This window comes from Lissotriton vulgaris, chromosome 2_1 (assembly GCF_964263255.1).
Source record: "Lissotriton vulgaris chromosome 2_1, aLisVul1.2, whole genome shotgun sequence".
Lineage (NCBI taxonomy): Eukaryota > Metazoa > Chordata > Amphibia > Caudata > Salamandridae > Lissotriton > Lissotriton vulgaris.
The window spans coordinates 1,558,311,774-1,558,455,952 of NC_141687.1; the positions used below are offsets into that span (position 1 = coordinate 1,558,311,774).

The 144,179-nt window shown below is 45.4% G+C and overlaps 1 protein-coding gene across 1 annotated transcript; it reads right to left on the reverse strand.

Moving 5' to 3' along the window:
- Positions 1–31,295: 31,295 nt before the first annotated feature.
- MCM6 (minichromosome maintenance complex component 6) lies at positions 31,296–77,573 on the reverse strand. The gene is made up of 17 exons (XM_086957446.1): positions 77,207–77,573; positions 69,321–69,467; positions 67,654–67,764; positions 62,989–63,238; positions 62,469–62,634; positions 62,250–62,395; positions 61,722–61,872; positions 59,821–59,962; positions 58,606–58,747; positions 57,104–57,211; positions 56,870–57,025; positions 55,469–55,597; positions 50,582–50,743; positions 47,032–47,170; positions 46,786–46,950; positions 44,802–44,941; positions 31,296–31,877 (listed from the first exon to the last, which is right to left on the reverse strand). The coding sequence occupies exons 1-17, from the start codon at positions 77,302–77,304 to the stop codon at positions 31,758–31,760; spliced, it is 2,472 nt and encodes an 823-aa protein (XP_086813572.1). The 5' UTR covers positions 77,305–77,573; the 3' UTR covers positions 31,296–31,757.
- Positions 77,574–144,179: the final 66,606 nt, after the last annotated feature.

A 144,179-nucleotide genomic window follows, 5' to 3' on the forward strand; every position in this document is an offset into this window, starting at 1 on the left:
ATCGCAATTTCAACATGGGAAACGGCTGATTCTGGGAATTTTATATGATTTTCGCAAATTCGAAATCGGCAATTGCGGCCGATTGAGATTCGCTTTTTTAATTCGCATTTGTTCATGAATCCCATTCTGCAATTTCTAAATTGCGATTCGGTATTTCAGCAATTTAGAAATCGCAGAATTTGGGTTTGATGAATCTGGGGGATAGTTCCTAGTTTGTTTCCTCATGAGAGGCCACCATTATCTCTGTTTTAATAAAGATACTGTGGCGGAAATGCCTGCGTGTGCAGATGCCAGTCCTTCATGTGCTGCTAAGATCAGTCCTAACCTATGTTCCATGTTTGGAATTGCCCTATCCCCCACTCCAGGGATTTGAGCAAAACGAACATTATTCGCATCAGTTATATATGAGTACTTTATGGGAAAACCCGTTGGTAGTGTCTTACCACTGTTTTTAACTGAAGCAGTGACACAGCTTGCATTATTTCGCTGTCTATTTTTGTTTTTGACCGAGTAATCGCAGCTACGGAAGCCGTTTGCACAGCTGCCTTCGCGGCTTCATCAGCCAAAGAATTCCCTGCAACATGAACGCCATCACGTTGATGACTAAGTGTATGAATCACGCAAGTCTTTGGTAGTCCTTTTCGCAAAACAGTTTTGAACCCAGTTCTGCAGATACTCGTAAGATTGTACGCAGTAATACGAATCGCACACTATTAGTGTGGGGAATTCGCGATCGGTATTTTCAAGCGCCATCTTGAAAGCCTGTAGTTCAGCTCGCTGAGCTGTACAGCCTCCGAGTGATTGAGTTTTAGTGACCATAGGTCTGAATTTACCTTTGCGCCAACGACCTTGAACGATCGCACACGCAGCACTATAGGCTTGTTTACCCCCAATTGCGGGTTGTGCTGATTCGTCTGTATAGATTATACATCCGTAATGTTCTAGAGGCAGAATTTCGGTCGGCATTGGACATTCGTACTCGTATTGCAGGAATTCTTGTGTTTTTAAATAAGGGTCAAACACGTATTCAATGTCTGTTGCAGCAAGAGAATTAACCCATTGTATCCATCTTGGATGTAAAGCATTGGGAATGCTTGCCTTTGAAATGTCTAATGTGGTTTTATATTTTTTGCGCACAATGTTATTCATCAGTGCTGCACTATGTGAATTTTGTACTGCAAAAGTTTTGCAACAAGAGTTCAGGTATCTGTAATCCAAAACTAGACGATATGTATTGTCTGGCTTGGAGACAGGAAACAAAGGATTGTTCATTGATGAGGTGAATGTTTCAATCACCCCTTGATATTCAAGTTCATCTAAGATCTCCCCGACTTGTTTTTTAGCTTCTTGCTTGACTGGATACTGCCTCTGAGGTGTAGGTTGATTTTTTAACTGGATTTTGTGGTGAGGAGAGTCCTCATCCCATCCTACATGATTTCTATATAATGCTGGAGCTTGAGATACTGCCCATTTCCTGGCATATGTATATTTTTTATGAATTGGAATGCGATTTGAGAAGGCTGGCATAATTATCTCTTCGCCGTGTGGGCACTCCCTAACACCTGCAGGTGGCCAGTCTTTTTCAGCTAGAAGTATGTCATAACCCTTGGAAAGCTTGTCCCAGAAGAGAGCTTTTATTTTTCTAGTTATGTCCCCCTCCATCCGGAGTGTCACTTCATATAACTTGTGGGGTACACTAACTCTGGTGTCAGCAGTTTCAACCTGAATGTTTTCATTCAAGTCCACTGTCTCCAGATGATCCTTCAGGATCTTGCGAACTATGGTTACTTCTGCTGCGCTGTCTAGCATTGTCTGAGCCCATTCCCCGTTCTTGAGTTGTGTCCTCAGAATCCTCGGCATGTCTGATCTTTATGCTTGCCACCTTCTTTTTGGAAAATTGAGTTCTTATTTTTTGGAACGTGCTGTTCGTCTTTGGACTTCACGCGTTCTTCTTTGTGTTCTGACCGTCCTCTTCTTTCCGATTTCTGCGAGGAAGTCTGAAAAGATCGAGAGGGATGTGTGTCATTATCTTGATATCTATCAGGTTTTCTTAAAGTATCCCTATTTCTAAGGTTAGACCTTTTTTAAAAGGGCTCTCGTTGGTGAGACCTTCCTCTGGACTGAGAATGTTTCTTTTTAGGTGTCTGTTTAGTATTTTCCCACTTCTTTTTAATAGTAGTGAGATTATTTTTTATAAAAGTTTTTTCAGGATTCTCTGTTAATTGTGGTTTTAGTGGTTTCCCACCCAAACTATATCTACCTAGTTTTCATAGGATTTTTCAATAATTCTGGCAAGCTCATAAGGTTGCTCAGTAATGTCTGTTTCTTTTAATTTCTGGTGGATTGCCACTGATGCTGCTTCACCTTTAATGTTGGCTAATAGTATAGCCGAGACCGGTTTTAAAATCTTTCAGTAATTTCATACCTAGATTTAAAGCCGGTTCTGGACCGTATTCATTTTGAATCTGTCTTAGAACGTCTGGTATTACCGCCATGGACGGAACACCATGTGTTTTAGTGTAGATTGAAGCAAAGACTGTACCCCAAGTGTCACAGTCCTCTATGTGTGGTGCAATCCCCATAAGTAAACAGATTGTCAGAATCCTGTGTTTCTCATGAGGCGTACTATCAGGAAATACCGCCTCTATTTGAATAATTTTTTGTGCTAACCAAAACAGGATTTGTTCTCGTTTTGCTGGTAGTTTACCAATGACTGACTATATAGTCTGTGGTGTGATTTTGTTTGTGTTCCCCTGGTGAGGGGTGTGCTGTGGAATTCTTACAGCTGGTTGGACTGTTAATGTCCACATGACATATTTAACCAATTGTCTATGCATTTTAATTAACTGTTTTAACTGAGCTTATAATTCTGTATCTGACATCCTTTCAATGTCTGGATGAGGTGTATAGCTGGCTAGTACCGGCCATGTTGCTCCTGGTCTACCTAGTGAACCGAGCCTGGTAATGTGATTTTGATGTTTTAGGTCGCCTTTAAACCAGAGCTGAAGCTCTTGGTAAGTTAATGGAATTTCAATGTCCTCGAAATAAACGTATTCCACTGGAGGTTCCTCTGCTTTGTAGTAGTGGAACTCTCGTGTTCCCTCATTTGCTGCTGGAAACTGAATCCATGAATAGAATACCTCTGTCTGCCGATATTCATGTGCCTCTATGACAGAGATTACTCTGACACCTCTTGCTGATACTCCATTATTTATCAGTTTGTAAGTTATACTTTTCCTTACATTTACCGGGAGCAGTATAGCAATCCGTGTCATTTTCTAGGATCTCAGCGTCATCTAAGATCGCTTGAGCTGCAGCTAATTCTTCGTCAGTAACCACTATTTTTACTTATTGAAGAGTTTGAAGAACAACTTTCAAGGAAACAAAGATTAGGAGCACAATATTTTTGAACACTGTATCCTTCAACGTTGTATAAACCGAAAACTAATGCATAGGATTTTTCGTCCTACTCAGTTTTGGCAGATATTATCCTTTCACACACTCCAGACGTTTTTTTAACTTTTGGAGTTTTTACGGGAAAAAGGGGTCTGTGTGAAAAGCACGACTGAGTTACTCTAGTATCTAGCGTTAAATTATCGCCTTACCAAATGTTGGGTGCCATGTAGTGTAGTTCCTATATTCCCAATAGGCTCTGTGCATTGGAATAAATAACCCTGCAGCTTAGACGTAGGACTTATGTCAAATATATTAGACTTAAATGTGAGTGCCAGCTAGCTCAGAGGTCACTAGAAACTTTCTTGAATAAACAAGAAGGGATTAGTCTCGGACAACCATATAACATGACAACTTTGTTTCCCCAGAATGAAATGTATCTCTAGAGCCGCGGAAACAGACGGCTATTTCACTCAGTCAGATGTGCATGCTTCGTTTCACCAGAGTTGCTTAGAAATAGAGAGACAGGCATTTTCAATAAAAGTATTTATTGAACAGTCTTATTTCTTTAAGCAATGCACTGCTACAATTGAAATGCTAGTTAAGAAGTACAATGCATATAATACGAACAGTATTATAAAATAGTACTGTGAAAGCATGATATGGTTTCTAAGCCATAAACATAGAATACATAAAATGCATAAAATACATACAAAAATAAAAGAGTGGCTTAAAGTACTCAACTGGTGCTTCTAACATACGCCTACACTGGTGTATCTAACCTAAGCCTAGTACAAGGGAAGAAGTAAGTGAGGAGTAGTTTAAGTTTTAGTATTTCTCTGCCAAGAATCTGTTCAAGAATTCTCTAGGGATCTAATCGGCTCCGTACCTTGGTTTTAGGATGATAGAGGTCTTGTATCTCTCTCTCAGGACTCGATCTCGCAGCAACCCGCAATGGTATCTTGGAAACACAGGAGATGGATTTCTCTGCAGGAGAAATGATAGTCTCTCAGTGCATCAGTTGGAAGGTCGGCTTCCTTCAGACCTTGCAGCAGCAGGGCATCGGGCAAGTAGTTAGTCAATCTGCTCCTGAACCACCGGGTGTTTGACTAATGTAGGCATATTTATACCCCTGAAGGGGCAGAGTCTGACATAAGATTGGATATAATATCATCACTAGTGCCTCAGTTCCTTGAAAACTCCCGGATTACCTGGATAAATCCATATTCAAGCAGGGGGAAGTGGCTGAAGGCTGGTTTTACCACAAAATCGATGTGGATTCTCAGAGTTTAGTGGAAGTAGCCATGCCATATTAGGGCTTCACAGGCTATAACTAAATAAGGTAATGATTCTTTATGCCTATATAAGATCTGGGTGAATTATACCTATATATATATGGGCATGAATCGGGAGAAATTACACTAGGGTCCTAGATTACCACATAATCCTGTGAGGTCCATGAGTCATGGTAAGGCAGGCTGGGAGAAGCCTCTCAAAGAACTCCTTTGTTCCAGGATGGCTGAGTACAAGGAAAAAGTCAACAAAAACCTTGAGGCAAGCCAAGAGCTCCAGAAACTCTGGTTTGATCAAAAGGGTGCACTGGTGAAGTTCCAACCAAGACAGAAGGTGTGGATTTTAGAGCCTGTGGCACCTAGGGCCCTCCAGGACAAATTGAGTGGACCCTACCTTATCCTTGAAAGAAAAGGGGGCACCTAAATGATGGACCTTGGCACTCCAAGGAACCCAAGTGAACCACCTTAAGCTCTTTGCTGCCAGCCCCACTTCCCCTGTGCCACACCCTTTGACTACTTAGGGTAGTTTGCACTTAGGCCTCCATACCTTGCTGTCCACATAAGGTGCCCATACCAAATGTGTGTCCTTTTCTTCCAATATCCTGAGGATTCTAAAGGTATCAGGGGTTTGTGGATGGATTCCCTTGGAGGGGACTGAGTAATTATGCAACATCCAGCAAAAATATATTTTTTAATTGGATAAAAGTGCTGCAGAAAAAAAGAAAGTCTGGTTTCTTGTCTGCAAATGGTATCAAAGGATGATTTGTGGTTCTAAGATCATCTTCCCAACTTTCAGGAACAGGCAGACTTGTCAGAAACCTAACATTTTCTACGCAGTTGGCATTTTACTGTGACATAGCCTATTTTCCTACTAATTGTGTTTTCAACCTCCTTCCAGTTAGAGGTAGGAATGGGTGTGAAACTAATAGATTCCGGAAAGCTATATATTTCTGAAGGGTACACCACATTCTGATTTCAGCAAGCAGTTATTTGTGTATTTCCTTCAAGGTTTTCCAATGGAAAGTAAGTTTAAATAACATTGAAATTTAGTTGTGCAGCCATTTGTGCCTACATTTTCACCTGTAACTTCTAACTATGGAAGATTTTTTTACAGCTTTATACCGTTACGTCCGCGGTCCCTTCTGGTTGCGGGGTTATACGAGGCTTGTAGGTTCACCAAGAACCAGAGGTACCCAGAGCCAATAACTGAGTTGCACCTTGCAATGTTTTTTCATTGTGTAAGGGGTATACAGTAATTCATTTGGTAAAATATATAGAGTGAAAATTCTGTATCAAGTAAACCTATGTATTTCTGAAATTGGAACAAGGCATGGCGTTTAGAGGCAGTGGCTATTTGTGCATCTCTGAATTTGTGGGTACCCATATTAGCCTGTGAATTAGAGGATTTTGTTCAAATTGTCTTTCTATGCATTTCTGCCTTCCAAATGCAAGACTGTAAAAAAAAGTCAAATAGCATTTGTTCTACTATTTTGTGTAGTAAGATAAAAATGGTACCTCACTTGTGTGGGTAGGCTTAGTTCCCGTGACAAAAACACCCAAAATGCAATGTGAAAACAGACCCTGCTTTTGCAATGTGCAAAGCTGTATATTTTGGGCCCTAGCTCACCTGGCACCCAGAGAAACCTGTCAATCAGTGGGGGGGTGGATCACTTGTCCTGCCAACCTGGATTCCTCAGGTGTTCGGTACGTCCCTTGGCAGGACAAGTGATCCACCCCCCCTCCCCCCCCCACCCCCCCACTGATTGACAGATTTGAACCAAAGGAAACTGGATGGATCAGAAATTTCCTTCTCCCCACCCCCATTGATTGAATAAGAACCCAGAGAAAACTACCACACCTGTACAGTTTTGGAAACTAGACATCCAGGGGAATCCAGGAGGGGGTGACTTGTGGCTCTCACCAGGTTCTGGTACCCAAAATCCCTTGCAAACCTCAAACTGTCAAAAAAACATTTTCATTACATTTCAGTGATGGAAAGTTCTGGAATATGTGAGGAGACAAACTTCCACCCACATCAAAATTGTTTATCATGAGAACCTGGTTTTGCAAGCGAGTCATCCACGTTTTCGGTCCTGGTCTCAATGGCCATCTAGGGAAACTTACCAAACCCAGAAATTTCTGAAAAATAGACACACAGGGGGGGGTAGGGCGGGGGGAGTGCCGTGAGGTGAAACTTGCATGGATCACCCAAAGTTTTCTTACCCAGAATCCCCTGCAAACCTCAAATTTAGCTTTTAAAAAAATCTAACTTTCCTCATATTTTTGTGTGGTAAAGTTGTGGATTCACCAGGCAGACACAAATTTCCTACCACCCAGCATTCCCCCCAGGTCTCTTGATACAAATGGTACCTCACTTGTGGGTGGGCCAAGTACCTGTGACCACGAAGATCCAAAAACATTGTGGCGACATCAAAATTATGCATCACAAAACGACCTGGTTTTGCAAGGGGGGCACCTGTGTTTTTGGTTCCGGACTAGGTGGCCTTTTAGGTAAACCTACCAAACTCAGAAATTTCTGAAAGCTAGACACCCGGGGGAGTGAAGGGAGGTGTAGCTTGTATGGATCCTCCAATGTTTTCTTACCCAGAATCCTCTGCAAACCTCAAGTTTAGCTAAAAAAGAAAACATTTTCCTTACATTTGTCTAGGATCACTGCACCTGCACACATTTCCTACCATCCAGCCATCCCCTTGGTCTCCAGAGTAAAATAATCTCACTTGTTTGGGTGTTCAATACAGAATTGCCTTCAAAATGCATATATAAAAACTATATTGCGCTTCGATATGGAGGGTGTAACACAGAGCTCTATTTCTGGTCTTTCCCAGTCGCAGGCGAACGCACACAAGTGAGGAATTTTACTCAGGAGACCGAGGGGGACCGCTGGCTGGGCAGACAGACTGCTAATTTTTGGGAGGGGGGGGTGGCATTAATGGCCATTTTGGGCAGACCCCCCCCCCCTACATTTTCACAAAAAAAAGAATCCCTGGTGCCTAGTGAGCTTCCTGCACCTCCAGAACTCTTGGGGGACAGTCCGGGGTTGATAACCCCAATCTGCCTCCTGGGGAGGGGCAGGAAGACTGTCCCATTTGTGTTGGGGTGGAGGCGTTGGCATGCCCATTGTGGGCAGCACCAACCCCTCTTAAAAAAATGTTTTAATCATCCCTGGTGCCATAACAGTTATGTCCATGGAACGGGTTAAACCCTATCATGACCGGGCTGAGGTGGCCATGCTGATGGTCCGTGATGAGGGTCAATACGTTAAGAGTGAACCTCTCCCTGACCAACTCTCACAACCTTTAAAGGCGAGTCGAAGTTGTCTTTATAGACCCTCCCCACCAAATAGCAAACTGACTGCAGCAAGTCCGGCACCAGAATACTGTGCTTTTCATTGACCCTTGACCAGGCAAGTCTGTGTACACTTGTGGACAGCCTACCTACCAGGCAGTCTAACCAAGTCAAGTCTAACCAAGTCATGGCTGAAGTCCGCAAGATGCTGGAATCAAGAGTCATTGAACCCTCCGAGAGCTCCTGGGACAGCACAGTTGTGTTAATCTCAAAACCTCATTCCAAGGGGGGGAACTATAGGGGCACTTTTGTGTGGAATATAGGGGACTAAATGCAGTAACCAAGACTGAGGCACATCCAATTCGTAGAGCTAATTAATTGATTGAACGGTTGGGGGCAACCAAGCTTCTCAGTAATTTTGATTTAACAGGGTACTGGCAGATTGGTCTGTCACCAAGAGCAAAAGAGAAGTAAGCATAAGCTACACCCAGAGGGCTCTATAGGTTCGTTGTGATGCCACTTGGCTTAAAGAATGCCCCAGCCACTTTCCAAAGGCTGGTGAACAAAGCCCTGACTGGGTTGGAGTCCTATTACAGTATATCCGGATATTGTAGTCTATATCGCCACCTGCAGGATCAACAGATCCACCTGGTAAGGGTAATAGATCTGCAGAAAGCAGGCCTTACTATCAAAACAAGCAAGTATCGGGTAGGGCTCAGTTGTATGCTTGGGTCACCTTAAATGTAGAACCTTTACAACCCAAGATCCAGACTATTCCGGAATGGGTGGCTACAGCAACCCAGGCTCAAGTCAGGGCCTTCCTTGGTTTGATTGGATGCTACAATAGGTTTGCAAAGGGGTATGGCACTATTGTGACACCATCACAGAGTTAACCTCAAAGAAACAATCCAAGAAAGTGAACCGACATTGAGCTCCCAAAAGGTTTTTGACACACTAAAGGAAGCAATGTGCTCAGTCCCCATTCTGAAAGCTCCAGACTATACCAAACAATTAATTGCTCCGACAAATGCTTCTGAGCATGGGATAGGGGTAGTTCTATCCCAGACCAATGATGATGGCCAGGACCAGGACAACATTGAAAGGGAAGCCTTTGCTGTGGTTTGGTCCCTGAAGAAGTGGAGACCATACCTCTTTGGTGCGCACTTCCTAGTGCAAACCGACTGCAGGACTCAGATGGCTGATGCAGATTTAAGGAGAAAACCACTGTTGAGGTGGTCCATCTCCCTACAGGGAATGGACTTTGGCAGAGCCTGGAAAGGCCATCTGCCCAGGCATGGCCGGTCCCAGGTCTGTGTTCCAATGAAGACGATAAAGACTACTGGGAAGGAGGCGCTAGGGGGGCGCACAGCGGAATAACTGGTTAGCTTTGCAGCTCTGCCGGGCAGACGTAAGCAATAAGGGATTCCGCCTACTAAATGCCCTCCAAATGAGCATAGGAGCATAGCAAATCTAATCGGAATGCATCACGGAACCGATGTGACGCCTTTCCACTGACAGGACTGCCGTTTTCGCAAAATTGCAGCAAAATGCCTCTACCGGAGCCCGCAGGCATTCAAGATGGCGCCGCCCGGCCAGGGCACTGACTCCTACTATACCGGGAAACAAACTGTGGGTGCGGTAGCATAATCGTTATGTGCTGGACGGCTCACCACGCGCCCATAGCTGAGATCCCGACACCGCGTCACTCGCCAGTACAGAGCCTCAACACAAGACGGAGCGCAGAGTGACACCTAGACTTAATCCGACATACTCTCGCAAAATGGCGGCGCCCGAATTGTCGGCAATGCAGGAATCGCCAACAATCGTCGACACCAGTTCCAACTCCGGAAATTAACAAGTGAACATCATTCGTTAGCGCTCATATCACTAAGCTTGCTGCGGGATTTCCATCACGTACACGTATCTGAACGAATCCTTATGGCACCAACAGTATAATCGTGTTGCACTGGCGCGAACACCACCTACAGCGATCACTGGCGTACCCTAGGTGGAAAGAGGACCACTGAACTGCTGCCCTTCCTCACTGCATGGTGGGTCGGATTGCTACCGGAGGGTGTCTTCAGGACTCTCAATCCACGCAAACCTATTCTGGTTAAACTCTGAACAGATCATCGCCTCAAATCAACTCAAAGTGCACCCGATGCACACACTGCCGCTACGCACAGACCTCACTTCAGGAATACCCATTGAGTGAGCTACGACAGCATACCGCCAGTGCGATTGAACAGGACTACACAAAGTGACAGGAGTGGTGCCTCCGACATATGCCCGATCGCTAATTGGTAATTTTCAGACATAATACCATTGTACAGATTGCGAGACACACCCACAAGACCAGGGTCACGATCATAATCACCGGTCCAGTGTCGGCACTTTTGGCAGCAATGGTGCGCCCGGACAGACAGCAACCGAAATTAAACTTCGAAAAACAAAAAGGCGCCAAAAAACACCGAAGAAATGGCGGCCACGGCCACAGGGGCAGAACAAACACCAACCAACAACATGGAAAAGATACTACTAGCAATACAATCAAATTTACAGGACATAAATGGCAAACTAGACCATCTGACATGCCGCATGGATAACATGGCGGCCAAGTTGGAGAAACATGGCAAACGATTGGAAACAGCCGAGGCGCGCATCTCTGCAGTCAATGATGAATCCCATACTACTAAGTCAAGGTGTGCTGGCATGGAGCTCGTACTAGATGTCATTAAAGCGAAAGCCGAGGAGTTGGAAGCGCGCTCCAGGCGCAACAACGTGCGCATCGCAGGTTTGCCAGAAACTACGAACACTGGCCGTATGGAACTGTACGTGGAACAATTGTGTAAAGAAATATTTGGAGCAGAGGCACTGTCGTCCATATTAGTCGTTGAAAGAGCCCATCGCTCGCTTGCGCCCCGACCGCCAACAGGAGCCCCACCGCGACCCATAGTCGCCAGAATATTGAATTATCGAGATCGGGATACTCTGCTACGACTAGCACGTGAAAAAGGCGCGATCACTCATCAAGGAAACAACCTTGAGTTCTACCCTGACCACACCGTAGCTGTCCAACAAGCACGGAAATAATTTTCGGCTGTGAAGGCGAAGCTTCGTGATCTACACATAACTTATTCCATGTTGTACCCAGCTAGACTGCAGGTGATGTGGGATGGAAAAGCGGTCCTGCTGTCAGATCCGAAGAGTGGGCAAGAGTTCGTCAAAAGAATAGCGAAGCAGAACAAAGAAACTGCACGCAGAGAGCAACAACAAGACTCTGAATGAACATATGATGCTGACCTGGCAAGGTTATTACCTACATAGCGGTAAGGTTTTCTTATTTTTATTGCTTGGACAAGGTGTTAAGGCATAGCAACCTCCTACTTTGGCGCCACTCTGAATGTTCGTGCTCTGTAATACTGGCAAAGGAACGTTCTTATATAAACACAACGTCCGTTATCTTTTGTCATGTACCAGAAAGCCAGTTAAGGACATGAGTGCGCTATGAAGCAGCTGAAGTCACTCCCGAACTTTGTGTCGATTTGCCATGCCCATGCTGTATTGCTGCAGGATATGCCTAGTGCGCTATAGACCGCAACCTGTCCCCAACATGAACTATACAGTGACGATTGAGACTATATTTGTTGGAATAGTACATGTTCGCCGTGTTCTAAAGACATGGCACATCAGGGCGCCCTCAACTGCGACGAATAAGCTCCTACCTAACAGTCTGTTTGCTTTCATGGCATGTTAGACCCTGTTTGATTGTAATGCTTATATTCTTATTGGCAACTGTTAATGCTAAGAGATATTTGGGAGGCATGACCCAGAGGTGGTTAAACAGGAAAATTACGAGATTATGTGCCATTTCTATTATCCCTACAATGTTTGTTCAATGATGCTGATATTTAGAGCTGCCCACATCCATTGAGTTGGATGGCGAGATGCGCCCCAAGCGGACCTCCACAAGGGTGATCCCCAACCTAGTTATGTTATTGGGAGTTGGTATGTTGGGTAATAGGCTTCAGCAAGATGGGTTGCTGGAGTGGGTGGGAACGGGTGGGGGTGCAGGGATGTTCGAGTTCATAGACCAAGTCAATTGCAACACGTGATCCAACCTCCTCCGACGCCAAAGAATGTACTGATATCACATGTAACATGCTACTGTAATTCCTGTGGTTTTATTCCTGAAATGCACCGCACTAGCCTTTTTGAATATTTTCCTTTTCCATGACGCACAAGACACGTAACACCGGTAGATCTCATGTTAACCTCCTCACGTGGAATGTTAGAGGGCTTCACACAGCCCAATAAAATCAGACAAGTGTTTGCCTATCTGAACAGGTGGGACATAGACATAGCATTCTTACAAGAAACTCATATTGTTCCTGGAACACATCAGGCTACAGACAAACGCTGGGCAGAATCAACATACACAGCCAACTACTCGTCTTACTTGAGAGGGGTGATGACGCTCATTCGAAAGGGCACAAATTTTACGTCACAACAAGTGATAGCAGATCCTAATGGAAGGTACGTCATAGTAACAGGCATACTGCGTGGCCAAAAAGTGACACTGGCTAATGTTTACGGGCCAAATGTGGATGCCCAGAATTTTTTCAGGAGATGTGGGAACACATGTACACACTACCAGACACGCAGATCATATGGGGTGGGGACTGGAAAGTAACATTGGTGGATAAAACTGATCGATCCTATAACTCCACCGAACCACACCGACGTGCTAGGACAAAACGTACACATATACTGAATGATTTATCACTGACAGATCTGTGGAGACACACTTATCCAGACATGCCGGGAGCGACATGTTAACCTCCTCCATAATAGCTGGTCACGCATTGATTACTGGCTGGGCACAAATAACATTGCACTATGGCTATCGGATAGAACTATTCTTCCAAGGACGCTCGCAGACCACAATCCGGTTCTGTTGAAACTCACAATTCTGAATTACACACCACCCCCTTCCCACTGGCGATTCAATTCGAATGCACTGACAGACACAGTCTATGCTGACACCCTTCTCAAAGCGATCAAAGAATACTTTCAGACCGGTGACGGATGACCCGTGCACTCTGTGGGAAGCGTTCAAAGCCACGATACGGGGAGTGTGCATGGGTGTCACAATAGGTGTCTTGAGGGACATAAGACAGCAGATAAAAAAAACGGGAAGTACGCATGAAGGAGCTAGAGTCAACCTTTGTCAACACTCACGACCTCTCCTTACTGGGCAAATTACGACAAATACATACAGAACATCAAACATTTGTCGAAGATAAGATAAAATACCTAAACAAAACACACATGGCCAGATCTTTGGGGAGGGAGGCAAACCTGGCAGAGTGCTTGCAGCTAAAATATGCGAGGGTAGAAGTCACACAGCAATCTTACGCGTCAAATCCGCTGATGGCACATTACACACGCAAGCGACTGGTATTCTAAACTGCTTTACAGACACATACAGCACCCTATACAGATCACATACGACGGCATCAGCGGAAGAAACTTTAGCCTATCTAGAAGACGTGGCGATTGCATGGTTGTCGGATGTACAGAGGGAATACCTAGCATCCCCTATAACCGTAGAGGAAATCACTGATGTAATAAAATCCTTGACAAATGGTAAAGCACCTGGCCCTGACGGGTTCACCAACGAATTTTATAAACAATACGTCGACATTCTAGCCCCTTATTTAGTTGCAATGTATGGTGCAGCCTTTGAGCAGGCAGAACTACCCCCAACGCTCAGGGAAGCAGTAATAATAACCCTCTTAAAACCCACCAAGGACCCAGAGGCATGAGACTCATACCGGCCGCTTTCGCTTATTAATGTAGATTCCAAAATTTTAGCAAAACTACAGGCGGTCAGGCTGAATCCACTGATGACAAACCTGGTACTTCCCGATCAGGCAGGCTTCATCCCGACACGATCCACATCGCATAACACTAGGACACGATTTGCCCTCTCCCACTATCTCACTCATCCTACAAAGGCCATAGTGGTGAAGCTAGACGCCGCCAAGGCATTCGATTCTATTGAATGGGGCTTCCTAATCACTATACTGCATAGAATGGGCTTTCCCAAACGATTTGTACAATGGGTATCCCCGATATACACAAAACCGCGTGCCAGGATCAGAGTCAATGGGTACGTTTCGGACGCTTTCGACATTGAACGTGGCACCAGGCAGGGATGCCCACTATCGCCCCTGTTATTCGCTCTTGCCCTGGAAGCGCTAGCTTGCCGGATCCGACAGAAGTACAAATCATCCGCACTGCAGTTCCCGTCTAGACCACTCCACATCTCCTCATATGCAGATGCTATGTTATTGTATGTTCGAGACCCTGCGGAGCATCTGAACCCATTGCTGAGAGAATATATTAAATTTGGAGGGCACTCCTGTTTAACCATAAACTGGTACAAATCATCCATCATGCCACTCACCGACAAGACTACCCCACATGACTGACTTCCCCTTAGAATGGCAAACAGACCCCATACGCTATCTAGGAGTCTGGTATCACAGGGATCCAGAGGTAGTAATCCGCTCTAATTATGGGTGCACCATCTCCAAATTAGAGGACAAAGTGAAAAGATGGACGCAACTACCATTATCGTTGGCGGATCGCATAGCGATAGTAAAAATGATCTTACCCAAATTCCTTTATCTCTTTAATAACATACCTATTTCTCCTCCTGGAGAGGTATTCCGGCGCATAAAGTAACTGGTCTTGCAGCTCATATGGGCGGGTAAACAGGCTTGCATAGATCTCAACAATGACTCTCCCATATGCCAGAGGAGGTTACGCGGTGCCAGACTTCCTACTGTACTACTTATGTGCTCAGGCGCACTATGCAGCCTACTGGTACCATAAGATTCCGTATCTCACCGCCGCTGCCGTAGAAGGGGATGCGACCTATCGCATTATCAGCCTTTTTGACGCATGTGAGACAACCCCTACATGCACGCGACATAAATACGATCGACACCACAGTGAAAGCATGGCATAAACTAGGGCAATTAGCAAATAAAGTCCCGCTATACGCACCAGAAATGCCACTAAACCACCACCAGGCGCTATCGGTCACAACCGAAAGTGTAGGAATGTCACTACTGCGCAGCGTAGGCATAGAAACGATGGGGGACCTATTCACCGAAGGAAGATTTAGGGACATTAATGATTTTGACTACGTACAAAACACAACTATTTTGCTTCACTCACTACAGACTGACGAGAGCCTTGAAGGAAGTCTTTCCTCCATTCCCTAATGAACCAGACTCTCTCAAAACGCTGCAACTCATAATCAAAACTCAAGATTTATCACATTTAGTGGCTCTGATGTATACCACGGCACAAGCAGAAATACCTTACACCACAGACAAGGCTAAGACACGATGGGATGCAGCACTATCAGACCCGCTGACAGAGCGCGAATGGCAACAGACTTGCGCCTTAGTACAGATTCTTACACCCAACAGAAATCTGCGGATCATCCACTACAAGTTCCTCCATCAGGCATATTATACACCTGCCAAAATGTATAAATATGGTTTGCAAGATGAACACAGATGCAAAAGATGTGGTGGGGAGGGCACAGACTTAGCACATCTAGCTTGGTTCTGCCCAAAACTACACGACTTTTGGAGGGAGGTTGCGGCTAAACTGTCATGATTGGAGTTAAGCTGGACTGCGAGATACGGTCCTGTGTACTAGGTATCACACCGCACGTAAAGGCCACTAAACGCACATTTAGTGCTGTATCACTACTTGCAAAAAGACAAATTGCACAGTGCTGGAACGGCAAAAAGATACCCACAACCCTTCAATGGATGCGAGATATGGCAAGCTGCAGAGAAACTTTTCACGTACGAGGAGGAACTTCCAACGAGGTCCAGGCCAAAAGACTACTGGTCTTATTTTACGGAATATATGAATTCACTGGAAGGTGGGGCTGGTATGTGAGCTACAGGAAGAATTGTACTGTATTAATCCGCTGCATTGTATAGGTTATCCCTATGGCGCTGTCAGCACAGGAATCCTGGAAGTTATGCATGTATCACTGACAGCAGTTTTGGATTGTACTGGTCTTAAGGTATGTTTCTTTTGTACTTTCTATTGCTTTTGCACACCACCGCAACACTCGGGGGCACACCACCGCACCACTCGGGGGCACACCACCGCACCACTCGGGGGCACACCACCGCACCACTCGGGGGCACACCACCGCACCACTCGGGGGCACACCACCGCACCACTCGGGGGCACACCACCGCCACACTCGGGGGGACACCACCGCAACACTCGGGGGGACATCACCGCAACACTCGGGGGCACCACCGCATCACTCGTGGGCACCACCACATCACTCGTGGACACCATGTATCACTGACAGCAGTTTTGGATTGTACTGGTCTTAAGGTATGTTTCTTTTGTACTTTCTATTGCTTTTGCACACCACCGCACCGCTCGGGGGCACACCACCGCACCGCTCGGGGGCACACCACCGCACCGCTCGGGGGCACACCACCGCACCGCTCGGGGGCACACCACCGCACCGCTCGGGGGCACACCACCGCACCGCTCGGGGGCACACCACCGCACCGCTCGGGGGCACACCACCGCACCGCTCGGGGGCACACCACCGCACCGCTCCGGGACACACCACCACACCACTCCGGGACACCACCACACCACTCCGGGACACCACCACACCACTCCGGGACACCACCACACCACTCCGGGACACCACCACACCACTCCGGGACACCACCACATCACTCCGGGACACCACCACATCACTCCGGGACACCACCACATCACTCCGGGACACCACCACATCACTCCGGGACACCACCACATCACTCAGGGACACCACCACATCACTCAGGGACACCACCACATCACTCAGGGACACCACCACATCACTCAGGGACACCACCACATCACTCAGGGACACCACCACATCACTCAGGGACACCACCACATCACTCAGGGACACCACCACATCACTCAGGGACACCACCACATCAGCACTGTCCTTGCTTGCTACCAATAAGCATTGCCATAGCCAATAGGACTTGCATTAGGAAAGTGTAAGCTATTGGCTTTGTGAATAAGCATGCTATTAATTTATATATTTTCAAAGCCAACACATTAAAAAAATGTGCCCTTTACAAAACCAATAGCTCAGTTTCCCAATGCGAGAATTATTGCCTTGCAAATGCTTCTTTTAATTAGGGGTTAGGCCTAAGGTCCGTGGAAGGGGTTGGGGTAGTTTTAGCGACAGCACAGGGTGGGGGGGGGGGGGGGGGGGGGGGGGTCAGGGTAGTGTATATTGAGGGGCAGGGTAGGGGAATGGGTAGTCAAGACTGTTTTAGGGCTTAGGGAATGGCAGGGAAGTTTTAGGGCTGGGGTCGGGGTATTTTAATTAGCGGTTAGGGTTACAGGCCCAAGGTCTGTGGTTGTGGTAGTTTTTGGGACAGTGCGGGAGGGGGTCAGGGTAGTGCAGGTTAAGAATTAAGGACGGGGTGGGGGATTTGGGTGCTGTTTATTATGGGGCAGGTTTTTAGGCCTCGGGCAGGGGATTGGTAGTTTTCAAGGAAGGTTTTGGGCCTCAGGACGTTGGGACAGGTAGGGGGTTTGCAGCATAGGGCCCAAGTAGTGGCCACCTTAGCAACGGATACCCCTTTACTATTCATTCCTTTACCACAAAAATGCGTTGTAAAGGAATGCGCAGTTAAGACATGGTTTAGCCATGCGTGCCCATTATACAACCCACACTGGCTAATCTCCCCCAAGGTGGGCTACCTCATGTACTTCACAAAAGAAGGGTTCAACCATATTTTGGTGGAACTAGAAACTCCGGGACAGGATTATGCCCACCCTTCACAGGAAGTGGTCAAATGGGTGGTGCAGTGCCCCCAATGGTAAGTCAATCCCCAGTGGCAAGTCACTCCTCTTAATGCACCTGTATCTAGGAGAGCCCCTGGCACCAGAGAATCAGAATCAACTGACTCGAGGAGGACAAAAAAAGAGCCAAGGCAGGAAGAACTGGGGACCTGCGACTGACTTTGTGCCACACCCACCAGCCTGTCTGCTGCTCCCGATAATTCGTCCTTCCGCTGTGCGACATCTAAAAGCTTGGGAGGACTACCAGACCTTCAATAAACAGCCAGCATCTCTTGTGGAGTAGCAGAGCTACTTCCCTGCATCCTGTAGGTACCAAAAGGCAAACTCTGGTTTACCGAACTGCTGACCACTGGACTCGCCAACACAGCAGCCACCTTGGAGGTGTCCTGTGCTCCCAGGGGTCAGCCCGGTTTCACCAGCGAGACGAGATGCTAGACCCTTCAGGAGTCCATCCAGCACCAATACCAGAGGTACCCGACTCATAGCAGCCAAGACTTGTTGGTTGCACAATCTGGACACAGACCATACAAATACCATTCGGCCGACTACGGACGACAGCCCTGCAGAGGGCAGCACCAAGTGGCCTGCTGTTCTGATTTGTCCAAATCTCCAGGTCTATCTCAGAGTCTCTCACCACTGTGACCAGACACCTAAAAGCAGCTCTACACCCGAGAACCACAGCCTGAGTCAAGTGAACTGACTGTGCCTATGGGGTTGTGAGACCCTCAAGTCCAAAGAGACTCCTCTGGTTTAGCTGGACTGGTCCCCCAGTCACTGTCTGTCACTGACTGTCTGAGGCTGCAGGCAACCAAGAGAGCCTCCAGCCGGACAAAGCAACACTACACAGAAACGCGCAGCCAGAGTAGAGGTGAACAGACTGTCAGAAGGACACAGACCCTAGAGATCAGAGCCAGTTTCTGGTTAAACCGGACTGGTTCCCACTTGCAGCATCTTTCTTACAGGTACTTCTCCAATTGACAAACTGGCACCAGAAACCGAAAAGCACCTCTGCACCCGGACGCCCCAGAGCCGAATTGGTGGCCCCTATCTACCTTAAGTCCAGAAGAAAAGTCTAAGTTGTTGACAAGTTACTGTATGCAGTATGTTTTCTCCCGTAGGTTAACTTTACTGTGAACACAGTATTGTCAGTTTAAATGCTAAAAACCCTTCTTAAAAAGTACTTCCCTGATCACGCAGATCTTGGTGCCTGAATATATAAAAATATATTATTAATTAATGGAGGATTTCTTCAAAGTGCCCTATTTATTGACTGTATAGCAAATGCTCCTCTCCCCTCTGTTAAAACTAAAGCTACTCGCCAACACTCCAAGGGCTGGCTTTCCTTTAACAATCCGAAAGTGCTCTATTAGTGGTAAACCAATAAGGATTGCCTTGACTCTACACAGTGCACTTTATTTGAATGCACTTTATAAAGATCCAGCATCCTACACTATTCCACTGCATGAATCATTCAGCATCATCTTAATCACATCCAGAGATGAATAACAAAACTAGACACATGAATGTGTTATATGGATGCATAGCCACAGTAACTCAATGGCAGGACCTGGGTAAATGTTTCAAGTTGTGACAAAGTTCAGAGAGAAGAACAATATTAACAGTGGAAAAACTATTTCCACTTACTGCTATGGCAGTCATAGTATGACAGGCATATCAATATTGATAAATCTGTTGCACTAAACTTAAAAGCTCATATAGGACAACCAGTTTGATCTTGAAAGCTCCATGTAAAACAGTAGCACTACTGTGTAAGACTAAAGAATCTGTCTAGTTCTACAGTTGAAGGAATCTGTGATTTCTATTACTTTGGAATTTTCCAACTCATCCCTTCCAAGGAAGGGATACCAGTGATTGAACTTGAGGGAGGAAAGGTTAGTGTATAGGTGTGCAATACCATAATCAGTTTTTTTTATAACTGCTTTTATTACACAAAGTTACTTAGTGGATTTTCATTATATGCTTAAAATGCGCTATTTAGCTGCAATTTTTCTAGGGTTTGTTTGGGCAGGTCAGCCCAGGTAGGAAAAGACATACAAGGAACTCCAAAAAGATCTTAATTTGTGAAATATGAACAGGCAACCAATGAAAATGATAAAAGCAAAGAATATAAGAAAAACGGAGCAAACAGCAAGAACAACAAGCATTTGCAATGCAATAGGTCTCGAATTAGGAAGGTTTGAGCTATTGGTCTTGTAAATGACAATTTTTTTATTTATGTGTTGGTTTTGAAAATAGCGAAATTAATAGCTTTGTCATTTACAATGCCAATACTTTTAACTTTTGCAAATGTGACAGGTATAGCATTTGTAATGCAACCTGTTTTGTATTTACGTGACTTAGATGTATTGATATTACAAATAACAATGGCTTAATTTTTTTCAATAATTAATACTTAAATAAAAGTTATTGTAATTTATAATGGCAATAGCTTAAACTTTTGTGAAGATTATGTTCAGTGTATTTTAATCCAAGAACAGAAGGGAAATATTAACATCTTTGTGACATTTGTAATAAAGCTTGAAACATTGAGAAAACATTTGGCACAGATTGTTGTGGAGGGCGATAGACGGACAGCGTGAGGGCGATAGACGGACAGCGTGAGGGCGATAGACGGACAGCGTGAGGGCGATAGACGGACAGCGTGAGGGCGATAGACGGACAGCGTGAGGGCGATAGACGGACAGCGTGAGGGCGATAGACGGACAGCGTGAGGGCGATAGACGGACAGCGTGAGGGCGATAAGACGGACAGCGTGAGGGCGATAAGACGGACAGCGTGAGGGCGATAAGACGGACAGCGTGAGGGCGATAAGACGGACAGCGTGAGGGCGATAAGACGGACAGCGTGAGGGCGATAGACGGACAGCGTGAGGGCGATAGACGGACAGCGTGAGGGCGATAGACGGACAGCGTGAGGGCGATAGACGGACAGCGTGAGGGCGATAGACGGACAGCGTGAGGGCGATAGACGGACAGCGTGAGGGCGATAGACGGACAGCGTGAGGGCGATAGACGGTGTGAGGCAGATAGATAAAGAGTGAAGGCGATAGATAAGAGTGAGGGCGATAGACCGATAGATAGATTGAGGGCGATAGATAGAATTCCAATAGAAGCCTATGTTCAAACCAGAACATGGGTTTCTATTGGAATTCTTAAAAGGCATATTATCAAGCCCATTATCGCCACTTTAGCGGCAGTTTCTGCCGCTAAAACAGCGATCATTTTGAACGAATAGTTTCTTACCTGTCGGTGTAGTTTTGCAGCTTGAAGATCTTTCTGGATTCACTATGCTGTGCATATTCCGCGGTCTTGTGGTTGGGTCCGGATTCGTAGTCTTTTCTTTGTTTTTTTTTTGTAGCCCTTGTGGGCGTCGGCGTCACACCTCCTCGGGTGCATTTCCGGTGACGTCGGCATGCTTCCTGCGGAAGCTCCCACTCTTGGGCGCCATCTTCGGATTCTTTTTTCTGTGTTTCCTTCTTTTCCGAAGCAATGGCAATGTTCTATTCAGGTGATAATTTCTTTACCACTTGTCCTTATATTCTGTTACTTCTTCTCCTCCTATCTCTTTTTTTTTTTTTGACCACCTCTTCTCTCTCCAGCCTCATCTTTCTGGCGGAGGTGGGTGGGTTCGCTAGTGAATCCAGAAAGATCTTCAAGCTGCAAAACTACACAGACAGGTAAGAAACTATTCGTTTTGCAGCGTGAATCTTTCTGGATTCACTATGCTGTGCATAGATTTCGTAGCGGTTTCTCATTTCCGTGGTGGCTGGGTGGAAGATGAGCTCTGGTTTCTGAATATATGCTGGAGCACCCTTTGCCCGACTTGTGCTTCCTTGTTCATCTGAACATCCACGCAATAGTGCTTCGTGAATGTGTGCACCGAAGCCCATGTTGCCGCCAGGCATATGTCTTGTATGGGTGTATTGGCCAGGAAGGCTATTGTAGCCCCCATTTTCCTAGTGGAGTGGGCGCGTGCCCCCTCTGGCAGATCTTCTCCTGCCCTTTTGTGGCAGAGTTGGATTGTTTGCGCGATCCATCGTGCAATAGTGTTCTTAGTGACTGCCTTGCCCATGTAACTGTTGGCGAAGGACACAAAGAACTGTTTCGTTTTCCTGTGTCCTTTTGTCCTTTCGATGTAATGCATGACCGCCCTTCTGGTGTCAAGGGTATGCAGAGCTCGCTCTGCGCTAGTGGTCGGTTTTTGGAAAAAACTCTGTATCTGTATGGACTGGTTCATGTGGAACCTGGACACCACCTTCGGCATGAAGTGTGGGTCGGTCCTCATCACCACCCTGTCATTGTGTATTTGTAAGTAGGGCGCCTGTAGCGTTAGCGCTTGCAGCTCGCTCACTCTGCGTAAGGACGTAATTGCAACCAGGAAAGCAGTTTTCATAGTTAGCATCTTCAAAGAGGCCTTGTGAAGCGGCTGAAAGGGCTCCTTCATGAGTTCTGTCAGGACCACGTTTAAGTTCCATGCCGGTGGTGGCACCCGCTTGGGTGGTGCAATCCTTTTTGCTCCTTCCAGGAACCTCTTTACAACTTGTGATGTGAAGAAGCTTCTGCCCATCTCACCCCTTATGTATGCCACTTAGCCGCCAGGTGAACTCTCAAGGAGGACGAGCTGAGCTTTTTGTCCAGTAAGTGTGTCAGGTACTTCAGCACCGTGGAGTCTTTCTTAATTTTATTGTGAAGTCTCTCCCTCCTGCACCAGATCGTGAACCTTTTCCACTTTGCGACATAGCACTTCCTTGTGCTGGGCCTTCGTGCCTCCCGAAGGACCCTGAGGGTGTTCTCTGGTAGTTTCAAATGTGCGAATTCGATGTCCTCAGGAGCCATGCTACTAGGCTCAGGCTCTCTGGTTCTGGGTGCAGCACCTCTCCGTTCTGCATGGAGAGCAGGTCCTTTCTCCTGCTGAATCTGGGGGGCGCACACTGCGCTATCTCCATGATCTGCGAGTACCATGTCTGCCTCGCCCACTGCGGCGCGACCAGTATCAGGGTCATGGTGCTCTCCCTGCACTTGCTCAGTACTCTGTGTATAAGTGGTATCGGGGGAAAAGCGTATGCAAATTTCCCGGACCAATCTATCCATAGGGCATTCCCAAGGTACCCTTCTTCGTGTTGTCTGGATGCGAAGTTTCGGCATTTCGCATTCTGGCGTGTTGCAAACAGGTCCACTGATGGTGTTCCCCACCTGTTGAACAGCCTCCTGGTCTCCTGAGCATTGAGCTCCCACTCTTGGGATGCCGAGGTCTGTCTGCTCAGCCAGTCTGCCTGAATGTTCTCCTTCCCTGGTAGGTGTATGGCTAGCAGGTCTATCTGGAGAGGGATGGCCCACCTCCATATCTCCTGCGCCAGCGTCGAAAGCGTTGTTGACTGTGTTCCACCCTGTTTGTTGATGTAGAACATCGCCGTGTTGTCTGTCTGTAGCAACACCCTCTGCCTGTACAGTCTTGTCTGGAAGGCTTTCAGTGCAAGGAAGATTGTCTTCAGTTCTAGGTAATTGATGTGCTTTGTCGCATCTGCTGGCGTCCAAAGACCCCTCACCTTGAGTTCCTCCATGTGAGCGTCCCATCCCTTCAGGGATGCGTCCGTGGTGATGGTCACTGTCGGGGTTGGGAGTGTAAGAGGTTGTCCCCTTGTTAAGTTCTCCAGGGTCCACCATGCCATCTCCTTCTGCACTGCGTGCGTCACCACCACAAGATCCTCCCAACTGCCCGAAGCCTGTGACCATTGTTCCTGCAGCCATTCTTGCATGGGTCTCATGTGGAGCCGCACATTCGGCACTAGGTGGATGCATGATGCCATCATCCCCATGATCTTGCTCGCCGTCCTCACTGTCCGAGCTTGCCCCTTCCGGTGTAGGCGAGTTTCTTTGACTAGTGCCCTTGCTCTCTTCTCGCTGGGGAACACCTTGCCCTGTAAGGTGTTGATCTCTGCCCCCAGGAAGATCTTCACTTGCTCCGGCTCCATTGATGATTTCTTCCAATGGACGGAGAACCCCAAGTTTATGAGTGTGTTCGTCACCGTATGTGCGTGCTGCTTGCAATTCTGGTACGAGTTTGCTTTCACCAGCCAATCGTCGAGGTAAGGGTATACGTGTATCCCCTGTCTTCATAAGTGCGCTGCGACTGCCGCGAGGCACTTCGTGAATACCCTCGGTGCTGATTTCAGTCCGAAGGCCAGCGTTGTGAACTGGTAGTGGCCTCCTCCGATTGCGAACCTGAGCATATGCTTGTGCTTCTCGTTCATCGGTATGTGTAAGTAGGCGTCTTGAGGTCTATCGTGACCATGAAGTCTCCGACCTGCAACTGCGGCAGGACCTCCTGCAATGAGGTCATTTTGAACTTTTGTGTTCTTATGAATTTGTTGAGGAACCTCAGGTCTAGGATGGGTCTCATTTTGTCGTCGACCTTTGGTACTAGGAAGTACGTTGAGTATATTCCCTTGTTCCTTTTCCTGAAGGGAACTCTTTCTATGGCTTTTTTTTTTTGTAGAAGTTCTTGCACTTCTTCCTGAAGCCTCGCCAGCTGTTCTTTTGCTGGTGGCTTCCCCCTTGGTTTTCTGTTTGTTGGTCTTCTCTCCAACTTCAAGCAGTATCCAAATTGAATGATGTTTAGGATCCATTTGTCTGACGTTATTTCTCTCCATTGATGGAGATAGAACTTTAATCTTCCTCCCACTGGTGTCATGTGGTCGTAGGTCATTAGATTGTCCTGACCCCTTCGTACGTGGTGCCCCCTGGGATCTTTTCTGTGGTCGGGCACCCGGGGGATTGTGAAGTCACTTCGAGGTGGGCTGCTGCCCCCCTCTTCTATTCTGGCCACGTCCATTTCTCCCTCGAAAGGACTGACCCCTTGGTTGGTATTGCCAGGACTGATTCTGGTGACCTTGCTGAGCCTGCGAGTCTGCCTGGTGAGTCTGCTGGAAGGCCTGGTGCAATGTACCTGGCTGGTTTCCACCTCTCCCGCCGGGCCTCCGTGCCAGGGTGCCTCTTCTGTTGCCTCTGAACTGCAGTGCTCCCATGGATCTTGCAGTCTCGTTATCTTTTTTGAGTTGGCATAGTTTGTCGTCAACCGTTGCTCCGAAAAGTGTTTCGCCGTTGAACGGTGTGTTCAGGATACTGTGTTGTACCTCGGGTTTGAACCCTGAGATCCTGAGCCAGGCGTGTCTCCTTTCCGTGACACCCATCATCATTAGTCTGCTGGCGGTGTCTGCTCCGTCCAGGGCCGTCTTAAGGCAAGAATTTGCCGCGTTCTTCCCTTCTTCGATCAATTTTTCGGCCTTCTGCTTGGCATCTTGGGGTAGGTCCTTCACCAAGTGCCCCAGCCCCTCCATGATCTGGTACATGTGTCTGTTTAACAGGGCGTAGGAATTAGCCATGCGCCAGTGGGTCGCGGCATTTCGCTCGACCCTTCTCCACACCAGATCCATTCTCTTGCTCTCCTTATCCGGCGGTGGGCCTGAGGTAGTAGATACGCTCGCCCTCTTCCTAGCTGTGGCCGTGATAATGGAGTCAGCGGAGACGTCGCCTCGAATGTAGGCCGGGTCCTTCGAGGAGTGTTTGTATTTTTTCTCTGTTCTGAGAGTCACCGCCTTGCATGTTGCGGGCTCTTTGAACGCTTACTTTCCCTGCGCCAAGACGCTCTCGAGCATTGGGAGGAACTGGCTTCTTGTTTGTGTTGGGAGCAATGTCTAGCAGGAAGTCTGCTTTCTGCTTTTCTTCGTCGAGCTTTAACTTGAATGCAGTCGTGGCAGATTGTATCGCCGAATTGTATGCCCCGATGTCGTCCGGCGGCGAGGGTCTCGAGGGGTATGAGTCGACCGCCTCCTCCGGGCTCTCGGTGTCGACGTCTAGGTAATCCTCCTCGCGTGGGTCAGAGGTGACCGACTCGGCGCCCACTCTACTGCCCTCTTCGTCCTCGTAGCTGTAATCCTCGTAGGGATTTTCTTCAGCTTCCCGGTCGACCATCTCGTCGCTAGGCACATGGTCGTCGACATGTTCCTCCTCCTCCTCGGCCAGATCTAGCACGGCGTGCTTGGTCTTGTGTGGAATCGTGAAGGCACTCATCTCGGCGGCGACCTCCTTTCTCCGCTGCAAGAGGCTTGCCATCTCGGCTTCCAGCCGACGTCTTTTCCTTTCCACCTCGGCTGCGTTTTCGGGTTCGGAACGTTCGGCTCCTCTCTTCGGCGCCTGGTTCGGCGTCGAGATTTTCGGCGTCGACGGCTTGGACGTCGAACTGGCTTTCGGATCCTTGGGCGTTGCCGAGGCTTTAGGGTCTTTCTCCCTAGACGTCGATCGGTCCCTTTCGGCGACGATCTTCGACGCTTTCTGCTGGTCAACAGCCTTCGGCGCCAGGGACTCCTTCTCCGAGGATCCGCTGGGCCTGCTCGTGGTCGCGGATGGCAGATGTCGCTGCGTCGGCGCCTTCGGGCTCTTGGCCTCGTGCTTTCGAGACTCAGTCTCTCGTGTCCTTATCAGGTGTCTTCTTGTAATCTGTCTCTATGACCGTGTAGCAGTCGTCTTCGGCGGCAGCGTTGTCCTCCTCCTCTGAGGACATCCCCAGCTCGTACAGCGATGGCGTCGGGGATTTTCCTCCGAGGGCGGCGTGTGCTACCCTCTGTCTCTTCCTCACACGGCGGGTCTTCTGGGCGAAGACGGCGCAGGCGTTGCAGTCCTCGCTTCTGTGTTCTACCGGTAGGCAGAGGTTGCAAACCGGGTGCTGGTCCTTCTGTGCGTACTTGTGTCTGCAGTTCGGGCAGAACTTGAACGGCGTGTTGTCCATCCTCGTGCGTTTAGGCCTCCCTGAGCGCGTGGACGTCGACGATCTTCGAAGTTCGAGGTTTTCACCTTCTTTCCTCTTCGTCAATGTCTTGTGAAGTCTTCTTTAGTCTTCTTCTTCCGATATCTCCTCCAACTTCCTCTCTTTTCAGTACTTTCTCCAAAAATGTCTGGAGCCCAACGGGAACAATCCAGACCCGACCGCGGAAAAAAGAATCTGAAGATGGCGCCCAAGAGTGGGAGCTTCCGCAGGAAGCATGCAGACGTCACCGGAAATGCACCCGAGGAGGTGTGACGCCGACGCCCACAAGGGCTACAAAAACAAAAAAAAAAAAAAAAAAAACAAAGAAAAGACTACGAATCCGGACCCAACCACAAGACCGCGGAATATGCACAGCATAGTGAATCCAGAAAGATTCACGCTGCAAAACTCCCCGCTTGATAATATGCCCCTAAGTCTGAAAAAAAGTCCAAGTAAAACGTGCAATTGCATAGTAACAGTACGTTGTACTGCACTAACGTGCGCCTCAATGGTAAGGCCTCTGGGCTCCATAGGTATCCTGTTCTATTAATGTAGACCTCATACGAGCCCTGTTAGTATTCCAATAAAACCAGAGGAAACCACAAACCCTTTAGTGGGTCACCCTTTATCGGATGTGCTTCTCATACATTCTGTGCATTAACCTCGATAGTATAGGTAAAGCGATCAAAACACCCAGAGGTAAAATATGTCTCCTGGTAAAAGCCACTTAACGCATTGAGAGTTTATGGACTTTAAGGGAAAGAAATGTAAAATGCCCGATTCAGAAATCACAGTGATGCACGACTGAATTCGACAAAGCAGCTAAACTAATGATGAACACAATATGGTGAGAACATCAAGGAATGCAGCACCGGGGAGCTTAAAGAGCAGGGATGTCATAACATTCATTCAGTGACAAAGATATTGATTCGACAGAATAGATTGGAATACGGTTTGCCAGAAGTGGTCTATTCTGTCACAATTAACATGTTTCTCAGGAGCTGCACGCAGATAACAGCAAACCAGCTCCTTTGCATCCGAGTGTCAATTAAGGCAGCTTTCTGCCAAGACAGGACGCTGGTTCAGAAGGTGATTGTGATAAGAATATCAAAGCGATGCTTTGATTAGCACGGAGCTGTTTGACAAGAACACATTTCAAAAGCGCAGGAAGTTGGGATGGGAGTGACTGCTGTCGGCAAGTTCTCTGCTCGACTCTTTCCTGTGATACTCAAGGCGCAGCACAAACTTCAAAGGTGGTGCATGGCTGCAAGGGTCACTGCGCCAGGCAGCCAGAAAGTGGGAAAGCCAAGAAAATAGATGGAATGGCAATGAAGCGAATGGCAAAAGCTACAGTGCAACAGGTCACGCTGCCCTCAGAACCCCTAAAAAATAGCGTGAAGTGAATGTATAGAACACCACAAAAAGAAAGCAGACAAAATCCTCAACATAGCGGCCACATGACTTACTAATTCACAGTGGACTGTTGCATTAAGCACACAGGGATCGCAGATCAAAGTAAATCCTTTAGACAATGAAGTCATAGTAAAATGCTAAAGCCAACAAGGGATAAACAAGCATGACTGCACTTAACCCCTGCTACGGTACTTGTGTGCTTTACGTGAGTTGGCCCTGGTGTGTACTTTATCTTTGCAGAACTTCATATGTAGGTCCACGTGATCGTATTTTCTTGTATGGCTTGTCCACTTGTACATTGGCTTTTTATGTGATTTTGATTTGTGTATATTTTGGGTTATGCTTGCTTGAGCTTTTTAACTATTACTCCCTTCATGTGCAAGTTGTGTTACTGATATGTGCATATACTTTTTAAGAATGCTTGTTCTATGTGTGCACATCTCTTATCCTCACGCATTATTTGAGCATTTGAGGTAAGTGTACAGTCTGCCATCGCTATCACATTGCATTACATGCAATTACACATCAGAACTTCCGTCTCCTCCCCAAACACGTATGATATTGTCACAAAATCCAACACTGACGCCTCCTCGCATCGCACCCACTCCTTTCTAAATCCTTCCTGGCCCTGTGTTCGTTAACTGCAGACAATTAACGTACACGAAAAAATATTTTAGATCTGCTGTCAGCGCAGTGCTCTGCACTGATAAAGGGCAACAGCTTGAAGAATGTCTCCCACCCACAAACACAAAACAAGATAAGCGGATAATTTAAAGGCCTGTTTACAGAAAGCGCTCGTGGAAGAATACAAAAACCATGGGAGGAACAAAGACACTGGACACTCCATAAATATATATTTTTTTAAAGCCAGCAAATAGATAGCAAGCAAATGTGTTCCAAACCACAAAGCCAATGGTAAATAACTGACTATTTCCGGGGAAGCTTTTAAAATACCCCCAAGATATCTTTGCAAGATATCTTTGCAAACCAGGCTGCTGTGCATCCTGTAGGCTTCAAACACAAAACATAAGTCGGGCGAGCTGGTACCATTTGTGAAGCGCAATCAACTGATTCCACAGGAATAGTGCTCCCCGCACCTACATTGGAGACACCCCCCTAAGAAACTAGATTCAGAAGCCAACAGTATTGCTGAGGTTAAAAAGTGAAAAAAAGAAAACTGTAGTGAGAGAATCTAGATATCACCTTTCACTTCCGGGGCTGGGTTTTGTAAAGGCATTGACAGATGGCATGAACGTGTGAAGCTAACGGCATGAACAACAAGTGTGTGCATGGTGTGCACACTACAGAACGTGTCCAGTGTGTGCATGGTGTGCACACTACAGAACGTGTCAACAGTGCGCCTATGAATACCGATGAACAGTGCGCCTATGAATACCGATGTGGACACGTTGTAGTACAGCTGCAGGCGTGCATTTAAAACAGAATTATTGTATTTTTTGGTGGTCAGTGCCCCTCACATGCCCGACACTCAGATTGCTACCGATCACAGCTATTAGGAAATTAGGCGCCCTCCCTTGTTCACCTCACAGCAATGCGCCTGGTAACGTAGCATAACATAGCACCAAGAGGAGCTAGTCGTCCAGGGAAGTTTCAGTACGCTGAGAAAGCGTGTGGCCGGGGATGGGCCCCTCTTTGAAGGAGCAGAGGTACACATAGGATTAGGTGTGCGCCTTTGGAGGTGTACAGTGTCCGAGGCTGCAATTGAGTATTACAAAGCTCTGAGGGTGCGTGTCGAAGCACTGCCCTGTGTGGGGGGTGCACGTGAAACAGCTGGGAGACATGCAGTGTTCATTTACTCAACAGTAAACTACTATACTTTTATCCTGTTCTCGTCTTTTAAGGGTAGTGAGGAAACAGGGATAACGGCAAGAGAACATGGAAGGTGAAGATAGGTCGGGTGGGAGAAGAGGGGGAATAGAGAGAAGCAAGTGACTGGGAAGTGCTAAAAACAGTAGGAAGACTGGGAAGGGAGGAGGTTAGTAAGAAAGATGGAGAAACCTGAAGAGATGGAAAAATAGTAATGAGAAAGTGGGAGGCGATAATGGGAGATAGGTGACAATGCGATAGGTGACAATGTGTCGAAAAATTATCCTATATGGAAGGGTGAAAGGGGCAGGGTTACAGAGGCAAAGAACAGGAAGCAAAGTGGAAACGAGGCAATGAGAACAAGAACAAACAAGCTCTTGGCATTGCTGTGGGGAGGGAGGAGAAATGCAAGACACGGCCTGGCGGCCGTGAAAAGTGAGAAGCAGGGGGGCGGGGAAGCAGATCCCTTTGAAGTGAAGCTCAGAGGCAGGCGGCTCGGGGAGCAAATGGTAAGCGCGTGCACGAGCACATGCACTTGACGTAATCCGCCTGGTGGTTTCAGAGCTTGGTTTGCCCTCAATACACTCTGTAAAGCTGATGACCATATTGAAAATAAATAATGGATTGATGTTGATGAGCACAGGGTCAAATGGTTGAAATGTGACCAATTACCTCAGAGGGCTTATGTACTATGTAGAGCGGTGTAACCTGCATGTTTTATTCAAACCCCAATGAGGGCTAAATGGCTTAATGAATCCACTGCAATGATCTGCAAATTTCAGATTCAGTTCCCAGAAAGTCAACTGTATCCGAGCAATGGAGACTGAACACAACACGAGTTCAATTTCTATTTCCTCGCTACCTCCATGCCCCATCCACACTTTGCATCCTGCAATCTAATCTAAAGCGTGTTTTGCTTAAATCGGTCTTGGCTACACTAGTAGAATCAGACAGTTTGTGGTCATCTCCCAAGTAATGGCAAGTCTAAGAACGCAAGCTTTATGGTGAAGGAGGCCAAAGCTATAGGTCAGAAAACTTCCTAGTATTTCCTTCCTCCAGAGAGCCACAAGCAGAGAAAGGATCAATAGAGATGCAAAGGCACATAGAAATACTAAGACATGCCAGAACAGACGTGATTGAGAGGATTGAGATACTGAAAGGAAATTTTAAAGTATAAGGACAGGCAGCCTAAGGGGTGATGGAATTATACCAGCCGGGTTAGAGTAAAAGGCACAAATTCAAACTGAAGATCTACTTAACCTCAAAGCAATATTTATAAACCAGTCTTTGACTACATCTGGATTGTGTGGCTAAGCTTTTATTTTTTTTAAACAGATACAGTATGATCCAATAGTTAACATTTTTCATGCTGAAAAGATTTAAGCTACAAAGAACTCAAAAATCGCAAGGGTATAAAACAGAATGTTAGAAAAACATTGCTTTTTTTAATAAAACCTTAACAGCAGAAAAGTAACAATGAAGCTTCAAGGAAGCCATCCCAAAGCTTATACTCAAACCACATGGGCAGCAATTGAGGAGCAAATTAAATTGTGGATATGTAAAACTCCATAATCCTTTCTGTAGATCATGAAAGACATTAAAATGTAAAGCTTTAACCCATGGCGAAGGACTTAAAAACGCACTTAAAATCCAAGTAAAACGAACGTTCGGCATATGTACAGACGGAACTTTCACCAGAGTCCAATTCGAGATGGTGACCTCCCACATGACTGTCAAATTGTGCAATATTTCAATATGAAACAATTAATCGTCCAGCACGTAGTTTGGATTAACTACCAAGTAGGGGTCGCTTTCTGTTATTTCCACCACCTCCTCCGTATCACCTTTCAATCCACTTTGAGTGAGCTCAATCAGAATGTGATCCTGGAACAAAGAAAATAACTCATTTAAAATATTTCAAGCGAAGATTAAACATTCCTCATCAAAAAAGGCCTGAAAGACACTGCCAGTTTCCTTCTAAATTAAGAAAATTCGTACCACCTTTCTAGAGAAAGATACATTGTGGGCTACTTCTTGTGGTCTTCAATTGAAACAATATTTAGTGCTCAGGTTTCCATGGGACAAAATTATAGGACCTTATTTTATAAAGTTGTATTTGCTCCTTGGCACTGGAGAAATTCTCATTTAGTTTATTACAACCAGTCTACCTCCTCAAATGGGACTTGGAAACAATGTTTGGCGAGAGAAAGGTTGATAAGAAAAATATCGACAGGCAAGTCGGGTGTGACATTTTGACTTGGACATAGCAAACATGGACACGTGGTTTATGAAAGCTTGGGTCACACAAAACCCTAACACTTCTCAAAGAAGTAGACGCGCACTAAATGCCAGCTTAAACATTTGAGAACTATCACCAACAGTCTACTTCCCATTCATAGATCTTTGTTCAAAGTAGACAGAAGGTGTGTGTTATGATGGCCTTTTGCAATGTGCCAATTTACGTATTACCTGAACTGTCAATTGTTACATCAAAAGGAGCCAAAGGCAAAAAATACATCTTTGTAAAACTATCGCCATTTAGTTGCGTCTATAAAGCCTTATAAATGCAAGGGCATCAAATAAACCTAAGTTAGATTGCACTACTATAAACAGGTTAATTAGTTTCTATTGTAATCTAATTTTTCGCACTACTCCGATGCGGCGTGGTAGCATATTTTAGAAGAGACCACACTACCACGTGAGACAAGTGGAGACTGACGGCCTAACTTATGTTGGCGGTATGTATACTCAATTGCAAAGGTGACAGTATACATACCGCCGACAATTGCCTGCCCGATTTAGAGGAGGACAGACCATAGGCTTTGACACGGTGGTGACTACTGTCACCACCCTAGTCAAACCTCCGACAGACCGACTGAGTAAGGTCCATCTGAGAAAAGGCTATATGTTGGCCCACCAAATTAGGGTGGGCTGACAGCCATTTATTTGATTGCCTGAAACAGAGGGACCAAAAAATGGTAATGAGCCCCATGTCATGGGAGAGTACTTCATTGGCGCAAGGAGCATTACACCATTTTTTATTTTCTAAAACAAAACCATGTTTTGGCAGTCTGGGCGAACCCTTCCCACTCAGGGCAACATATGCAAAAGTAACAATTGACGGACAGAATACTGGACAATGCCCTAAGTGGGAAGTGTATACCTAGACGCAGGTCCCGTGCTCACTACACCACTGGATTCAAGCTAGCCTGGCTGATGAAGGGTGATTCCCTATAACGGGTCCCAGGATGCTGGTTTCCGGTTCAGGGAGGACCTTGCTTGGCAGTTAGGCTCACTGTTCCCATAAGGAACAGGCTCAAGATTGATTTGCATATGCTGGGTCCAAACTGGGGTTGTGTGGTGAGCAAAAGAATGATGGTTTAAACCCATATCCTTGTGAATGGGTTAAAATGTTCGCATTGTCCAGCATTCCGTCCATCAACTGTTTTTGCACTTTTAGAAAGTTGGCATTTCTCTATGCTTATGACTTTGTTTTCCAGCCAGACTCCAATCCACATCTAGGCCTTGGTGACTGCTACACTTGGTGCATACTTTCTAGATAGCCAAAACACTGGAAGGGCTGGGTGTGCCAGGGTTACATCTGCATACTGAAAGTCTTCCTGGGCTGGGGGAGGGTATTTACACTTTACATTTGTATAGGTGGTGTCCTGCCTCACACAAAAGGCGTCACTACTGACGTCAGGAGCCAGGGCTGAGGGATTGTGCACTTTGAAAGCAGGGGCAGCTCCTCAGTTATGGCGGAGCATCACACCCACTAGGAGGCAGCAGAGCTAACCACTTGAAAAATACAGTAAACCAATTTGCTCTTCATAAACAATTGATTTTTGAATGTACAGATACCAGCAGGACACATTTGGTCTTAGTATTCATAACGTCACAGATTACCTTTGTAAGATTTATATGTCAGGGCTGTGGACGGGGAAGTTTACATGTTTCTAATTATTACAGTCATATAGATAGGCGGGATCAGTTACAATTAGGGATCCTGGTTTTATGGTATTTATTTTTTGGACATTTGTCTGTATTTATCCATATTTATTATGGGTTTTGTGAAAAAAAATAAAGCTGAAACTAGTATATTTCCACATTTATTTAACCAATAAATATGCAGTCATCCTTGAATGCATGCCAGGTTTCAGTGATATGAACCCCCGCATAAGAAAAATCATTACACTTATATGAAAATATGCACATTTCAGGATCAGCCTTTTGCATATCTACTGCTGTATACGCCTCTAATAAAAATACTTTTAACCCCCGCTTACCCATCAATCCACACAGTTATTGGCCAGGCAGTCATGCCAAAGTGTATTTAGAATCACTCAAAAAGCACCCAATTTCTGTTATCATCGTCATTTAAAAATACCGACAAGAAAATAAATGGTTTGTCTGTATTGATCTGTAAAAATCAGTACAAACGGAACACAGGGAGCCTTAGTTATAATCAGTATTGATTCATACATTTACCCCACACCCTGTGGTACTTAGTGGGGCATCCCCGAGCTTCAAATAGGAGTTTCTCCTCGGCACCATCTGGCTATACCTGGGGGTTTGGGTTGTGCCCATGTGGCAGCAATATCACGTTTAACTACTGTGATGGCTATCCCCAGAACACCCTGTCATGTCGAGACCCGTCCATAACCCCCCAGGAGTCATGTGTTATCATGGGAACCTGCAAGCCCAGGTTGTGAGAGCTCAGATTCCACTGCAGCCCAGTAGGAGGCTAGGCACAGACAGGTCCAGGTCATGTGGTAAAACTCTGCCGGTTCGTGACCACAAGGCGTGCAGCCCGGAGAGTGTCGTAATCCTGCTTTGTAAAGGCATTCTGAGGTAAGATAGGCGGTGTGTGAATAGTATAGTTGAATTAGGCAGAGTCTGGATGAGGTAATGGTTTTGGGGGCCATGAGGGTGTTGCCCCAGTCCTCTTCCTACAAGGGTTCCAAACATCCCTCCCAACAGGTCCTGAGTGGTGCGAGTGCTGTCGGGCTATAATCAGGGTACGGTATATCGAGACACCCCACCCATCCCCAGGTTTCCCATCATGACCAGAGCTTCGAGTGGGCTAAATTTGGGGAGTGTCGTACCCGTGAAGTTGTGCGTGCCAAGGGCATAACGTAGTTGCAGGTACTTTTAGAATTGTGAGGTATGAAGAGCTGGGCCTTCGTGCCTCCCGAAGTACCCTTAGAGTTTGCGCATCTGAAACTGCCAGAGAGCACCCTATGTCCTCAGGAGCCATGCTACTAAGCTCAGGCTCGCTGGTTCTGGGTACAGCGCCTCTCCGTTTTGCATGGAGTAGGTCTTTCCTTCTCCCGAATCTGTCGGGTGCACTCGGTCACCTCCATGATCTGCGAGTACCAGGTCTGCCTGGCCCACTGGGGTGCGACCAGTATCCGTGTCATGTTGTTCTTTCTGCACTGAGTACTCTGTGCATTAATGGTATCGGGGGGGAAAAGCGTAAGCAAATGTCCTTGACTAGTCTATCCATAGGGCATTCCCCAGGGACCCCTCCCCTGGCAGCCTGGATGCGAAGTTTAGGCCTTTTGCATTTTGGCGTGTTGCAAATAGGTCCACAGACGGCGTTCCCCACCTGTCGAACAGCCTCCTTGTTTCCTGTGCATTGAGCTCCCACTCGTGGGATGCCGATGTCTGTCTGCAAAGCCAATCTGCCTCTACGTTGTCCTTACCCGGTAGATGTATGGCTAGCAGGTCTATGTTGAGAGGGATGGCCCATGCCCATATTTTCTGCGCTAGCTTTAAAAGCGGGGCTGATTGTGTCCCCCCCTTGCTTGTTGATGTAGAACATCGCTGTTGTGTGGTCTGTGTGGATCAACACTCTCTGGTTGTACAGTTTTGTCTGGAAAGCCTTTATAGCGAGGAAGTTGGTCTTCAACTCCAGGCAATTGCTGTGTTTGCCCGCATCCACTGGTGTCCACAGGCCCCTCACTCTGAGTTTCTTCATGTGAGCTTCCCCATCCCTTCAGGGATGCATCTGTGGTGATGGTCACTGTTGGCGTTGGCGGCGTTAGAGGTTTTCCCGTTATGTTCCTCATGTTCCCCATCATTTTGCTTGCTGTTTTCACTGTCAGAGCTTGCCCCTTCTGGTAGAGCCGTGTCTCCTTCACCAGTGCTAGCGATCTCTTGTCGCTCTGGAACACCTTGCTCTGTAAGGTGTCGATCTTTGCTCCCAGGAAGGTCTTTATTTGTTCTGGCTCCATTGAGGATTTGCCCCAGTGGATGGAGAATCCCAGGTTCTTCAGAAGGTTTGTTACTCTTTGTGCGTGCTCCTTGCACGTCCGGTATGATCTTGCTTTTATTAGCCAGTCCAGGTAAGGGTACACGTGTATTCCCTCCCTTCGTAGGTGTGCCGCGACGATTGCTAGGCACTTTTGAAGACCCTTGGTGCTGATTTGAGCCCGAATGCCAGTGTTGTGAACTGGTAGTGGTCATCTATGGTGAATCTGAGCAGATGCTTGTGCGCCCTGTTCATTGGGATGTGCAGGTAGGCATCTTTGAGGTCTATGGTGACCATGAGGTCCCCGCCTTGTAATTGAGGAAGTACCTCTTGTAGTGAGGTCATTTTGAACTTTTGCGTTATGAATTGGTTTAAGAATCTGAGGTCCAGAATGGGTCTCATTGTTTAGTCTACCTTTGGTACAAGGAAGTATGTTGAGTACACGCCCCTGTTCCTTTCTCTGTAGGGCACTGGTTCTATGGCCTGTTTTTTGCAGGAGCTCCTTTGCTTCCGCTTGCAGCAGCTGTAGCTCTGTCCTCGCTAGCGGTCTTCTTGGTTTTCTGGCTGTTGGTTTCCTTTCCAGCTCTATGCAGTTCCCGAACTGTATGATGTTGAGAACCCATTTGTCTGAAGTTATTGACTTCCATTCCTGGAGGAAATGCTTTAGTCTTCCTTCCACTGGGCTTACATGTTCTCGGGTGTTTACTTCGTGTGACCCCCTGTGTGATGATGTTGTGCTTCACCCCGGGGGCTCTTGCTTGGGTGAGCACATGTTTTGGCAAGTCACTTAGAGGGGGTTTGCTGGCCCCCTTTTCTGTTCTGACCACGTCCATTCCCTTTCCCGCGAAAGGACTGGCTTCTCTGCTGGTACTGCCAGGATTGTTTCGGTTGCCCTTGCTGTGCCTGGTTGTCTGCCTGGTGGGCTTGTTGGAACGCCTGGTGTGATGTTTCTGGTTGATTTCCACCTCCCATTAGGTCTCCGAGATGGGGTGCCTCTTAGTACCTCTGAACTGCAAAGCTCCCATGGACCTTGCCGTCTTATTATCCTTTTTTAGTTGGCTGAGCTTCTAGTCTACTGGGGCCCCGGACAAAGTTTCTCTGTTGTGGTGTTATGGATTCTGTGCTGCACTTTTGGCTTGAAGCCTGAAATTCTTAACCAGGCTTGTCTCCTTTCTGTAATGCCCATCATCATGAGCCTGCTGGAGGTGTCAGCTCCATCCTGGGCTGTTTTGATGCAAGAATTTGCCACGTTCTTCCTCTCTTCTACTAAGCTTTCAGCTTGGTCCTTGAACTCTTGAGGCAAGTTTTTTATTAGCTGGCCCAGTTCATCCAGGATCTGTACTGGTGTCTGTTCAGGAGTGCATTTGAATTTGCCATGCGCCAGTGCATAGCGGCATTCTGTTTAATTCTCCTCCCTACTAAGTCCATCCTCTTGCTTTCTTTGTCTGGAGGTGGTCCTGAAGTAGTAGGTACATTGGCCCTCTTTTTTGCTGTGGCTACGATGATGGAGTCTGCAGAGACCGTGCCCTGGATGTAGGGTGGGTCTTTGGAGGAATGTTTATATTTCTTCTCCGTCCTAGGAGTGACGGATTTGCAGGTCGCAGGCTCTTTGAAAGCCTCTTTCCCCTGTGCCATGATACTTTCTAGCATGGGCAGGTATTGGCTCCTGGTCTGTGTGGGGAGCAAGGTCTCTAGAAGGAAGCCTGCCTTCTGCTTCTCTTCGTCGAGTTTCACCCTGAAAACTGCAGCTGCATTCCTGATGACTGTTATAGACCCCAATGTCATCTGGCAGAGAGGGCCTTGAAGGATACGTGTCGATGCTTTGTTCTGGGCTCTCAGCATCGACGTCCTGCCACTCTATCTCCTGAGTTTTTGAGGATGCCGAGCCGAGGAGCGTCCTGCGGTCGTCGTCCCCTTCATAGTCATAGTAGGAGGCCTCTTCATCTTCTGGATCGTCGAACGTTTTGACGTTCAGACTGTTTGACTTCTTCCACCTCTTCCGCCACTATCTCGACCACCTGTGTCTTAGGTTTCGTCGGGATTATGAAGTCCTTCATCCTGGCGTCGAATTCTCTTTCGATGCAGGGTGTTTTCCATCTCAGCCTCGAGGCGTCTCCTTTTTTCCATTTCGGCGGCATGTTCTGCGTCTAATTGTTCTGCTGGACTTTTCGGTGGAAAGCTCCAGCGCCGAGCAGACTTTCGGCGTCAAGCTGACCTTCGGGTCCTTTGTCTTCGCCGAAATTTTCTTGGGTCTTTTTCCTTCGGCGTCAAACGTTCCTTTTCGGGGACGTATGACCACGTTGGCTGTTCAGCTCTCGGCGCACGGGGACTCCTTTTCAGAGGATCCGCTGGGCCTGGGTTTTGCTGCGGACGCCGAGGTTTTCGGCGTCGGTGCGTTTAAGGCTTTCCCCTCGATCTTTCGAGACTCGGGGGTCTCTCGGGGCCGTAGAGTCTCCTACCTTTCCAGGAGTCTTCTTAATATCGGTCTCTACAACCGTGTAGCTGTCGTCTTCGGCGGCGTTGTTGGCCTCTTCGTCTGAAAACCCCTGGTCTCGAAGGGACGGTGGCTGGCCCTTGCCCTGCATGCTGGCGTTGGCTACCCTCTGTCTCGCTCGAATTCGCAGAGTCTCCGGTGTGAAGGCAGAGCAGGCATTGCAATCCTCAGGAAAAGGAGCACTTGTGGCAACGTCTGGCCACACTGGAGTAGCACATTTAGCTCCATATAAAGCAAGAAGAGCTGGAAGATAGGGGCGACAGAACATACGCATACAGGGTGTTCCAATTGGGGCAGAAGGCGCGGACATAATGACCGTTGTGGCTGAGCTGCTCCACGACAGGAGGTGATGACGCCTCATTGCCTACCCAGGACCATGCGCATAGGGTGTCAGGACCATCCGGGGGGCATGGACTCATCCCGGATATCCTGACAAGTCCACTTTTTTTACCGAAAAAGAAGCCATCCTCAAAGCAGCAGCCTGAGAAATCTGAGATACTGTGCAGAGGCGCGTCCATTCAACTATTCCAGGATTTAGCCCCCACGACACTCCAGCACCAGAGGGACTTCCGAACCATTATGGACAAGCTCTGGGAACTTACCATCCGCTATCAATGGGGACACCCCTTTGCCCTCATGTTCCAATGGGAGTCCAAGCGCAGAGTGCTGAGATCCTACAGGAAAGTGGCTCAGTTACTTCAAATCGCAGATACTCCCCCGGCCAGTCCTATACACAAGCTCCCAAAACTCTGAGTCCAGTTGAAACCGCAGTGGACCATGGTATGTCATGCTAGACATCCATCTTCGAGCGAATGCAGCCAATCATCCCAAGAAAAACAGGGCAGAATACAACACAAAATCCTTAGGATAGTCGCCCCCAGGCTCACAAGCATCTGCCATCAAATGATTTGCCTCGATACTTGTCAACATGGTGACCATTTGCATAATCCCTGGGGATAGGCTCTGGACCATTCACCTGCAGCTGCCGCACCCCTCTTTCCTTTACCCCGGAGGTCACATTAGTAGACATCTTGCCTGCACTGCAGAAGCGGCGGCCTGAAGCTGTAGCCCAGTGATAAGGATTTGTTAATTAGAGCAATGATCGACCCCCACTTCTATTCCTGAGAGAGTGACATCTCCGGGACAGCCTGTGCCATTGTGCCTGGCTACTCCAGACTGGAATAGGCCTTGGGGGCCGCCTCACCACTTGAGTTGTTGTTTATGCACTTATCCTTCCCCACCCCCCTCTTTCCCTTCCCTATCCATCCACTTGGCTGGGGACACCTGGGAGAACTTCCAGTGGCTACTAAGCCTCATAGATAATCGGCTTCAGACCGCAATCACACCAGACGTTAGGCGACTGACTTCCATACCTTGCTTAAAGATTATTTCCCTCAACGTGAAAGGACTCAACTCTCACAACAAACTGCGCCAAATATGGAGGTATCTACTGTTGCAAAACCCCATCATTTTCTTGCAAGAGACCCATCTCCTTAGGGCTGATGTAGCACGCATGTCTCACCCTCGTTTCCCTCATCAGTTCTGGCAATCAGTAACCACTAAGACAGCGGGTGTAGCTATCCTTTGCCGGGCAGGCATTTCCCAGGGCGATACCAAGGTGATCCGAGACACTGAGGGCAGACTTCTTTAAGTGGAGGTCAGGAGAGGGCACCGCACACTCTTTGTAACGTATGCGCACCAAATCAGGGTCAAGACTCCTTCCTCCGTGGAATCTTACGAGATCATATAATGCCGGTAAATTCAAACCTTATAGTTGGGGGGGATTTTAACTTGGAATGGGATGCGGAACTAGATCACAATGGGAGCACGCTTCATGGGGGTGGGTGCTATGTCAGCAGCAACGAAAAAATCCTTCACTTCTTTAAACTTTTTAGACGCCTGGCGCTACCCCAAGATTCGGGACTGCACTTACTACTCCCACGTGCACCGCTCCTATTCATGCATTGACTTTCTCTTAGTGTCAAATTCTTTGGTTAAAGGCAACCTCGAAACGAACGACCTCCCGGAAACACCTCTCCCTGGTTTGTGAGACGCATTCAAAGCTGCGATTCGCTGCGGTCTTACGTCCATCGCCATTGCTAAATCGCGAGAAGGCTGTCTATATGAGACCAAACTCACGCGCGAAATCAAGATGCTTGATAAGTTAGAAACAAAGAACCTCACAAGGAATTGTGTGAGGGACAGACAAAGAACAAGTGAAAAATGGTGAAGCCCACACACAGAATGATGTGTGGGCTTCACCATCAAGGTTCTTCCTAACCATCATTCTGTGTGTGGGCTTCACCATTTTTCACTTGTTCTTTGTCTGTCCCTCACACAATTACTTGTGAGGTTCTTTGTTTCTTAGTCGTGTCACTCTCCTGTTGTTTATTAATAGTAAGACTAGGGGTAAGAGAGTGAATACCTATACCCTTACCTTCTTGTTGTTTGATTGTGCTTGATAAGTTAGACCAGGAGCGCCCTTTGGTGATACACAAGAGGCGCTTGGCTATCTTCAGAGGCCAGCTACGAGGGCATGGTACTGTCTTAGCACACCGCCTGAGAAAACGGACAGCCAAAGCCCACACTGCGAAACTAAAGCTGGAAGATGGGTCTTTGCCACCACAGAATCTGCTAAACTTCAAACATTCCAAGACTACTATGCTTCTCTCTATGCTAGTGATCCGGCCGAGACAGACTTAATATCGGCCACCCTGGACGCTTGAGCCTGGGACCCCCTAGAGAGTACCATGCCAAGCTCTTGGAAGAACCTAACACTCTAGAGGAGTTAGCTAGTGCCCTAAAAAACTTCCACTGGGCAAAACGCCAGGCCTAGACGGGCTCCCAGTCTAGTTTTATTGCGACTTCCTGCCACAACTTGATGTTACGCCTCTAAACTCCTTCACGGATACAGTCGGGCCTTCCCCAGACATGGCGATGGCAGAAATAGCCTTGTCCCGAAAAATGGAAAAGACACCATGCTCTACTCTTCCTTTCGCCCCATTGCCCTGTTAAATGCAGATCTCAAATAACACCAAAATCCTTGCCAAACGACTTAGCGCACGTGGGTTTTTATTGAACACCACCAAGGAATGGACAACGTGTGCTGAGGAGCTCACCTTGTTGGGAAGGCAAGGCATTGGAGGGTCCCAGCCTGCCTGCTCTCGCTAGAAGCCGAACAAGCGTTTGATCGGGTGGACTGTGTATTTCTCAGTGCCGTACTGCAGAAGGTAGGCTTAGGCCCGCAGATTATAGCGCGCATCATGGCTCCTTACATTTCACCTCTCTAGAGTGCGTGTAAATGGACTACTTACGCAACCCATCTCCATCCTTAGGGGTACCAGACAGGGCTGCCCCCTGTCACCGCTATTGTTGTCCCTTGTAGTGGAGCCACTCGCCATTATGATACACCGGTCCAGAATCGTGGTATTACTCTTGGGGCATGGATCACAAGATTGCCCTTTTTGCAGATGATTTATCACCTTATACAATCAGTTACATAAGCTTTCGGCAGTACATACACTAATCCAGACTTAAAAGCAAGCTTCAGGGCTCAAAATCAACCATACAAAATCAGGGGCTCTTAACCTCACGATCCCGGTCAATGAGCTTGCGACCTTGCAGGCTCTCGTTCCTTACCAATGGGCGATCAGCTCTGTAAGATATCTTGGACTTAACATAAACACCGGACTTAGCCACATGTAACAAAGCCAACTGGCAAGAATACAAACACTCATCACTGATCAGAGAGCATGGAAAGCTTAACCGCTTTCCTGATAAGGACACCTCACAGTTAAAATGTCCCTTCTTCCAAAGATTCTTTTCTTATTCCAAACTTTGCTGATGCCAATTCCAAAACACCAAATCCAGGGGTTACAACGTGAATTGACCGCATTCATATGGGGAGGAAAGAAACCGCGATTCTCTAGTAAAATTTGAATGCTCCAGCAAGACGAGGGTAGGCTCGCCTGCCCTAATTTGATAATTATTGGGCGTCTCATCTTCACTTTAAACCAGAGTGGGGAGCATGGGAGAGCAAGAATGTGTGGTTACACATAGACCAGCCGGTCACCTGGCACCCTCTTTGGGATCACGCATGGCTACCTCAGGAAGCGTTATCACCGCAGCGCCTACATGGCAGTTCCTACTAAAACGGTACTTGAGATTTGGGACATAGTGGCAGTCCGCAGGGGCCTCACTTCCTTCCCGTCCCCACATAATCACATTGCTCGCAACCCGCAGTTTCCTCCTGCGTGTCGCCCACCCTATTTTGCAAACTGGACAGACAAGGATTGTAGAATGATACAGAACTTATTCTTGCGGGAAGACATCAAAACATTTGCTCAATGCAAACAAGAATTCCGACTAAGCACAGATTTCAGTATACCCAGCTCAGACACTGGTTGCAAGGATCCTCTATCACGGGGCGGCTGCGCGACCTTTCACGCCGTTTTAACGGCAGGCACAAACATTCGGCATCTCCAAGGGACTAATATCTCGCATATACTAAGTTCTTCAGCACTCGGACCCTCACCTATATCAGCGGAAGTCCCTTTCTGATGCGGACGTTGCTCCGTCTCAATGGCCGAGTCTTTGTCGCAACATCCCAAAAACTTTCCATAGCATCCCCAGCAAGAATCTGCCTACAAGGTAATGATTCAATGGTACTATACTCCCACTCTGCTTCAAAAAATGTTCCCCAACACATCTCCCCTATGTTGGCGATGCACTCAAGTATTGGGGGATTTTATACACATTTGGTGGCTGTGCCCTCTGACTGCTATTTGGAAGGAAGTGCTCAACCATTTCAAACAGGTGCTCGGATACCCATTGCCTGAAAACATGCGAGCTATGACCCGCCGAGATCAGCATCTCAGCCTTCATATATTGGGTGCAGCAAAACAGACTATAGCCCTCTATTGGAAGAAAGCAGAAACACCTTCCATAAACGTGTGGTTCACTCGCCTATGGCACACAGTGGCAATGGAGTTACTCACAGCATGCCTCCAACTTCGGGATACCAAATTCACGAAGCTGTGGAAACCGTTGTTGGACCACTTGGGGCGACTGGAAAATGGTAGATTGCAGCCACCAAAACTACGAGCCGTACTGTTTTTTGATGATGCAGTTCACCCCACTAACCCAGAGGGCTTTTGGAACCCCACTGACTGACCACACAGCACACCACCCCTATGCACTCTACATAATCTAGACATTCTACCTCCTGACTCTTCGCTGATGCCATCTCCGATCTTGCCCCACATGCTATTAGAGACAGTACCTGGTGCAGTCAGAACTGCGCCTCCCAGTGGTGTGACCTGCCTCGGAAATAGTAAGACATCAAAACTTTCCCCTGCCGCACAAGCCCCCCCCCCCCACCACCCACCACCACTATCCTCTCCCTACTCTCCACCCCTCCCTATTAGTTGTTTCTTCAGTTTATTTGTTCATGGTATGTAGCTAGTAGTTACAATAATGCTATAGTAATGCAGTAAGGTATGCTTAACCCCTTTAGTGCTAAGGCAATATTATAATTTTCCTTTAATTTCCATTGAAATGAATGGTAAGTGCATGACGAGTTACCCTTGTCATTAGCATCGAAGAGGTTAATAGAGAAAGTTCTAAAACGCTGGCACGTGGCCTCGTGCCATAGAGACAGCTTTTGCCACTGGACAATTGGAACCCCAAGACACCAGTGATAGGACTTTTGCACCAGACACTGCCTTTTACTAATGATGGGGTTGGCGGTAATATATAATTATGTTTCGTCTGCTTTATTATCACTTTAGAAGACATGTGGACTATAGAGTCTCGATCTAATTCTCTCAGTATCACCTTGAAACATCTCTGCACATTGTTTTACTAAGTACTGCGTTATGTTTTTCTATAAATGCTAATAAAAACGCCTTGAAATAAATAAAAAACATCACTTAAAAACATGGGCTAAGAGCCACCAAAAGAAGTATGCCACTAACAGACGCATAAATGTTAAACACACACACCTCAAAAACAGACAGTGGCAGAGTGCAGCCACCAGAGTAATATGGAGAACTACACTTACATAGTGTACAAGCCGGTGAATCACTTTCTCTATGACTTGCTTTCTGTTTATCAGCTCCTCCTCAGAGTCAATTTCAGATTCAATTTCCTTCAAGTACCAATTAATGAGCTCAGTCCTTTTCAAAGAGTCATCATCCTCATCTAGAACAGAAAAAAGAAATCATGAATACCTTGGTTGACTGGGTCAGTCACAAATGTCTCAGTAAACAAGTGAGGGTAAATGCCAGTGCAGGAAGGAAGATGTTCCTTACCCAGTAAACATAGGTTTGTGGCATGTAGTGCTATAGATTCAAATGCTTAGAATAATCCTGTCATCTAGTGTTGGGCTTGGATGTGTGAAAGTTTATTTTTCTCCTAAGATTCTTTCGAGTTACAAGGTATGGTAGCCACGCCTCTTGAAGGTAATGCACATTGTCATAGGCTCCACTGTTAAATTGTTTTACTGCAAGGCAGGTGAGGATGGAATGTAGAGTAGAGTGTAATAAAGTGAGGTGTCCATGCTGTAAAAGTTGTGATAATGTATAAGATATGTAACCAGCATAGGTGCCCAGAGAGGAGGGTGGGTGCATGTGTATCAGTTTGTGCTCAACTTGTGTATCTACAGCCACACAAACCTTAGACTGTAAAGCAGTCCTCAAGAAGTAGTGGCTAACCTTTAGGGTATACATTTGTTTGAAATTATGAACGTAGAACCGCTTTGCCCACAATGAGTGGACGGGCCAGCACATCCACATAGTAATGCTTTGAAAATGTATGTGGTGTATTCCATGTAGCTGCCTTACATATGTCAGCAATAGGTATGCTGCCTAAAAAGGCAAGCTAAGCTCCTCTTTTACGAGCGGAGTGAGCTCTAGGAGGGATAGGTAGAATTATTTTTGCTTTAGTGTAACAGGTTTGTATACATTTAACAATCTAACATGCAATGTTTGCTTTAGATATAGCCCAGACTGTGGTTTTGAAAAAGCAACGAAGTTGTTGTATGTAAATGTTTTGGTTTTGATGCAATACTTAAGGGCTCATTTAACATCTTATGTAGGGCACCACCTTCATGGAGTGCATGATTTACAGGAGAATACAACTAACAAGTAAAAGTAAAAGATAAACAGACTTTAGGTAAAACATTTGTTGTATGCGCAGGTGGTGGGCCAGTAAGTTACCCCAAAGATATTTGGCCAAAATGTTACTAGTTCAGTTATTACAGATGAACACTCACCTAAAGCCACTGAGACGGTTGAGTGGGCCCGGCTCGGCCGCAGGCGGGCCCACCTTGGCCCAGGAGCGTCCCGAGTTGCGGGAGCCCTGAGCTGCTTAAAGCACCTTCTGGCACAACATTGGCGATGTGACTGCCGCAATGCAGGCTGGGGGCTGGAGTCCGGCTCCACTCAGTGATATGGCGATGACGAGCTCCTGTGATGTGGGAGCCCCAAGCAGCTTAAAGTGCTTCCTGGCACAACGTTGGTGGCTTAACTGCCTCAAGGGGGGCTTGAGGCTTGCTCCCCTCAGTAATGACATGCCGTCAACTCCTTCTCCAAACACTGATGTCAAATCTCTTTAATTTGCCCTCCAGCAATAGGTTAAGCTACAGTTTGTGATAGAATCCAGTAGTGCCTGTCTTACCAACGGTCAGAACGCAAAGAACCAGCATCAACTCATCTTGCTTTTATTAGTTCTTCAGATCCATGGTAAAAGGACTCACCCCCACAGTTTAGGCCCATTAACCCCATGTGTCGCAGGACTTCCAAACAAGTTCTCACATGAATGGTTGTTTTCAAATGTTATGGAATGCACTTACTATTTAATACTTCGTTGTGGGGTACAGAATGGTTGCTGTGTTAATCTAACCTCAGTTCCTCAATTACCTAAGACTTAATTGTGAATCCACTGAACAAGTGACTAACTACTCTATCAAGACTCTTGAATATCTCCACCACAAGCTACCAAGACAATCAAACCACCAGAAAGCATCCTTTGCCAGTGAGGTTTACCTTCCATCTTGCGTAGGTGCTGAACAAGCAGGTTGGAGATCCTTCTATATTCAGAGAACCCAAGCCTCAGGGAAGGTTTGGGGGCTGCATCCTTCAGCTCCTCTTCAGCGTGACCATTAATTCCATTCACATGTCCATTAATGCCATTGGGTATTCCAGCATGACCTACACAAAGCAACCCCAAGTTTACTATCATAAGAAGGTGGCAAATTATAATGTATATTACATAAATGCCAAACTACTTACCATTTATTCCAGCATGGGCCTCATGCTCCGGTACCTCCTGCTCATCATCATCTTGGCCCAAGTTGACATCTGGGGTCTCCACCCTTATGACAGATTTGTTCAATAACCGGAATGCCTCTTTAACATGCTTTGGCTGAACCTAAGAATAAGAACAGCACAATAACTACTACCGTCCTGTGGGACAACACACTGGCATTACAATCATTTAAAGGAAAATGGTCAATTGAAACTACTTGATTGAGCAATTCCACCAGAACAAAGTGTAGAGGTTAGGTTAAAAATTACACAGGATTCGATTAGAAGAATGATTCTCATTTTCATGGATCGTATGCTCAAAGTAGCCAACTGGCCAATCAGAAGAATCAAGGTAAACAACTTGCAATAGATTTTAAGGTGGCTAGCAGCAGAAGCTTTGGGTTTGCTTTTTGAATTTTGGTAGATTCTCAAAACCGGAAAGCTGAGGCCGGAGAAGTAGGCACCTGGGTGACTATGACGAAGAATCTATTATATTCAAGTGGCGGTCTGATGCTATTTAACAGCTGAATAAAGTCCCCCCACCCACCCCCAGTCTGAGCTTGTTGATGGATCTGTAAATATCCCCAGTAGATCTCTTTAGAAATTATGTAGCCCAGTGATGTCTGGTTAATTGAATAGGTCATGCAAAAGCACACATGAAAATGCAGTGTGGCATTCAGGTCAGGGTTAAGCAATGGGTTCCATGCAAAAATCTTAGTGGTAATATGGGTCCACTCAGTGTCTTCTGCATTATCCTTAGTGGGGATGCACAAATCGGTTAGCCTATGTTTACTTCTCTACATGGATATGCACACAAACTGTCCATACATCTACACCAACTCTGCACAGAAATGTTTCTGCTAAAAAGCAGTGCACATGCTCAAGATCGTGTTTAAGTACCCCTCATCACACCCCCACACCACACCTCTGTATGCCAATGGATAGTGACCCTCTCCACCTTTACTCAAATATCAACCTCCAGGGTTTGGCACAATTTCATTGTGGTGCCATTCATCATATTCTGAAGCTTCTACTGTGTCACAATACAAAAGTGAGATGTGTCTCAAGCCCAAGTTCACGCTAAGGCTACTGTATCATGTATGGCTGCTCCTCAGTATAATGTCCTTCGCTACAAACCTCCCCTCTGGCTCGCTCTTACACACGTGTGATGTTTAGCAGTCAAAGGAAACTCTGGAAGAGCAATAACAGACATTCAGGGGGGCATTTATATACTGCATGGACTAGATTTGACGGATTGCAAACTGAAATTCTGAGAAATTGAAATGAGCGGATCACTTAGATCGGCACATGGCTACTGACCAGAACAACATATGGCTCATTTACATGTAAATCATTCAAGTGAGTTTAATAGAAGGGATAACAGCGAGGAGATGGACAAGTTGACAGCCACCACTACATGTTCCCTTCCACTCACCCACTAATGTGGCTGTGGAGGACCACGTCTCACTGCCCTTTCTGCTTTCCACAATACAATAACTGGGAGTGCCTCTCCTCACCAAGAGGTCAGAAACTGCTCCAAAACCTGCATACAAATTGCCCCAATGAGGAAAGCCAATAACAAGGAGTGGAATTTATATATGTTGGTTATTATTTTAGGTGGACAGATGGTCAGCCCAACCACTTGGGGATGAATGGAGATGGTTCAATGGCTGCGTTATTTGAGAAGATGGTTTGAGAGTGCAAAGATGTATGGATGGGTGGCTGGACCAAATGGGTGGGCGGATGCATCTGGTGGGTGTCTAAAGAGATCCATAGATGGACAAACTATTGGTGCAAACAATCCATATTGGCACCATCACCCCAGAAAGAGGAAGTCATCTATAAGAAAGATACAATATAGTATGAAAGCTGTAAAATGCATGCGGTCTGTTAGCTCAGTAAAACAGCTTATACCCTTAATTAGCGGGAAGGTGGTCACCCCAACTACACAGGACCGTATCCTATTCCTTGGCTGATCCATTACAAATACACTATGAGACCATGAAAAAGGTCATAGGCATTCAAATTTGGAAGTAACTTGACAAATTGCACTGCTGTAAGACAGGGTTTTACTTTCCCAGTCATGGTTACTATACTATTTTTGATGCACATGTTAAAAACATGGTACAGTAGCAGTTTCAAGTCACCTGAAGAGCCTACAGGGGTTTTGCTGAAGATAAGCTGATCCCAATTTTCTCAACTGTATCCATTTTCAGATTTTGACCCAGCTTCCTTCTACCACATACATTTTCCTGTTTTGCAACAACTGTGCGAGTGGTGGAGGCATCATTGACTGGTGACTGAACTTAGTCTATGCAAGGATTTTAACTTTAACATATTTGCCAGTTTGAGGTGATGTTCTTTCAAACATTTAGGGAAATTGCTTTAATTTATTTATCAGGGGGGTCCATGAGGTGTACATCATGCCAGACAAAATATCCACTAAAGAGGTTTTAAATTAAAAGGATCAAAAAGGAACTTATGACTGCTTATCCTAAATATTGCCATGGAGCGGTCATTCCTGGCTTACGCCAATTGTTGCATCAAATGATGCAACAATCAAGCTCGTGGCTTGATTGTCAAACCATACTGAATATCTTTGTGCTTGCTGGTTTGATTTGTACATGCTTGGAAATTAAAAATGCACAAAAATGAAATTGTTGGGGTGTTAGAACAGTCATACTAAAATGTCAGATGCCTCTTGCCATCTCACCCATCTGCCCCCTAGGCTCATTTGGATTTGCTGCCACAGGCAAATTAAACAAATTATTGGGTAGGTTAGATGGGAGACCCAGCCTTTAAGCCCAGTTTTTTAAAATTTTCTCTACCTACTCTTGTATTCCTGGAAGAGGTTGTCATACTTGGGAAGGGGTTAGGGTTTTGTGATTATCAGATTGCATGAATAGGGCTTTAACAGTGCCCCTGCACTGTGGCAGATAATGGTAAATATAGGATGCAAGAGAATTCTAAAACTAGTAATCACAGACAAAGATTTCATGCTAGCAGTCCTCCAAGCCCAAAACCTTTCTGTGCTAAAGTCATAACGATTAAGTGCCGTTCATTTTTTTTTAGGTCCTGTTTAAGAGCTCAAAATATGATTTATGATAAGGAGCTATTGAGTTATGCCTCAGAATACAGTAGCAGTTTGATAGCAGACTGTAGAAGGTGTTGAAAATTCATTGATATATTACATCCCTCCTTGTAATCGCAGTATGGAGTATGAAAGGACTCCCAGTCTGCGGATTCAAGAGAGTCATGCAAACTTTATTAAATCAGAAATGTCAACTTCCAATGAAATAGAAAAAAGTAACCTGGTGTTGCTGGAACTAAAATGACGAAAAACTGGGTGGGAAAGAACAAGTGCCCCAGTCCATGCCTCCACTCTTCCTTGAAGTGATACTGTAACTCCACACCAGTCAAGTAAAAAATAAAAACCTAGACTTCCATAGCGTGTTGGGTAAAAAACTAGAAACAGATCCAAGCATAAAACTAGACAAAGCACAAACTGACAAAAGATACGGTTCACATTTCCTACCTCATCACAACAATGCATTCTGGCCATGGCTTCAGACAGACGGATCATACTCTCCAGCTGTCGCACCGTGATCCTCCAGGCAGACTTCGTAACTCCAGAGCCATCCCTCTGACGCAAGCGCTTGTACTGCTCAACAATGAAATCTTCAGATTCCTTTGAAATCTGCAACAAAATGACAGCAGCTCGAGGGGTCACAAAATGTCTTCGACAAAATAGTCCTCAAAATTATCAATCCTCTTGGCAGCCAGGTTGTTTTTGTGGTGTACTATTTTTCCACAGTTTAACGTGAGGATTAAACTCTAAAACCCATGCAGTCTTGCTCGTTAATTAGCTTTGATAGAAACGTGAGCCGAAAAAACAGGAGTACAAATTATATATTCTTATATAATAACACTTTACTTTGGTTGGATAAATAAGGAACTAGTAGGAATAAAAGTGCAACCTATTAAATATAAAATGCATATTAAAAAGAAAAAAGTAGCTTCATGCAATTCATATTGATAAATCCTGGTTGTAAATCAAATCTTAAGAAATCCTCACAATACCCAAGCGCTATATCAACTTTAATGCAAACATGACAGTCATCCTGCTGAACAACAAACACAAAGCATTTGATACAAAACAGTCATTTAATGCTGCCCCATAAAAAAAGGACAAGAACAAATATGCCAAGGCTGCTTCTTGAGATTGGGTCAAATGCCAAGCTACATTTCCAATTGAGTCGCTCCTCTCAAAGAGCAAAAAGAAAAATCTGAAAGCACCTTCCTTCCCAAATATAGTTCTATGTGGCGTGGTGACAAAACTTCTTGAATCTGACAGTCAAATCAAAGATTGCCACCTCAACTGCCTCGTTTGTGCTTTCAAGTTCCTGAACCATGTGAAATTAAATCCACAGTGTACCAGATACGCCGTGAACTGTATAGCAGATTTCCTTCACCTGAGTAAACAAGGTAAGTGCAGAGTCTAGCCACGCTTTCTATCCTCTGAGCTTCAATGATCTATAAAACGAAGGATTAACAGCAGTTGGTCTTAAATGATTGGGAACGTCTGACTAATGCAAAATAGAAATAAAGAGGTACGTTTTCATGAACCCATAATTCAGCACCATGAATGACTTGAAGAACATGGCATTACAGGTGTCCAGGGCTGCTCGCACTAACAGCCTCCAAATTGGACACTGAAGGCTTTAAAATCTGCCCTCGACATGTTCGGAGCTGGAGAAACAAATATCTGGCAAACATCTCAATCTGTGCTTCTTTGACAAACCAGACATACTGGCTTGTAAGGGCCTGTGGCCTTCAAACTGCATTTAGACATATGGAGATTCTCATCCACAAATTAATTCATACGACTAGCAACAAGTTGGTAGTTGGACCCCCACCTAGCAAAGGGACATCGTTCTGAAAGTATTACTTAAAGTGGAAATTAATTGAGTTAAACAAAAGTAGTGCAAGAGCACACCCTTTCCAATCTGAATTTTATTGGTCAGGTTACTGCCCTCAACAACCCACCAGGCAACACATCACCTTTGCTTAGGTTTCCTATTTGTAACCTCTAATAATCCCACAGACATGAAAATCTGATGTGACTTTGAAGAGCTTAAGGTCATTCACTTAATTGGAACTGCGCTTCATGTCAAAAAAGGAGTCTTTGAGACCCACCAGAACACTCAATCTTGGGATCCTGCTGTATTCTTACAAAAGCTTCCCGGAAAAGAAGAAAAAAAAGAAAAAATCCCAAATGAACATACGACTGGTTATGCAAATATCCACTAAGACTCCAATTTGTGGGCACTCAGTCTGCTGTCCCTGGGCACTTTTCTGTTTTCACCCAAGACAATACCAAAAATACTTCGTGAAAGACTGTACGTCCAAAACAGAAGTAACCTGGTCTCTTAGCTTTTCTGGGTTTTGAAAGACCTTTACCAGCGTTGGGTCGATTTAGCGCAGATTCAGAATACCTCCATTAATCTACCATCTACAGACTGATTACTACACATATATGTAGTTTAACATTCCATTTCCGGGAGCTATTGTGGATTATAATTCACGAGATGAAGCGTGTTGGAAATCACTCCGTGTACTCTAATTTGAATTTTGGCTTTTCTGCTTACCAGTTTTGTATTAATCTGGATGCTAGCTGTAGGACTTTAAACATGTTTGACACTGCTATTTAGTGTGCTAGTCATATACATGATTGACTGATTAGAGTTAGCTGTAAGTCCCTTGTCAAGGGATAAGACATTCCCTAGGGCATGCATCTCAAATGCATCTCCGTGGGCCTGATGTACAGGTTGTACATCCATAGAGACAGCTCATTGATTGTGCCACAGGTTTGCCATGGTGGGGTCTGAGTACCCAGGTTAGTGTTACTCCAGTTGGCATTTAAAAAGCTACGAGCCATGATTCTTCACGTCTCTTGCAATCACAGTTCTCCCTGGGGAAAGGATGCAGTGCTGGGAAGAGGTAGGGCACGTGTGTGCATACATTACATACAGGGGTTGTGAACAGCACCAGGTGGTGTGTTTAGTATGAAGGGCCTGCTTCTCACATTGGATTTGCATGGGGAATGTATGGAAAGTTTGCTGTGCAGTATTTGCTATGGGCGGAGTAGTAGCCGTATTGTGTTGGGCTATTGAGAAGTTCATAGACTAGTTTGTATTCGCAAATCCTCTCCGGCAGTGCGAGTAGATCAGACCTTGCATGCGTGGGAATGACACTTTTGGGGAAGCAGGCATTTCAATGCTCATGGCTCTGTATGCCTGTCAGCCAGTCTCAAATTCTTATCTGGCAGCTGGGGGACAGCTACATCTGCATTCCTGATTGAAGGCCATTAACTAGGGGCTCAAGAGAAACTGCAGAACTCTGGCTGAGGGGCTTTTCTGGGATGGTTATGCGGGAGAGGAATTGGCACCTGCATTTCAAAGGTAGGGTCTTGACCCCACTAAAGATGGTGATCTAACCTCCCAGAATAAAATGACAGTACAGAATTTAAAGAGGGCCTATGCATTTCAAAGGTGGCCTCTTGAACCAATGCATTTTCAAAGACCAACGTGAGTATAACTATTGGGACTTAAACCTCAGCAGTTAAAAAAGCTTTTAGATTCCGAACCATACTACACTGGTTCAATGCTGGGACAGATGAAATATCCTTAGAGCAGGAGTAACTGCAACTGGATTATCTGAGGATTTAAGGTGGCCTGGGGCTTCTGCTCCAGTAAAGGGACCAACACTTTGTGGATGTTGTCTGGATGTTGCTGGCCTGCAGCTAGTGCCAACTTCCGTGGCCTGGCTCTGGAAGTGCTCTCCAAGGGCCGGTTAGCTGGCCTCCTGTTTGCGAGACCCCAGGGATACAAATGATCGCACCATTTTCAAAAGATTGTAAGGATCGCACTTGGTTTGGCAGAAGTGGGTGAAAGTGATGTATGTCAGGATGTTCCTTATCCAACCATCATAACTATGTTCAGAGGGGTGTGTTCACAGAAATCAGCAACAACCCAAGGCGTGAGGAGTGTGGGGGGAAGCTTGCAGAGGGGTGTGTTCGCAAGGATCAGCAACCACCCAAGGCGTGAGAAGTGTGGGGGAAGCTTGCAGAGTCAGAGGGACCCGTACTCGCAACCATGGGGATTGGTGGTGCTAGCTTGTGCTCCAGTGTGTGGTGTGCGAGGGGTGTTGGGAGAACCGGAGCTGGGAGAGGAGACTGTCTTCGACCTCCAGATCAGGAAGACGACAGTGCCTGACCTTGCAGCCTCAGAGGTTGTTGGCTTCTCTCCACAAAGTACTTTGAAGTAGAGGACATTGTGACTAAGCCAGAGGGGTTTTGTGTGCATTGTGGGCACCTGCAGCTGTCCGTCTTGTGCTACAGCAGTTCACATCTCCGCCTTGAGGAAAACCTTTTTCCAGAAATGGAAGAGCACCAGCGTCCTGGGTCACAACCTTTCATGTTTGGCAGCTGGAGGTCTAATCCGGATGGATGAAATTAAGTAACTTTCTTTCCGTGTTAGGTGGTTCCAACTGTCTAGTCAACGGGGCACCAGCACAGGTAATAAATCAATGGTTGGTGTAGTTGAAGGACTGAGGGGCTCTGACACGAGGCATAGTCTAAGAACTGTGACTGTTTAACCTTTCTGCAAATGGAAAAGTTCGACAATTGCCTACAACTGTAAAGTGTATAAATCATGTGTCTCATTTTGATTTCAGAGTGTGTAATGAAAAACAAGTGTTTCATACATACGGTTTGGAGTCTTTGTGGCGTACGCCTTGTGTTGTGTGGGGTTGTGCCAATACTTTACACTAGGGCCCGAGGATAAGCTGGACTGCTCAGTGCAAAGCTACACATGGGTGAGCACAGGTTCAGACGTGTATATATATATATATTTAGAGGAGTAGCTTACGACTGGCTTTGCCGAGTCCCTGCCAGCAGGAAACCACTTGATCTAACAAAGCCTGATTCAATTAGCACTTTTATAGGGCTGCTCACAAAATGTGTAATACATCAGGCAGTAAGACAACAGGCTTAAGTTTCACCACATGATCCAAACTAAGCCATTGCTTGAGCTGCATTCATAGACCGTGGCTGTAGACTGCATTAACCATTTAAAAAAAGAATACACGGGTGTTCATTAAATCCTAGGGCTGAGTTGTTTTACAGGGATTCTCTGCAAGTTAGTATTGGGCGGATGTGTTATCAGGGGATAGAAAATTGATTTGAACAGCAATACCTACTAAGAAGGCAATTCTCTGATGCAGCACTGTTTGATACCCTCTCTGAAAGCTCCCATGAGATCCAAAATGCTCACAAGTTAAAGCTTCTGAAGTCCTGGTCTTCAGACAATGCATTAAATTCCACAAAATCAATTTCGGTTTTAGCTTGTACACTTTACGCTACCTTTGGTTTAAATTGCCTTGCAAACAGAAGGTATCTTCTAATGTCATCCAAAGAATAGACCCGATCAATGGACTCCTCGATCCTGGAATGTAGGTCCACAATACGCCTGGCAATTGCGTAATCTGTGACCTAATAAAGAAAGAGTTGAAGTTACTCAAAGAACCAGCATGCAACGGTCTTCAGTCTATACAGTCATTAGATTCACCCATTCAAGCTGTCAAATTCGAGTAACCCTGCAGAGAAACTACTCCTTTTGTTTGCTCACACATGAATACCATACTGGAAGCAAGGATAAAACTTATTTCACTTGACAGCACTATAATGTTCTTATGAAAAAGATCACCAAAAACACCAGATTGTCTGCTATTAGTAAATTTGTCAGGTACATCGGAAGTCCAGCACAAAATATATATTAAAATGCACAAAAAATGATACTAATAACTTTATAAATTCCCATATAGTCAACACAAATTCCAGTGCAGTGTGTTCCTAAAGGTTGGAAAACACTTGCTTAGAGTGTTATACGGTGTATCTAATACGAATTGGACCACATTTAGCAGCGCCTAAACTGGCAAGTTCAACTGACTTATTTGGAGGGTTACAGACTCAAACCTAACACTAACATTGCTAATTACCCTATATTTACATCACTCGTGACATAGTTGATAAGATTTGCAATTAACTTGAGAAACCTGCATGGCAGGGCGAATATATACACACAAAGCAATACCCTTTCATGCTTAAGAGTGCAGCACAAATTATACATGCAGAGCACTCTGGGTAGTTCCCAAGTTTAGGTAGAGGGCAGCTCCTGTGTAGAGTGCCCTACAACACCAGCAACACTGAATTTGCTCAACTCAAATGTCTGTTTTTCTAGGAAAGTTTAAGCATTGAATTAGCACAGTGCTATCCACGCGGAGCTAGAAAAGTACTAAGTATTTTGCCATTTCTACCTCAAAGTCTTTAAGAATAGGACCACACAGCTGTAAAATGACAAAAGCTTTTTACCACTCCAGGCACAGTATCACAGCTTTTGATTGGCAAAATACCACCCAAGCCAACCTGGAATGAATAAACTGCTGTATGAGCCAAGCAAATTCAGTGTTTCACTGGTGTAGAGAAGTAGATTCAGGAGCTGCTCGCCAACTAAACTTAGCAACTAACCAGAGTGAGTGTGTATTAGTACGGACAGTACATGTACTCTAGGATCCAACAGTGAGGTAGAGAGCGACCAACTGAAAACAAAAGCTGGGTTGTTAACCGACATTTTATGCATCTAACAGTTTATGTAAATATGTGCAACTGGCCTTTTTAGCCAAAAACACCATTGAGAAAACTATTGCAGAAGCACCTTTTAAGACATCCTCTTTACATGTAGTGTAGAGACAATGAGCAGTTTACCTCATTACACTCGTCCACAAGAATGAAGAAGAGATCAAATCTGGACATAATGGGAGCCGATAGGTTTATGTTTTGCTTCAGAGACTTTGATCGGTCGTAACGCCCACCAATAGGGTTTGCAGCTGCCAAGATGGAGGTGCGAGCATTCAGAGTAGCCTAAGGGCAAAAAAATAATGCATGAAACAAGTCATTTTCCAGTGTGCAGCACTCTACAAAGACTGAGGGCCAACGTACCTTAACTCCAGCCTTGGTGATCGAAATAGTCTGCTGCTCCATGGCCTCGTGGATGGCGACTTGATCTCGAGTATCCATTTTGTCAAATTCATCAATGCAGCAAACGCCCTGAAACCGAAATTAAATGACAAATTAGGTTTTCCTGACAAAAACATTTAATTGTACGATTTGTAGAATGATAACAGCAGATAACTTCTGCAAGGGGCCACTACTCTTTCCAGACAATAGTTAAGACTAGGGCAGAAATGTGTACAAACAGGACACAAAAGTGCAACACCAAAACCCAGTGGTATCTGTATACTAGAAAAGAGCAACTTCACTGACAAATCTGATAAATGCACCACAGTGCAAGCTAGTGAAACTCAAAAATGATGCACCTCCCACCAATAAGGGATTTTATGCGGTCTACATGTGACCTTATAGTTCCAGCTAGACTGTCCCCCATTGGAGTAGGAGCATGGCCGATTTGCACGAGGTTGGGCTCTAAAAAAAGAATGGACTGTGGAATTGAGCAAGCACAAGTGGTGGGCACTTCAAGTATTTCACCTTTGTGCTTAAATGTACTGGTCAGCATGCAGTCACAGATTTAACATTCATCTGTCTGCAGGACTAGCCGTCCAAGCCACAAACCGTTTTTAGTGCACGGCCATGACTATGAACGAATAGTGTGACGTGTGATTGTTAAAACTGTGGTCACTTTCGCTGATAGCAGAGAGTTGGGGAGCTAACTAACCCCTGTAGCGCTGTGAACAGTATGAATCTGCATTCAAGGCAGCTCCAAAAAGCTGTACCCAACTACAGTACCCTTTAACCAAAATCCTAGACAGTGATTATGCTGAAGATAGTTACACAATACAAGGTGATTAAGTGCAATTTACAAGATGTATAATAAGTAATTTTATGAGCCCTTTACAAAAGGACTCTCGTGGGAGGCAAAAGGAGGAAAATACTCTTTGTGATCAAATACTTTAGTTTAATGGTGCATGCATGCAGAGGTGAGATGCAGAACGAAAATCACTGCAATTAAATAATTTGTACATATACAAGCCTAAAACATTAGTTTTCCTACTCTGGTTTATCCATTCATGATGCAACGTAATTTGTGATCACATGCACATGGTACCTTGGGACAAATCATGCATTTTGGGATAACAGGTCTTGCCATTAAACAAATCTTGCAGTCTCTCCCCCTGCAATACAAGACTCCTACACAGCAGCTGTGGAAAACCGTGAGGTAGGCAGAGTGAAGACTTTGACAAAGTGGAACAGGACAGCAGCGATGTTCATGCAGTTTGAGTACACCCATATTCAGGCTGAAAGTTCAGCCTTGCCACCTCAGATAAAATGTGATGCCTTCAACGCAGTATTATTTCATGTTTTGTGCAATCAAGAAAAACAAACTTTAAATAAAAAAAATAAAAAACAGCAAGCAAGAATAAAATTTCCATGCTTAGGTTACTCTTGACTTAAGGCCATTAAGCCACTGCACAAGCACTACTCACATTATCAGCCAACATCAGAGCTCCAGCCTCAATGACAAATTCATGCGATTCTTCGTCTCTTACAACAGCTGCAGTGAGACCAGCAGCAGAGGACGCTTTCCCACTGGTGTACACAGCACGTGGACTGAACTCCTCGACGTGCCTAGGGTAGAGTAAATGTGTTTTGATCAGAAACAGATAACATTTATGAAAAGCACCAGGCACTCCATAAACGTGAAAGCTTTTAAAGTGAAATATGCAACTGTACATTTGAAGAATTAAACTACTTATGCTCCAAGAACAGTATTAGATTACCGTAATAGTGCAAAGTTACTGCAGGACAAGTCAGACCACCAAAATCAGGGATTAAGATGCTGCTAATCTAATATTTAAGAATGGGCACACACTTTAGTAAGAGGCAGCAAAATTAAAGCAAACATCTCCATAACAGCTACCATTACCACTTAATTACTGTTATAGTCAAAGGTCGATTGATGCTACGGATTGGAATTCAATTTGCTAACAATATTCAACAGGGACGATACAGAATGGTTTTGGCCTCCAAAGGCCAAAGCAATGCTTGTTCTTTACAAAACAGGGATCGTATCCAGTTTTTTTAAATTTTAAAATCAACCAAAAGCTTGCAAGATGAATGAGTTGGTGTAGAGGGGATGAAGGTAATAAATGGGGGATCCGTGTCCATACAATCAAAATACGTTGGGTATATATTAAATACCAAGTGTGCACAACATTTCTTTTAGTGAAGCAGTTTTAATATCTTCAATACGAACACTTGCGTAGAGCTGCTCATGTTTTTATCCCTCTTTCAGAAGTTATTAAATCATATGACGCAGGAATACATTAATAATAACATCAGTAACCAGTGAGCAAAGTGCGAATTCCTGAACCAGAGTATTATTTGTGACCTGCATGCAAAAACATACTAGCATGCGTGTAATGTAGCTCAGTAAAATAAAAGTGGGAGCATTCAGTAGGATTAAAAAAAATATATATATATATATATATATATATATATATACACACATACATAAAATACACAACGGTCACGGTCTTCATGCAGGAGTAATAAAGATTTTTTTTTCTGCATGCATCAAGGCCTGAAATGTGAAGCAATGTCAAGACTGTTAGAAAGATATATGTTTCCCCCTAGAGAAAAGTGTAAATCATTTTTGAGAAACCAAACAGTTAAAATTAGAAGGTGTGGAAAAGGCTTACTTGAGAAATTGGCTTTTGGCAGTACTTGGATCTCCAACAATACAAATGTTGATGTCTCCACGCAATGAAGTGCCTTCCATCGTGGTCTTCCCAACACCACCAAAGAGCATAAGCAAAATTCCCCTCTTTACCTCATCGTTACCTAAATCATCAAGAGCAAAGCACAATAAGAATAGATTCGCCAACTGCAGACATCAAAACCAATCACTATCAAACTAAATGGTGCCCATTCAGTGGCAGATATAAATTAAGCAGTGCTTAAATTTGAGCTGGTGGGTTCAGGTGTTTTGCACCAGCACGGAATTGCCAGAACATGTACTTATGACAATTTAAAGAGGAGCAGAAAAACAGCTGTTTGTTAATTCAAAACATTAAAAACATGCATTTGCAATACAATAGGTCTCGCAGTATAAAAGTTTGAGCTATTGGCATTGCTAATAATGCAACACCAATATCTCAAACCTTATTTTTGTATTTCAAGCACAGAGCTGAGCAATGTGTGTATTTACTGAAAAATTCTATGTAAAAAAAAAAACTATGCCGATAAAAAACTGTTTGTGCAATGTGTTTAACGGTGCACACAACCGAAGCTACGTGAACAAGAGTGAATGGAGACATGCTCGGAGCATGATGCTGTTAGTTTAGGGCGAATTGAGTTTGTACAGCTGCAGAGAGCTGAATTGGCTCATGGCACTTTACAAATACAGCAACGCTGGTCGTGCTTTTGCCCTGTGAGATCCCTACCATCGCTCATATCGATACGCGTTAACAGCGAAGGAGTTATCACTTAAGTGAGAGCGCGCGCCGCTCACTGAACTTGCACGAGGAAGCAGCGCTTTCATGATATGGGATAAACCTATTGGACTGAAAATGCAGGCGCGTTATGCACTTCACTGTAGTGCCACAGGGGGACAGTGATGCTCTAGCAGGGACATGGCTTGAGTCCTACGTCTGAGCTTTCAGTAACGGACACCCTAGGGCGCTGCACCATCGGGACTCTGGTCTATTCATGAAGCCAGGCCTGCGGTACACACCAGATGTGGCTAGGGCTGTCAACCACCTGCTTCTTCAGTACCACTGCACTGCCTCTCCCTTTGGTATCCCATTACAGAGGCAGCTGGCCTGCACTAACTGCCTTGGGGACCAGTAGGGGCTGGAGTAGTAAGGGGAGCCGGGCCATCGTTCGGCGGGGCTCCCACTAGTTGGGGGTGCCACATGGCAGTACCGATATGCAATGGCTGCGATTCTGTGAGTTGAAATGCTGGACACAGGTGTCCCAGCACAGGGATACCAGCGCGGGATGCAGGCCAGCACACTGGTGTACCCAGTACTGGGGTGCACTTGAAAGCATGTGTAAGGATGCGGCGCTTAGAACCCTAAAGGACACTGAGGCTGGAGTGGAAGTATATTGCAAGAATTGGGAGTGTTCCAGTACTGGGATAACAGGATACAGAGGATACTAGCCCCATCCCACCAGGAAAGGAAAAAAAAAATCTATGAAGGAGCCAGCTAGTGCTGGCCGCCTCGTAGCATTTTTTTACGCCACCAATTACTTTTAGCCTTGCTGTACAGCATGGCTACAAAACACACAAAGCCAAAAGCTTTTAGGTGAGAACTATTCGCTTATCCAATGGTTGTTACTTTCTTCAAGTGGCTAGACGTTTAGGAAGTAACCAAGAAGTCCATTACGCATTCATGTCTTCGCTGTTTGGCAGTATATCTCCAGGCTTGCTCTTCCAGTTGGGGTGCCCTATTATTTGAACCCGATTAGACTAAGAAACATCCTAACCTTATACAGGTCTTCAATTCAAAACAGAACTTAGAAGCTTTTATCACTGCATCATTTCTATTAAGTTTCCACAGCAATGTCAGACTGTGGCAGTAAAGGTAACTTGATTTACCATGAACCGTTGGAAAAAGGCTGGTACACAGGTTGTGATAAAGGTTTTTGTCCTGACTCATTTCAAAGACCTTCTCCCACTCCTTGGCTGACATCTGGTTTTTAATGCTCTCCGCAGTCTGTTCTTCATCTTTCAACTCCTTTCCTCCAAACTGAGGAGAAAGAAAAAGTTTGTTAAGGTCCATTCATATCAAGTTTACCCAAGTAGCCGAGATCATTGTCATGTCCCTGGGATTTGCACTTCAGTGGTAAAGGACGCCAACATTAACCACTGTCGCTCTAGGAAGAGTGCATCAGGACAGGGCACACTGCGCTTTTAAGTCTAATCACAATCCGCAAGGTATGACAAGCACATTCTTGGAACAGGCGCATGAAATACAGGGTGATCAAATTGTACGTTTTACAGCAGATTACAGTAGATAAAGTTTAGGTGAATTGGTGTGGTCATTCCCTCACACCAGCTTAATCACCAAATATGAAGAGAACATACCATTCATTAAAACACATAGGTTTTCCTGACTGAACTCACCCTGGGGTTTGTAGGTGCCACGTAACAGGCCAAGAACACCAGCTTGTAAGACAGGTCCCTGACTCCAAGGGCTTTGAGTCCTTGCACACCTTCATTCTGGAAGCCTTCAGGGGCACCAACCCGGGAACTGGTCTCCGCGCGCACTCCTGAAATAAACCAACAATTAATACAAATTTTTAACACAGGCCTGAATCACACGAAAATTGGAAGCCATCTTACCAGGAGTGGCCAGCTGAGACACGTCTGGCACAACAATTAATGTTCCTGTGAAGTCACACTTGTCTCCTGCCTGCGCCGACTCCACGGCTTCAGCGCGCAAGATTATTTCCACACTGCGAGGAATGCTGCCACGAGGAAGCTCCGCCTGGGTCTCTTGAATGCGCACCTACAAGATCAACACATGAGAAAGCAGATCCATCTTTAAAGATAACTTGTGTCAAGCTACTTAACAATGCCAAAGGAGTGTAGGCAGATTCTTCACTGTATCTGCTAGATTAACTACTTGGGCAGTAAAAGTTTACTTAATTTCTTAGAGTTAAAAGAGGTCATTTAAACCCAAATTGTACAAACAAGAGATCCCAATCGAGACTTGAGGTGGTGTGTACAGGGGAACAAGAGCTGGGTGAATACTTCTAATAAGACTTAAAATCTATTCTAGCAACATACTTTTTTAAAAATGTATATATTGTTTTATTTATGCCACACTGGTTTAATTGAAGGATGAACAAACAAAGTATACCTTTTGAAAATCAACAAATCTTGATTTATTGGTGTCCAGCATGAACCTCCTGCGGTTTGCACAAACAGGATTTTTACAAATGTTGGGCTGTGTGTATTTGAATTGCTGCTCCACATCTTTGATCAGCGTCTGACAGTCCAGGCATAAGAAGGTACCACTAACGAGCTCAGGATGAACAGGGTGGGTACGGACAACCTGCCCACTGATGCGCAGCAGGGAGCCGACTCTGGGAGTAGTCAGTTCTCGAATTCTGTGGGGAAAGATCAATTAGGGTGAAGGTTAGTGAGGTTCGATATACAGAGTGTGTAAACTACTGCCACAAGCAATGCAAAAATGTAAATTTAAACAACCTAAAATACAAAGATTTTAGAATCTAACCGCACTGCTTAAAGATCAGATTTATAATCCAATATATTTTTTAACCTCACACGTCCATCTCCAAGATACTACTCACCTTCAAACAAAGTTCCCTCTTTCTGGTCAGACATTAATCCACATAAACATTAAAGCTTCTAGGCGGCAGAACACCTTTAGGTTTTAATTTCCACTCGACCACAAAGGCTTATACTAGTCCACCATAATGTTCACTTGGCAACACCAAACTGTTGACCAATACACTTAACTTGTTGAATCTGCAGCACAGGCCTCAACTCGCTCTACTACCCGATAGGACTACAATCTATTGTCAGACTTTTTCCTCCTCCAATGCTTGGACATTGCAACAAGTTCCTTCTAAAGGACTCATTATCCCAATGATACAATTACCTTTAACTTTACCACCCACACACTTTGTAAACCCAGCAGACACACCCACTACTCTACCACCAGGTCTGCTGTCTTTCCATTAAAAAAAAATACACTTTCCAAATACCCCAATGTTTTCTTTTTCATGAGAAGTGTATCGAGTAGGCAACAATGCATATTGAGTCAATGCACGCTGGCTAAGCCCAGATGTATGTGACATAAGGCGCTGTATCGAAAGCTCCAGTCCAGACTCTTACAGGCAACTTTGGTGTCTGCATGTTAACCTCCACACACAGTAGTGGCGGGCAGTGAGGGGGGAATGGATGGATGAACCAAAAAATACTTAGTGCCCGCGTTCTCCTTTGCTTTGCTGAAACCAGAAAGCAATAGACTACCCATAGTCAATCACAACGCTGCAATGCAGCGCTGTGACTGCTCCGAGCGTCGTGGATCAGTGCTCAGATGTGGACTAGGCATGTTCCCCACCAGAAACATGCAAAGTGCGCATGACTGTTTGGCCAGGCCAGGACCTGCCAAGCAGTCATGCTCACTTGAAATGTACAAACCACTCCTCCCCTGTGCTTCCAGCCTGCCCTAACCCACCCCGAACAGGTGAAAAATGAAAATCGCAATTCAGTTTATTTTTCCTGCTCAAAGAGCATTGGGGTGACGCTTCTCCGCCTTAGCGGAGAAGCAGCCCCGTCCATAAAACAGTGCTTTTTCCCTCTGTGTCCTTGGTAGCAGGGCAACTAAACTCCCATGAATTGATTGCTCTGGAAGTCGTACCAATTTTCCTATTTGGGAAAGTAAAAGTCTGGGCATGGAGACGGAGCAGGGTCAGACTAGAGGTCCAGAGGTCCGATCTTACAGAGGGTGGGCTGGGCCTCCCTGACCTCAGATTGTAGTATCTGGCAGGCCTCCTCCTGTATACTGGTGAAACTATGGCCCCAACTGAGAAATGGCACTGCTGGAAGAGACTTAAGCCAGCGGACCTTCCTAAACTACTCATGTCAGGCCATGGACTGCCAGCAAGCACCAGCTATGTAGTGACCCAGGTCACAGAGGAATGGGAAAAGATGGTCATGCAGGTTTTGAAATGTGCCCCATATGCTAACCTTCCCATTTGGTGGTTGTGCTTCACGAGCAGTGCAGTTCCATGGATGTTTTGCACTAGCGATTTGGAGGGCAGGAGGCCATTTTCTGAAAGGCACCTTCATGACATTAGCGGAAGGAGGAACACATTTTGGGGTGGGACCAGGACATTTTCTGCAGTACGCGAGCATGTCCTGCACGGTCCGAGACATATGAACAACATTCCCAAATGAACCGAGACACTCCCACATCATGGCGGTGATTTTGGACTCTGGTTTCACTAAAAGGTATAATCCTCAGATTGTACAGCGACCTTAAGAGCAACAGGCAGACAGAGAAGTGGATTCTGCCAGCGCAAATTGCGATGGGATCTGGTGGGCCCTTCTCTCGGACGCAGTGGAGGCACATTAGGACAAATATGCAAGTAGCAGCCAGAAACGCTAGATTTAAACTGACAATTCTATTACCTACACAGGGCTCACCTGACGCCCCAGCAGCTTAACAGGGTCTACCAGACTAGTTCAGCTGGGTGTACATTGTGCAGAGAGACCGCAGCTCACTTTAGCCACGTCATGAGGACGTACCAGGAGAGAAGACCTTTTTCAGAGGAAAAACTACAGGATATGCAGCAGGTAACTGGAGTCAGGGCTGGGCTGAACAGATGATGTGCCATTGCCTAATGACTCTTCCCACTCCCTAAAGAAGGTAGGAATATGGAATACATATTTTCCCAAATGGGGGGTGCTTGCTAGATGGTGCATCGATCTCCACTGGGCCAGCCCAACACCACCGATGCAGGGTAAATTGAGAATTGACCAATTGGAATGGGCAGATGCTGAAGAATGTAGACTCCGAACAGACTGCACGGATGACAATGCAAAGAGGGACCTGGTGATCTACAGTGCAATGGTAGACCTCTTGAGAGGATAGAGAAGCGGTGGTTGAGGATTCCAACCCGTGCTCAATCCTTGCTGTGGGCTGTTGGCTTCCCGTCCCCAAAAAGGGTCTGGGGGTTGGGAGTGAGGAGTCAGGCAGTCTCTGAGGTGGGGTGTGTAAGAAGTGTGACAGAGGCTTGGTGTTTCACTATTGACCACCCGCCCACCCAGTGTTACCCGCACGGTTAACGGATTTCTAGTTCTATGTGTGGGCATACATATCTTTCTCCCTCCTCCCCCCCAATCTCCTGGGTGGGAGGAAATTGCTTGTATTAGAATCCCTGAGAAGCAGAGGCCAACTATGCTGCAGAACGGTTCATATGGTTATCTGTTCTGATTACGGGTGTTTGCCCTGAGCAGTTTTTGTATTGCAGTGCAAAACGCAAAAAAATAAAAAATAAATTAAGTTTCCTTCAGATAAGAGCTTCCTTCACATACGATCTCTCCCTGAAACTATCTAGCAACTTTCCAAACCTATTCACCTTTTCGTAGGTTTTTCAGAAGAAAGAAACTGTATGGCTGACAAGGGTCCAGCACTTCGGTTTCAGAGTAAATCAAAATTACATTGTTTCAGTGCACAACCACGTCTCGAGCTTGCCACACCAAAGCTAAACTTTGTGAAGACAGATACAGAAACTTTTTCAAAATGGAGACAGTGCACTAACAGTCCAAAGCGCTTTAATTTTCAAAAATAGTTTTTTATTGTATTTCAAATTTCTTAAAAGGCCTCAGCCGACGCGTTTCGTTCCAAGTTGGAACTTCTTCAGGGCTCAAAAGATGAAGTAAGCAAATAATTGCAGGTGTAGAGGGAATCTTAATTGAAATGTGGGTCCACCCCTTGTATCACACAACGCGACGTTTGCTCTTCGTGGAGTGATCTTTGAAAGTGTGTCATCCAGTTAGCTTTAGAAACAATAAGGGCATGTATAACCCCCCAAAAGATGTAAGCTGCACCACCTCCATCCCTTGTGTGACGGGAGAGGCGTCCAGGAGTTGTGCGAGTGGAAGCCGTTTCTAAAGCTAACTGGATCATCCTCCATTAGGGTGACCCAGACCTCTTTTCCAATCTACACTTCACTCAAATTGAGGTTTGTGAAAGGGGCCTTGCTTTTCTCATATATCGACTTTAAGAGGGTCGCCAATACATTGTTTGGGACTCCGCATACCAAATACACTCTTTCAAAGATCGCTCCACGAAGAGCAAACGTTGTGTGATACAAGGGGTGGCCCACATTTCAATTAAGATTCCCTCTACGCCTGCAATTATTTGCTAACTTACCATCTTTTGAGCCCTGAAGTTCCAACTTGGAACGAAACGCGTCGGCTGAGGCCTTTGAAGAATTTTGAAATACAATAAAAAGGACTATTTTTGAAAATTAAAGCGCTTTGGACTGATTTATAGTGCACTGTCTCCATTATGAAAACCTTTACGTAGGCCAATCGCTTTTAAATCAACAAATAAGGCGGACGTATTTCCTCTCATTAACTCAAAGATCCTTCTACACAGTGTTTTTCCTCATGGGTTACGTCTAATCTTTATGAGTGCACCACTACCTCCCTCCTCATTGTCCCCTCTCCCCCAACAGCACCTCCTCCCCAAAAGGGATCATCAATTTTGAAGAGAATGGACATCTAACCACTAAAACTAGAACACACAAAGTACATCCCTCAGCCATCACAGACTCCCGATATATCACCCAAAACAAAATAGTTCCCTGAAATGTTGGGCCCTGAACTTTACGTGGCTGACCTTTGTGCTCCTTTGAGGATCTGGATTCTTGCTGCTGTAAACTTTGCAATCACAACATTTTGGGCCACAAAATTCCAGAAGACTATCACTACAAGTGTTAAAATAGAAATAGGCCCTCAACAATCCATTTGATCACCATCTTACTTGTGTCTTGTCGGCAGTTCCTGAAATGCCACATAAAACTCCTTGTTTGGGGGAACATTGCCATGGTCTCTGGCAAAGCTTCTTACTGCTCGGCACAGGTACGGATAAACTCTGAAAGACAAAAGGGTGTTAGTGTCCAACCCTCATAGTTGTAGTTCTAATGATAAATACAATTTAAATGTGGCCAAGAACTGTCAAATAGAGGAGCCATTTACAGGCATGATTGAAATGTCACATACTAGTTGTTCCATTTAGGGAGCACTCATTTTGCTGAACAAAACACGAGCTAATCACGGGAAGATAGTGAGCTATTGCCCAGAGTTGCATGCTGAGCTGCCGCCAGGAATCGAATCGTGATCCTCACACACCGGGTCAGCCGTCAGCCACTGCACCAAACCTCAGCTGGTGGCTCGATTTCACAAAATGAAGTTTGGACAAAGTTAAAACAGTCCCACGTGGTCATCAGCAAACCAATAGGAGGGAATTTGGGGGGGGGGGGGGGGGGGAGGAGGGGGAAATCGGCGTCCCGCCTGGTTATATGATATCAGGAGCCAGAACGTAAAGGTGGGTGTAAAGCACTGCAAGCAGGACATCAGAGCATCGTTAACTCTACAGGTCCAAACTGCAAACAGTGCACTAATTAACACACAGGGGGAGCTAGAGAGCAGCCACAAACAAAAAAATCAATAGGCAATACTTCACTGAGCATGGAATTTAAAAGCGGCAGAGAAAAAAAATAGAAGCTGAAAATACTCTATTGCAGATCAGCTAGTTACATAGAAATGCACCAACCACCAACAGCATTGCATTTACATGCCCTAAAGCGATAACTAATGTGCTTGAATGTTTGGTTTGCAGGCATTTTATTTATCACTCAATACCTTTCGAGGTAGACTACGTACAAGCCAACTAGAAAGACTGTTTATGTAGGGATACATTTTAGGAAAGCCCATGTAAACAAACAGAGCTAAGCAGCAACACAAGCGACTGAATAAGTGTGGAGTGCAGGATAGTCTTGTCGGCTCGTGTACTTACCAAGTGTTGGCAAATATACAAGACAATACACAATCACCTTTAACGTAGTTAATATGCGTATAAATAAAAATGAGAATTCTGGCTGCCTGACCAACTGCTTCTTATACGAGTAGAGGGATAACTGCTGCACCCTATGCGTGCCTCTGAACAAATAAATCATAAACTACCACCTTGCTGTTGTAAAAAAACGAAAGAACACTAGAGAGGCGTTTACCACAGTCTAGAAGACCCTCTTTCAACAACTTCGTACCAGATTGCATAAATAGAAACAATATATAAGCCACTAAATTCCAAATACAGAAGGATAGGTTCAGCGGGGGACTACAAACGATATGGACTATATACCAAAGTCGTGTCCTTTTAGGTATAATTGGGATATTGTGGCAGAATATAGTGTCCAAAGTACTTATTTTTGGAAAACTGTTCTAAAGGAGAAAAACAAACATACATACATCCCAACTACAGTAATACAATGTGCACCACACTTACCACGTCAAGAATATGCACAAGCTGAAAAGTTCCTTATATGCAGCGATATATTTAGGGCTACAGATAATGAAATACCTTCAATAAACGTTCAACTGGAAACTCAAGAAAACTGTAGTGAAAGCAGACAATCGCACCAAGTTTACCTGTAGAATTCCTCCTGGATTGTGGTCGCCAACTGCTGGTTAAACTGCTCCAGATCCAGGAAGCTGACTAGCAGTGTATTTCTCTCTGGACGAATTAACTCTTCAGCGTCTCTCAAGTATTTAACTTCACCATCGCTGCTTTGGAACCTGAAGGTAAAAGCGAACGTACTTGTTATTCGAAGCATTTATCTTGCCTAGTGAGTGCGGGTGTAATAAAAGGGCTGATTTTTTTGCTGAAAGAACCTCAATGTGCACACAACGTACAAGAAACTTTGGAAGACCATCGCCAGCTGTGCTAGCTAACAAGTTACAGAGACATTACAAGACCAGAAGGGTTACAGTACCTCACATACCAAGCTGTCATGTGTCAGTGGACAGCGTAAGGAACTTGGGGTTCATGTTTGACGCCAAACTAAGTTTCAAGGCCCAGATCAATAAACTTTCCTCCTCTGTATGGCACACTCTGAAGCTGATAAGAAAGCTCCTGCCATTTTTCCCTTTAGATACCAGGAAAACTCTTGTAACTATGTTGGCATTATCGAAAATAGACTATGGAAACGCTCTGTATGCAGGGCTTCAAAAACAGCTACTACTAATACTCCAGCGCCTCCAGAGCGCTGCAGCCAGGCTAGTTTTGGACATACCCAGATTTGAGCCGGTGGCGCTCAGAATGAGCAGTGTCCACTGGCTAACAATAGGGAAGAGAATTCAATTTAAGTCAGCGTGCCTGGCATATAAGGCCTTGCATGGTTCAGGCCCCCATTTTCTGAAAATCAACCTAAAACAATACGACCCACCTAGGACCCTCAGGTCTAGCAGAGCTATGCTACTTAAGACCCCCAGATTTAAACAACTAAGATGTGGGGTGAGAAGCTTTGTTCTGCACACAGCAAAGACCTGGAATCAGATACCAGCAGCAATAAAAAACAGCCCATCACTGCCATCTTTACAAAAGTCCATAAAAACCTGTCTTTTCAAAATAGTCCGCGGCGCCTCTGTCATACCTCCAGCAGTCTTAGTCATTTTTAGCGCCAAGACGCCCACGGGCATTTGTGCGCTCTACAAATCTAATAATCAAATCAAAATGCAGCAACAGGCAAATATAAAAAAGTATCAATCTAGATGCAGAAATACCTCCAAAAGGGCCTAAGCAGTTAAGTGCTTTTTGGCACCAAGATCTGCATTAAGCTTTTCGAACGCTGCATAAACTATTATTCAACTATAAGTCTTGGAAACATTTTATAACTGCAATTCTTTCGAAAGCAATTATCAGCATGCAAATTGTCAGGCAAAGTAGCATGTAAGTTGAACACTTTCCACCTCGAGGAAGTGAACAAACCAGGTGGCCAAAACATGCATGAAAATCAGAGTGCATTTCAGGATTGATTATGACGAAAATACACCACCCAGATCACACGATACTTCTCTATTGTGGGAGCCTGCATTTACCCTCTGCAAATAAGATTTTCCATGTAGCTTTGTGTGGAGGAGCCTCAGACTTTGAGCTTCAAGATCATGGACTCACACTGCTTATGAGCAATGAGTGTCACCCTACTGCAGATGTTACCCAACAACCACAAAATCCAATTGGCAAGTTTTAAGATATAGACCTGCAAACTTTGGTATCTCCAGCCTCAAATGGCGCAAGGCCAACTTCTGCATCAGCAGACTTTGTTTGGACTGACAAGCTGGGAAACTAACTTTTTGCATCATGAACTCTGTATTGCTCCATCAAATAACTAGGAAGTCTACTCTTTACTTTGGAAAGTAACATTAGGCACAATAAAATAAGTTATTTAGGAATGCTGTTAAAAAAAAAAAGTTTTAATCCACAGATCACCCTGCAGTGGCCATAGCTTTTTGGATTCGTTACATTCGTATTTAAGATAATCTATCATCCACGCATGCTGATCAGGGGTGTTATGAATGGACTTAGCCCACTTGCCTCTAATTTGCAAAGTTAGTAACTAGAGCAGAGGTCAAACTTTTGTCGGCCGAGGCTCCCCATCTAAACCTTTTTACACGTCGAGCCCCCCCTATCGCCACCACCACCTGATAAAAAAAAGTTCTGGAAGCTGGTACTCTGCATTATTGATGGCCATTTCCTCCTGCAGAGCCCATGTTGTATAGGACAAATAATGTATTAAATAAAGTAAGAGTGTTTTATAAAGTGAAGTTTTTGTAGTGCATGTGCTTATTCTAAAGTTCAAATGAAAAGAAAACAATTAGAACAGAAAATGTCATTGGTGCTTTATTTTTCACATAAAACACATTTAGGATAGATTAGCAAAAACACTCCCAAAACACAGGTGTGAGAGTGCATGTTTTTCTCCACAGAGACAATGTGTGGATGGATTCTTGCTTCTGCCATCCTTAGGTTGTGGTCCACTTCCAGTCTTGAGCAGTGCCTGGTAATGGGAGTGCTCACAAAATGTTGTAATATATTTTTTTCCAGTTTTATATAGCGCGAACATGACCCAAAGGTACAGGAGCATCTTTTACATTACGCACTCTTCTGTGGGGTGCGTACACTGTTCAGTTTCATAGCAGGCAATGCCTTTCTCCTTTTAAAACCATCCAGCAGTACTGCCAGAAGTAGTGAATAAGAATTCACGGCCCTGACTCAGACCTAGACCATACGCATGCAGCATTAGCAGGATGCTGTGTTGTTGGAATGTAGTCCCTCCCAATTTTACTGGCACACAGCTCAGCCCTTGCTCCAAAGGGAATCCAGAATATTGTACTTGTAAGGCTGGTTAGGCTTTATCAGTATTCGTGACCAATCAGCTTTCTTGCAGAATGGAAAACCTCCAACCAAATATTGGATGACCACTGGATGAGTGGCTCTGGTCTTGCCAGGGCATGGGCAATAACAGCCTCACCTGGACTGGTTTTTACAAGCCAAGAAAAAAGGAATGTGACCTGATGCCTGGGCCCAGGCCACATTCCTTTGGAGGCGCATATTAGACAGGAGGAGCTGGTGTTGCGAGCATTCCAGCAGAGGCAGTGCAGCAAGCCTCCTGGGACTTACAGCCTTCTCATTATTAGCCTGGACTGTACCACAATACATTGGGCAAGAATAGGATTTCAGAGCTACAGAGAACTGGGCAGCTTCTTGTTTTTTCTTCCCCCCCCCCCTCACTTTTTGATTTTATACTTATGCACATACCTGTTCCGTTGCCATAAGGACTCCCTGGCTTCCCTTAGGACACCGAGTATTGCGTAAACCCTAGCAAGTTTATTGGCCCCATTATTTTGAACTACCTCATACTGGTCGTATAGTGGCCATTTTCTAGCTTTCCAGTTCCAAGTTTTGATTTCAATGGGGGATTAAGCTTATTCCGACATTGGTTAGTGACATGTTGTCTGGGCTTAATACGACAGGTGGGACAAATGCGAGTAATGGAAAAAGGAAGTTAGGGAACTGGAAGGAGTTCATTTATGCACTGGCTCTCACAAAGCAAGACTCCAACATACAGCATCTTGTAAATTACATAGTGCATATGATATGGATGCAGCAGAATATGCACTCCTACACACTGGACAGAAATGTTATGCTGGGAAAATAAATCAGGCCAGCTTCTTGCTTAATGGCTCCAAGCCCAGACAATCAGCAACGGGTTTCCAAGATTGTGGGTTTGCTGGGGGTCAGCGTGGATTCTGATGATCAGATAGCCAAAGAATGTGAGCATTTATTCCCACTTTGTATACTGACAAGCACTTTACAGGTCTTTAAAAGACAATTTATGCATTAATGAGGCTTTGTTTTTCACCCGTTCTTAGAGCCCCTCAATCTCCACTCTTCCTATTGCTCGAAGAATTAGCCCCCCTCTCACTCCCCACCACCTCTGAAATCGTTGTGCTTCTGGCCTCTAAAGACCTGTGACTCCAGACACTCAGCCCAGGCCCCAGCAGCTGGGGCTGCAGCAGCCGGGCTGAGATACAGTCTGAAAGCAACAATAAAAGGTGAAGTGCGTGCCCCGCCCCCTGGAGGGATGCTGCGCCCCCCAGGGGGGCGCGCCCCACAGTTTGAAGACCTATGAACTAGAGTACCAGTATTCAGTATCCCGGGACGGCAGTCTGAATTGTGGTGGCATGACCACTGATGCCCAGTAATCACTGGCTGCCTCATTGCCCAGAGAAAATGTTTCACATCCTTAGCTAAAAGGTCAGCTCCGTTATTAGTACAGCATGTTGAGATACAAGCCCCCCCCCCCCTTAGTGTACAGGAGGTAACTTCTCCTACTTCTGGAAGTTTACAGATAGAGGTCGGGTAAACACACAAGAAATCTATAGGAGGGGCGATAGGGGGTCGTAAGAAAGTTACAGTAGGTGATAGAAAGGCTAAAAAGTGTATTAAAACTACCCCTGGGAAAACTAAAAACAGAAAGGATCTCCCTGAGGTGGCGGCATCACAAATCTTTGCTGCTGCAGAACTCTTTTCTAGTGAAGTGCAGGTCTCTCGTTGGAAAAGTGAGGCCTACCGGTGGTTACTCTGCTTTTCAGGTTTGCCAGGTGAATGGGAAATCTATCAAACCTAGAACTACAAAATGTAGGTTACCTATTAGCAGGGTTAAAGTGACTCCATCATTACGCTCTTATTTCAGGGTTCAGCCAGAAGTGTTGGTTATTGGCAAGCAATCAGACCCTGGATCTTTGAGTCAGGGCCCGGTTAGTTTAATTCCCAGTACACTCCCATCCACCCTACCTACCGGCTGATCCCTTGGACATAGTTCCTGTGATAGGAATGGAGTCTATATAGTTGAATTAGAAAAACCTAGAGGTGGTTACTTAAAAAGTACTAGTCTCCCAAGTCACAGGTTCAATCCTCCAGTCCAAGGATTTGGGGGCTCATTCAGGAGATATGACTGCTTGTAATGGAGATGTGTTAATTGTTGCCTCAAATTTAGTACAACCACTATTAGGAGCGTCGGATAACAGCACATCAGAATCACCAGAAACGAGTTCCCTTTCAGACCAGTCGGCTCAACCAGCTTTGATTCTGCCTGCAGGTCTGGAGAACCTCTTTGTTGCATTAAGAGAGGACATTAAGAAAGGGTTCGCAGCATCTACAGCTAACCAAGGGGAGTTTAGAAATTATTGTGAATCTTTGGGAGAAAAAAAAAGTCGACCTCATTAATACCCTGAGGTTCTTGGTGTGGGCCCCATCTCTGCCAGCACCAGGTGGAGTCTCCACAGTAAAGTGCTGTTCCAGAAGATCACAATTCCAATCAGGTCAGTAAATCAAGCAGTCAGTTGAAGAGTGGCTAAAAAGCGAACAATCGGTGCAACAGAATAAATATTTCTGCCTTGCCATTAGAAGACAGGTAAACATGTTAAACACACACTGGCACAGTTCTACACCCAACACACAAAAGGTGACTGGAGGAATGTTTGCAATTTGTCTAACCACTGGCAATCATTCAGGGTAACATCCCAACCCATTGCTCTTTTGCTCACCATGCCACCTGTACGCAGCCAAATGCAAATCAGTCTTGAATCTGCTCCTCATGCGAGCAGTCCTGCCCGAACTGCCAAAACCCACATTGCTTCATGTACCACCCTGAGGCATGGACATGCCGACGTGGGTACCATACTCACTGGAATCAACCTGTGCCCGGCTGATGAGCCCATAACTAGGGTGAAATCGTTCCTGGGTTGCTTGTTTTCCAGATCAGGAAGGACCTGGCAGTTCGAGCTAGGCTGTTCCCATGACGAGCTGGCTCAAGACTGATTTGCATAAGTCTGGTTCAAAACTGGAGGTGGCATGGCGAGCAATAGAATAGTAGGTTGGGATGTTACCAGAGCGATGGCGCATGGTTAGACACATTTAAAGCATTCCTCCCAGCACCTTTGAACGTTTCATGTACTGACCTATGTTTCATGTATCATGTATCATACCGCCCTAAACTGCATGGTTATGCCCAGACATGGGTCCCATGGTCACTGTGACTGGATCCAGGCTGTACCCGGCTGATAAGCTTATAAATAATGCAAAACTGATCCTTGGTTGCTTGTGTTCCAGTTCAGGGAGGATCTGCCAGTTCGGTCTGGACTGTTCCAATGAGAAGCAGAATTAAAAATGATTAGCATAAGGATAGAGCCACACTGAGTTAGGTGAGCAAAAGAACAATGGGTTGGGATTGTAGAGAAATAGCAGGCATACCTCCCATCACATTTTGTATGTTTCAGTTCTACTAGAAAAACAGAAATGTATGTGGAGGGTCAAGGGGAATATTTAACGACCTGTCTGCTCATTCCCCTGCATACAAGATACAAAACACACAAAAGAGCAGACCAGGTCTGGAGACGGTGTGTAACTACAACAGTGACTATGTGACAATAGTGGTGCATGCGTGAGAAAAACGTTGAAAACAAAAGGCTAAAGCAATTCCCATCAGACCACCCTTGTGGTGGAGTTTACGTCATGTGGGAATTACTATTCATACCATCCCAAGTCCGACCATATAGTGCCGGTGCGGGAGTGGATGTTGATAATGTAGTCATGATGTACATACTAGAGTGATGTTGATAGAAAAGTGCAGTGCTCAAGTGATAGTGATAGATAAAATCGACTACATGGACTCCATAGCATGTTTTAAACAGGAGTCCATGTGTCGAGGGTTAAAAATACGCCAAGTAGTAAGACTACTCTCTGGCGCTGTACAAAATGATCGACATGTTTCAGCCTTGTGGGCATTTGCCCCGGCTTTCTTCAGGACCTTAGACATAAAATGGCTACTGCAACTACATGTGATGTGTTCAGTGGATCATAACAAGAATGTACTTGTAAAAAGTTACATGTATACCAATACTTAAGTGTCCACTGGAGGGAGAGAAATACGTCTTCTTCCCAGCTTTGTGTTGGTGACGACCTCACCTGGCGACCGCTCGGGAGTATGAGGCCCCGCTCTGTCCATCGGTGCCCCCGGTTTTACACGAGCGGAAGACATATTTCTCTCCCTCCAGTGGACACTTAAGTATTGGTATACATGTAACTTTTTACAAGTACATTCTAGTTATGATCCACTGAACACATCACATGTAGTTGCAGTAGCCATTTTATGTCTACGGTCCTGAAGAAAGCCGGGGCAAATGCCCACGAGGCTGAAACATGTCGACCATTTTGTACAGCGCCAGAGAGTAGTCTTACTACTTGGCGTATTTTTAACCCTCGACACATGGACTCCTGTTTAAAACGTGCTATGGAGTCCATGTAGTCGATTTTATCTATCACTATCACTTGAGCACTGCACTTTTCTATCAACATCACTCTAGTATGTACATCATGACTACATTATCAACATCCACTCCCGCACTGGCACTATATGGTCGGTCTTGGGATGGTATGAATAGTAATTCCCACATGACGTAAACTCCACCACAAGGGTGGTCTGATGGGAATTGCTTTAGCCTTCAACGTTTTTCTCACGCATGCACCACTATTGTCACACAGTCACTGTTGTAGTTACACACCGTCTCCAGACCTGGTCTGCTCTTTTGTGTGTTTTGTGTTTCAGTTCTACACCTTTCAGGTTAGTGCAATAAGTCGCAAAGCCATAAAGTCGACTGCCAAAAAGGTCTATAGTTACCATGTGCGGCGATTTCAAATAGGGGAAGATACCGAAAAGACAAAGACTTGTAGTCCACGAACACATTTTTTGAAATAACAAAAGTCAGCCACTCGCGCTGGGTGATTAGCGCCGTAACTACATGTTAGGAAGTACAGAAAATAACCAAAGCCCTCTTTCAGGTTTGCCGACCCCACCGCCCACTAGGGAACATATGAACTAATTTCGGATATTTCAAAGATGTGTCAGCGGATAAATGCATTCTTTATGAAAGATATCGGGGGGAGGGGCGTTGTTTGAGGGCTTAATACTCACTCCTCCAAGAAGTCCAAAAATAGTTTCTGACACTTCTCAGCCACCTCGTCTTTCACCTGCTGCGCCGCGATACCGCTTGCGGGCTCGGTAACGTCCATATTGCTGTAGCTGGGGGTAAACGCGTTAATCCCAGGACCCGATTACCTCCAGCCACTCTCCGCCACTCCACCCAAAGACTTCCTTCGGTACAATGAGAAAGTTTCGCGCCACAGAGTGCACCACGTGACTCGTTCGCGCCACACCAGACCAATAGCAACATTGTTGGGCAAATCCCTCGACTTAGTTTCGCGGGAGTTTTATCCAATCGCTGACGCTGGCTGGGGAACACGAACGCATGGCAGAGCAGGCTCCAGAGTACAAGCAAGTTGTCCTTTATTTCTATTTTTTCGCGTAGCTTTGCGTCACCACGTTGCCTTTCTAAGCGCCATCTTAAAATCAGGCAAAAAAATGCCTTGCATTCCATGCTACTGTGCAAACACTACGACATAACAAACACACGGCAGACTTTTGCCTTTAAGGAAACATAAAGCACTTGCAGGAGAAAACTGTTGTAATGATGAAACGATTCTTTAAAGTGAATTAAAATCACCTTTAAATAATTCAATTCTATTTGCATTCCATATTTTACCATCGCTCAATAGAGCAGAATTGCACAGAACTTTAATAACCTTGAGTGGCGAGGAGTACTTACTTTCACCTTTTGCAACAATCCTTCCTTTTTTTTACTTAACAATATCACCTACTTTAAGTGCAATACCCCTTCTATTTTTGGTTGAGTTTTTCTTTCCATAGTATCTGTTTATCTACAAGGGAGTGTTTTACGTCTTGAACAGACCAATTGATCTTTTTAGTGCAACTCAACCAACCCATGTTGCCCTTAGTACGGGGAGAACAACCTCAATTCAAAAGGTGAAAACCCTGAGGATCGTATTTTGTAATTCTGTAAGCTCAAACAGTTTTCCTTAACTCATCTTCCCAGTCTTTGTTGTTGTTGCACAGTACGATTATCCCCTTAATAACCCTATTAAAGCGCTCAACGCGACCATTACCCTCTGGGTGATAAACTGAGGTAGTCCTGTGTATAATACCTGAGTTCTTTATGAAATTCTTGAACTGTTCTCCAATGAATTGTCCTCCATTGTCCAAGATAAGGTCTTTGGGAAGACATTCCCTACTAAAAACTTCTCCTAAAAATGTTAAAACGTTTTCTGAATCAGCCTTCTCAACAACCTTATACTCAGGGCTCGAGTGGGGGGACCACGCGGGTGGACGGCGTCCCCCCACTTATTTTACAGGGTGGACGCCATCCCCCCTGCTCAAAAGTTGGCATATCTACGATGGCGAGTTACTTGCCAGCACGGATGCCCCTAACTTTCTAAGAGACTTACCGGTCCATTGTTGTCAATCTTGTGTAGCGCGCAAATGCGCTACTGATCGAAGTCCTGCTGTGCCCTCTGCAGTGTCCATGACTAGGAGGCCGGGCCGGAGCAGGTAAAATTTGCTATGGCACGCAACACCCATTGTGATCAAAGGGCTCCCCCCGCCCCTTCGTGTGTGTCAGCCCCGGCTGAGACAGCTCCCGGGCGCACACACACAGCCGCACCCGGGTACTTCACACGTCTTTAAAAGACCATTTGCTTGTGAATGAGGCATTGATGTTTTTCACCCGTCTGAGAGCCCCTGCATCTCCACTCTGCATGCTGGAAGAGTCAGCCCTCCCGACATTTTTAGCAGTCTTGCCCCCCCCCCCCTCTCCCTCCCCTTAGGGAGAAGCATCAGCAACCTTGGACCCAACTGTTCAGGGGTTTTTTCATGCTCTGATGAGATGGTTTAATAGCATTCAATTGGTTAAAGAAGCTCTTCTGAAAGTAATGATAGGCCTTGAAACAGATCATGACAGTTGTGGAAGTACGGCCATAGGCTGCTATATTTTAATGTCCTTCATTATTTATTGTAGTAAGTCTGTGCGTTTAAGCTTTGCTATCCCACTGCCTTTCTAAAGATTCATGTGCCCAGATAAGCTGTTTTTCTGCTACCTTTCACTCTGATTTCATTGACTAATTCCCATCCCGCAAAATTCTAAAAACAAGAGTGTGGTTTTTGATTAATTGACTCGGAATTCATAAATATTTTACAGGCAACTCATTCTTAAACCCTTTACTTATTGGATGCAAGAAAAACTGCAGCATCTTCTGCAAATAATAGTATTGTCGCTGCCCCGGTATTTTAGAGCAGCCGTAATTATTTCTTCCACATATAGCACAAATTAAAGAATCCCTCACTATCTGTAAAAGCAACGAGGACAGTTGGCGGCCCTGCTTGGTTTCCTGTTGTACTGCAATATATTACTCACTTGTGCAACTTCAAGCGCTGTGCTGTAACTTGGGAGCAAACTCTGTGAGGGCTCCCAAGACCTCTTAATTTTTTTTGTTTTGTCAATTATTTATTTGTGGCCATTGAGGTGTGAAGTCTCTCTTAAAATTCGTCTGCTTGTCAAGCGCAGTCAGACGAGCCAGTCAGTAGTGACCTTACAATAAAAAGAATAGCTTTTGGTTTTGCCAGTGCTTTTTGCCAATGCTGTTTTGCATTGGGAAATAAAGGCATGATGACTCACGCCAATGTGAATAGGTGGACATCTTGTTTTTGGCTGTTTATTTACTGAGGTAAATTACAAATAATGTAATTTGAGCTACTCAGAAGTATGTTTTGCATTGCACAGTGACCTACCAGCAGGGTCGGATTGGGAAGACAGGCAGTCAGGCATTGGCCGAGGGGCTGGCCCCCAAGTGTCACCCGTGGGCTGGTGTTTAAGCCCTGTGTCACCTGGATCACAGAACCTTGCTATCTTTGGCAGCCCCCCAGCCAGGCTGCGGTATTGTAAGGCAGGCTGACTGTCAGGGCAGGGACTTGTGTAACAAGGCTTGCCGTGGCGACCTCAGCTTAGCCCTTCGGGGGCTGCACAGACAAAGTAGTGTTCCTTCTCCCCTGCTGGGCTGTCAAACAGAGACGGGACTCGAAGAATAAAGCAGCCTCACTGGGGGGTTCAGTGTCAGGTGATAACGGCCAATGGCTCATCTTCACCTCAGCTGCCATTGCCCCCTCCACCCCCCACCTCAGAGGCCGGCCCAGAAGCTTTGTTCTTTGCTTCCTTCCACTTCTGCCAGGCAATATCCCTGAGGCTGTAGTGGGCTGGGGAGGGAGTGAGTGGGAAGCAGCCTGCCTGGGGGCCAGTTGTTGCTCTGGCTGTAGGGTCATTCTCACATCACCACCTTGGGTTCGACCCAGTCCAAAAGCACTGTCTTTCCCCTGGCCTCTCCCTCACTGGGCCATCTCATCATACTCAGGCGTTGGTTTGACAGGGAGGGAGAGAGTATTCAAGGGCTTTGTTAGGGGCCAGGTGTTGTCATCTTAGGCTGTGTCTTTCTGCACTGAGTGTAAGGTGTGTGTGGGGGGTGGGGGGGGGGGGTACTGGTGTGTTTGCACAGGCCTAGCTGTGAGGCTACCTTGACCAGAGATTCCAACTTTGGAACTTAGGAACTAAGTTGGCGTCCCGGCATTAGTTCAACATCCTGTGATTCTGGGCAAATCACTTTGGGCCTCATTTACGAGAAGTAGCGCATCGTTGCGTGAAAGCAGCAATGCACCACTTTTCAGTGCATTCTCCTTGCGACACCAATGATGCGTCATATTTACAATATGACGCATCATGTCGCAAGGAAGGACAGATACGTCAGAATAACTGACGTATCTGTGAGTGCAAAAAGTGGCGCATTGCTGGAGTTGTGTCAGAAGCCTATTTAAATGTGGTGTTCTAGGTAGCGTAATACATTTTATAGTTTTGATAATCACTATTGTGGTTTCTAGCATGTGGTTTTCTTTGGTTTTTTTTCAACGCACAAAGTCTGCTTTTGTTCATGGTACCATGTTTTAGTATGCCTCACTTACAGCACTTAATGGCTTGACTAATGTAGTTGTATGCCAAACTTCATACATATTTGGGCTGGTAATTCCCCCACACAGGGACCTTAAGTCACAGGCTTAAGTACTGAGCAGCCTCAATTGTTAAATCTTGCAATATGTGCAAATGATAGATCGGCCTCACATGTGATGTCACTTCCTGTTGTAATGTCACTTCTTGCCGTTATGTCACTTCCTGTTGTGATGTCACTTGCTGTTGTGATGTCACTTCCCGCCGTGGTGTCACTTCCCGCCGTGGTGTCACTTCCTGTTGTGATGTCACTTCCTGTCGTGATGTCACTTCCTGTGACACCACCTAAATTGGAGAGTCCCCCCACTTCTTTTTTTAGGACTTGAGCCCTGCTTATACTTTGGCCACTTGGAGAAATGATCTACAATCACAATAATGTATTTTTGCAATCCATCAATACTTCTAACTGGCCCAAAAATGTCAACACCTACTCTTTTCTACGGCATATTTGGAACCACAATGGGGTGTAGACTTGTGTTACATGTGGTTAAACTTTTATCAGAATTAACACAGTCATAACATTCTCGTACAACTTTCTCTATTTCCCTGTCAATGCCTGGCCACCAGTAGTCATGTTTAATTCTACTTTTGTTTTTTACAATTCCTAAATGTCCTTCGTGACACAGGTTGATGACTCTCTCTCGGAAAGTTGAAGGTGGAACAAGTTTGCCACCCCTGAGTAACAATCCATTTTCAAAAGATAATTCATGTCTTACTTCCCAGAATGGAGTTAAACTTTTGTTCAGACTATTTTTGTCTGGCAACCCTTCTTTTACAAATTGACATACATCTTGAATCTCCCTATCAGAGCTTATATTTTCTATCCACTCCTTGTGACTTATACTCTTGAATTTGTTGTTAAAAATACTGGCAACAAACCATTCATCCCAATCATCTTTACAATTATCAATTGTAGGGAGTGGGCTCCTACTTAGAAAATCTGAGATTCTATTACGCACACCAGGCACATAAACTACTTCATACACGAAGTCTAGGAGTTGTGTAGAAAAGCGTGAGATTCTGGGTGAAACATTATCAAGTCTGGAGGATGTGAGGACCTTAGTTAGTGGCTTATGGTAACGCTCACAACAGCAAGGAATTATTCAACATCGTCAAAGAGTTTATCAACCCCACTGCCAACTCCAACAACATCACTCCCTCTCAAGCCCTTTGCGACTCCCTAGCTTCGTTCTTCCACAACAAAATCGCAGACATCCACAACAGCTTTGACAACCAACCCGGAGACCAACCCACCCAACCTTCTGCCGTACCTTCACCCCCCTTGAACATCCTTATTGACTGGAACCCAATCTCCACTGAGGACACCATCCGCCTGATGAACTCCATCCACTCAGGATCCCCCACAGACCCATGCCCTCACCACATCTTCAACAAAGCAGATTCCATCATAGCACCACACCTCCGAGACGTCATCAACTGCTCCCTCAACTCCGCCACCTTCCCGGAAAGCTGGAAACACGCCAAACTCAGCGCCCTTCTGAAAAAAACCACAGCTGACCCCACCGAACTCAAAAACTACCGCCCCATCTCGCTCCTTCCATTCCCGGCCAAAGTCATCGAGAAAGCTGTCAACAACCAGCTCGCTGCCTTCCTCGAAACCAACAAATCCCTCGACTCCTCACAGTCCGGCTTCCGAGCCAAACACAGCACTGAGACCGCACTCATCGCAGCAACAGACGACATTCGAACTCTACTGGACAATGGAGACACAGTCGCCCTCATCCTCCTCGACCTCTCCGCAGCCTTCGACACTGTCTGTCATAGCACCCTGTTACAAGGCCTCAGAAACATCGGAATCCAAGGAAAAGCACTGGAATGGATCACCTCGTTCCTTGCCGGAAGAACCCAGAGAGTCCGCCTCCCACCATTCAAGTCAGAGGCCACTGAAGTCATTTGCGGCGTGCCACAAGGATCCTCACTCAGTCCCACCCTCTTCAACGTATACATGAGCCCCCTCGCGGCCATCGCACGCCAACACAACCTCAACATCATCTCCTACGCTGATGACACTCAACTGATCCTCTCACTCACCAAAGACCCTAACACCGCCAAAACCAACCTACATGAAGGAATGAAAGAAGTAGCCGAGTGGATGAAGCACAGCCGTCTGAAACTGAATTCCGACAAAACAGAAGTCCTTATCTTAGGTACCTCCCCCTCCGCCTGGGACCACTCGTGGTGGCCAGAGTCCCTTGGAAAAGCACCCATCCCGACAGACCACGCACGGAACCTGGGCGTCATTCTGGACTCCTCACTCTCGATGACCAGACAAGTCAACGCCGTTTCATCATCTTGCTTCAACATTCTTCGCATGCTCAAAAAAACATTTCGCTGGATCCCCACCGAAACTAGAAAAACGGTCACCCACGCACTGGTTACAAGCCGCCGGGACTACGGAAACACCCTATACGCCGGTACCACCGCAAAACTTCAGAAAAAACTCCAACGCATCCAGAACGCATCAGCCAGACTCATACTAGACATTCCGCGTAAAGACCACATTTCTGGTCACCTGAAAAACCTCTACTGGCTCCCCGTCAATAAGAGGATAACATTCCGCCTCCTAACCCACGCACACAAAGCACTTTACGAACTTGGACCCGAATGCCTCAATACACGACTTTCCTTCTACACCCCCTCCCGCCAGCTACGCTCCTCCCACCAAGCCCTTGCTGCTGTACCTCCCATCAACAAAACCACCATGGGAGGAAAATCCTTCTCCTACCTGGCGGCTAAAACCTGGAACTCACTTCCCATTCACCTTCGCCTCACTCAGAACCACCTAGCATTCAGAAAGCAACTTAAAACCTGGATATTCGACAAGTAATTCCCCACCCTTCTCCAAGCGCCTTGACACCCTCTGGGTATGTAGCGCGCTATATAAATTAATTGAATTGAATTGAATTAAATACATTGTCATCACTTCCACCACTTGTTTTTTTTTCAATTCTGTTGTAGGCTCTTAATCCACCAGGGCCTAGACAGTGCAAAAGTATTTTCTTTTTCCTTTCTGGGGTTAATTCTTTACTTTCAAATGTTTCTAAGTAATTAATTAAATAGTCTCTCCATTCCTTCCATCTTTGGCTGGAAACCTCTCCATCTTTAATCATAAACGCTTGAGGTGAGAGTAAGTTCATAGTTGTAGTAGCCATTTTATAGTTGTATTGTTAGACTGTAGGTAATAGTATAATAATAATGTCACACCATCAATTAGTTTGAGAGTACAGTAATGTGTCTAACAACAATTGCTTCCTTCTATGTAATACCATGCAGTCAGAGGAAATTCACAGAAAGAAAAGAAAACAAGCAAGGAGTCATAAACACAATGCAATAAAAAGAAATCAGCTATGTAAAGACGCAAAAGGTACTCCCTTATTTATATGTTATTTTAAGTATAACAGAATAATAAGAGATGGCGATTCTTGAATGAAGACTATATATATATATGCACGAAAGATATCTTGTAATCGTAGCTACACACAGTGTCTGTGTCACTGATGGACAATCCTTAGCGACACACAGTGTGTGTGTCACTGATGAAGCTCTCCTCGTTTTGCTTGCATAACCTCTTTTCTTGAATTAGATATGACGCCTTGTCTCACCACAGAGGGATGCATGCGTGTCTTCCTCAATTAAATTCAATAAGTTGCCTCTTTTATTTTCTAAAGAAAATCCAAAATGGAGTCACGTACCGTGACCTGTGTACGTGACTTCTGTAGTCTCGCGTTATGACTTTATGACGTTGTTAGACGTAATGACGAACCTCAAATATACTGTGCCTTGCAGTAGAACGTTGTGAAAATCACAAGATGCGGTTCTCAACGTTCGTCTCCGCGCACTTTCACCTGCACTTGAAGGTAATTCACTTTAACAACTCATTTAAGAATAATGATTCCTCAAGTAATGGATGCGTACTTCCAAAGATACACAATGGTTTGGGTTAAGTGGACTATATATTATCCAAACACAAGCATCAAGGTGTCTTAATCCGCTGTGTTATTCAATTTCCAAACACATACATAACATCTGGAAGTAATAAAAACCAGACTTGTAATTGCGAGCTGAACTTTCTTTTCTTTAACGCGTAATTTATATCAAGGTTGAATAACACGAAACTGTGTTTGTTTAAGACGTGCAGCCAGCATTAAAGGTTTAATTAAATCAATGACTTACATTGGTAGAGCTGTCCTCCTTCTAAAAATTCGATAGTCCACTTTGAAATTGAATACGATGTATCCGAATGCACAAAATGATCCTAAATCACTTTTGAATGAATATGCAGCGTAGGTTCTCCTTCGGGTTATGCTGCCATCGTCGCCATTGTTGTAATGATGAAACGGCACGCAATAGAATGGTTCTTGATTTCCTGGAATTTTGTCTATTCAACAACTACTTCCTTTTCAATGGCAAATATTATTTACAACTTCGGGGGACCGCTATGGGGGCAAAATTTGCACCTCCATACGCCTGCCTCCTGATGGGAGCGGTGGAGCAACACTGGCGGCTCTGGCAAGAAAGATCGGAAGACGTCACAGACAACATAATAATGTGGGGTCGTTACATAGACGATATTTTAATGATTTGGCAAGGAACAGAGAACAAACTCAGATCATTCATCAAGTCTATGTCACCAAACCAGTGGGGAATTGAAATTACTTACAATATCTCGAAAACTGAAATAGAATTCTTGGATCTATCGATTTACATTGCAGATAATCAGTTACACAGCAAAATTCATAGAAAGCCCAGCTCTGCAAACTCCATTCTTCACGCCACAAGCAGCCATCCTGCTCATACCATCACAAATATTCCAGGAGGAGAGTATAGACGAGCACGTATGAACTGTAGCTCTATGAAAGACTATGTAACACATTCAGACAAAATAACTCAACGTTTAAAACAAAGGGGTTACAAGGAACAACCACTGACCAAAGCCCTAACCAAATTTAAAACATCAGACAGACAGAGCCTACTACACAATAACCAAATGAGAGAAAGCAAACAAATAATTTGCTTTAATACTGAATACAATAGCGGACAACAATATATTCGCAAAACCTTGCAAAAACACTGGCATCTTCTGAAGGACAATCCCACTTTGACTACTGCATTACAAGACAAACCACAACTGGGATTCTCACGGAGCAAAAATCTAAGAGACATTCTCTGTCCATCCTTTCTGGATAGAAAACCAAAACCTAGACTTTTTCCACCTCAAACAACCGGCTTCTACACTTGCACTAACTGTTCAATCTGCAAACTTGGTAAATCAAGAACAAAGGAGGTTGCAATCAATGGTCACAATTACAAGATCAATGACCTTATCAATTGTGAAAGCACCTATGTGATCTACCTGATAACATGTCCATGTGGACAACACTACATCGGAAGCTCCAAGAGACCCCTAAAAGTACGAATACAAGAACATTACCGGAATATTCATGGAACAGACACTAGACAATCCCTGGGTGAACACTTTCTGAAATACCTTGGCAATCGCTTGACCTTCACGTTTGTGGGTATAAAAAGACAAAAAATACCAAAACGAGGGGGGGACTTGGACTTACTCTTACGTAGAGAAGAGAGCTCACTAATTATAGGAATGGAAACAGTAACAAAGGGACTGAACCAGGAATATGAATGGCATCACTGGCTTTAAAACCCTTATATCCCTATTAGTAGATAATGTATGGGTTCAATGGACATAGCCATATACTACTAACAAATATGTGACAGGAACAGTAATATCTTGTTTTTCAAAAATGCACTCTTTTGATACTTCCATACTATGCAGCACAACTATAGTAGTGTTCAGTCCTTCTTGTGTTTCCTGTAGGACTAAGCTGCTCATGAGTGAATATCTGCCCTGCACTGTATAAACAAAAAATATGTGATATTGGTTACTATATTGTGATTAATGTTTAAAAATAAGGCAGTTTAACCAGATCTAGACTAGGATGTTAAATCATGCATATTCGTTGTCACATTCTAATTGTTCAACTCCCGCTCTAGTTCTCCGTGTTTATTAATCCCTGATGCTTGGATTCGTTTCCTACCAAAGCCATGGCTACACCTTTGTTCCACAGGACAGGCAGAATTTAAAATATCAACGTGTATTACATATTTTGTAAGACGATCTGATGCGAAACATAGAGAACGTTGATTAGACTTCGTGCACTTTCTGTGAAGTCTCTTTTATGGAGTTTGATATTTTCACACTCCACCACTTGAAAATATAAGGAATTAATACCACTTACAAATGGCGGCCTCATTGTATCATGTCGACCGGGATAAAACACGCTAAAATACAATACTAGGTCTTAATTTACAAGTCCTATTTAAATACGTTATCTAAAAAACCTGTGCAGTAACGCTTAGCCGGGTACGGGGTTTCTTTTTCCCGTAAACGAAGTAAATCTGACTATGTAAACATGACTTTCCTGTTTCACTTCCGGATATTTGACTTTAACTTCCGGTTGGGATTTGGACTACGGGAAAATTGGGATTCAACCCATACACCAACCCGCAGACTGAGAGCCGCGAGCAGGGACCGAACTGCACTCGTCAGCCTTTGAAGTGAGTAAAATACCCACTGGGGGAACGTAATGTTCGGCGAAATGGTAAACAGTCGAGTTTCTGACAACTTGCCTTGTACGCTTACGTGACTCGGCTAGGACTTTAGCTCTCCCTAACTAACTAACTTCCCTTTGGCATATAACCGCCTAAAGTAATGTGGGTGCCCCGTGACTTTCTAATAACTGCTGTCATAACAAGAGGGGCGCAAATTTGGAAATGTCCGCGATCCGCCATCAGCTTCGAGTTTCTTACGTGACCCTGCAAGGAATTTGGCTCTTCTCAAACTAAATATCTCTTCGGCACATAACCGCCTAAAATAATGTGGGTGCCCTGTGACTCTCTAAACTTTGTCATAACAAGACGGGCACGTACTCAGAAATAGACGCGCACCGCCAACAAGTTTACGAATTCATTACCTGGTCCCTGACAGACTTTATATAATCAGTTTTAAACAAGAAGCCCTATGCAACCTTATCAGCTTTTATTAATACACTTTTAAACGATCAGCGCAAATTTGACACACTATATTTAATGCAAGCTACTTTGCAGTATTTGTAAACCCTATATATGACGGGTCATATCGTATCTGGAGTCAACTCCATGCACGTGAAATTTAAAGGATACCTTTTCCTTTCAACAGCTATTAAACGCCATGATCTTCTGAAACATGCTTAAACCATATGTACTTTCTGATGAGTTCGACAAGCATAAACGCCCACCTCTACCAATTAGTAATGAGGACATGTGGGGCAACCCATTAATAGATAATCGCTAGGGCACTTGGGCCCAAATATATAAACAAACACATAATAAAACACAAGTCCAAACACATGAATACTTTTTTAGCTTGTACCTTATATATTCTTTCATTATATGCATGCCTTTCAAAGATATTTGATGTGATAAATTGCAGGTATTGCTTGAACTGTTATGGCATAACATCAGGCCACAAACAATCCGTATATATATTTTTTATCAGAATTTACAGAAGAATTTTGCTCCACGAGTATTAAAACTCTTGTCTTTTGGATTTTGACAATTTGGAAACAGTAACAATATACGCTGTATATGTGTAAATAGGTATGACCGTTGCATATTGTTTATTATGTTCTTACTTATTGTCTTGCTTTACTCTATTACCTTTGTTTGGGATTCTTGCACAATTTCTGTGCCGCTAGAGAACATTAAATGCTCGGTCGATCTGAAGCACTCGTGAAAGCACACCTTTCTGGACTCTCCTTAAATCACTCCTTTTTAGGTCCCATTTTAACCCTTTGCACACATTTTCCGTTTTGGACCTTTTATAAGTATATGCGAATCTGTAACCACGTTTCTTGTGGTATGATACACCACCTTTTCATGATCCATATAATGTATATCTACAAGAGAGCTCTGATGCTAAGACATCAGAAAATATATCAATCACTTCTCACTCTAGGTGGTTTCTCTCTTTTTTCTTGGGGTCAATTGCTATCTCGCTTCACCTAAAATAATTCATCTATCTTTCCTTACAGCCTTGAGAAAGCCCCGGCGCAACTCGCCAATAGGGGGCGAAACACGTGTCGGCTGTCCATGTCTCACAACAAAATAATAAAGATGTCACACTGCAACCTGAAGTAGTTCTGTCCTCTATATGACAATTCGAAAGAACGGCTATTTATCCAAATAAGTACAATTTTGATCATTCATGGAATACACACTCTCCACTTCTCAAACTTGTCTTAATCCGCTGTGTTATTCAATCTCCAAACACATACATAACATCTGGAACTAATAAAAACCAGACTTGTAATTGCGAGCTGAACTTTCTTTTCTTTAACGCGTAATTTATATCAAGGTTGAATAACACGAAACTGTGTTTGTTTAAGACGTGCAGCCAGCATTAAAGGTTTAATTAAATCAATGACTTACATTGGTAGAGCTGTCCTCCTTCTAAAAATTCGATAGTCCACTTTGAAATTGAATACGACGTATCCGAATGCACAAAATTATCCTAAACCACTTTTGAATGAATATGCAGCGTAGGTTCTCCTTCGGGTTATGCTGCCATCGTCGCCATTGTTGTAATGATGAAACGATTCTTTAAAATTAATTATACTCCTTTATTAAGCATAAACCGGTTGCAGAGGAACTGCGGAAGCAGCCGTTGGTCAGCTCTCTTCCCAATGAGTGGTCGACCAACTTCCCTAGTTCTAAACGGGACAACTCATGCAGTTTGATTAATAACATTTACTTGCCAACATAGCGCGAGTAGTGCTTGAGCCAGATCTTGAGTCAGGAAAGATCTGGCTCGAGACACAACAAAAAAGACCTGTAAAGTCAGGACATATTTAAGTATCGTTGTTTTTTAAAGCTACATTGTAATAGATCCACTCAGGTAGAAGCGAAAGCTACGTCGAATAGAAAAATATTTGAGATCAGATTACTGTAGATGCTGCCTTAGAACTTTGCAAAAAAGAGTACGTGTTGCTGCACTCCTTTCCTTCTCAATGTAAACCTGTTCGTTTCAGTTAACCTAATCTAGTGCTTGTATGCGTGCTACCGATGTGATAAGAGTGATCGGACCCCTGCCACTCTCAGTGTATTAATTAGAAAGAAGACTGTGGATGACCACAGCCTGAACACGGTGCACAGCTGAAAAGACGACACATGGTCGTCTCAAAACAAATGTTAGCCAAATTAATAAAGTTTCACTCCAACAAAGCTCAAAAACGGCTTGCGCGTTTAGACTTATATTTTACAAAACATTTATACTGAAAACACAATACACATTTTATTGTGCAATAGTAGCCAACCTATTGCATGACACTATGCATCATACTGTCATTGAATGCATTTTCAAGAAAACATTTGTCATCAATGTCATAAAAATGTAAGATACAATTACAAAATGAAATGAATGTCAAAACTCAAGAAAAATCTAAAGGAAAATCCCAATGCATTTCGGGTCCCAACACATGAACCCTTCTTCAGGGATGTATCACTTGTATTCTCAATCCGACAGTGTATTCAACAAATGTCGTCCACAGGAAAACCTACAACACAATTAGCTGTATTTGTCAACTCATAACATGTTCATTCATGATCAAAAATTCATTGTACTGGAGCATGCAGTTCAAAACAATAGTGAATGATAGAATTTGCACTCAAAAAATCGTAGAGGAGTGAAGAAAAAAGAAGCTGAGAAGATGGAAAAGCAAGTGTGTGAGACTTGTGTGCGTCGACGTGTAAAAGATCGGGAGTATCTAGAAACCCAAACTGCCAGCAAGAATCCAAAGCTCACAACCCTTAGTGCTATGGCACTTGTGTGCATCGACGTGTAAAAGATCCGGAGTATCTAGAAACCCAAACTGCCAGCAACAATCCAAAGCTCACAACCCTTGGTGCTATCGCCTCAAGGTGAAATGAACTAGTGGGTTTAGTGCCCAAAGCGCAAATGAAAATAGTGATAATTCAATTCTTACCGATCTTGGCCAATAATAAATCAATACAGAACCATGTCTGTCTATACAGGGATTAAGGACGATGAGATGGCACCATACAAATCTGTGTATCAACTCTTAGACATATGTGTGCGCTGAAAATGCATAGAAATCATACGGTCAGAATACTAGTGGCCCATCAACATTAAAAAAGTCAAGAGAGACTGTGGAATGCCCCTTACCGCAAGCTTGTGTGTGCCCACTGACTGAGCATGACGCAAAGTTTCAAACGTTCTCCCTCCGGCTTCTGAATAAACGAAAAGCGAAATACGTGATCAGGAGACTGCGAACGGAACATTCCGCCCCCATATGATATTAGAGAGAGCGCTGAAAGTTATTTACCAAAATGCAAATGTTCTGTTTGTGCCGATGAAATCTGTGTGTATCTTCGTTCCGGGATCAGCCACAAGCTATCCCTGCGTGCTTTGCGTTTTTAAAGGCGCTGTGTTGCATTTCAGCATCTATTTAAACAACAAGGGGACCCCAATTAGTATCAGCGAGGGACCTCGGGGAAGTTAATCATGTAAACACAACAGTGGTCCCTGGCAGGGAGATGAATGATTGAAAATGAATATAGACTCAGTCAGTTCTATATTAATGAAGACATACCCAGCCGGGCAGTGGTCTTCAAAGTTTTATATTCAAATGAAAACATACAAAACAAAATAACACCTTCAACAGTTCACGTGCGTGGGGCACAAGCCTGTACCCAACCACGACCGTGCACAGACAGAAACATACACAAAAGGGCTTACAAGGCAAAATCAACAGTCTCTGTAGGGTTCTAATTTTTGGACAGAGAGATTACTTATAGGTACCATTACAATGTTTTATATTGTACATTTCACAGGTATATGGTACACAGTGGGTCGACGACGTTTCGGACCCCCTTGTTAAATAATGGGGTCCATCATCAGGACAAAGCAATGGTTGCCTTTTTAGTTATTAGCCTCTTTAGCCAGGAAAGCAGTAAGCAAGCTCATATAAGAGCGCGCCGGCGGTGGGTTTAAGACAGGAACAGTAGAATAATCTATTCCGTGTTTAAGAATTTTTTTTCGGTAATTCAGTTTGAATTTTGGAGGTCCATGGGCGGGAAAAGATTAATATCTTGAGTCCGCTTGTACCAGTAATTCAGTAAAAGATTCTCGAGGGTCCAATGGCGGGAAAGAATAAATATCTTGAGTCCGCTTGTACCAGTGCTTCAATAAGAGATTCTCGAGGGTCCAGTGGCGGCAGACGGTTAGTGTCTCATGTCCGCTTGTACCTTCGGAGCCGGGTATTACCGGGAGCGCCGTGTCGCGCTGGGGTCCTGAAACCAGGGGGCCGGATCAGTCGGCAGGGATTGAATTCCTGGTTGCATTTCAGGATACAAACATCGAGGGTTTGAGACCCGACGCTGCCTGTGATGAAATTAGGCGATGTAGCAAAATAGATAGTAATGTATCTCATTAAATTAACTGGACGCTCTCAACAACCGTTGTATATCTAAGTAAAGTTGTATATCGGCGTGCTTACCCGGTGAAAGAATAATCAGTTTTATTTGGGTGTCTCCATTGAAACTTTATTGATCGCACCGTCTGCCGTCCATGTAAGCAAAGCGAATCAGTGGTGAATATCCACTACTCAAAACATGAGTGTGATGTGTACTACATATTTAGCTCAATCATTCCGCCGTTTCTAGTTGATGCATACATAATTGTGTGGCGATGAACCCCTGTGTGTCATGGCTTAGAGCATGTTATGCAATATAGATGAAAAAAACAGTGTGGAGAAATAGATGAAGGAAATGTAAGGAACAGAATTTGTGAAGAACAAATGAAAAAACAAACAGCACCAGACATGCTGGAGACTGAATGTGACCACGTGAATAAAGATGAACTTAGGAAATTTTTTGTTTATGAGTGCAAATTCTGTACAGCAAAGTCATAAAAAAAATGTCAGAAACAATTTCACAGAAAACAGAGCATTTCATAATGGTCATTTAAACCAGCCGGTGTCACCGTGCCTAACAATTTGATCCAATATGTTTCTCTGAGTGCTAGGGCTATGTGATGATTATCAGTTCGTGATTGTGGAATGATGTGTTCAAGTACAGTGAAGCGAAGTTGTGGTATTGAATGTGATGCTTGCAACCAATGAGCAGCTAGTGGTGATATTGTGTTTTGAATGCGAATGCGACTTTTATGCTCTACTATTCTGGTCTTTATCTTCCGGCTGGTTCTCCCAACATAAACCAAGCCGCAGGGACATTTGATAGCATATATCACCTGATCTGTATTACAATCCAATGTGTGACGTAATTTCAACTGTTTGCCCGTTTGTGGATGTGCGAACACGTCTCCCAATATTACGTTGCAACATTGTTCACAATTGTGGCATTTACGCATGCACTTGTGTTTGTCAGTATGTTTGTCTCTAGGTTTCAACAACTCCCTTAAATTTCTAGGTCTTGTGTGAACAAAAAGAGGCGGACCATGAAATAGACCTTTGAAGTCCGGTTCTTGATCTGAAATGTCCCATCTGCTTCTAATGATCTTTTTGATTTGTGTTGCTTCAATGGAGTGTCTCAATACAAACACTTCGCGTTTCTGAACTGCTCTATTTTGTGACTTCAACAATTCGTTCCTTGATATGGATGAGATACGTGTGACCGCTTTCTCTAATGTCTCTGGGGGATATCCTCTTTTCTTGAATCTGAGACATTGAGCTTGGATTGCCTTAGAACTTTGCCATATTGCTTTTAAACATCAATTTTGTGGCATAGTTGAATTTGATAAGCTTGTAATCAAAGATGACTACTAGCCTGTGGCGTCGAAGCGCATGAGTCGCAACTGACAAACAAGTTGTCGTTCTAGCTGTCACACATGCACTCGCGTCATGAGAGGCACCCTAGACTACATGGTGTGCCCAGGGCAGACTTACATTTAGTTTATTTTTATTTTTTTATTTAATGCGTTTTTATATAGCACGGACTTTACCAGAAGGTGTCAGAGCACTTCAAAATAGGAACAGTAGTGGAACATGAGAAAAAATTACAAGTCAGCATGTTACAAGAGCAAACGTTACGTTACATAAGGCAATAGTGACAATTGTGCATGTATCAAGAGCAAGCAAAATACAAGAGGTAGCAAACGATACGTTACAGAAGGAAAAAAAAGTGACATGTGTGTATGTTACAAAAGTGTACAAAGTACAAATAGAGGTATAATACTGCACTAAATGGCAGATACTCAAACCACAAGAACAAACGTTACGTTACATGAGGCAATGGTGGCAATTGTGCATGTATCAAAAGCAAACAAAATACAAGAGGTAGCAAACGATACATTTCAAGAGGGAAAGTGACGCGTGCATTTTACAAAGGAGTACACAATACAAGTAGAAGTATAATACTACAATAAATGGCAGACTCTCAAACCAAAAGAACACATTGGGAAAGCACTTCTAGACAAGTAGAACAAAATGTCCTATAAAGGAGGGACTTCCTTCAGATAATAGAGAGGGCGTGAATTAAGTTTGGAAGTGTCTTTGAAGGAGGAGAGCTTTGAGGTCAGTTTTGAAGGCCTGGGAAGAGGTGGTGGTCCGGAGCTGAGGCGGAAGTAAGTTCCATATTCTTACAGCGTTGCCTGAAAAGGATTGGGCCATCGACCTTTCCTTCTTGAAAGTGGGAGGTTCAAGCAATAGGTTTTCCGCATTACGTGAGGGTCTAGAGCCTCCAGAGAGTTTCAGTTTATTCGCCAGGTAGCGAGGAAAGGAGGAGTGCAAGGCTTTGTGCGTGATACAGGCAGTCTTGTAGATAGATCTTGCCTCAATGGGAAGCTAACGAAGGGTGGATTAAATGGGTGTGATGTGGTCGCTTCTTTTGGCCCCATATATGAAACGAGCTGCTGAATGGTGAACAGATTTAAGGGGAGACAGGTGGGATTTGGGGAGGCAAGTAAGAAGAGAGTTGCAGTAGTCAAGTCTGGAGAGAACCAGCGATTGGACCAGGGTTTTAAGGTCATGCTCTGGGAAGAAGCGACAAATCCTCCAAAGAAGGTGCAGTTGGTATCGAGCAGACTTTACAATGGAATTAATGTGGGAGAGTAGATTGAGTTTTGTGTCGAGTATGACACCCAGGGATTTTGCGCTGTCGACAATGATGGGTTTATTGTTAAGTAGATTCATCTGATCCATCCATGATTGAACCGGGGGAGGAGAAAGTGAGGAGGAGAGGAGGAGGTATACAGTTATTGAGGGATTCAGAATCAGTTGATGAGTTAACATCCAGTTTTGAATGGAGTTGAGAGTAGAGCTTAGGATGGAGGGATCGTGAATGGAGGCAACCTTGATGTAGATTTGAGTGTCGTCCACATAGAGATGATAGTGGATCCCGGATTTACTTAGGAGATTTCCCAATGGTTCTAAATAGAGATTGATCAATGTTGATGCAAGTATAGAGCCTTGATGAACACCTTGACCTACCGCCAAAAAGATGAAAGACTATTTGCTATTTTGATCATTTGGGATCTATCAGAGATGAAGGAAGCAAACCATTTAAGCACAGTGCCCTCCATGCCCATTCTTTGTGAAGAGTGTTAACGAGAGTGTTTTGATTGACAGTGTCAAAGGCTGCAGAAAGGTCAAGGAGAATAAGAAGACAAGACTCCCCAGAATCGAGTATCTGCAGCGCGTCATCAATCACTTACATCATTTCCATTTCCATTTTATTTCATTTGTATCACGCGTAAATCACCCGAAGGTCTCAGAGCGCTAGCAGATAACAAGGATCCTTATGACCAACTGATCCAGGAAGTAGGAGAGCTCAGCAAACTAAAAGAGCCAGGTTTTTAGTTGTTTTCGGAATTTCATATGATCTGGCTCTACTCTCAGTTGAATGGGGAGGGAGTTCCATGCTTCTGGGGCGGTTTTGCTGAAGGCTCTATCTCCGTTTCTTACTGTTCGGACTCTGGGAACGGAGAGAAGGGCTTTACTGGAGGAGCGTAGCGTCCTGCTTGGGACGTGAGCCTTGAGCTTCTGTTCAAGATGGACAGGTCCATGTCCATTTTCAGCCTTATGGACTAGGCAGCAGAGCTTGAACTTTATGCGCTTTTGTATGGGGAGCCAGTGCAGTGTCCTAAGGCAGGCTGCTGAGGAGGTGCGAGGAGGTAGATCTAGTGCTAGCCTAGCAGCGGTGTTTTGGAGGACCTGCAGTCGGTTCAGTAGTGTTAGGTTGATGGCTGAGAACAGGGCATTCCCATAGTCCATCCTGTTAACAATGAGTCCCTGGACTAGGGGCATGCGTGCTGAGAGTGGGATCCATTTAAAGATCTTCCTCAGACTTCGCATCTGGCCATAGCTGTTTCCCACTGTTTTTTTGATGTGTTCAGACATGGTCAGCTTGTTGTCTAGTATTACTCCCAGGTTCCTGACAAAAGGCTTGGGGGCGGGGCAGGGACTGAGGGAGTCTGGCCACCAGTCTGATGACCAGATTTGGTCGGCTTTGCCAAAAAGCATGACTTCAGTCTTTCCCGCTTTCATCATAAGATAGTTTCTGGTCATCCATTCTTGTATACTAGTCATACAGTTTTTGAACCTATTTTTTATGTCATCAGGGTTTTGGTTAATAGTGATGAGAATTTGAGTATCGTCAGCATAGGATACGGTCCCAAAACTATATTCTCTGATGATCTTTGCCAAGGGGGAGACATAAACGTTAAAAAGGGTCGGGCTCAAAATAGATCCCTGTGGAACACCTTTATCATTTTTGTAGAAGATGGAAGTATGGGAGCCAAGTTGGACCCTGGACCGTCTGTTGCCAAGGTAGCTCGATATCCATTGAAGAGCGTCGCCCTCAACACCAATCTCAGCAAGACGCTCTAACAGAGCACGATGTGAGATGGTGTCGAAGGCCGCAGATAGGTCCAACAGGACCAATATGGCTGACTTTTTTGAGTCCAAGGTCAGTCTTGGGCTGTGTCAGTGCTGCAGTTTTGAATGAAGCCGGACTGGAAATTGTCAAGAAGATCATTTTCCTTGATATGAGGAGAGAGTTGTTTCGCTACACATCTTTCTGCGATTTTTGCATGAAAAGGTAGGTTGGTGATGGGGTGGAAGTTGTTGAGGTTGTTCGCATCAGCAGTGGGTTTTTTAAGCAGAGGGGTGACCTGCCCAGTTTTGAAGGAAACAGGAAGGGATCCTTGACAGAGGGAGAGGTTAACCAAAGTGGTCCAATAGGACAGAGAATGGGTATAGAAGTCAATGGCAATGGCACTAGGGATGGGGTCAAGAGAATGTTTGGAGGGCTTTGTTTTGCGGATGCATTTGAGGAGGGCATCTTCGGAGATGGGGGTCAAAGTTCTGCCAAATGGCTAAGGATTTGCACTCCTCTGGAGGGGTAGGAAGACTGACCTGATCCACAAGTGATTTCACTTTTTCATCAAAGAATGTAGCGAATTCCGCTGCTTTCTTTGTAGAATCTTCCACCTTGGAGGATGGGGAAGAGCAGTTTGCATTCTTGATGAGATCGAATAGATTTTTGGGTCTATTTTTGGCTGAGTTGAGGAGGGTTCTGAAGTGCGTCGCTTTTCCAAGGAAGATGTGCTTGTGGTACTCGGATCTTGCTGAACAAAGTGTGGCCAAATTATCGGTGGAGGGCGCTTGTCTCCATTGTTTCTCCAGGAATCTTAGGTACTACCTTTCTTCATAGAGGGATTTGTTGAATCAAGGTGCTGAGGGAGTGGGCCTTTTCTTTTTGCTTTGGAGAGGAGCGACGTTATTGATTTCGACTGCAAGGACTGTGAGGCATTGGAATGTGAGTTCGTTAACATCTAGGTTTGGATCTATCCTTGGAAGTGATAGCAAAGCTGATACACAGAAGGTACAGAGGTCAATATTTTTAGTGTCATGGAACCAGGAGGTAGCCCTCTTAGATTGGCCAAGTGTTATAGAGTGTGATAGGTGAACAGAGAGTGGGATGAGGAAGTGGTCAGACCAGTCAACATGAATAGGGGTAGCGATAGTAAGGATACAATATAATTGCTCAAAGAGGCACAAATTAAATAGCATGCAGTATGCCCACAAATCACACAGATTGTTAAAGAGAACTTGTCTTCATAGAAAAATCTTCTTTTATTCTTGATCCACACAGCCAACGCGTTTCACCCCAGCGGGCTTTATCAGGGCTATCGTGGAAAATTCTATTCCACGTCCTAACAAGTCGATGAGTAATCCTCCAATATTCACTTCTTCTACAGATATCCTTATCACATTGGGATTCTCTGCGAGGTATCCAACGTTTGCGATCTTGCTCAAATTGGCTGTTTAAAGCTCCAGACAGGTTCAGTGCAATGCACTTGATCATCAATAAGTTCCAGATTTAGTACTCTGTTTCGCACACGACGCCAGCGGTGATGTGATATTCCACCCAGTCAAAAACACGAACGGGGTAGCGATAGTAAGCATGCCTGTTTTTGAAATAACAAGGTCCAGGATTGAGCCCTTAGAGTGTGTTGCCTCTGTGCTGTGTTGGATAAGATCGTTTGCAGAGAGGAAGGTGGCCAGCAAATTCGCAGAAGAGTCTTGAGATGAGCCCCAGTGGAGATTGAAGTCACCCATGAAGATCTGCTTGTCACTTTGCGAGTATTGGTCACTAATGAAGTCAGTGAGTTACTCCATAAATGAGGGGCCGCTACAAGGCGGGTGGTAAATGGCATGGAATCTGAGGGGTGAGCGGTGGTGCAATTGAAGTTTAAGAGATAGGCATTCAAAAGTGCGGAAGGAGCTGTTAGGAAAAGCCTTGAGTTGAAGGGAGTTTTTAAAGATGACTGCAACACCTTCCCCAACTTTGTCAATTCTGTCATTTCGAAATATAGAACAGCCTGTGGGTACTAGGAGATCAAACATAGAGTGAGAGGTATCGTTGAACCAGGTCTCTGTGATGAAGAGCATGTCAATTTAGTGAAGTATGATGGTGTCGGAGATTTCAAGTTTGTGTTTTATTGCAGATCTGCAGTTGTGGAGCAGACAGCGCAGCTCTGTCGAGACTGTTTTGGTGACTGGGCACTTGGGCTATGGGGGGTGATAGGGATGTTGTGCTTATACGAGGGTGCTCAGGAGGGTTTAGGTGGTTGAGAGGTTCTGACATAGGAGCTGGTAGGAATAGTGTAGATAGTAGGGCTACTTGGAGATGAAAGGGAAGAAGGGTGGCGTTCGAGGGCTTGTGTGAGTTTGCGATGTTTGCAGACGACAGGTTATGCTTTGCTATTATGGGGTGTGGGCGCGTGGTGCATCTTGTGGGAAGGTGAGTGTTTTCCAAAGGAATTGAGGTGTATGGAAAAGTTGAAATCTTGGAGCTTAGAAGTGAAATGGTAGCTACAAGTTGGGAGATGGAGGTGAAGAGAGAGCCTAGCTTATTTTCCAGAGGAAGTAGGGCAGAGCACGGCATGTTGGGTGGCTTGATAGAAACAGGAGGGGGTGCAATTGGCAGTGGAATGCAGGGGAAAGTCGGGGGATGGAGGGAATAGGGTTCAGAGGTGGGGAAAGGTGGTGGTTGAGAGCGGGCGTAGGTGCATCAGAGGTGAGAGGAGAGTTGTCTTTGTTTGCGTTGCAAGAAGGACAGGGGAAGGTAGGTGAGGAGCAAGGCGGAGGGAGAGGGGAGGAGTGTGTGGAGACATAGGAATGAAGGAGGTTTGGGAGGAAGTTAGGGGAGGGGGTTGGAGGGGTCCTGTTTGCTAGATGAGGAGGCCGTGAGGGAACGGGCATCTGGCGGAGTTAGGGGGGTTGGGAGATAGGGAAATTGAAGAAAGGAAGTGGTTCTGCTAGGACTGAGGGAGGGAAAAGGAAAGGGTTACCAAGGGGGGAATGGGGGTAGCACAGTATTGGGGGAAGGAGGTATAGGTTTGTGGAGAAACCGGGGTACAAAGCGAGGGGAGGAGGGGGAGGAGAAGAGCAGGGAATAAGGGGGACGTAAGGAAAGTTAACTAGCGGGAAAGGTTGGAGGAGAGGTGGACTAAAAAGGTGGGTGGCAGATAGGGAAAGGGGGGAGGAGATGAGGTTGGTTGGCCGAGGAGCGGATTAGCTAGAGGTCCGGCTGAAGTGATGTGGGGGGGCATACTGTGGGGGGGAAGAATGGGAGAGGAGGGCACAGGGGAGGGAAGAGGGTCGACCTGTGCCTGCCGAGGGTGCAGCCTATTGGAGTGTAGGGGGGTCAGGGGCAGAGAGAGGGAGTAATGGGTAGAGCTAGATGAAGAGTCTACTGTAGGCAATATCTTCTTCGCCTGGGTATTGAGGCTTTAAGTGTTGACAGTGGGATGGACACGTGATGCGCCGGGAAGCTGCTCCTGGGGGGTGCTTCCAAGATGCCCCCTATTCGTGGTCTTCCGGGTTCAAATACAGCTTAGGAGGAGCTCTTCCTCAGCCCCTGAGCAGCAGCGGGCCAAGGGCAGTGAAACCAACAAAACGCCAGGGACCCTCTGCTGGTCGTCTCTGCCCACCTAAAGTCTTCCTGACGCAGGCAATTTCTAGGCTGCAGGCTTTTCTTTTAACGGTTCAGGAGCATCATGTGAGGGGGAATTGCACCTGCTGACAGGAAGTGAAGGAAAGGACTACACGGGCTGAAATACCAGTGTAAAATACAGGCACGCAATGCCCATAGGGCTGAAAGAACTTCAGCCTTCCCCGTCATGTCTCTCAGCCCAGCGTCCTGCAGCTGGAGCTGCTGTGGGCTCGGCTGGGCAGTGTCTGCAGTCTTATCTGGCACAACATAGTTTTTCAGAGGTCTTTAAAGATAATTTGTATATTTATAAACCTTTGTTAAGGGGTTACCAAGGCTTAGTTTTTAGGTCTCGCAGACCTAACGCTGGTCCTCACTCTGCAAGACATATTGGGTCAAGGAGATTTTCGCAGTGGGCTTGAAGTCCCGCCCATCTTTATCATTGGCTGGCGTCATCATTTATGTTAAACGCTGGCTTCTGATTGAGGATCAGGGTTTTTTGTTACTGCCCAGTCTCCTTTTAGTTCTGCCCATCTGGATTTGATCTTTTACTGGCGGAAAATACACACTGGCTAGATCTGTTGGGTATGCACTATTTGATTTAATTTGTGTTTCTGAAAGACAGCAGCAGGTTTATTTTTTGCATCGCGTAAAGTGAAAGCACGATGCAAAAATGAACACGCTGCTGTTTGTGTAATGGCGACAGCTTGTGTTAATTTGGTAATGGCGACAGCTTGTTTTAATTAACATATTTGGGTGCCGCTCTCCCTACCAAGGCGGCCGGTTTCATGTTTTTTTTTAATTTATGCACTTGTGCGGCGCTCTCCCTATCACTGTGCCCAGTTTCATGTTATTTTATTTTAATCAATTGACATTGACCGTACCGGCAGCCCTTATGAAGAAGCTCTTTGTACAACTCCTTTATTATTTGGCTGCATTTGAATGCCTTCCCGAGTCCCTGTGCGACAAGCTGAGCTGGCAGCTGAGCGAGGACAAGCAGCTGCAGAGGGACCCCCAGGCCTGGTTTACATTACCGCCATTATTTACATTATGCAGCCACCCCTCTGAGGTCGCTGCTTTTTTGTTAAAATTTGTACAATTATTTAGCGTCGGCACAAGGGTGATTAAGTGATTTGCCCAGTACAGCAACAATGAGGCTCGAACACTGATCCTGAGGTCAGGAGTCAGCAGCTCTGATGCAGCCGCTCTTTGGAGGAGGGGGCGGGTACAGTCAGGACCACTATGTGCGCTTGCTTTTGGATATTTCAGCACTTTCCCAGTTGCCATATTACCCAACCGGGGTGTCCCCAAAGTGCCTTGATCACCGCCACTCTGTTGATTAATGCTGTGGCAGTGGAGAGGGGTGCCCCTGCTGTCACAAAGTGAATTTAATATTTTAACCTCCTTCCCCATTAGTTCTGCTCCCCAGCCTCTCTCCCACCCATCACTTTCCACCCATGTTGCACTAAACAGAAAGCGAAAGTAAGTAAATGAGCTTCGTTAAACAAAGCACTGTACCCAATGGTACTGATGGAGCAAGGTTTCACACGTAAAGTGACTTGCTCGTACTCAACCCTCTCGATAATAATATTAATGTACTAACTAACAAGTTTTGACTTATTAATATTGTATTACACGACTTATTAGGCATCTAGGGGAAGCTGGCCAATGTGCTTTTAATAACTATAATCCGCTTGCGCTAAAATGGCTGCTGCTATGCGGGATTTTCTACTGCGCAAGCGTCTGTCATGCCCAAGTGACATGCTTGGTGGGAAAATGTTTGCTTCTGCGCAATAGAACTAAAATGGCTGTTATGTGTCCTAACGTGCAAGAAGCTTGCATCGCTGCTTTGCTAAGCTGTTTGTTTTCGCGTAATATTTAATGCAATAGTATAAAATAAAATAATGGGAATAGAGTAGAAAGAAGTGGTATACAGTGCATTCATTTATTATGTGTTTCTAAAACTGTTTCTTTTCTATTTTTACATGTTACAAAATTACGCGCCTAAATGCTTTGCTGAACTCCATCTTTGGAGGAACTGCGCCTGCGCGACAAGTCTTGAAGCCACAGAAGCTGTAGCCTTGAATCAAAGCCAAGACGGACATGGAAGGCGGAGAAGAGTGAACTCCTTGCCTTGCCAGAGGAAGCTAAATTGATTAAATGTTTTAAAATGATTATTGATACATTACATTTCACTACCGGGCGGAATAAAGAACATGGGTAGATGAAGTTATGGGAGGGAACGACTTGACTACATGATTGACAAGTTGCTTCTAGAAAAATATGGTGTGATGGTTACTCTTCGTTCTTTGACCAATAAAATTGTGGGATTCACGCATTTGCAACATTTGGGGGTGGTACACTGACCTGAAAAATAGTATAACTAGGGTAGGCTTAGCTAGTTAGATTGTCCGACTTGTCCGAATAGCTGACCTGTCACTGACCCAACGCACTTAATAGGTGATCGGGATTAGAGTTGCTGGTGGAGCACTCTGTCAGAAGATTCGATAACCCAATCGGAGTTCTGGGAAGGAGATCGATGACCCAATCGGGGTTCGACTGTTAGCTGCAGATAGGGTTTACAACGCTGGCGTTTTGAACTTTAACTGTGGTGCTGGTCTTAGCCTGTGGTGGTCCTACCTATCCTGATCAAATTTGGTCTGTAACTTGTCCTGATTCTGGCTTGCACTTGTTCTTTCCTGCTGGCACTTATACTTTGGGATTGTTATTCTTTGACTCAGCCTATGACCAGGGTTGGTCATCATACCGTTCTAGGTAACTATAAAGTGTGGGTTTGTCATTGGACTGTTTTCCCTTTTCTCTTACCCACCCTCTGTTTAAATGCTTATCGACATTTTCTCTCCAAATTATTTTTAAATGTTTATGTTTTAAAATCTGCATTAGTCTAAACAGAATAAGAAATACATTTGAGTTTTATGTTTTATAAGTATTCAATGATTTTGCTTAGATAAAGATTTTAAACCTTTCCCGAGTTTGTGGTCATTTATGAAATGCTAAATGTTATTATTACTACCTATTTTCTCTCTAACTCCCTTGATACTTTAGGTCTATAGGTATTGGTGACTTGGATTGGTAAGATAAATGGTAAAAAAATCAAAAAGGGTAAAAAAAAAAACAATTGATTGAGCGTAGGCTTACCTGTTTAATGTATATAGAAACATATGGGCCCAGGTGAGTATGTTGAGCAGGTGAGCCCGCGCTCTATCAGTTATTTTGGTAGCAGAGGCAAGGTTAGGGATTAGTGTAGATAGGTAGTTAGTAAATATTGATTATTGATTGATTATTAGTTATTGATTTATTGATTTTAATGCATTAACCAAAACTGTTCATAACTGTTTTATGTTTTGTCTGGAAACCCCGGAGGCAGAATAACAGGTGGTAAATGGAAGCCATTCTGTAGTGAGGCCACTTGTTTGAGGAAGTAAGTGCATGGTTAGGTAAAACCGGAAGCACTGTTTTAGGGATGTTTCTGTAAAAATGAGTGAATAATTGATTGCAAAGAGTTCGCTAGTAAAACTTTCTTGTAATATCACCTAGAAAGGGTCACACTGAAGGAGTAGCAGGTTCTTCTGAGCTTGATTGACAGCAAAGGGGTTTTCCACCCTATTCATTAACACAGTTACTAGACCTTGTTAACTATTTGAATAGGGTGTACAAGTTATTGTCTGCATGACTGTTATGAGAGCTGTGGTTTTTCCGTTTTTATTTAAAACCTTAACGGTACTTCAACTGTGGTTCTTTGGGTGAATACTTGCGGTCTTTTTAAAACCATAGCTCCACTTTAACCTTTGTTTCTGTTCAATGCATTTTTGGGGGTTTTGATCATATGCCACATTCAGAAGATCTATGCATTCACTCTTTCGTGGGTAGTTAGCCCCAGCTGGTTTGGTGAGGATTGGCTTTAGGGCCTGGCCAGAGACAAGGTCCTGTGCCCAACCAACCGTGGGTGTCTACCCTCCGCTGTTCATGGCCCACTACCTTGTGCAGTGGGGTTGACTTTCAATAAATTAATTTTAAATTATTTTGTGAGGTTTTTCATACACCACATTGAAAAAATCGATGCACCTACCCATTCGCGGGTGGTCAGCCCCCGCTGCATATATCCTTTGCTGAGGATTAGTGGCAAGGCTGGCCAGATGCCAGGTCCTCTGCCCGGCTATCAATTGGTGCCAAAACGCAGCCAAAGGCCATGACAAGGCCTTCACTCAACATTCTGCGGCTGGCCAGCCCCAGCTGCAGATTGTCTTTGACTGTGGACAGTGGGATTTTGACATGGGGACAGTAGGGGCAGTCAATTCTCGCTGCACACAGCCTTCAGCCTTGTGCAGTGGGGGTTTGCCATCTGCCCTCCTACCAGACCTTTCTTTTTTCTTTTAAAATCAATTTTTGGGTCAACCAATCCTGTGATTAAATGAAGATTTGTTTTCCATTTGATGAAAGGAAATTACACTTTGAGGCCACCTTGAATGGGCCTTGGGGCCAGGTTGTTCTCATCCTGCACCCCTATGTGTCTTTTCATAACTTTGTACAGGATTCAGAGCCCTATAATGGTAGGTGCAACATTTTTTATCAGTGTTGCGGACTGCCAATCAGATGATGTTGGATGCAGATCCCTTAATCAAAAATATTTCAACGACAGAAAAAGCTCCCTCAGGCAATGAGAATTGGCTTATTTTTTCACATTTTCCATTCACAGATATCCACAGATCCGGATCCACACATATCCACAAATTAACAGTCCAGAGACACCTACATTTTGATGTCAATATGCCCTACAAGAGCACCTCTTTAAAAGCTAATTTCTTAAAAACTGATTTATACAAACCAAAAACAACGCAATCCTTGAGTAAAGATTTACCTTTGAGTCAAGTGTAGTGTAATTCGATTCACTGTTTTTTCTGTATTGGGGAGCAAAGAACATTATAGGAATTAAAATGAGAAATTGCATTTTTGGACCCTGCATCATTTTGTTTTTTTGTCCTCCTCTTGAAGGATGTGCACTAAACTTGCCATAAAGGACCCAAAGAGGATAAACATTTTTAGGGACAGTTTCATGCAGATTCAACAAAGATCCCTAAAGTTATTAAGAAAACAGTAAATGCCTTATCTGTACCTGTAGTTATAGTTAGGATCATGCTTCCTTAAGAAATGCATTTTTTTGTGTTGCTAACAACTTTGGCTGCTTTTGACAAAACTTTCCAAAAAGTGCTACTTTTTGATTCGTTTGCGCATGGAAACTTTTGGGGATCTTTGGACACCGCTACAGCTCAAGCCGATGAATGGATTTACTCCAAATTTGACAGAAACCTAGATCTTGGTTCAGAAAGAGTGCTTTTTGAGCTTTGGTGTAAATCCATTCAGTAGTTTTGGAGAAATTAAGGTTTAAAAAAACTGTACATTTAACACCGCAGAGGATTCGCAGAGCTGCCAGATCTCAAAGTGAGATCTGATTGGCTGCCACCACCTTAACCAGGAGGTGCTGGCAGCAATCTTAGGAATTGGGACTCAGTCCCGAGTCCTAAAAAAAATTGAAAATAAAAGACACCAGGGGGCACGGTAGGAGTACCTGGAGGTGAGGTCCCAGACTGACCCTGTCCGGGGCCAAAAATGTTTTCTTAAATATTTTACTGTAAGTATACGGAGGATTCGCAGCAATTTTAGGGAACAAAAAGAAGCGCTGTCTCCTGTGCTTCTTTGTTAAACCCCTGGGGTGGGCTATGATCCGGGGGATGATGCATTAAATTTTGTTGGGGAGGGGGTGCTTGGCCTACCTCCACAGGCCGATTTTTGGCCCCAGGCACCCCATCCCCATGCACCCCCCTAAGTGTTTTAGGGGAGGTGCATGCGATCCCCCTCTCCAGGCTGTTTTCGGGCCCCAGGGACCCCCGCTGGCCAACATGATGTTTTAAGGGGAGGTGGCATGTCCTGCCCCATTCCCCAGGCCGATTATGAGCCCTGGGACCCCGTCCGCAGAGCCTGAAGTATTTTTAAGGAAAGAGGGGACATGGCTCCCCTCTACAAGCTGTATTTGGCCAAGGGACCCCCACCCATGGTGTCCCCTCTCCAAACATCTAAGCGCCCCAGGAACCCCATCCCCCTGAGCCGCTAAACTAATTAAAAGGGAAAAGGGCCACTCGGAACCACTGCCTGAGGAATTAATGGCCCCGGGAACCCCATTCCACAGGGCTGGCTCACATGTTATGTCCCAGGAGCCCACTCCAGGGACACAGCAGTTTCCCTGCCTGCACCAGAGCAGTCAGGGAAACCTGTGTTTGCTCCGTCCCGCATGGCAAGAGCATTTTAAAAACTCCTGCCACGCGGGAGCAAACATAAAGCCTGCTCCCAGCCGGCAAGAGCTTTGAAAATTGTTTAGTTTGCTTGGAGCAGATGTTTGATCTGTTTCCCTGCCCGGAATATTGCAGGCAGAGAAGCAGATCAAGATATTGCTCCTGCTGGGAGGGAGCAGCATAAGTGGCCGCTCCCTGTGGGCGGGAGGCATGAAGAGGCCTTTGGGCTCCACCCACGAGTGTGCTGGGTGCCCTCGGTGAGCACCAGGGCACCCACCATTAAGTAATGCGGGCTGCAGGGTAGAGGGCACCCAAGGCAGATACCGCCCCCTCCCCTTTATTTTAAATATTAGTCCTGGGGGATGGGGCCACCAGGGCCTTAGTAAGGGGGGTCACGTGCCCATTCTCTACTTTATTTAAGAAAAACAGCCCTAGGGGATGGGATCCCCAGGGCCTAATGAGACTCGGGGAGGGGGCCCATGAGTCCACCCTCCCCTTTAAGATATATATGGCCACGACAGATGGGGTCCACAGAACCTTAATAGCCTCAGGGAGGGGGACAAACAGCCCCCTCCCCTTTAAAAAAAATCCCTGGAGCATGGTTGCCGTTGGGGGGTGGGGGGTTCGCCACAGGCCTGGGCTTGTTGCCAACCCCTCACCATGAGCAGCATGGGTTTGGCTGCATGCAGGGATTTGACCCCAGGTCATGTGACCAACCCACTGCCGTGCAAGACTGAAGGCCCTGTACAGTGTCTGGTCGCCTGTAGGTAGTTACAGTTAGGACCTTTCCATAGAAAGAAAGTTTTTTGTTTTGCTAATAATTTTGCCGCTGCTTGACGAGTATTCACAACATTTTCAAAACGTATACTTTAGTCGGTTCAGCTGCTATGTTGAAAGTTTACGGGTAAACCGTCAAGCGGGGGCTGAGAAAAAATGGTGTCCTAAAACACATTTCCCCATGCATTTTCGCTTAGGGACTTTGTACACAACTACAGCCTGAACTGCTGAACGGAATCACACCAAATTTGGCAGAAAGCTAGAAGTTCGTCCAGAAAGTGTGCTTTTTGTGACTTTGTGTAAAGTCTTTAAGTAGTTTTTGAGACTTTAAAGGTAAAAAATATATAGATATCTAGCGACGCAGGTCCTCTGCAGATCTGCAGGTCCTCTGCAGATCAGGAAGGGGTCTGACAATCAGATGTCAGACCCCTTCCTGACATACGATTGGCTGCCAACACTTCAACCAGTAAGCTTTGAAAGCCATCTTGGGACTCTGCTTTAAGGATAGTCCCAATAAATCATTAAAAATAAAGAAAGAGGGGCAGGGTATGAATACCTTGACCCCCTAGGTGTGGTGGTGTGGTCCCGCACAGACCCCACCGGGGGTTAAAAGTATTTTTTTCATATCAATTTTACCGCAGATTCATGAATGGTTGTGTGAATATGGTATGGGTGAGTGAGTGATTTTGTAAGTGAGTGTACGAGTGAGCCAGTGGGTGTGCGAGTTGCTCTATGGATGAGTGAGTGGTTCTCTGAGTACTTGTATAGGTCTGTTAATAGGTATGTGACTGGTTGTGTGGGTGTGTGAGTGGGTGTATGAGATCTTTCATAGGGGTATAAGTGGGTGTGTGTGTGAGTGGTTCTGTGGATGATGCCATCACTGATGTCATTTGAGATGTGTGTGTATACTGATGAGGGCAGGGAAACAGATCAAGATATTGCTCCTGCGCGGAGGGTGCAGCACAGGTTGGGAGCAATGGCAGCTCCCGTAGCATGTGGGGAGCTGGCTGGGGACTGCGACGGGTCCCCAGGTCCCAATGAGGCTAGGGGAGGTAGGCCACATGGCCCCTCTACTCGTTAAAAAAATGGCTCCGGGGGTCAACAGGACCTCATAAAGCTGGCGAAAAGTGGTCATGAGGCACCCTCCGTTTAAATTACATAAGGCCCTGTGGGATGGGGTCCCCAGGCCCTAATGAGGCTTGAGGAGGGGTGCCACACACTCCTCGACCCCCTCTAAAAAAATGGCCCTGGGTGAAGGGGTCCCTAGGGTCTAATAAGGCTCAGGGGGGGCATGAGGCCCCCTCCCCTTTAAATTACATTAGACTCTGTGGGATGGGGTCCCCAGGCCCTAATGAGGCTTGTGGAGTGGGGCTACGTGTCTCCATTCCCCTTTAAAGAAAATGCCCTGGGGGAATGGGTCCCCAGGCCGTAATGTGGCTGGGGAGAGGGGGGCAAATGGGCCCACTTCCCTTTAAAATACATGAGGAGGCACAGAGGGAAGGGGTCATAACCTTTTCTCCCTTAAAAAAAAATAGGGCCCTGGGGGATGGGATCCCAAGGGTCTAATGATGCTTGGGGGGGGGGGCGGGGTACAAGACCCTCCCCTTTTTTTATTGGTGTGACCTGAGGGATGTGGTCCCAGGAGCCTATGACGCCCTCGGGGAAAAAGGCTGCACTCACACCTTCCCCTGTTGAATTGAATTTGGCCCACAGGGGTGGGATCACCGGGGCCAATTAAGGGTCTTAGAGGGGGCTGCATGCCTCCTTCTATTTAACATATATGTTTTGGCCTCAGGGTTTGGTCCCCAGGTTCATAAGTCCAACCGTATGCACGCACTGCAAAGGATATGCACGGTGTGGGGTTGGCAGCTTGCTGGAGGTTTGGCCGGAGTGCCTGGCCACGGGCCAAGCCCTGTGATCAATCCCTCGCTGCACACGGCCTGTGTGGAGTTTTAAACTGGGCTTGGCTGCAACACAGGCCCTGCGGCTAACCCCATGCCACACCCGAGCAAAGACCGATCATGGCGTGGGGTTGGCTGCTGCAGGGTGGCTGCCTCTGGGGAACTGAACGCAGGACCTAGCTACAAGTCAGGCCCTGCAGCCAACCCCTTGCCACACGCAACAAAAGGCCATGAGCAGCATGAGTTCGACTACCTGTAGGGGATCGGCTGCCTCTGAGTGGGCTGGCCACAGGGCCTGGCCATATCTCCTGCTGTGCACGGCTGCTTGGGGTTGGCTGCTTGGAGGGGGTTTGCTGCGCACGGCCTTCAACTGTGCACGGCGGGGTATCGGCTTTAATGTATGGTAATAAAATATTTTATGTTAAAAAATCCTAGAATTTCACTGAAAAAGCAAAGGTTAAAGTAATGTTATAATTAGGTCTGATAAAAAGATTTGTTTTTGTAAACAAGGTTAAAATAATGTTATAGTTAGGTGAATACATCAGTGACAACTTTAACATTTTGAACTCCACAGAACTTTACCAGTTATAGTTAATAGAGTTAACTATAACTTGCATCCCGGCCATGCCCTGCTTATGACCTCACATATTACATCACTTATGACATGTTCTATGACATAATTGATGACATCACACACGCTTCTTTTACACACATTGCTCTATAACTAGTATGGCATTAGAGGCCTGAAAGTAAGTGCAAAATAGATCAGAATAATATGATGCATCATTACTCCTTTTGTACATAAAACCGTCATAGGTAAAGCATGCTTGTGATATGTGCAGCATTGACCCTATACCATTCACTCCATGGGTAGACAGATTCATGTTGACTATCAAACACATGTAAAATGTAACTTGTACTGCCCGTGGTGTTCAATCTTTATACAATTGTTCAGGGAAAACCAAGTTCCTCCAGATACCCAAGTACTGTTACATAACTAATGCTCTACTACGGCCAGTCTTTACCTGTATCATACCCCTCACAGTCACTGAATCTACACAAAGAAATTAATTGGATAGGAGTACAAAAGTGGGTTGGGTACTGTTAACAGTGTTTACTCTATGGAGAAAGTTTAGTCTATACCACACTCTTTCCAGACGGTGAAACTCTCATGAGAAATACACCACAGAGTATCAAAGAGTATCTACTAAGAACAGTGTAACCTCTATGCAACCCTTGTCCAAAGAGTGACTGTTCACTTAAAATAACCATGGTCTGAAGGGGGTTAAGATCATACTACCTGCAGCCTTCATATTGTGGTGAAAACTTTACAGATAACCCATCTTCTGAAGCGAAACAAGCACATGTACATAGGTTAGTACCTTGTGTATGTATACATTGTCATGCTGAGACCATTTTGTCTATTAACTGAAGCTGGTTACAGTATGTAATATGTTTTATGTAGAATCTTGTTCAGTTGGAACCTTTATCCGCAGAGCCAAGAAACTTGTGTGGAACATGCTGAACACAAGTCGTAAGCTGTTACCTGCACGCTGAGTTGCTCTTCAGTACAAAGATTTACCTCTACACACCTATGATGCATTAAGGGTGCATGCACTTACACCCATTAGCTGGAGACAGGTTGTACAAAATTAGGTAGAACGTAATATGGAACTACACACCGCTATGTAAACTATAAAACTAACATACTGATATGAATGATGTCATAAGTGATGTCATCAATTAGGTCATTTGACCTGTCCCTAGTGATGTCATGAGTGATGCCATAGAACATGTCGTGAGGGATGTAATATGTTTAGTCATAAGCAGTGCATGGCGGAGGTGCAAGTTATAGTTAGCTCTGCTAACTATAACTGTGAATTTATGTGGGTTTTTTTCTTATTCAAAATGTTAATGTTGACACTGACATAATCACCTTACTATAATGCCACTTTAACCTTTGTTTTTTTCAGTAGATTGATAGCTAGATGGATAGATAGATTGATAGATGGATAGACCTATATGTGTTGCTCGTTAATCATTTTTACGATTCATTAATTGATATTAGCACTCTTTGGAAGGTTTTAAGCATTTGAGGCTCATCAATTTCGTATTCATAGTTTGCCAAAGACTGAAGATATGTTTGTCAGTGTTGTGTGAAATGTATGCTTATGTTGGGGATAATGTGCTAATATTTAAATGTGTTTAATGCAACAATGTGTATTATAAGCCACATGTTAAATGGAAAGCGCATTGTAAGGAAACTAAAAACAGAATTCTAAAATGTGCTTTTCTTTTCTAGTACATTGAAACTGTAGAGAAGGTTTAACAAGACATATATAAAGAAAGAAAATATGGATAGGTTAACTTTTTGTTGATATAGTTCTGTATTTTCAATATTTATTTTCACACACTGGGGAGGATTACCATAATAATTCACTGTTGGACCTCTGATCTGTAAAAAAAAGAGCTTTGAAACCATTGGCACACATTTAATATGAAGACTTATCCATGTTATATGTATTTTGGTCTGGATTTTCAGCTCATGTCTCTGCAAGAGAAATAACAGTTCTTTAAAATATATATTGAGTGGGCTTCGGCATAACCCAGAAGAGCATCACATTACTCTATCACCGCATGCTATTGGCTTTTTGGTGTACCATTCATTTCAGGAAGTGCTTCCATTAGAATGCAAGATGAACTATTTTACATCTGAAATGTGTGGCCGGATATCGTGTGATAACCAGCATTTATAAAGGCGTTAACATGCATTGGCACATTAAAGCATCGGTAGAACCCAACATACCTTTTCTGTGAGGGTGTAAACCCCGTTAATCCTCTTTTTAAATTTTTTTTTTAAAGTGTCCTTTAGTCACAAAACATCTTTAGACATTGTCGTCACTGCCTAAAGTTTTTTCCAAAGGCAGGAAAAGGACTGGCTCGCCAGACTTGGTCATGGTACTGGTTGCTGATTCAAGCAAGGCTACAGGAGCCATAGTTTTCCTGCTTGCTAAGTCCTGCCCTGTTCAACAAAAGAAAGGGGTCGGGGAACTATACCCAGCTGCTATTAAGTGCCAGCTCCCCGATAGCAAAGTATTAGGAGGAAGCTCGCTTTTGGGAGTCAGGTGGGCCGCTTTAAGTGTATCTGTAAGCTCCACTCTATAGCTAATGACTTCAAATGCATAATAAACAACGACTTGAGCTGCTTAATTTGTCTGTGTGAAGAGGTGTGAAGTCAGCAGGGATGGAAGTTGATATCACATCCCTCACTATCCACAAAAGAACAGCAGGGTGTCCTTCAGCACTACAACAGATAGGAAGTGCAAGGTTCAATGACAAGGTATTTAACCCCTCCCATGCTCCTGACAGAACCTCTCCGTCACGAGCCTCGGGTGGGCGGTGCTGACGGAGCGGTTCCGTCACGGCCCGGCCGCCGCGCCTGCACATTGCTGATTACGCGCCTATGCGGCGCGTTCTATTGAGCGGGCGGGGCCGTGAAGGAACTGCTCCGTCACAAGCACAGCCCACCCGAGGCTCGTGACGGAGCGGTTCCGTCACGAGCATGGGAGCGCCGCGCAGCTCCCCCCTAGCGCTGCGGCGGAATTGCCGCCGCAGCAAAGGGGTTAAAAGGCAAAGACGGAAACATTAAAGGAGCAATTTGAAAACAATGTTTGTGCCTATATCAAAATAATAAATAAATGTGTTTGTTTTATTTTAATCTTGCTCTTGATCAATTCCTAATTTGTGCCACCATATGAAAAATATAAATTATACAAAAGGAGGGCAAAAGAAATATTCAATCACATCGTAGGTTTAAAACAAATAACATTCTATTAATCCTACTAAATTCACATTGTAGTTATTTTAATGGGTTTAAGTGCCAAACTAATATATGTATTCCCTTTATAAAGGTTTGTCTTCAATTTCCTTATTACAAGCGTCTTGTGAAGCATCTAGTCCTCTAAAATTAATAAATGATGTAATACTTCACCTGTAATAACTAATTGCATTTCAGTGTTTAATGTATTATGCTTCTTGCCAAGGGGGAAGGCAGGACATGGAGCATAATTAAAGTTCAAATTTGAACAGAGAAAACAAAACCTGACTTTTCCTGCTTCTATTCTTTTTTTCTAGTTGAAAAATAATCAGCAGAGAGTAGATATTTATAGCAGCATCTTATTTTTTTAATACTTTAGGTTATTATAGAAAAGATAGAATATATCTGTGTGCTTCCACAGACTCCGATTTACAGCATTTTCTTTATTGATCTGACTGGTATTAAACTGATTCCAATAGATTTTGCAACAAATATTTAAGCGCTTTTTTGATGTGTTTAATTTTCCGCTACAGGTTTTACTTTTATTCTTCATGTTTGCAAACATCCTATGTCTCATATGATAGAGCAACATACTAAAGATGTAAGCGGTTTCTGGGAAGGGTAATGGTGTTACCATGTATTATAAGGAATACACTACTCCCTGGCTTACATTATAAGGATATTGCAAGCCACCTCAGAGCTTTATGACCTTCAAAATTAATTCAGCTTTGTTCCTCTATATAATCACAAAATTCTCAGTGACTTGTAATATCCTTATAATGTACAAAAGGTGATACTTTATTCCACATAAAATGCCTTCAGCAGGGGTCTAATTTGCGCTGATGGTTGTCTGTCAAACTTAATTCTCACCACAGGCACTTATAACAGTCTCTCCCACATAGTGGCACTGTTTGTTTAATTTGAGCACAATGACATAGGGCCAGATGTAGGTAATTTCCATTTACCGATTGGAAAATACCGACTCATACCGAATCGGTATTCCCCAATCGGTAAATGGTATGTAGCTAAAAAATCGGTAAAAGTTACTGACTCGGTATGACTCGGTAAGCCAAATCGTTAATTACCGATTCGGAATTGACTGAGTCGGTAAAATCCGAGTCGGTGAAACCCAATCAAACCCATGGGCCACATTGCCCATAGGAATGAATGGGAATCACCGAATCGGAAAATTCCGACTCGGATTTCACCGACTCGGAACTTACCGAATCGGTAAATACCGATTTGTGAGTTTGAAAGATGCCATGTGAGCCTCTCAACCAATCAGGGAGAGCCTACACACCCCACAGCCAAGGCCCTGTGAATCCAACCAATGAGAGAGAGGCACCCCACCCCAGTACCTGGAAGTGGCCACACCCATGCAGGTGGAAACCAACTGAACAATCAAATCTGCAGAGGAGAGAGGAGCACAGCATCCACAGGCAAGCAGACTGAGAGAATGGAGGCACAGGAAGGAAAGAAGGAAGCTGCTGAGAGGAAAAGGAAGCAGAAGTTCAGCCCAGAGAAACTACAGGTGGCTGTGGATGAGATTGGCAGCCACTACAGCCAAATATTTGGGAGGCAGTCTCTGCATGTTGCAGAGACTGTGAAGCGTAACATCTGGCTGGCAATTCAGGGCAAAGTGAATGCCATAGGAGTCACCCACCGGGACATTGAGGACATCAAGAAATGGTGGTATGACCTGCGTATAGTCACCAAGAAGAAGATAGCAGTACAGAAAAAGGATGTTGGTTTGACAGGAGGTGGCAGGGCCAAAGCCCCGAAACTCACACCAATTGAGGAGCAAGTTGCATCCACCATGGAGTCTGAATGCATCCACGGGATTGGAGACCTGGATAGCACAGCGAAATCATCCAAAAAACAAGGTAAGAGGCATGTACCCACATGCACCCCCACCTATCCCAACCCTGCACCCCACTGTGTACACACATGACATAGCAGGAGAGGTCAGAAATTATTGCTGCAATGCATCATGGTAGACGTAGTCATGTACACACAGAAGCTAAGTACACCACACATGACTCAGCAAGGCATGCCACACACATCCCCAAACAAGCAATGTGGACTGTGCAAAGGTGTGCATACCATTTAATTAAGAAAAACACACAGTCAAAATACAGCATTGACACTATGTCAATTTCAATCCACAGGAGAGTCGTCACGCAGTTCTGCAACGCCGAGGGAGGAGAGGGCAGCACCATCTAAAAGAGGGGAGAAAGAAAACAGGAAAAATCGTCACAGCGCAGGAGAAGGTGGAGACGACCCTACCCAGGACCCCTCATCACCAGACCCACCCACTACACCAATCCCAATGTCCTCTCTGTTGTTTGGGTCTCCAGACCTCACAAACACGCCCATGCCGGGAGGGGAAAGTAGTCAGGCGGAGCCCCCACAGAGGATTCTGCAGACCTCTGATTCAGAGGATGAGGAAGATGTCCCCCAGAAGAGTGCGCCAGTGCCTGACAGGCCAAGACCAACTCTGTCTGCAGGCTCAGCGCGCACTACTGTCCTTGGCAGGAGGGCACGTGATGGTGGGGAGGGCCAGGATGGTGAGAGCGTGTTCTGTGGGCTGAAGGGCACGATGGTGAAGGTGCAACGGCAGCAGGCCAAATCGCTGCAAGCCATGCAGCGGCAGGTGCGCGCTTTGAGCCCAACAATGTCCAACATGGACAAGGGCATTACCCAAATGGCTACTAGCATGGATCTGATAGCACAGGGGATCACTGACATTTCTACCTACATGGGGGTCCTCTCCGACAAGCTAGATAGGGAACATCTCCAGCATGCCAGGGAATGGCAGTACATGCGCGACCAGACCAAGGCCATGAACAGGTTCGCTGCCAACACAGCTCTCCTCTGCAGACGCTCCATCTCAATGCAGGAGGCAATAGAGCACTTCTGCACTGACTTAACCCGGGGCATGGGTAGGGTAACCTCTGCAATGGAGCAGATGTTGACATCAAACCTAGGCAATGCTGGTGACACGGGTGTGGAGGAGACTGAGGGGTCAACCAGCAGGAGTGGCTCCAGTACACCTGTGCAGGAGGTGCGCAGGAGCGGCAGGCACAGCCATGGTGAGTCAGGCACCATCAGGGAACCTGAAGGACAGGCAGCTAAGTCCCGCAATGTGGTGCGAGGACGCAAGAATCGAACTATGAAGGGAACTGACTCTACTGCACACAGTGACAGCAACTGAGTATGTGCAGCCAGCGACAATGACGTACAGTCATGTGACCATCATGAAGTAGTGAAGAATAAACTACTCATGTCCAGAAGTATACCTGTGTGTGTGTCATACTTTACCTAGAAATAGCGTTGTGTGATTTCAGTCCGTCTCAATCTGCCATCTACTGCGGCTGGACCTGTTGCCTGGGGATCTGCATGTTCTTGGTCCTCATCTATGTTCTCACGATGTGTCAACTCCACCTCTGTGCCTTCCTTGGTAGCAAGATTGTGCAATATGGCACAGGTCACTATAATTTTGCAACACAGGAGAGGGGTGTACTGTCGCGCACCTCCACTTTTGTGGAGGCAACGGAACTTGCTTTTCAGGAGTCCAAAGGTCCTCTCCACAACATTGCGGGTGGACCTGTGAGCAACATTGTATCGCCTTTCTGCTCTGTTGGTTGGGTTCAGGTACGGTGTGAGCACAAAGGAACGCATGGCATATGCACTATCACCTGGGAGAGAACAAGGGGTACATGGGTTTCATACACATTCCACATGGAGCTGAAATACATTTATGGGTGTGTGCTACTTATTTACCTAGCAGATAACCATCTCCAAAATCGCCATTCTGTAGCCGTCTGTATATTCCACTGTTCTGAAATATGTAGGAGTCGTGCGTGCTCCCTGGAAATTTTGCTACTATGTCGGTGATGATGTTCCCTGCATTGCATATCACCTGCACGTTGATGGAGTGCGTAGACTTACGGTTTCTGTATATGTGTTCCGTTGCTGCAGGTGGGCATAGGGGAATGTGGGTGCCATCAATGCAGCCTATCACATGCGGGAAGTGAGCCAGTCCATAGAAGTCAGTTTTAGTATTGGCAAGTTCCGCAGGTGTGTCAGGGAACTGTATGTAGTCTCCCATTCTCTGAGTCATGGCATCCAGGAACTTCCGGAAGAAACGGGACAGACAGCTCTGGGATACTCCTCCTACTGCAGCTATCACACTCTGGTAGCTCTCAGAGGCAAGCAGGTGTATGCTGCACAGCACCTGGACATGGGGAGGGATGGCGTGGGCCCTGGGTGTTGGATGATCCAGGTATGGGTGGAGGTCCCTTATTAGGTCCATGATGGTATTGGGGTGCAGTCTGTACCTCTGGAGTATCCCAGGCTCAGTCAATTGGAACAGAGTGATCCTCTGCCTGTACACCTGCTCCTCCCTTTGCCACACCCTCAGTCCTGCAGCCTGTAGCCTTCGCCTCCTCGCTATCACATGGAGTGCAGCCATTTTGACTGGAGGGTTGCATTTTGGGAGCCTTTTTATAGCATCCACATGGTTACCACCACCTTTCAGTCCATGGTAAATTCCGACTCAGAAATACCGAATTTGGATGAATTCAGTATTTTTTCCCTTTCCTACATCTCGATGGCCATGTTTTCCGATTCCTTATTTCCCGATTCGGTGTATACCGAGTTGGTATTTATCCGATCGGTGAATACCGATTCTGTAAATATGCACTCGGTTATTTCCGACTCGGAATTTTACCGATTGATATTAACTGATTCGTTTTTTTTTTGGCACCTACATCTCATTCTCGCAATACCGCTCGGTAATGGCCAATTTTACCGATTTTGGGCCGTTACCAACCGGTATTGGCCGACCTACATCTGGCCCTTAGTGTTTAATTATTCAAGATACATAAAAAATGTATAATACCTGCCGTTCAGGCCAGTCTTATAGCTTTGGGTGGGCTGGAACAGTCCGAATTGTCACACTTATAGGAATGTGATCATTTTGAATTTGCGTTGTGTAAGGGGGTACCCCTGGTGCCCCCAGGTGAGTCAGTAACCTATGACCCCTCCCTCTTGTTTTTTCAGCCCCGCTTCCTCCCTCGTGGAACCAGTTCGAGGAGCGCTACAGTTGTGATGAGGAAGAAACTGACTGCGGCCCCTTTAACTGGTATGGCGGATCTACGGAGGCGGGGCCCGACTCCACCTTAAAGAACGAAGGAGAACAGGTACAGGTGTGTCTATACACCGGAGGAGCGGTCATCGGAAGGAGAGGTGCGGCGTGGAGCAAGTGGGAAGACAGCAACGAAACGTGGGAAGAAGACGAGGTGCTTGAGACTTCGCTGGAAGGAAGAGGAAGGCGAGAAGCATCGACTACGGAGGAGGAGGAGAGAAGAGAAGTCCGGAGGAACGGAGACGCGTCAAGCAAGCCTGGGGCATCCGGAGAACCGAGACCTACACCGGAGGCCGGCGGGGAAGGAGGAACATCAGGAGCCTATCCCCGGGAGCAGGAGGAACGAGAGAGAGTCGACGCGGACGCCGGACCGAGAGAGGACGGCGCACAGAAGCCAGGAGGCCACCGATCATACGAGCCGCCCAGCCGTTCCCCTGGAGGGGTGTGGCTCACAGAGGTGCGTGCTCGTATAGCGGGTTGGGTGGGGAGGAGGGTAAAACGCAAAAGCCACCCCTGACCCCTTGATTAGTGTTGTAAAATAACACGGAGTTCACAAATCCCTCACTGTCACTACCGTGTGTTGTGCACCAGGTTCTCCTCACTCCCCTCCCCTTTCTGGGTTGCTCTAGCAACGAACCTGATACATACCTCTCTTGTCTTCCCCACCGGCGGAGCCGAGGCCAAGACGGAGCCCGAAAGCATCGTGAGGAGGCGGACGCTGACAAGGAGACGAGAGGAAGGGGTGATCACAAAGAGCCGAAGAGAAAGAAGCCGATCCCCTAGGAAAACAGCACCCCGAAAAACTTGTACAGACTTTCTTTTGACTCAAATAAAACCAAGCGGTTTCATAACCAAAACACGTCTCCTGCCTAAACCTGTCCCGCCGGTTACAGTGGTGGAGAATGCGGGCAAAGGGGCCATCTGCTTAACGAAGATGGAGGAGGTCGTACGGAGTCTGGTGAAGGGACAAGAAAGAATTGAATGGGCCATACAGCAGCAGCTCCTGTCAGCGGATGCAGACCGTGCAATAATGAAAGCCGCCATGGAGGCCCGGGCCCTAGACCAGCCCGTTATAGCCGGACCGGTAGCGCTAGGCGCTCCCTCCCAACACATCAGCGGGGTGTCCCTGCAGAAGTATCAGTCGGGGGAGGACCCCGACTCCTTCCTGCTCAATTTCGAGAGAGCCGCCCGAGCCTGTGGGTGGCCTATGGCCAAATGGCCGTTCTTCCTCGCCCCCTTATTGGTGGGCGAGCCCAGGCTGCCTATCAGGTTGCCAACCCGAATGGAGATGCCGCTTATACTGACATTAAGCGGATAATTTTGGATCACTTGGGCCTGGATCAGGAGGCCTATCGGTTAAGGTTCAGGAAAGAGAGGGGAGTACCTGGAGAAACGCCCAAAACGTTGTTCGTGAGGTTAAAAATGGCGGCCGACAAGTGGTTGACCCCTAATCTCCGCACCAAGGAAGAGATAATGGATCGGGTGTATCTCGAGCAATTCCTGGAGGCTCTCCCTTTCGCGACTCAGCGGTGGTTGAGGCAACACCACCATCTCACCACAGCCAAAGCAGTGGACATGGCAACCACCTTTTCAAGGGTCCAACCTAGGCCCTCTCAGATGTGGGAAAATGAAAGACACAAACCTAGTGGCAGGTTGGAAAAGAAACCCCTAAAAATCCCAGAGCAAAGCAAGACAAGGCCATGGAGACCAGAAGGACCCCTGCATACTGGACCACAATGCTTTGACTGCGGGACCTGGGGTCATATAGCTCGACTATGTCCAAAAAGGAGACAGCCAGAGAAACCCATGGAAGTGGGATATCTTCCCCGATCGGTGATGTATTCCACCGAGATGGGACATGCGTTCCGCGTAAGTATAGGGGTAAACGGTACCTCCCTCCAAGCCCTACTAGATTCCGGCTGTAGGCAGTCGTGGTACAGTCCAAACACGTAAAACCCGCCCAGATAGTAAACAAGGAGCATGTGAATATCCGTTGTGTACACGGAGATGTCAGACCCTACCCGATAGCCCTCTTGCCTATACAACCTCAGGGTAGTAGACCACATACCATCAGGGTGGGGGTGTTGGCCACTCTTCCAGAGGACCTGATTATAGGTACTGATAACCCCGAGTTTCTGGAACTGTTCAACCAAAGTCTGAAGACAGGGAAGACCCCAGCCCGGGTACAGACCCCGAAACAGCCAATCCCCGCACTTGTGTCATCCGAACCATGGATCCTGGATCGCAGTTTCAGGTTCTCACAAACAAACGATGCCACTCTATTCAACGCTTGGGAGGCCGCCAGGCGGACCAAGGACCAGGACCCTATCCTGTATCCCAGGTTTTTTGTGAAGAATGACCTGTTGTACAGACAAGGACAGAAGGATGATCCAGACCAACTGTTAGTACCGGGGTCTTTTAGGGAACAGGTACTGTTCTATTCCCATGCGCATTTGGTGGCCGGACACACCGGAGCTGAAAAAACCACCCAAAATATACTCCGACATTTCTACTGGCCGGGTATCTACAAAGATACCATGCTGTATTGCCAGGAGTGTGAAGTGTGTCAAAAGCGGAACATGACCCGCCCTCCGGCTATTCCTCTGCAACCTCTACCCATTATAGGTGTTCCTTTTGAGCGGGTGGGAATGGATCTCATCGGACCCCTACCCAAAACACGCAAAGGGTTTCAATACGTGCTTGTGATGGTGGACTATGCGACAAGGTTCCCGGAGGCCTTCCCCCTGACTACGACCACGACCAAACAGGTAGCAGACAAGATGCTGGAGTTGTTTTCACGAGTGGGGTTCCCCAAAGAAATCCTCACGGACCAGGGAACCCCCTTTGTTTCCCGGTTAATGAAGGAGGTATGCCAACTGCTACACATACAACAGATCCGGACTGCGGTGTATCACCCTCAAACCGACGGTCTAGTCGAACGCTATAACCGAACCCTGAAGAACACTCTGAGGAAAATGTTGGAGGTCAATGGGACCGAGTGGGATCAAGTACTGCCGTTAGCCTTATACGTGATTAGAGGACAAAAACAAAGCAGCTTGGGATTCTCATCCTTTGAACTATTGTATGGTAGACAACCTCGCTCGCTCTTTGAAATGACCAAAGAGGCCTGGGAGAAAGAGACCCCTGAGGAGACATTGAAAACCTTGGAATACGCCCGCAACCTGAGATCAAAAATTGGAAAGTTGAGAGACTTAGCCTATACCAATCTGGAGCGGAATCAACAAAAACAAAAGACTTTTTATGACAAAGGAAAACGGTGGAGAAAACTTCAGATAGGAGACTGGGCGTTGGTGTTGTTACCCTCCTCTACGCAGAGGTTTAAAGCAGAATGGGGAGGACCGTATCGGGTAGTCGCCACCATCGGAAACACCAGCTATAGACTACAGATCACACCACGGAAAGTTCAAGTCTATCACATCAACATGTTAAAAAAATGGTTGGGTTCCCCTCCCGTGGGGTTTCATCTGATGGACTCCAATCCCCCTGAGAACCCCAGTACCATGGACCAACTAGTGATAAACGACGACCTAATGAAAGAAGAAAGACAGGAATTGAGGAAAACCATACAGGAGCACTCGGAGGTGTTCTCAGATATTCCCGGTAGAACCTCCCTTGCGGAGCACCACATACATACACAACCAGGGAAGATCGTGAAGATACGACCATACCGCATCCCCGAAGCAAGACGAAGAGGGATCAAACAGGAGGTACAAGACATGCTGAGCCTGGGAGTCATCCGCCCCTCAAAGAGCAACTGGTCCAGCCCCATCGTGATGATTCCAAAACCGGACGGATCGCGTCGGTTTTGCATGGATTTTAGGGCCCTCAACGAGATCTCTACGTTTGACGCTTACCCGATACCAAGAATCGATGAGCTGATCGAAAAACTGGGAGAGTCTAGATACATCAGTACGATAGACTTAACAAAGGGGTACTGGCAAGTGCCCCTTAAAGAAGAAGACCGACACAAGACTGCCTTTTCAACTGAGGACGGACACTTCGAGTTTACGGTCTTACCGTTTGGCCTCCACGGCGCCCCCGCCACCTTCCAAAGATTGATGAATACAGTCCTACAGGAACTGACGTCCTTTACCTCGGCGTATCTTGACGACATAGTGGTCTTCAGTCCGGATTGGGAAACACACCTAACCCACCTTCAACAGGTGTTTGAAACCCTGAGCAGAGCGGGCCTGAAAATCAACGCCAAGAAATCGAGGATGGCGTTCCAGAGGGTGAAATACCTCGGATATATCCTAGGACACGGCTTAAAGTGTTGTCGCAGGTGGGGGAGGACGGGGCTGACCATCCCATCCTATACATAAGTAGGAAGCTGTTCCCGAGGGAGTTGAAGTATTACACAGTAGAAAAGGAATGTTTAGCTATACGGTGGGCTGTCGACAAATTGGCATACTATTTGGAGGGGAGACCGTTTGCCCTTTATACTGATCATGCCCCCCTTCAATGGATGGCCCGGAATAAATCCAACAACGCTAGGGTCATGCGTTGGTTCTTGGCACTACAACCGTACACCTTCACGGTACATCACAAGAAAGGCATCGACAATAAAGGGGCCGACTTTCTGTCGCAACATCCCCTTCCCGAACGGAAGAGTCCAGGGGGGGAGGTATGTAAGGGGGTACCCCTGGTGCCCCCAGGTGAGTCAATAACCTATGACCCCTCCCTCTTGTTTTTTCAGCCCCCGCTTCCTCCCTCGTGGAACCAGTTCGAGGAGCGCTACAGCTGTGATGAGGAAGAAGCTGACTGCGGCCCCTTTAGCATCGACTACGGAGGAGGAGGAGAGAAGAGAAGTCAGGAGGAACGGAGACGCGTCAAGCGAGCCTGGGGCATCCGGAGAACCGAGACCTACACCGGAGGCCGGCGGGGAAGGAGGAACATCAGGAGCCTATCCCCGGGAGCAGGAGGAACGAGAGAAAGTCAACGCGGACGCCGGACCGAGAGAGGACGGCGCACAGAAGCCAGGAGGCCACCGATCATACGAGCCGCCCAGCCGCTCCCCTGGAGGGGTGTGGCTCACAGAGGTGCGTGCTCGTATAGCGGGTTGGGTGGGGAGGAGGGTAAAACGCAAAAGCCACCCCTGACCCCTTGATTAGTGTTGTAAAATAACACGGAGTTCACAAATCCCTCACTGTCACTATCGTGTGTTGTGCACCGGGTTCTCCTCACTCCCCTCCCCTTTCTGGGTTGCTCTAGCAACGAACCTGATACATACCTCTCTTGTCTTCCCCACCGGCGGAGCCGAGGCCAAGACGGAGCCCGAAAGCATCGTGAGGAGACGGACGCTGACAAGGAGACGAGAGGAAGGGGTGATCACAAAGAGCCGAAGAGAAAGAAGCCGATCCCCTAGGAAAACAGCACCCCGAAAAACTTGTACAGACTTTCTTTTGACTCAAATAAAACCAAGCGGTTTCATAACCAAAACACGTCTCCTGCCTATCCCTGTCCCACCGGTTACACGTTGGTACTGCCATTGGCAGCACTGGCAAGGGCAATGGGTGATGCAAACTACAATAGCATCCTAAGAAGGCCCCTGGCACTTACCTTTTTACAAATTATGCACTGGGTCTATGTAAAACTATCAGGACACATTTTTGAATGCCAGCAGGGACAGCTCTTCAGTTTATTAATCTAATAAATGATAAAAATAAGAATACTGTGCTGACCAATAAGAATGTGTTTTATTTACAATACATGAAAACAACAAACTGTGCTCTGGCACATGTGCCATAAAAACAAGTTGTATATTTGGTTTAGGAACAAAAATAAACTTTCAGTGGGAGATAAAAATATAATAAGACAATTGGAGTACATCCAGGTACTAAACAAACATATTCTTGTAAACTATGAAAGCCTTGATCAATGTTCACCATAATTCATATAGGTAATTATATGTGCATCCGGGGAGGCTATTTGAAATATGGTGGGGGAGAGTCAACGTTTTTTCTGTATTGTAGCCCTAAAAGGATTTTGAATTACCTATTGAAAGTCAGCTATAAAGGTATTATCGCACCATTCTGATAATATATTTTCTATGTGTTTGTTTGTACATAGGTAGGCAAGAATGACAAACTGTACATTATGAGTCGATGTAAGGTTCTACAAAGTTTCAAAGTTTCGTTCATTGCATGTTTTCCAGAGTCTCACATACGCAAAACTGGAAAAAAAATGTTTTAATCAAAGAGCAACAAAATCAAGAACTCGTTGCCCTCCCCCCACCCTCCAAACTCACACACAGCTGTAGGATTCTCAGGGCTAAGAAACCTTGCACTGTGACTCCCCCCCTCGACCCCAAAGCACTACCCCAGCTGCCTGCCTATCAACTCCAGCTGCGGCATGTAAAGGTTAACACTACATTGGAAGTCTCGTCTGATGGAAATCCGCTCATTCTCTACAACTGTATTTCTATATATACATCTGTATTATAATGTATTTACTATCATGTAAAGCGCTCTAATGGCTGCGGGTCAAGTTTGCGCTATATAAAAGTCCCCCACCTCATAAGACAAGCATTTGCAATGCAATAGGTCTTGTTTTTTAAGCTGTTTTATTTTTCGTAAGCCGTTTCTGAGGAGAACTTTGGTTGGTATTTCCCTATTTTTTTAAGCACAAGTTTGTGATACAGCTGCTGGGTGAACTTCTGCAGCGTGGTGCAACTTATGTTCGAGTGTTTTATGACTCCTTTTGAACGTTGATTTCCGCAGTAGCTGCCAACTCTGGTAAAACTCTGGTTCCTGAATGTGACATGCATTTGATCTTATGTTGGCAATCGGACATGAGGCAGGCTCTGCTATTTCTGGTGTGGCTAGAACTTCAGAGCGCTCGTTGAAGGCAAGACGCCCCTTTCCTTTTGTCAATATAGTATACTCTTCAAATTTTAATATTTGTAAGCAGTAATTGAACGAATACAACTAACATATCTGATGACCGCTATTTGTAAATGGAAACATAATGCCCTGCTGACATATGCCTCTCGTAAGAGTATGCCATTATTGCTGGTTCCTGAGTGTTGGGCTGGTTGAACAGTTAGTTGGATGTGCTATACCCCCTTCTTCTCTTTTCATTGTTCGGCATCCTCCCAGGTCCACATGACAGTTGCTTGTTGTGCCTTTCTGCCCCCTGTTAGACTTGTTTTTTGTGCCCTTCTGCCCTCTGTTAGACTCGTTTTTCCCTTGTTTTTCTGCCCTTCTGCCCTCTGTTAGACTCGTTTATTGTGCCTTTCTGCCCTCTGCATCACCACATCATCACTCAGCGCTACCCCAGCATCATTATCACTCAGCACCACCACATTATCACTCAGCACCACCACAGCACCACTCAGCACCACCACATTATCACTCAGCACCACCACATTATCACTCAGCACCACCACAGCACCACTCAGCACCACCACCACAGCACCACTCAGCACCACCACAACATCACTCAGCAGCACCACTCAGCACCACCACAGCACCACTCAGCACCACCACATTATCACTCGCAAAACCACATTATCACTCAGCACCACCGCAGCACCACTCTGCACCACCACAGCACCACTCAGCACCACCACAGCACCACCACATTATCACTCAGCACCACCACAGCATCAGTCAGCACCACCACAGCACCACTCAGCACCACCACAGCACCACTCAGCACCACCACATTATCACTCAGCACCACAACAGCACCACCACAGCATCACTCAGCACCACAACAGCACCACTCAGCACCACTCAGCACCACCACAGCACCACCACAGCACCACTCAGCACCACCACAGCATCACTCAGCGCAACCACAGTATCACTCAGCGCAACCACAGCATCACTCAGCACAACCACAGCATCACTCAGCGCAACCACAGCATCACTCAGTGCAACCACAGCATCACTCAGCGCAACCACAGCATCACTCAGCACCACCACAGCATCACTGGTTCAAATATGTTCTCTCAATGTTTCAAGCTTTATTACAAATGTCACAAAAAGATGTTAACATTTCACTTCTGTTCTTGGATTTTCGTCTCAATAAAATACACTGAACATAATCTTCACAAAAGTTATTTACAAACGTTTAAGCTATTGTCATTATAAATTACAATCACTTTTATTAAAGCATTAATTATTTAAAAAAATTAAAAGCCATTGTTATTTGTAATATCAATACATCTAAGTCACGTAAGTACAAAACATGTTGTATTACAAATGCTATAGGTCTCACATTTGCCAAACTTATAACTATTGGCATTGTAAATGACAGAGCTATTAATTTAGCTATTTTCAAAACCAACACATAAATAAAAAAATTGTCATTTACAAGACCAATAGCTCTAACTTTCCTAATGCGAGACCTATTGCATTGCAAATGCTTGTTTAAATTGCTAGAAGAGAGGTAGACTGGGGCATGAGGCACAACAGAGGAAGGGTGTGTGGGAGGCCAACACAGGCAAAGAGGAAACAAAAGTGCTATGTTACGATCAACACTGGCTGTGTAATAGCAGTTTTTTGCCGACGGGGAGGGAGAGTGGGGCAGCAGGCAACACAGAGTGAGGAAGAGGGCGAAAAGAAACAAAACGGTTAGAGGGGAGTGGAATGCAACACGGATAGAGGCAGTGTGTGTAGGACGGGCTGGCAGGAAGCAGACAAACATCAATACATACATTTTCATGGAGAACAAATCGCTCCCACAATGCAAGCAATGGAATGACACAAGTACTTTGGCCATGCTCTGGGGGAGGGTGAAACACAAGAAGAGGACGTGAAGCCTGCATAGGTTAAAAAATCAGAAGCAAGCAAATGAGAGTGACAATGAAGCAAACCATTGGTAAGCAATGGGCGAGCTCTATGCCCATTGTAATCGAACAAAATGTCTTGCAGGCAACAGCGCATGTAGCATCTCAGACAAGATCTAAAAGTGTCAAGTACATTCCTACTACCGCACAGGTCCACAAGACCTCTGTATTTTTCCAGATGAGCAACGTATTTTTCAGTCCTTGACCTTGAAGTTCTAGGGCGGATTTTCTGACTGCAGGGATGGGGATGTATGGAACTCGTCAGGAGTGGGCTGGTGTGTTCCCTGCTGCCATTCAAGACTGACAGCCCTCAATGGAAATGAATAAAAATATTCTCTGCTGCCAGATGTCCCTCTGGACTTCCAACGGCATCAAGCAGATCAAGGATAATACAAAACCCTGTGTGTGAAATTTAGAATTTGCACACCCCCCTTCAATGTTGTCATCAATGTGGCTTTCTCGTAACCTAATGATCAACTTTGAGGCAGAGAGGTTTGTAATTGTCATCAGAGCTCTAAAATGTCTTGCACATTTTGTATTTTAATATTGCCTTCATTTTGCAACAGGAAAACACATGTTGAATACAGTACTATAGTTGGGCCAGACCCTCTCTGCTGAACCCTTTTTGATGACTTTTAGGACTCTGTGCCGTTTACTCCTGTTAATCAGGGGTTAAGAGCTTGTGCTCTCCCTTTAAAAAATAGTTTCACACCTGATTTGTGTGAGAAGTTGGCCTGGTATATGATGTTCACTATTCTAGTGAGCACCTTGCACCAGTCCAAACAACCCTTATGGTGATGGTTGTAAAGTCAACCTTATAGAACAGCTATCCTAGTGGTAGCATGAACAAAGCAGTCTTAGGCTAACACTTCAGAGAGCATGTGAAGCCAATTGTTTTACCAATAATAACCCCTTGAATATCAAATGAAAGGACACCACACAAGGTATATATAAAATATATATGTATTTATTTCTAACACAACCCCTCTGCACTCTTTATGAGGTCAGAGTTCGAGATACAGCACAAGTAACTTAAATAGCATATGTTAAGTTGCACAATTACAATTCTGCCCTAGGGGCCTCGTAAACCATATACTAAAGAAGTGGTATAAGTACCACTGCAGGAATAGTGAATAGGCCTAGGGCCTAGGAAATTGGTGGGGCTACACTGAATAACCACAGGTTAGGAAGCAGGAGTCCCACAGGACGCGTGTGCAGTGTCTAAACCAGGGGTCTCCAAAATTTTCTGTAGTGAGAGCTACTTCTGCTCAATGAAAGTCTTCCTGAGCTACTAGTAAATGTTATATTTGTAAAATAGTGGCTACACTATGACCACCCAAGCAGGATTATCAGCAGTTACCACCCAAGTATTCCAGGTGCTGTATTACATACTGTGCCCCAGGGGTGCAAGGGGCATTTGCGCCCACTATGCACGCCCCCGGGGAACTTTGGTATTATAGAAGGGGGTGCAGACGCTTGTGCGTCCCCTTCTACAATAGCGATATCGCTGGTGCACTTAAAGCGCCAGTGCTATCAATATATGGTGTTTCCTCATTTGCATATGGGCGTGCCCTATGCAAATGAGGGAATTCCTTTGACTCTGCACCAGCGCCATATTACAGACACGGGCGCAGAGACAAAGAAGCCCTCAGAAGGTGTACTGAGAGTGCGCCATTTAAAAGATGGCGTACTGACATTGCGCCCTCTTAGAGCAGCTCTCTGCAGGGCGTAAAGAGGGTCACATGGACCCCCCAGACATCCCCTTGCAGGCGGGTGCAGTGGTACAGTCACTGACTGCACCCGTCTACAAGGGGATCTCTCATTCCTGCCTGCCTGCACTGTGAAAACACGGAGCAGCTGCTCCGCCTGCACTGTGAAAACACGGAGAAGCTGCTCCGTGTTTTCACATGAATGCACTGCCCCCAGGGCAGGGCATTCACCATAACGAGGAGCATTGGCATTGTTTGTGCCAGGTGCACCTTTTCAAAGGTGCGGCGGGAGCAAACAATGCAAATACGTAATACGTCCCCTGGTGCGGTTACTGGCAGAAATCCCAGGAAAATGTTCATCAATATAAAATGCCTCAATATGAAGTAACATTCAAATTTTCACATGCCCTACTGCAGAAAGTATATAAGTACAGCAGTAGGTCTCCCCAGCTTAGCTTGAATTATCATTCATCAGTTTCTGAAATTGAACATTTTTCTATCAAATGCCACTTTCCACTATGGGCAAACAAACTCAGTTTCCCAGAAGAAAACCTGTTTTTTAAAACATAAACTGCCTTTAAAATATCAGTTTTCGGGGAAGGAGCTACGCTGGCAAACAAGATGGCTGCTTAGGCTCCCGGCTCCGCCGACCTCCGTATCCCGCCACAAGATCCTGTACATTATCCTGATTTTACGCCCAGCCCCTGTGTGCATGAACTGTTCCTCACTCCGATGGTGAAATCCGGAAACTTTTATCGGCTGGTTTGACGAAGTTACATCGAGCTGAAGATTGTGGCCTACTCCAGCGGTAAAGCCGGGGCCTCGAGTATCTGCAAAGCCAGGCTGCAGTGCAACAACATCAGCTGAGAGACCCAGGCAGGGTCCGGTCAATCGTAGTGGAGGCTTCTTTTACGTCCAAATTTGGCGGCAATTGTTTTTTCTGCTCAGCATTGACGGAGGAGTGACTTTGCTTGCTGCTGACTGTGGGTGGGGGTCCCCGTCCCGCAGACCCGGTGTTGGTCCCTGCCGGGGTTCGGTGGGTCGGAGCCCCGGCCTACCACGTTAAGCCGAGTGAACGCGGCTGCTGATAGCGATGGGTCACCCTCCGCATTTGCCCTTTCGTGATCCTGTTTGTCCCCCCCGGAGATGCCATATTCACCCGGGGAGGGTGATTGTGATTGGTATCGGGCGTGAGACTATGGATCGAACGGTGCCTGAGCCATCGCTGAGGTCAATATTGGCAGAAATTTGGGCGTTTCACTCACAAGTGGATGTTTTATTGAACAAATTGGATGCAAGCCTATCTGAGATGCTGCTTGTGGTACCGGACCCTGCCCCACTGTTGGAACAGCAATCTGCAGCCATTCAAGCCGTGGCCATTTTGACTCCGTGCGAGGACCCCGTGGGGAAGCGAGTATTGAAACCATCGGATGGTGTCCTGGAAAACGGTGTTCCCGAGGTCGTGAGTGTACCACCCAACCTTCCATCACTATTGACTTTGGAGGTATCGAAAGGCGTTCCCCCCGGAGACTTGTGTTGTAGACTCTTCTTTCATCTTGCGGTCATCTTCTCCCTTCTTCGAGATTTTACGACTCCGGGGCAAGATGCATCGGGACTGTCCATCTAGGAAAAGGAGACTTTCTGCGTCTGAAGTTCTGGTGGACTTACTATCTACGAGTGGTAACAGATTGACTCTCGATGACTTCCTTCTCCTCTATGATTCCTTTGTGTGCTTTTGGGTCTTGCTGGGGGGGGTTCGTGTGCTGGTTCGAAAGGGTCAAGGTTAAGATCAATTAGATCGGGACGGTTTGGAGTGGCTATTATGGATGTTCGATCTGCAATTGTTTGATTTAAGAGGCTGGGCGGTGTATCACGGTGCTCCCTAATTTCCTCTTATAAGGGTCGTTCTACATCGGTCTTTTTGCGACAGGGGGTGTCTGTTTCTGGCGGGGGGACTAAAGGGGCTGGGAGCACATACGGATATGCCCTCCTCCATTCTTTTCCCTACTTTTAGGGTTTTAGTTACTTGGGGCGACAGGCACGCTGCTAGTGGGGTTAGGCTGTAGCCATCTGCAGGGGTGCAGGGTGGGGGGGTTGGATTTTTTTTTTTATTTTGCCTTTATTATTTTCTATGGCCTTTTTCTTCCTTCCCTTTCTTTCCTTTAGGATCAGTATAGCTCGCGAATTATTCTGATTTGTACTGTGTTCTGGAGTTTAGTGCTCATGCTTCTTACGTCATCCGGATTTCCGGGTGGGCAGGCCCTGAGAACTGGCGCTTACGAAAACGTATATTGTATTGTTGTTTACTCCGATTCATATGCTTTGGCGCCAGAGTTCCAATTATAGCTCTTCCTAGGTGCATATCCTGTCTCTTGGCCTGTCCCCCGTATTCTTTTGTTTGATTGTATGGCACCTGATCCGTTTATTTAGATAATATAAAATAAAACCTCTATTTTATCCTGTGACTTATTTATGCGTTCTAATACAAGTTCTATCCTGAATCGCTGCCGGACCTCAGGGTTGTCGGCTGATGAGCTGTGTCGTAACATGATATAATGGGTCCTAATTATGTTTGGCGGCCGGCCCCTGTGGTTGTAGGCCCATGCCTGTATTTTATGAATGCTGCAATAAAGGTTTTTCAACAAAAAAAATATATATCCGTTTTAAGATTTTAGGAAATGCAGTCACAAAAAATCTGCTTCTCATTTTCATCAAGTACTCCAATGTACAATTGCCTCATAAGGACAGACTTCTTTCAATACCCAGGTATTGCAGTCTTATGCTGTGGATGCTCAACACAGCACCATGGATTCCTGTTTTATGACAATAATGCTGCACTATTATACTAGGACCCCAGTTGTGCCAAGGCTGGAAACCATAAGGGTCAGGGCAGAAACATATATCAGTCATGACCATTGTTATGCCAAGAATAGGTAAATGTAGGCCAGTCATGCTCCTGGTATGTAAATGATGGCTGCCACTATACCACAACTAGACCAAAAATACCCCAAATAATCCAAGAGGACCATTATAATGGAATTGGCACTATTATGCCACAATTGGGCACAATTATATCAGAGATAACACCCTTATGATGGGGGCTAGCATACACATTTGGTTGTCCTTGACACCAGGCGTAGCTTTCAGGAATCAATAGAGTTTATTATGGACGCACATAAATACTGATGAGTCTCTTAATTTTCTCTGGTCTGGATCATGCCCTGTTCTCCTCAGGTCTTGAGCTGATCATGCACCCAACTGAGTCATATTCACTGTGGCTCCTGCAATCTCACACTTTGGTGATTCAACACTGATTACTGTTCAGGCTACTGCTGCCATACTTCTCTTATGGTCCACTGTTCACACACATGTTGTGACTGATAAAGCAGGGACTACAACATGGTCAATCTCCTTGTGACTTATTTATATTGAGATTGGATACCGACTGTCAAGGGGCAGGCCCTATAGGCCGATACCGTGTGTGTTTAGAATGAGTTACTGTCATAGGGTTGGCTGGCTGTCACTCTAAGGGTCTTGAGATGAGCAGTGCTGCCTTCTTTAATAGGCGCCTACTCTCTGAATTTAATACTGGGCTTGACTTCATCTCTGAGAGCTACTTTGAAGGTACTGGCGAGCTACCATTAGCTCCCGAGCTACTCGTTGGAGAACCCTAGTCTAAACACACACTCGTATTCTCGTAGTCTTAGAATGGGAACGTACAGTTTAGAAACTAGTTGTTTTCGGACAGTCCGGGTGGACTTCGAGGAAACCCAGTTAAATTAGGACACTTGGATAGTTATTACGCATGGGAGCACCGGAGTACTCGAGTTACCTCACCCAGGGAAGCAAGGGTACATAGGTGCGAAGTTGTGTCGGGTTTCGTCGTCGATTCCTATGGAGAGCTGCGAAAAGATGCTGCAGGCGACCAGGAGGAAGATGTCCGGATATATCCAATGGTGGATCGAAGAAGTGAAGAACCTGAAAGCAGAGGGGACAGAGTCTGGGTCACTAGCCAGTGACCAGGATGGAGCCAGGACGGAACCAGATGATGTCGAGCTGCGATCAGGTGAAGAAGTGAAGCTTGTCTCTGCAGCCACGTGGACCAGGAGGTGTCGGCGATGACCAGGAGCTAGATACAGACTGTCTCACAAAGGCTCTCGCTGTTGGCGGTGTCAGCTTCCGGATCGGAGTCAACAAGCCTTGGCAAAGGCAACCCATGCAGGATACAAAGATGGGCTTCTGGTAAAGACCAGCAAGGTCTGCGAAGCTTCCCTTTTGCAGGAAGCAGGAGCAAAGCCAGAGCAGCCAGGCAAGCAGCGTTGTTTCAAAATGGAGTCTTCAAGGTGGCCACTAGCCAACGGGCTAGCAACCGCAAAGACGCATTGAGAGGAAATGCAAGAGCAGGCCCCACGCGGCACTCGTGGAGTGTGGAGGGCTGAGCTTCAGTGCACTTATGACTCGGTGTTGGGGCTTCTCAAGTCCCAATGCACAACTTCGAGGATGCCTCAGAAGCTGCACAATTTAGCAAAGAGCAAAATGACCAGGTGTCCGGTCCCATGTCTCTCGTGTCCGCCACGGGTCTCAGCTTTGCTGGAGGTGTGGGTCGGAGAAGTTGGGAAGTCCAGTCCTGTGAAGCAGGGTCGTCAGGATCCATCGGGGGAGATGGCAAAGCAAACCGGCAATTCGCTAGGTGGTGTCTGTTTGCACAGGGTGTTCACTCCTTGACCACAAGGGAGATTCTTCAGTCTTCTAGTTGCCGTAGAATGTCGAAGTTCCAGAATTTCGTGTCAGAGTTCCAGTTCAGGATAATCTAAAGTCTCTAGACTCGGCTCCTAGCTTTATACGAATTAAAGGGGCTGGATTACCTGCTAGGTCCCTCCTATGGGTGGGATCAGGGAAGGGGGTGGTTACACCCCTTTCCCTTTAGCCAGTTTTGCACCAGAGCTGGGGCTGGAGTGCCCCAGCAACTGGTTTGAACCGGACTATTCATGGGACACCTTGTGTGCCCCAGGCAGTGTCTCATTCCTTTCAACCCACCCTGCCCCAATAAACTATAGCCTGTCTGGGAGGTGCTAGCACCTCCCAAGGCAGGAAACCTATTGTCCAGGCCTCCCTCGCTGGAAGGGCTCCCAGCTGCCAGACTTGTGTCTGTGGCAGCAGCATCCATTTTGTGATGCTGTGGCTCTGTTTAACTTTAACTGGGTAAAGCTACAACCACATGTCTTCTCCCTCTAGAAGGGTGGAATGCTACCCCCGCCGCATGAACTGGCGGGGGAGGGGGTAGTATTCCAAAGCGTATGACACCTTACACGACATGTTTCGATAAAGCCAAACCAAAGTTAGCATTAACCGCGAGGATTATAATGCACTTAAGATTATATGGTATGGCTATATCATAGAACAGCTATAAGGACATGGTCCGAAAGCTGCAGACAGGCTCAGCTCATGCTAGAGCACCATCTCACGTAAAACCAAGCACTCTGCCTCCAGGATTGTTAAGGCCTGCCATAGGAGTGACATATAGGTATATATGTGTCTATATATAATGGTAGGTATAGGAATACTATACCTAAGCAAGGGGTGATTACACGACCTTGCCCAGCTGAGTGATCAGCCAGTTGTGTCAATTTGGATGGCCAGCCAGGGGTGGCATAGTTCATGCTGCAGCCCCTGGTAGGCCTTGGATGCACCTATGCCCTGGGTACCTATGGTACACTATACAGGGGCTCACAAAGGTGACCCAACATCCAATTAGAGAAGTACATGGAGTCCATTTTACAGTGAGAGCAGATAGCCTGGGGCCCTGATTAGCAGGATCCCAGGCCAACTAAGTCGAAAACCAGCTAAACACTAGGCAAAAAGTTGGGGGTAACCATACTCAGATATCCATCCTCCTACAATTGGTACATTTAATTTACATATACTTCCCTAATAAATGGCTACTACATGTACCTAGGATCTGTAAATTAAATGTTAGTAGGGGGCAGCAGAACTCATTGGGCAACCCATTAAAGTAGCCCTTTAAAACATTTCTCAGGCCTGCAACTGCAAACCAGGCAAAATTAACCTTGCAAGGACTATACCGAAGGTAGGCTCTAAAGCATAGGTCTTCAATCTATGGGGCGCGACCCCCAGGGGGGGCGTGGAGTCATTGGCAGGGGGTCGCGCATTCACCTGCCTCACTGCTGCTTCGAATCCAAAACGTTTTCGTTTCGTTTTGTATTCGAAATAATTACATCCCAGGAGTCTCTCAGATTGGAGGACAGGGCAAAATAGGCCAATCATAATGTGGCTACGTCATCAATGCCTGTGCTCCAATCAGAGTGACTGCAGCAGCTCACCAGGAAATGCCCGCGAACTTTGTACATGGACCAGCGCCTTCATAATGCAGGCTGGATTTTCACGGAGTTCTGCTGCCTTTCACTGGATCCAGTTGTCTTTCTTGGCGGGTGCTGCTTTCACCTCGAGTTCTTTTTTCAACTCATCTCCGTGGCTCATTGTTGCCTCGGCATTAGGATCTCCTTCCAGGCCGGTTTCCATGGAAACCAGAAGCTTCCAGGAATAATTAGTTAAGCCCCCTTCTCATCCCCCAGGCCCTGGCTTTTCAGCTGCAGACATACACTGAAACTGTCTAGCATGCACGCAAAAAAACACACACAGATTCTTTCTTATCGGTTTCCTTGATTGAGGTGGGTGGGTGGGGGGGGGGGAACAGGCAAAAGGCTAATTTTTATGATGGTGGAATGGTGTTTATTTTTGGTGTACTTTCTGTTTTTGTAGCTGAAGTTACAGATTCATTTTTGTGACATTTAAATGTTTATTTTCTGTGTTCTTTCCGCTTTTATTATTTAGCAGCAGATTAATATGATGTTTCTGGCCAACTATAGTTGCCACACTTTCCCCCAAAAAAGCGATGGTTATTTGTTCATGTGTAAAGCATCCATGATTGCACCTTACTTGATGTAGTGATTTTTGTAGTACAAAAAAATGTATCACGTGGTGGAATCATTTAAAACGGGTCTGGGAGAGTTCATCTGAGGACATCATTTTTTGTCAAAAAGGTCTAAATAGAAAATATTCCCAAAATCGCAATATATGAGACTGGTGGCCCCAATACCGCCTCAGGTTTTTTTTATTACATGTAGCAGTGTTTTTTTAAATAGGAAAAATAGCGTATATTAAATTCAATAGGATGTGCAATGAAATATTAGTGCAAATGTTGCAGTGACAAGATAAAATTCTAAAGGCACAGGAAAAGGAAGCAGTCCTTGAAATTAACTCTGCAATTTGGAATGGAGCTTGTGATCACACTCTTAAAACAGTGCATGATGCAAATTGCAGAAACATGCGGCCAATGGCTGATCTATAATATCCTTGCATATCTTCATACATGTAAACAGGAGATCACAAATTCATGTCACTGATGTCAAGGCTATGTAGACTGGATCCACATTCTATTTACGTTCCCAGTTCTAATCTATTAGCAGGTTCTTATATATACAGGACCAACTGTCTAGGTTTTGATCTAACACCTGATGCAGTCAGAATATTCATAGGTTGTTCTGCCCACTTATAGATTCCACCTGAAGGAGGGCATTGGTTGTGGTTTATAACTGCGCTAATCACTAGATCTGTGAATATGGGCTCATGGAAACCTAAATAGCCTTCTGAATTTCAGCTGTGGTTAGAAACAGATCATTATGTCCTGAAAATAAATGTATTTTAAAGATATCGGTGCTATACACATTAGAAAAATTATGACATTTGTTTTTCATGTTTTTTGCAAAGAAACAAGATTCCAAAACATGGAGTAATTTAAATTGTGCAGTTCAAATGTATTAAGAAAGAGCCTATAAATGACAAGCAATGGAAGTAATATTCGTGGTAATACAGCAAAACATAAGAATATGCCAGAACATTTAGTCAACCATGTAGATACAACTACAGTTTCAATGCATAAGTTTCTTCTCATGAGTAAAATCAAAGCATTGCTCAGCAAACGTGACCAAGCACTAAGTCTCGAAATGTCCATTTAGGTAATTCTTAACTTTTTCATACCTCTTCTGCTATTCTGTTCCCTCCCCCCAAACAAGCCTTTCTAAACCCTGCCCTCTGACTCTTCTCCCTCCGTCTCCTTTTTACTCACCGTAAGCCTCCTACTACTGCTATGAGCTCCAAAACATCTCTCCACTATCCTTCTCAATCCAAATATATAATACCATATCCACCACTCCAAATAACTTTCCTTTTTCACTATACTAATTCACCACTAATTCTTTATGGGTTCTGGAGAAGCGTGCTACTTGCTGGAAAAGCGCTTAGACACATCTTCAGGGGTAATTAGCGCTATATAAATGCAATTACAATACCTTTGACATGTTGCAGCAGTGAATACTTTGTGGGTCTTCAGTTCATATAGAACATATCCCGCCATTTTGTTTGCAATGAGATTTTGTGTCCTAAACTAAGCACATGTGACTCAACGTTGAATGGTTCCTCCGCATATATGCTGTTGTCATTGTGGTATTGAATACCAATGTGTGCCAAAACTGTTCTCTCGTGGCATCATTTTCCATGACTGGTCTATAAGTTTGTCAGCAATAAAACGTCATAAATCACCCAGGTACCGGGGAGGGGAGAAGGAGACAATGGTGTGCGGTAAACAGCTGTCTTTCATGTCAAGGCCAGGCTCTCACAGAATCGCTGTGTGTGCTAATTTGGAGGCCACTCAGCTCCTTGCCGACTGCCTGTGTGATCTTGAATGATCTAGTTTACCTGTCTGTTAGATTACCGGCCTCTGGGTACAATGCACTCCACCCACAAAAAAGAAACAACGTGTGTCTTTTTGCTTCCATCTCTAGACGAGTGTGTTTTGCAACCTTTCACAACCTCTCTTCTGACCCTCACCCTGCAAAGGTCTTTCCAAGGCAAAGGCTCCGTTTAGCCAGTCTGACCGTGCAACATGTTGTCCTCCACCTGCACCAAATGCATGGGAACACGTGTTCACAATGGGTGCCATTCTCCTTCCAGACACTAAGCCTCCCACTGTACTGAATGTCTGGCCTGCATAGAGGGGGAACTTCTAGGGGCACTGACCTTTGATTTGCTAAACACTGTTTAATACTATTTCCCCACTGTAAAATGATTTGCCGTGGTAATTGGGGGCGCTTTTGGTTGTCGATGATGATGAGTACCAAGTTCTAGAATTTTTTTGTCGGAGGGGGTCCTTATGCCTAACATTTTTTGACAGGGGGGTCTCGGCATCAAAAAGTTTGAAGACCTCTGCTCTAAAGGCTCATTGGGCAGGGTGCATGGAATGTAATAAAGTAGAATATGTGTATTTAAATTGTTAATGTCCTGACAGTAAAAACTCCTGCAGACGTTTTTCACTGTAGGAAGGCTATCTCTCCCATAGGCTAATACTGGTTTACTTTATTATACTTATAAGTGAAAACTTTAGTTTGAGAACAGATAAATACTTCTTCCACATATTTGAATTGTACTTTAATCATTAAGGGCCAGATGTAGGTGGCCAAATACGAGTATTCACAACATTTTCAAAACGTATACTTTAGTCGGTTCAGCTGCTATGTTGAAAGTTTCCGGGTAAACCGTCAAGCGGGGGCTGAGAAAAAATGGTGTCCTAAAACACATTTCCCCATGCATTTTCGCTTAGGGATTTTGTACACAACTACAGCCCGAACTGCTGAACGGAAGCACACCAAATTTGGCAGAAAGCTAGAAGTTGGTCCAGAAAGTGTGCTTTTTGTGATTTTGTGTAAACCCTTTAAGTAGTTTTAGAGACTTTAAAGGTAAAAACTATATAGATATCTAGCGACGCAGGTCCTCTGCAGATCAGGAAGGGGTCTGACAATCAGATGTCAGACCCCTTCCTGACATACGATTGGCTGCCAACACTTAAACCAGTAAGCTTTGAAAGCCATCTTGGGACTCTGCTTTAAGGATAGTCCCAATAAATCATAAAAAATAAAGAAAGAGGGGCATGGTATGAATACCCTGACCCCCTAGGTGTGGTGGTGTGGTCCCGCACAGACCCCACCGGGGGTTAAAAGTATTTTTTTCATATCAATTTTGCAGCAGATTCATGAGTGGTTGTGTGAATATGGTATGGGTGAGTGAGTGATTTTGTAAGTGAGTGTACGAGTGAGCCAGTGGGTGTGCGAGTTGCTCTATGGATGAGTGAGTGGTTCTCTGAGTACTTGTATAGGTCTGTTAATGGGTATGTGACTGGTTGTGTGGGTGTGTGAGTGGGTGTATGAGATCTTTCATGGGGGTATAAGTGGGTGTGTGTGTGAGTGGTTCTGTGGATGATGCCATCACTGATGTCATTTGAGATGTGTGTGTATACTGATGAGGGCAGGGAAACAGATCAAGATATTGCTCCTGCGTGGAGGGTGCAGCACAGGTTGGGAGCAATGGCAGCTCCCGTAGCATGTGGGGAGCTGGCTGGGGACTGCGACGGCTCTCGGGCTCCACTTGAGGCCCCCAACATCTGCATGGTGGGTGTCCTTGGTGGGCACCGGGGAACGCACCAATTTAAAATAGAGGCCCCGGCAGATGGGGTCTCTGGGGCCAAAATAGGCTCAGGATGGTGCGGCGCCCCTTTAAATTACATATGTCCCTGAGGGATGGGGTCCCCAGGTCCCAATGAGGCTAGGGGAGGTAGGCCACATGACCCATCTCCTCGTTAAAAAAATGGCTCCGGGGGTCCGCAGGACCTCATAAAGCTGGGGAAAAACGGTCATGAGGCACCCTCCGTTTATATTACATAAGGCCCTGTGGGATGGGGTCCCCAGGCCCTAATGAGGCTTGAGGAGGGGTGCCACACACTCCTCTCCCCCCTCTAAAAAAATGGCCCTGGGTGAAGAGGTCCCTAGGGTCTAATAAGGCTCAGGGCCCCCTCCCCTTTAAATTACATTAGACTCTGTGGGATGGGGTCCCCAGGCCCTAATGAGGCTCGTGGAGTGGGGCTACGTGTCTACATTCCCCTTTAAAGAAAATGCCGTGGGGGAATGGGTCCCCAGGCCGTAATGTGGCTGGAGAGGGGGGCCAAATGGGCCCACTTCCCTTTAAAATACATGAGGAGGCTCCGAGGGGAGGGGTCATAACCTTTTCTCCCTTAAAAAAAAATAGGGCACTGGGGGATGGGATCCCAAGGGTCTAATGATGCTTGGGGGGGTGGGGGTACAAGACCCTCCCCTTTTTTTATTGGTGTGACCTGAGGGATGTGGTCCCCGGAGCCTATGAAGCCCTCGGGGAAAAAGGCTGCACTCACACCTTCCCCTGTTTAATTGAATTTGGCCCACAGGGGTGGGATCACCGGGGCTGCATGCCTCCTTCTATTTAACATATATGTTTTGGCCTCAGGGTTTGGTCCCCTGGTTCAGAAGACCAACCCTATGCACGCACTGCAAAGGATATGCACGGTGTGGGGTTGGCAGCTTGCTGGAGGTTTGGCCAGAGTGCCTGGCCACGGGCCAAGCCCTGTGATCAATCCCTCGCTGCACACGGCCTGTGTTGAGTTTTAAACTGGGCTTGTCTGCAACACAGGCCCTGCGGCTAACCCCATGCCACACACAAGCAAAGACCAATCATGGCGTGGGGTTGGCTGCTGCAGGGTGGCTGCCTCTGGGGAACTGAACGCAGGGCTTAGCTACAAGTCAGGCCCTGCAGCCAACCCCTTGCCACACGCAACAAAAGGCCATGAGCAGCATGAGGTTGACTGCCTGTAGGGGATCGACTGCTTCTGAGTGGGCTGGCCACAGGGCCTGGCCATATCTCCTGCTGTGCACGGCCGCTTGGGGTTGGCTGCTTGGAGGGCGTTTGCTGCGCACGGCCTTCAACTGTGCACGGCGGGGTATCGGCTTTAATGTATGGTAATAAAATATTTCATGTTAAAAAATCCTAGAATTTCACTGAAAAAGCAAAGGTTAAAGTAATGTTATAGTTAGGTCTGATAAAAAGATTTGTTTTTGTAAACAAGGTTAAAATAATGTTATAGTTAGGGGAATACATCAGTGACAACTTTAACATTTTGAACTCCACAGAACTTTACCAGTTACAGTTAATAGAGTTAACTATAACTTGCATCCCTGCCATGCCCTGCTTATGACCTCACATATTACATCACTTATGACATGTTCTATGACATAATTGATGACATCACACACGCTTCTTTTACACACATTGCTCTATAACTAGTATGGCATTAGAGGCCTGAAAGTAAGTGCAAAATAGATCAAAATATTATGATGCATCATTACTCCTTTTGTACATAAAACCGTCATAGGTAAAGCATGCTTGTGATATGTGCAGCATTGACCCTATACCATTCACTCCATGGGTAGACAAATTCATGTTGACTATCAAACACATGTAAAATGTAACTTGTACTGCCCGTGGTGTTCAATCTTTATACAACTGTTCAGGGAAAACCAAGTTCCTCCAGATACCCAAGTACTGTTACATAACTAATGCTCTACTACTGCCAGTCTTTACCTGTATCATACCCCTCACAGTCACTGAATCTACACGAAGAAATTAAGTGGATAGGAGTAGAAAAGTGGGTTGGGTACTGTTAACAGTGTTTACTCTATGGAGAAAGTTTAGTCTATACCACACTCTTTCCAGACAGTGAAACTCTCATGAGAAATACACCACAGAGTATCAAAGAGTATCTACTAAGAACAGTGTAACCTCTATGCAACCCTTGTCCAAAGAGTGACTGTTCACTTAAAATAACCATGGTCTGAAGGGGGTTAAGATCATACTACCTGCAGCCTTCATATTGTGGTGAAAACTTTACAGATAACCCATCTTCTGAAGCGAAACAAGCACATGTACATAGGTTAGTACCTTGTGTATGTATACATTGTCATGCTGAGACCATTTTGTCTATTAACTGAAGCCGGTTACAATATGTAATATGTTTTATTTAGAATCTTGTTCAGTTGGAACCTTTATCTGCAGAGCCAAGAAACTTGTGTGGAACATGCTGAACACAAGTCGTAAGCTGTTACCTGCACGCTGAGTTGCTCTTCAGTACAAAGATTTACCTCTACACACCTATGATGCATTAAGGGTGCATGCACTTACACCCATTAGCTGGAGACAGGTTGTACAAAATTAGGTAGAACGTAATATGGAACTACACACCGCTATGTAAACTATAAAACTAACATACGGATATGGATGATGTCATAAGTGATGTCATCAATTAGGTCATTTGAGCTGTCCCCAGTGATGTCATGAGTGATGCCATAGAACATGTCGTGAGGGATGTAATATGTTTAGTCATAAGCAGTGCATGGCGGAGGTGCAAGTTATAGTTAGCTCTGCTAACTATAACTGTGAATTTATGTGGGGTTTTTTCTTATTCAAAATGTTAATGTTGACACTGACATAATCACCTTACTATAATGCCACTTTAACCTTTGTTTTTTTCAGTAGATTGATAGCTAGATGGATAGATAGATTGATAGATGGATAGACCTATATGTGTTGCTCGTTAATCATTTTTACGATTCATTAATTGATATTAGCACTCTTTGGAAGGTTTTAAGCATTTGAGGCTCATCAATTTCGTATTCATAGTTTGCCAAAGACTGAAGATATGTTTGTCAGTGTTGTGTGAAATGTATGCTTATGTTGGGGATAATGTGCTAATATTTAAATGTGTTTAATGCAACAATGTGTATTATAAGCCACATGTTAAATGGAAAGCGCATTGTAAGGAAACTAAAAACAGAATTCTAAAATGTGCTTTTCTTTTCTAGTACATTGAAACTGTAGAGAAGGTTTAACAAGACATATATAAAGAAAGAAAATATGGATAGGTTAACTTTTTGTTGATATAGTTCTGTATTTTCAATATTTATTTTCACACACTGGGGAGGATTACCATAATAATTCACTGTTGGACCTCTGATCTGTAAAAAAAAGAGCTTTGAAACCATTGGCACACATTTAATATGAAGACTTATCCATGTTATATGTATTTTGGTCTGGATTTTCAGCTCATGTCTCTGCAAGAGAAATAACAGTTCTTTAAAATATATATTGAGTGGGCTTCGGCATAACCCAGAAGAGCATCACATTACTCTATCACCGCATGCTATTGGCTTTTTGGTGTACCATTCATTTCAGGAAGTGCTTCCATTAGAATGCAAGATGAACTATTTTACATCTGAAATGTGTGGCCGGATATCGTGTGATAACCAGCATTTATAAAGGCGTTAACATGCATTGGCACATTAAAGCATCGGTAGAACCCAACATACCTTTTCTGTGAGGGTGTAAACCCCGTTAATCCTCTTTTTAAATTTTTTTTTTAAAGTGTCCTTTAGTCACAAAACATCTTTAGACATTGTCGTCACTGCCTAAAGTTTTTTCCAAAGGCAGGAAAAGGACTGGCTCGCCAGACTTGGTCATGGTACTGGTTGCTGATTCAAGCAAGGCTACAGGAGCCATAGTTTTCCTGCTTGCTAAGTCCTGCCCTGTTCAACAAAAGAAAGGGGTCGGGGAACTATACCCAGCTGCTATTAAGTGCCAGCTCCCCGATAGCAAAGTATTAGGAGGAAGCTCGCTTTTGGGAGTCAGGTGGGCCGCTTTAAGTGTATCTGTAAGCTCCACTCTATAGCTAATGACTTCAAATGCATAATAAACAACGACTTGAGCTGCTTAATTTGTCTGTGTGAAGAGGTGTGAAGTCAGCAGGGATGGAAGTTGATATCACATCCCTCACTATCCACAAAAGAACAGCAGGGTGTCCTTCAGCACTACAACAGATAGGAAGTGCAAGGTTCAATGACAAGGTATTTAACCCCTCCCATGCTCCTGACGGAACCGCTCCGTCACGAGCCTCGGGTGGGCGGTGCTGACGGAGCGGTTCCGTCACGGCCCGGCCGCCGCGCCTGCACATTGCTGATTACGCGCCTA

Bases quoted from the DNA above. Each gene is read 5' to 3' on its own strand.
- MCM6 (XM_086957446.1), bottom strand. From the start codon at position 77,304: ATGGACGTTACCGAGCCCGCAAGCGGTATCGCGGCGCAGCAGGTGAAA. The intron at 57,026-57,103 runs GTACGTTGGCCC...TTTTGCCCTTAG, and splicing joins TCACCAAGGCTGGAGTTAAG to GCTACTCTGAATGCTCGCAC. The intron at 50,744-55,468 runs GTAGCGTAAAGT...ATTTTGTTGCAG, and splicing joins CAAGGCAATTTAAACCAAAG to ATTTCAAAGGAATCTGAAGA.